Raw genomic sequence first — 144,179 nt, 5'->3', positions numbered from 1 at the left:
TACTTAAGTACCGAAAGGCGGTATCTGTACTTTCCTAGAGTAGAATTTTTTTCTTCGACATCCACTTTTACGTCACTAAATTTTTTCGATGATTTCAATACTTCTACTCCGATATTTTTTTTTTGTGTTGCAAAGTTACTCATTACAATTATAAAAATTACCACTGCCAGAACAGTAGATGGCAGGTTTCATGAAGCTCAAAACATGTGTATTATCAGCGCATACGAAAATAAATGCTACTGTATGTATAAATAAAAGCTGCATTTGAAATAATAAAAAACAATATGATGTTCAAACTTTTGACTTCTTTCTTTAATAACTACATAACACAGTACTTGTACTTTTACTTTCAGTACTTGAGTAGCAATTTTTTTTTCAAAACTACTGGTACTTTTACTTTCAGTACTTGAGTAGCAAATTTTTTAAAAAAACTATTTGCAATACTTAAGTACAAAAAATGTTGAATACTTTAGTACTTCTACTCAAGTCACTTTTTGATCGGGCACTTCCACTTCTACTCAAGTCACTTTTTGATCGAATACGTGTACTTTTACTCAAGTATGGGTTTCGAGTACTTTATACAACTCTGTTCGCAGGAACACAAGATCTCCATCTTGTACCCTTGCAGAACAGCGATCTGCCTTGTTTACATAGACAGACCACTGTTCTGCCTCTCCCGGGGATGATTGCGGGTGGCCGATGTCCGCCAGACCCGCCGATTGACATCCCCGCTAGCCAATCACGGCACGATTGTGCCATCTAGTGGCTATTAAACGCAACGACGTACAGGTACATCGTTTCGCACAATAGAGCCGCAGTAAATACACAGGGGGCCATTCAGCAAGTGGCGATGCATACTAGTACATTATGCCTTTACCTTCAGGGTGTAAAAATAAAAATGTCCAGTGGTTCACAAGCGCTTTAAGCTTTTTTGTCTAGGGAAGTTCCAGATTGGAAAGTAATACAGATAACAAGATCGTATATTATTTTATTTCTCTTACCCAACGTTACTCGATTATATACATATTAGGCTCAGTATCATTCAAGATCATGAAAGCTAATGTAAATCAGAGATGAAAGGATACCGTTTCGTAAGGGAGATCACAAGTTAGGGAGTATTGCAAAACAGTGAATCATTAATGTAAAAGCGTGGAAAACATCAATGATTCAATTATGAGGAAATAGGGAGACATAACATCTATGAAGAAGAAAATGCTGTTTATATTTTACATAGCAAGCGATTTCTCCATTTCAAATAATTTTAGAGAATGTTCTGCTCCTTCATGCAGTCCAGGGTACAGTTCAGATGTTACCTTTATACTCCCAATGTTAACTACACACGCATATTAGTCAAACAATGTACACATGTGCCAAATCTCCAGGCCGTAGGGCAGTTTCTGAATCAGTTGCCTAGAGCAGTGTTTCTCAACATTTTTCTGTCAAGGCACCCTTTAAAATATGTACAATCTCAAGGCACTAAACTAAGTTTTACATCCAAACACATGGGCCAAGTAGCATCCAAACACATGGGCCAAGCAGCATCCAAACACATGGGGCAAGCAGCATCCAAACACATGGGCCAAGCAGCATCCAAACACATGGGGAAAGCAGCATCCAAACACATGGGCAAAGCAGCATCCAAACACAGCATTAAAACACATGGGCCAAGCAGCATCCAAACACATGGGCCAAGCAGCATCCAAACACATGGGCCAAGCAGCATCCAAACACATGGGCCAAGCAGCATCCAAACACATGGGCCAAGCAGCATCCAAACACATGGGGCAAGCAGCATCCAAACACATGGGCCAAGCAGCATCCAAACACATGGGCAAAGCAGCATCCAAACACATGGGCAAAGCAGCATCCAAACACAGCATTAAAACACATGGGCCAAGCAGCATCCAAACACATGGGCCAAGCAGCATCCAAACACATGGGCCACCCAACATTAGAGGTGATTTATTCCTCCATCTTTGCACAATGATACTGACTAGCATTCTAGCAATTTTCTATTCCCTCAGTTTCTCGCTCTCTCTTTGCTATCGTGACCCCAGAGAGGGGTGGGGGGCTGTGTCGGTGTCCAACATCCTCGTTATCAACCAATGACATCATTGGTTGTTAGGATGGCAGTGGCTTGCCCGCACAATGCCCATGGATTTAATGCTGCACAATAAAAACCTGTGGCTTTGTGTAACAAAAAGGCAGGCTTGTTGCACTCGTTGGCTTGTTGACAATTTTTGGGAAATTTGTGTAAATTTTTAGGCATTTTGCCAAGGCTCCCCTGAAGAATCCAGGAGGCACCTTGGTTAACCACTTCTGGACCAGAAGGTTTTACCCCTTAATGACCAGGCCCTTTTTTTGCAATACGCAACTGCGTTAATTTAACTGACAATTGTGCGGGCATGCGATGCTGTACCCAAATAAAATTGATGCCCTTCTTTTCCCACAAATAAAGCTTTATTTTGGTGGTATTTGATCACCTCTGCGATTTTTCAATTCTGAAAAAAAAAAAAAACTATATTTTTTTCTTTCTGCTATAAAACATTTTCAATAAAAAAAAAAAAATAAAAATCTAATTTTTTCATCATTTTAGGCCAATATGTATTCTGCTACATATTTTTGGTAAAAAAAATCCCAATAAGTGTATATTGATTGGTTTGCGCAAAAGTTATCGCGTCTACAAACAAAGGGAAAGATTTATGCAATTTTTATTTTTTTAACTGGTAATGGCGGCGATCAGCGATGTTTAGCGTCAATGCAACATTGCAGCGGACAGATCGGACACCTAACTGACATTTTTGACACTTTTGGGGTGGACCAGTGACATTACTACAGTAATCAGTGCTAGAAATATGCACTGTTACTGTTCTAATGACACTGGCAGAGAAGGGGTTAACACCAGGGGCAATCAAATGGTTAAATGTGTCCCTAGGGGGTGCTTTCTAACTGTGTGGGGGAAGGGCTTGCTAAATGAACACAGGGACCTGTGTTCTTAAATAAGAGGAACACAGGATCCCTTTGTTCATAACTGACAGAACAGCAGTCTGTCGTGCTTGCAATTGCAGACCGCCATTCTGTTTCTACTGGGTGCGATCATCGTGGCTGCTGGACCCACTTATTGGCTCCCCCTGCACGCGCCCCCACTAGCAGTCCCGAGAAACGAAGTACAGGTACATCGTTTCGTGGGACAGAGCCAACCTTCCGCAGTATAAGTACGGCAGCTGGTCGGCAAAAGGGTAAATAAGACTGGCCTAGAGCTTCAACAGCTGGATAGGACATTGGGATGAGAAACTGTAGTCTTAATTTCAGGGGTCGGACTATATTATACAAGATCATGTATAAAAATGCACATTCAGCTCACAATGCTTTAAAAAATGTGTATTGGAATTTTTTTTGTTGAATCATACTTACCTAGGTGGATGTAGCATAGGTCCGATGCTGCATCTCTCCCCCGCTGGCTCTAACACTGAGATCCAAGTGATCAAACATCTTCCGGTCGCTTGGCTCTCAGAGCTCCCTGTCAGTCAACGTTCTCTGCTCTGTCCCTCCTCGCACACTGGAGCGCTGAGCTGTGCAGGGGACGGGAGCTGCCAGCTCAGGCCTCTCAGCGGCTCACTGAGAGGCTGAGCCGGGTGCCGGTCCAGGCATGTGGGTAGATATGGTCGCGATCCTTCCCAAGCCTGGACCGACTCTGTGTCTGCTGAAAATGGGTTACAGGAGTGCAGCACGATCTGCACTCCTGTGATCCACAGGAGAAGTACAGTCAGACAAGTGTTGGCTGTACTTCTCCTTTAACACAAATATAATTATCTTTATTTTAACCATGTGGCTGCAATTAGCAAATATTGTTGGACCTAAATAAAAATAACTGTCTTTTTTTTTTTTTAATTAGTATCCTCATAATGGTAGGTTATTTTATGTGAATTGAGCTCATCAAGTTAATTAACAAAGCTGACACACCAGGATGAGTGTAGTTATTTAAGAAAAAAAAAGTGACAGTTTTCAGCTGAGTTCATTGAGATTAAATATAAACAGTCACATGGCTAAATTAGGAATCCTTAGTCATATAATGATGTATTTCTTTTTGATGTGCATGGCTCCTTTGTACTGCAGTCCATTGCCTGTATAACCCCAATTCCAAAAAAGCTAGGATGCTGTGTAAAATCTGCATAAAGACAGACTGCAACGATGTGCAAATCTCCTAAACCCATGTTTTATTCTTAATAGAAAATAGAAAATAGAAAACATATCAAAATGTTTAAACTAAGAAAATGTACCATTTTAAGAAAGAAATAATGTAAGGCCCCTTTCACACGAACGACCCGATCAGATCCGCCTGTCAGTTTTTTAGGCAGACCTGATCGGATCCTCCATGCATCCCTATGGGGCAGCGGATGTCAGCAGTGACATGTCCGCTGACATCCGGCTGCCATCCACATCCGATCCTGTGAAATCTGGACGGATGGAAATCCTATTTTCCATCCATCCAGGGGATCGGATCGGATGGGATCGGATTAGAACAGGCGGTCCGTTCTCATCCGATTCCCCCATAGAGAGCAGTGGGGCTCTGACATCTCCCTCTCCGCACACAGTGCAGAGACGGAGCTGTCATCTGCCTGCTCGGCGGGGATCGGCGGATCAATCCCCGCTGAGCAGAGAATGGTCCGCACCGGACAGCGGACCGTGTGAAAGGAGCCTAATTTTGAAATTCCGAAAAGTGAAGCTAGATCAGAAGTGTACATTGATGTTTTTCTGGCCATTAATAGTAATACAGGTACCCTATGATATAGTATCTGCTATTAGGCTGGATGTTTTCTTATAGGAGTTAGTCCCCGTTCACACTGGGGCGACCTGTGAGGCGACCTGGTTGCCTCACAGGTCGCCGTAGGTCGCCTTCCATAGGGAAGCTGCGGACCCGTTCTAATAGGAGCGACACAAGTCGCTCCGACTTAGAAAAAGGGTCCGGAGCTTCTTTGGGGCGACCCGGAGCGACCGTCATAGACTTCAATGTTATGAAGTCCGTGCCGGCCGCTCCGAGGTCGCGGCGCGCTGCTCGCACCGCGACCTCGGAGGTCGCGGCAATGTGAACGGGGCCTGAATATTAGTGTGCAGGCTCACTTTAATAACAACATTAATTGATATCATTTTATTTAATTCCTTACTAGTGTTGAGCGAACACGGACTGTATTATTCGTGTTCGTACCGAATAATTGGATTTTTGTTACCCGAACACGAACACGGACACTTTACTGTATATTCGGGTAAAAATCCGTGTTCGGTCGTTTTATTTCCGGGTTTTGCATGCTTTGGCGCTCTTTTCATGGCGGGCTTTCAACAGCCAATCAACAATCGTTTAACTGGTGTGCCTTAAGCCATCCCAGCCATGCCTGCAAATGTCTCAGTAGCTGTGATTGGCCGTCTGAAGCATGTGACCAAGTCTTTATAAGTTCGAGGCAGCCGCAGCGGCGTCATTATGCTGCTTAGATCAGGGACAGAGCACACATCAACGTGCTGGCTGCTGATTAGGGAAAGATAGGCAGGAAAAAAACATTTGTGTCCGGATAGAATTGAGGGACAGGTCGGAGTGTTTAGGCAGGGCGAGTTGTAGGCATTTTAGGGATAGAGTCTGCTGAATTATAGGGTCAGTGTGTTCTACAAACTACAATCGATATTGCTGTGTGGGGTGGGGTCTGCACTTAGTTCTCCTGATCTACGATCTCTTCTCAATCCTGTTAGGGACAGAGTCTGCTGAATTTTAGGGAAAGTGTGTTCTACAAACTACAATCGATATTGCTGTGTGGTGTGGGATAGGAGATAGGCAGGTGTCAGTGATCCACATCCATTTTTCTGTGTGTGGGCTGCAGTGAACACAATCTTTTTGGGGTGCAGTGAACACAATCCTTTTGGAGTGCAGTGAACAAAATCTTTGTGGGGTGCAGTGAACAAAACCTTTGTGGGGGTACAGTGAACACAATCTTTGTGGGGTGCAGTGAAGACAATCCTTGTGGGGTGCAGTGAACAAAATCTTTGGGGGGTACAGTGAACACAATCTTTGTGGGGTGCAGAGAAGACAATTCTTGTGGGGTGCAGTGAACAAAATCTTTGGGGGGGTACAGTGAACACAATCTTTGTGGGGTGCAGTGAACAAAACCTTTGTGGGGTGCAGTGAACACAATCTTTGTGGGGTGCAGTGAAGACAATCCTTGTGGGGTGCAGTGAAGACAATCCTTGTGGGGTGCAGTGAACAAAATCTTTGGGGGGTACAGTGAACACAATCTTTGTGGGGTGCAGTGAACAAAACCTTTGTGGGGTACAGTGAACACAATCTTTGTGGGGTGCAGTGAACAAAACCTTTGTGGGGTACAGTGAACACAATCTTTGTGGGGTGCAGTGAAGACAATCCTTTTGGAGTGCAGTGAACACAATCTTTGTGGGGTACAGTGAACACAATCTTTGTGGGGTGCAGTGAACAAAACCTTTGTGGGGTACAGTGAACACAATCTTTGTGGGGTGCAGTGAACACAATCTTTGTGGGGTGCAGTGAACAAAACCTTTGTGGGGTGCAGTGAACACAACCTTTGTGGGGTACAGTGAACACAATCTTTGTGGGGTGCAGTGAACAAAACCTTTGTGGGGTACAGTGAACACAATCTTTGTGGGGTACAGTGAACACAATCTTTGTGGGGTGCAGTGAACAAAACCTTTGTGGGGTACAGTGAACACAATCTTTGTGGGGTGCAGTGAACAAAACCTTTGTGGGGTACAGTGAACACAATCTTTGTGGGGTGCAGTGAAGACAATCCTTTTGGAGTGCAGTGAACAAAATCTTTGTGGGGTACAGTGAACACAATCTTTGTGGGGTGCAGTGAACAAAATCTTTTTGGGGTACAGTGAACACAATCTTTGTGGGGTGCAGTGAAGACAATCCTTGTGGGGTGCAGTGAAGACAATCCTTGTGGGGTGCAGTGAACAAAATCTTTGGGGGGTACAGTGAACACAATCTTTGTGGGGTGCAGTGAACAAAACCTTTGTGGGGTACAGTGAACACAATCTTTGTGGGGTGCAGTGAACAAAACCTTTGTGGGGTACAGTGAACACAATCTTTGTGGGGTGCAGTGAAGACAATCCTTTTGGAGTGCAGTGAACACAATCTTTGTGGGGTACAGTGAACACAATCTTTGTGGGGTGCAGTGAACAAAACCTTTGTGGGGTACAGTGAACACAATCTTTGTGGGGTGCAGTGAACACAATCTTTGTGGGGTGCAGTGAACAAAACCTTTGTGGGGTGCAGTGAACACAACCTTTGTGGGGTACAGTGAACACAATCTTTGTGGGGTGCAGTGAACAAAACCTTTGTGGGGTACAGTGAACACAATCTTTGTGGGGTGCAGTGAACACAATCTTTGTGGGGTGCAGTGAACAAAACCTTTGTGGGGTACAGTGAACACAATCTTTGTGGGGTGCAGTGAACAAAACCTTTGTGGGGTACAGTGAACACAATCTTTGTGGGGTGCAGTGAAGACAATCCTTTTGGAGTGCAGTGAACAAAATCTTTGTGGGGTACAGTGAACACAATCTTTGTGGGGTGCAGTGAACAAAATCTTTGTGGGGTACAGTGAACACAATCTTTGTGGGGTGCAGTGAAGACAATCCTTGTGGGGTGCAGTGAAGACAATCCTTGTGGGGTGCAGTGAACAAAATCTTTGGGGGGTACAGTGAACACAATCTTTGTGGGGTGCAGTGAACACAATCTTTGTGGGGTGCAGTGAACACAATCTTTGTGGGGTGCAGTGAAGACAATCCTTTTGGAGTGCAGTGAACACAATCTTTGTGGGGTGCAGTGAAGACAATCCTTGTGGGGTGCAGTGAACAAAATCTTTGGGGGGTACAGTGAACACAATCTTTGTGGGGTGCAGTGAACAAAACCTTTGTGGGGTACAGTGAACACAATCTTTGTGGGGTGCAGTGAAGACAATCCTTTTGGAGTGCAGTGAACACAATCTTTGTGGGGTGCAGTGAACACAACCTTTGTGGGGTACAGTGAACACAATCTTTGTGGGGTGCAGTGAACAAAACCTTTGTGGGGTACAGTGAACACAATCTTTGTGGGGTACAGTGAACACAATCTTTGTGGGGTGCAGTGAACAAAACCTTTGTGGGGTACAGTGAACACAATCTTTGTGGGGTGCAGTGAAGACAATCCTTTTGGAGTGCAGTGAACACAATCTTTGTGGGGTGCAGTGAAGACAATCCTTGTGGGGTGCAGTGAAGACAATCCTTGTGGGGTGCAGTGAACAAAATCTTTGGGGGGTACAGTGAACACAATCTTTGTGGGGTGCAGTGAACAAAACCTTTGTGGGGTACAGTGAACACAATCTTTGTGGGGTGCAGTGAAGACAATCCTTTTGGAGTGCAGTGAACACAATCTTTGTGGGGTACAGTGAACACAATCTTTGTGGGGTGCAGTGAACAAAACCTTTGTGGGGTGCAGTGAACAAAACCTTTGTGGGGTACAGTGAACACAATCTTTGTGGGGTGCAGTGAACACAATCTTTGTGGGGTGCAGTGAACACAACCTTTGTGGGGTACAGTGAACACAATCTTTGTGGGGTGCAGTGAACAAAACCTTTGTGGGGTACAGTGAACACAATCTTTGTGGGGTACAGTGAACACAATCTTTGTGGGGTGCAGTGAACAAAACCTTTGTGGGGTACAGTGAACACAATCTTTGTGGGGTGCAGTGAACAAAACCTTTGTGGGGTACAGTGAACACAATCTTTGTGGGGTGCAGAGAAGACAATCCTTTTGGGGTGCAGTGAACACAATCTTTGTGGGGTACAGTGAACACAATCTTTGTGGGGTGCAGTGAACACAATCTTTGTGGGGTGCAGTGAACAAAACCTTTGTGGGGTGCAGTGAACACAATCTTTGTGGGGTGCAGTGAAGACAATCCTTGTGGGGTGCAGTGAAGACAATCCTTGTGGGGTGCAGTGAAGACAAACAATCCTTGTGGGGTGCAGTGAACAAAATCTTTGGGGGGTACAGTGAACACAATCTTTGTGGGGTGCAGTGAACAAAACCTTTGTGGGGTACAGTGAACACAATCTTTGTGGGGTGCAGTGAACAAAACCTTTGTGGGGTACAGTGAACACAATCTTTGTGGGGTGCAGTGAAGACAATCCTTTTGGAGTGCAGTGAACACAATCTTTGTGGGGTACAGTGAACAAAACCTTTGTGGGGCACAGTGAACACAATCTTTGTGGGGTGCAGAGAAGACAATCCTTTTGGGGTGCAGTGAACACAATCTTTGTGGGGTACAGTGAACACAATCTTTGTGGGGTGCAGTGAACAAAACCTTTGTGGGGTACAGTGAACACAATCTTTGTGGGGTGCAGTGAACAAAACCTTTGTGGGGTACAGTGAACACAATCTTTGCGGGGTACAGTGAACACAATCTTTGTGGGGTACAGTGAACACAATCTCATACTTCTGAAGCTTTGAGGGTGCTGCCTGTTCTATACTCCTCCTCCTCCTCCTCCTCATCCATCCTTTTAGGTGTACAAACAATAGTAATTGGGGCCTAGTGTGCTTCTGTACGTGTGAAAAACATACACTTTTTTTTGATCATATTTCCTATTCCGCTATTCAATAAAAACCTTTGGGGCTCAATTAAATTGCGGAATAGTCTGTGTCGGTACGTGTGAGATCCACCTTTCCAAGTTTTTGGGGTTCATCTCATACTTCTGAAGCTTTGAGGGTGCTGCCTGTTCTATACTCCTCCTCCTCCTCATCCATCCTTTTAGGTGTACAAACAATAGTAATTGGGGCCTAGTGTGCTTCTGTACGTGTGAAAAACATACACTTTTTTTTGATCATATTTCCTATTCCGCTATTCAATAAAAACCTTTGGGGCTCAATTAAATTGCGGAATAGTCTGTGTCGGTACGTGTGAGATCCACCTTTCCAAGTTTTTGGGGTTCATCTCATACTTCTGAAGCTTTGAGGGTGCTGCCTGTTCCATACTCCTCTTCCTCATCCTCCCTTTAGGGTAGGAAAAAATTTAATTGGGCCTAGTCTGTACGTGTGAGATACACAGTTTTTTATCCTATTCCGCTATTCAATACACACCCTTTTGGTGTAAAAAACATTAAATTGCGGCATAGTTTGCATATTTGACTGTGAGATACACCCGAGCGATACTGTTGTTCTTTTGTTCCGCTATTCAATAAAGACCTTTCTAGGGCAAGATCTTAAATTTCAGAAATATGAGGAGAGCGTCAAATAGGGGCCGTGGCCTGGGTCGTGGTGGTGCTGCTGCTAGAGCTCCTGTTGCAAGGAGAGGACGTGGTCGATCTGTGCCAGCTACACGCACAAGTGAAACACCTTCCTCAAGTGTGAGTAGGCGACAGAACCTGCATCAGTATTTGGTAGGGCATCATACGCCTCTAGAAGTGATGAGGCCAGAACACAGAGAGGCGATAGTAGATTGGTTTGCTGCTGACAGTGCCTCCAGTTCCTTCACATTGTCTCCCACCCAGTCTACTGCAGAAAGGTCAGAGTTGGCACCTGCAGCCAATGTCCAACCGTCTTTCACCTCACCCCCTTGCAAATCAGGCAAGCAGTCTGAGCCCCAAGCCATAGAGCAGTCTCTTATTCTTTTTGAGGACTCTGTCAGCAGGGTTTCCCAGGGCCATCCACCTAGCCCTGCCCCAGAAGTGGAAGAGATTGAGTGCAGCGATGCCCAACCACTTATTTCTCAAGATGAGTACATGGAAGGACCATCACAGCACGTCTCCGATGATGACGAAACGCAGGTGCCAACTGCTGCGGCGTTCAGCATTGTGGAGACCGACAGGGAGGGCAGGGGTGAAGACTGGGTGGAAGATGATGTGGAGGACGATGAGGTCCTCGACCCCACATGGAATGAAGGTCATGCAGGTGACCTGAGTAGTTTGGAGGAAGAGGCGGTGGTCGCACAGAGCCACCAGCACAGCAGAAGAGGGAGCAGGGTGCAGAAGCGGAGCGGCCGTGCCCTAGACACTACGCCTGCTACTGCCCAACGCAGCAAGGGAACGAGCGCACCAAAGTCAGCTCAAAAGAGTTCTCTAGCGTGGAAGTTCTTTAGAAAATGTGCTGATGACAGGACACGAGTGGTTTGCACCCTGTGCAATCAGAGCCTGAAGCGAGGCATAAACCTTCTCAACCTGAGCACAACCTGCATGATCAGGCATCTAAGTGCAAAGCACGAGCTGCAGTGGAGTACACACCTTCAAAACCAAGAAACGTCTCTGGCTCATCCTGCTTCCTCTTCTGCTGCAGTCTCGGCCGCTCCAGCCACCTCTGTAGTCATACCGGCACCTGCCACCCCGCAAACAGACGATCTGTCAGCAACACCACCACCTGGGTCACCAACAACCATCTCCACAATGTCCCGTGGAAGCGTTCAGCTTTCCATCTCCCAAACACTTGAGAGGAAGAGGAAGTACCCCCCTACCCACCCGCGATCCCTGGCCCTGAATGCCAGCATTTCACAATTATTGGCCTTTGAAATGCTGTCATTCCGTCTGGTGGAGACGCCCAGTTTTAAAAAGCTTATGTCGGTGGCTGTCCCACAGTACGTCGTGCCCAGCCGCCACTACTTTTCTAGGCAAGCCATCCCTTCCCTGCACAACCAAGTGGGGGAAAAAATCAGGTGTGCACTGCGCAACGCCATCTGTGCCAAGGTCCACCTAACTACCGATACGTGGACCAGTAAGCACGGTCAGGGGCGTTATATCTCCCTAACGGCACACTGGGTAAATGCAGTGGCGGATGGGCCTGAGGCGGATAGCAATTTGGCACATGTCCTTCCACCACCGAGGATTGCAGGGCGCTTCAGTTTGCCTCCTGTTCCTAACTCATCCTACTCTGCTACCTCATCCTCTACCGCCTCCTCATCCGGACAGCGTAATACCTTCACCACCAACTTCAGCACGGCCAGGGCTAAACGACAGCAGGCAGTTTTACAACTTGCCTGTTTGGGGGACAAACCACACACCGCGCAGGAGTTGTGGAGGAGCATGGAACAGCAGACAAATGAGTGGTTGCTGCCAGCGAGCCTCAAGCCCGGCCTGGTGGTGTGCGATAACGGGCGAAATCTCACAGCAGCTCTGGGCCTAGCCGGTTTGACGCACATCCCTTGCCTGGCGCATGTGCTGAATTTGGTGGTGCAGAGGTTCCTTAAAAACTACCCCGATATGTCAGAGCTGCTGCAGAAAGTGCGGGCCGTCTGTGCGCACTTTCGGCGTTCTCACCCTGCTGCTGCTCGCCTGGCAGGGCTGCAGCGTAACTTCGGCCTTCCCGCTCACCGCCTCATATGTGACGTGCCCACAAGGTGGAACTCCACCTTGCACATGCTGCAAAGACTGTGCGAGCAGCAGCAGGCCATAGTGGAGTTTCAGCTGCAGCACGCACGCGTGAGTCGCTCTGCGGAACAGCACCACTTCACCACCAATAACTGGGCCTCCATGCGAGACCTGTGTGCCTTGTTGCGCTGTTTTGAGTACTCCACCAACATGGCCAGTGGCAATGACGCCGTTCTCAGCTTAACTATCCCACTTCTATGCCTCCTTGAAAAAACAATTCGGGCGATGATGGAAGAGGATGTGGCACAGGATGAGGAGGAGGAGGATGAAGAGGTAACATTTCAAAGGCTTTCAGGGCAGTCATTCGCAAGGGGCTCCGAGGGTGGGTTCCTGCACACACAAACGCCAGGGACACAATTGTCCAGCAGGGGCACAGTTCTGGAGGATGAGGAGGAGGAGCTGGAGGAGGAGATGGAACCATGTTCACAGCAGGGTGGCACCCAGGCCAGCTCATGGCCATCACTGGTGCGTGGCTGGGGGGATACAGAGGACACGGACGATACACCTCCCACAGAGGACAGCCTTTCGTCGCCTCTGGGCAGCCTGGCACACATGAGCGATTACATGCTGCAGTGTCTCCACAACGACCGCCGAGTTGCCCACATTCTAACTTGTGCTGATTACTGGGTGGCCACGCTGCTGGATCCCCATTACAAGGACAACGTACCATCCTTAATTCACTCACTGGAGCGCGATCGCAAGATGCGCGAGTACAAGCGCACGCTGGTAGACGCGATGCTGCTGGCATTCCCATCTGACAGCGGGGCCACAGTGGAAGCACAAGGCAGAGGAGGAGGAGGAGGAGGTCGCCAACTCAACCAGGGCACCGCCAGCACCTCAGAAGGCAGGGTTAGCATGGCCGAAATGTGGAAAAGCTTTGTCAGCACGCCACAACAAACAGCAGCACCAGCAGCTCAGATGGAACGTCTTAGCAGGAGGCAGCATTTTACCAACATGGTGGAGCAGTATGTGTGCACACGCCTACATGTAGTGAATGAGGGGTCTGCCCCCTTCAACTTCTGGGTCTCCAAATTGGGCACATGGCCTGAGCTTGCCCTTTACGCCTTGGAGGTGCTGGCGTGCCCTGCAGCCAGTGTATTATCTGAACGGGTATTTAGCACGGCTGGGGGTGTTATAACAGACAAGCGCAGCCGCCTGTCCAGAGACAATGTGGACAAGCTCACGTTCATTAAAATTAACCAGGCATGGATCCCACGGGACTTTTCCGTACCTTGTGCAGAATAGCAATGGATACCGACCTTACCCAGCCATTGTTCTATTTTTGCTCTTTCTCACTCTTTTGGGGTGTACCCTCATTTAAAATTTGTGAAAAGAAGCAGTGTTGGCTACCTCGTCCTCCTCCTCAGGGCCAGATTAACGTAGGGGCTATTGGAGCTGCAGCTCCATGCAGGCCCCTACCTTTTATATAGGCCCCGGGTTGGCCATATTCACTGTGACCGCTCTTCTGTCACTTGTAAACACAGAAGTCTGGCTTCTATGCTCGCTTCCCCAGGCAGCACCCTCAGAACCTCCCCACACAGCGCGAAGGCCGGACAAGGAGGGACAGTTGCCGATGCATGGATGTGTTTATGGGCTTCAGAGACAGCATCCCATGTTGAATTAGGCATGCATGGCTGCACCCTTCCTCCTCTGGGTGCATGCCAAGGCACGGCCCTTAAGGCCCTTCAAAATCCTCAGCACCAAGACCATGATGCTCTTAATCCGGCCCTGGTCCTCCTCCACCGCCGCTTTCACCTACACCGCCCATAGGTGTGCGCAGCCTATTGCATTAGGGTGTGCACCCCAAAGTTGAAATACACATGCATGTGTTTGCCTACATGTACATGGCCCCGATACATTACTCTCCCTGCTGGCAAAGAGAAATAGAGCAGAGCAGGTGCGAGGGAGATCTTTCCCATCTCCTCACTGGCAAACAGAGCGATAATGCTATGTGCCCTAGGTGATTAGGGTGTGCCCAGGTACACCAGGCACACCCTGTGCGCACGCCTATGACACCGCCACATCCACCACCACCTCAACCTCCCTCCTACTCCATATGGGCCTCGTCCTTCAGAAATGAAGAACATTGTTTTATTTTTCTGTTTTTTTTTTTGTTGTTTTAAGTTATTTCCCTATCCACATTTGTTTGCAGAGCACTTGCCATGCTCTTAACTACGTTTTGCTGCCATTTGCAGCACTCTAGCCCTTTCCATTGGTGTTTTAGAGCCATTTTAGTGCCTTAAAGTTCGGGTCCCCATTGACTTCAATGGGGATCGGTGTCCGGGAAAAGTTCGGTAAAAGTCCGGGACACGGACCCGGACTTTTTTTTAAAGTTCGGCCGAACCCGTCGAACACGGACATCTAGGTGTCCGCTCAACCCTATTCCTTACCATAGGCCCGGGTTCACACTACTGCATTGCGGGAACCAGTGCGATTCTAGTGCAGGTTCTCGCATCCCATCTACCCCCACGGGCAGTTCACACTGCCCTGTGAATTCGGACAGGAATCGGATTGCATGGATGTGTACACCCAATGCGATCCGATTCCAGTGCAGGGGGAAAAACAATGTTCTTGCACCCTTTTCATGCAAATCCAATGCGAGTTCAGCCATACAAACTGTATGGCTGATTTTGCATTGCACAGACATTGCATGTGATCTGCACAGTAATGCGGAATCACAAGTGATGTCTGTGTTCGCAATAGTGTGAACCCAGGCTCAAATGCCAACTAATGTCATGTGTACTTGAAATAGATTTATTATCCTACTATGTACAGTATTAACTTCCTGATTAGCAGATTCCTGCTGCCTAGGGCTTTTTTCTGTGGTTTGCCTCATTATGTCTTCTCTCTGGCAGGAAGACAGATGTGATTACAATCTGTAACTCTATCCACATGTACGCCTTGAATTACTCAGACCTACTTTGCACACAGGTATAAATTATCTTCATGATTAATCTATTCAGGGCACTGTCATTTAGAGTCTTAAGAAATCACGATCTGGCATGATGCTACAAAATGGAATGATCTTCTGTCATTCACTGTAAAGAATATACTGTGATGCATAACTTATTAGGAATGCAAACTGCTGTTTAGGAAACAGGTATAAAAACAATTAATACGTCAAAGTTTCCTTGTTACATTCCCATCTATATCATGCAAATTGTTTACTAATTACTTATTAGCTATCACAAGGTATAGAGCAAAACAGAGGGTTATGCAGCCTCAGATTGATTTAATATCTGGCTTTAGATTGTATATAAAGTCAAAACTTTATATTTTAGTATTCAGAAGGGTTAGACCGCGGGTCTTCAAACTATGGCCGCTGCAGTTGTTCAGGAACTACAATTCCCATCATGCCTAGTCATGTCTGTGAATGTCGGAGTTTTACAATGCCTCATGGGATGTGTAGTTCCACAACAGCTGGAGGGCCATAGTTTGAGGATCCCTGGGTTAGACAGTCCTTGAAGTTGAGGTGTGCCCCTATATTGTACTGGTGACCATTGTCACTAAAACACAAAAACACACAATTTTAAGGTTGTCCCTAATCCTGGTACACACACAGGCCGAATGTCTGGCGGCATTGGCTGGTTCAATTGAAACCGGCCGACTTTCGACCAGTGTGTACTGCAGCTCCAACAGAAGCCAGCCATTTGGCCAGCTTCTACCAAAGGCGCATGATCGAAAAAGGTCTGTCGATCGTGTTCTGGAAGGTCGGGGCGTCCCCGAGTTAAAACACAACAGAACAGCAGGGGAGATTGCTGTACTAACATCAGATAGTTAGTACAGTGGCTCCGACCTGAGCTGTCATTTTTTTTTCATTCAGCCTGCTGGGTTGATCGAAACAAAAACTAGTCGTTTGTACTAGGCTTACGTTTTTTTTCCTTAAAAGGAAACTCCAGTCAAAAATTAAATTTTTCCTAATTAATAGTAACTTAAATATCTTTATCTTTGATACTCTTCATTTTTTGGCTAACTGCTTGTGTAGCTTAGAAAGTCTTATCTAAACTAGACAATCAGTTTCTTCCTGTTCTTTACCGACAATGCTATCTCCCTTTATCTGAATTTGCTAAGCTGTCTTTCACTTCCTGTAAAGGTTGTCGGTCTTTCTTAGACAGGCACCCCTAGACCTGCCAAGCCCCACCCCCATCCCTCCTATCCTTCACAGAACATGATCTCCTGTCTTCATAGTTAGTCAAGCAGCTTTTCCTGGGAGAGAGAGAGAGAGAGAGAGGGGGGGGTGGAACATGACCAGCGCATCATATGAAAGAAATAAGGTACACAGGAACACTTCTGAAAGTTTAGAAGGATACAGATCGATGTCTGTTGAGCAATAAATGTGAGTAATGAGTTTTAGGCTCAGTTTCCACTAGTGTGACTTATCATGCAACTTTGGACACATAAAGTCGCATGACAAGTCACAGCCCATTGATTTCAATGGTACCTATTCCCATCTATGCAACTTTGAAAATCAGCAACTTTGAAAAGGTGCCTGCACTACTTTAATGCGATCCAGAAAGTAAAGTTGGATCAAAGCTGCACTCAAAGTCGCCTCAAAGTCGCACTCTAGCCTAGTAGCTATGTTTCCACTAGTGCACTTTACTTTACACTCTCTGGATCAACAGTTGCATCAAAGTTGTGCAGGTACCTTTTCAAGGTCACTGATTTTCAAAGTCACATACATGGGAACGGGTGCCATTGATTAGTGACACTAGTGGAAACTTAGACTTAGTAAGGTTGATTGTACTATGTTCATTCTAGACTGTGAGCTGACACCCCAGTGCACTTCCAATTACACTGACAGTTCCCCCCGTGTCCAGCTCTCTTCTCCTATGGTAGTCTTCATTCAAAGCCCAGCACAGCTATACTGTATATGTGAACCTCCCCCTCACCCCCTGTGTCCTGTGTGGATGGCTCTTTTTTATTCCTTCATTTTTTAATGAATTAGGATGTACAATGCATCCTTACTGGTGAGAAAACACTGGATGGGAACCTATGATCAGCTCCTCCCATTCTGTATATGCCCACTGGCTACACAGGCACAGTGCCCCTCCCTGGAAGTGATGTCACTAGCTTTCAGGAGCCACACCCACTTGCTGCTCTTGGACTCAGCAGGAAGATGAATTGAAGCCATGTGACAGCACTGAAAACTGCAAAATAAAGGTAGAAAAACTGTGATTATTTTCATTTTGACATATAAGGCTGAACTCAGCTTACATTAATGATAGCAGGAGAGAATTTAAGGTAATAGGCTGTACTTCCTCTTTAAGCCCAGCAGGCTGAACGAAAAAAGAAAAAATGAGGAGCTTGCTATACTAACTACAGTGGGGAATCGAAAGTTTGGGCACCCCAGGTAAAAATTTGTATTAATGTGCATAAAGAAGCCAAGGAAATATGGAAAAATCTCCAAAAGGCATCAAATTACAGATTAGACATTCTTATAATATGTCAGCAAAAGTTCGATTTTATTTCCATCATTTACACTTTCAAAATAACAGAAAACAAAAAAATGGCGTCTGCAAAAGTTTGGGCACCCTGCAGAGTTAATATCTTGTACTGCCCCCTTTGGCAAGTATCACAGCTTGTAAACGCTTTTTGTAGCCAACCAAGAGTCTTTCAATTCTTGTTTGAGGTATATTTGCCCATTCTTCCTTACAAAAGTCTTCCAGTTCTTTGAGATTTCTGGGCTGTCTGTCACGCACTGCTCTTTCAAGGTCTATCCATAGATTTTCAATTATGTTGAGGTCAGGAGATTGTGAAGGCCATGGCAAAACCTTCAGTTTACGCCTCTTGATGTAATCCCCCGTGGGTTTCGAGGTGTGTTTAGGATCATTATCCATTTGTAGAAGCCATCCTCTCTTTAACTTCAGCTCTTTTACAGATGGCATCAAGTTACCATCCAAAATTTGTTGAAATTTTATTGAATCAATTTTTCCTTCTACTCGTAAGATGTTCCCTGTGTCACTGACTGCAATACAACCCCAAAGCATGATTGATCCACCCCCATGCTTAACAGTTGGACAGAGGTTCTTTTCATTCAATTCTGTGCCCCTTCTTCTCCAAATATTCTTCTCCAGGATATTGACATCTGAAAACGCTTTGCTATCTTCTTTTAGCCTTCTCCAGCTTCGTGAGCGTCAACTATTTTCAGTTTCAGTTTTCTAGACAACTGCTTAGAAGATCCCATGTTGCTGATTGTTGGGGCAAGGTCAGATGAGTCTGGGCATTTAAAACCTTTGAGATTGACATCACCTGGTCTTCCCAGACGATGATTGAGAACAATCCATGACACTGGCAGGTCTCAGCCTTGCAAAGGGGGCAGTGCATGCTATAAATTCTGCAGGGTGCCCAAACTTTTGCAGACACCATTTTTTTGTTTTCTGTAATTTTGAAAGTGTCAACGATGGAAATAAAATCTAATTTTTGTTGACATATTATAAGAATGTCTAATCTGTAATTTGATGCCTTTTGGAGATTTTTCCATCTTTCCTTGGCTTCTTTATGCACAGTAATACAAATTTTTACCTGGGGTGCCCAAACTTTCTATCCCCACTGTATATCAAGTGAAGTGACTGGCCTCAGGTGATACACAGTGATTAAACAAATTCTCCTACATAAGTTGTATCTGTTTATCCTCAGCTGTCTTTCTCCTACATCCATTAATAGTGCAGAATTTACACAGGATCTCTCAGCTCTGAAAAGCAGGGGGTGGAGAGCTAAAGTTACATCGGTGAGGAAATCTCTGAAAGCTGATTGGAGGGAATGGACACCCCCCCCCCCTTTTTCATACAGCACACAGGAACAGAGCTGAGGCTGTCAACCACAGACTGTGCCCTTCCCTGTCACCATATTTCTCTTGGTGTCAGAAAAACTCGTCAGAAGTGGCTATTGCTTATAGCAGAGGTATGAAGCAGCAGAGAGAAATGACACTTAGGACCTAATTCACTAAGAATAAGGAGAAGAAATAGTCATTCTACATTTAATTACTCCCAATTAAAACAACTGAGACCTCAACTAAGTGAACATGTGAACAGAAAAGTAGGAGTACAAATCAGCGATTATGCATTAGTGAATTCCAAATCGGCATAGTCATGGTTTCATAACTGCCAATCGCCAACGAGTTTATATGAAACTGCACTGCAGTATTTAGCTATGATCATGTGTGTACATGTATGCCAATAAATATGGGGTGTGCTCTACCTCGTGTGTGGCTATTTATTTATATTAGCATTATTGTGCATAGTTTGTTTTCTTCTTTTGCTAACAAATGCTGTTCTGAATGAATATTACAAAGTAGTGTCTGCTATTCCATGAGGTTACATGTATTTATCATTTACAGTTACACATCTGTTATTTTTTTTTCATGTTACATTTATTTTTTAGGAGTCTATAGAGTTCAAATTATCTATGTTCATTCTTTAATCATACTAAACTGTTATGCAAGTCTAACCGTACTTGGCACATTGGCTTAGTGGTCTGAACTCATGAGCATAAAGCTCTTAGGTCATTAGTAGGGTTGAGCGAACCCAAACTGTAAATTTTGGGTTCGTACCGGACTTTAGGGTTTTTTGTACCCGGACCCAAACCCGAACATCTTACTGTATGTTCGTTATCGAGTTTGGTGTTTGGCAATTTAATGGTGCGTTAAAAAAAGATGTGTAAAATCCACAATTTTATAGCCCTTGCTTGCTGCATCTGTACCCGTAGAATTCAAGCGTTATATACTGCTGTCATATTGTGTTATTAAAAAAACACCCTTTTTTGGGCAAAATGTCAAATAAGGGACGTGGCCCCGGTCATGGTGCTGCTGGTGGAGCTCCTGTTGCAAGGAGAGGACGCGGTCGATCTGTGCCAGCTACATGCACAAGTGAAACACCTTCCTCAGGTGCGAGTAGGTGACAGAACCTGCAGCAGTATTTGGTCGGGCCTAATGAGGCTCTACGAATGTTGAGGCCAGAACAAGTACAGGCAATAGTAGATTGGGTTGCTGACAGTATCTCCAGTGCCGTCACATTGTCTCCCACCCAGTCTCCTTCTGAAAGATCAGAGTTGGCACTTGCAGCCGATGTCCATCAGTCTTTCACCTCACCCCCTTACAAATCAGCCAAGCAGTCTGAGCCCCAAGGCATGCAGCAGTCTCTTCTGCTTTTTGATGACTCTGTTAGCATGGTTTTCCAGGGCCATCCACCTAGCTCTGCCCAAGAAGTGGAAGAGATTGAGTGCACCGATGCCGAACCACTTATGTTTGAAGATGAGTACATGGGAGGACCATTGCAGCACGTCTCGGATGATGATAAAACACAGGTGCCAATTGCTGCGGCTTTCGGAATTGTGCAGACCGACAAGGAGGGCAGGGGTGAAGACTGGGTGGAAGAGGATGTGGAGGACACTGAGGTCCTCGACCACACATGGATTCAACGTCATGCAGGTGACCTGTGTAGTTCGGAGGAGGAGGCGGTGGTCGCACAGAGCCACCAGCACAGCAGAAGAGGGAGCAGGGTGCAAAATTGGAGCGGTCGTCCCCTAGACAGTACACCTGCTACTGCCCAACGCAGCAAGGGACCAAGCACAAAAGCCAGCTCCAAGGAGTTGTCTAGCTTGGCAGTTCTTCAGACAATGTGCTGATGACAAGACATGAGTGGTTTGCACGCTGTGCAATCAGAGCCTGAAGCGAGGCATAAACGCTCTCAACCTGAGCACAACCTGCATGACCAGGCATCTAAGTGCAAAGCATGAGCTGCAGTGGAGTTGACACCTCAAAAACCAAGAAAGGTTTCTGGCTCCTCCTGCTTCCTTTTCTGCTGCAGTCTCGACCTCTTTGTCTACCTCTGTAGTGACAGTGGCACCTGCCACCCCGGAAACCAAGGGTTAGCCAGCAACACCACCACCTGGGTCACCAACCATCTCCACAGTGTTCCATGGAAGCATTCAGCTCTCTATCTCCCAAACACTGGAGCGGAAGAGGAAGTACACCCTTACCCACCAGCGATCCCTGGCCCTGAATGCCAGCATTTCAAAATTCCTGGCCTTTGAAATGCTGTCATTCTGTCTGGTGGAGACATAGAGATTTAAATGCCTTATGGCGGTGGCTGTCCCACAGTATGTCGTGCCCAACCACCGCTACTTTTCCAGGCGAGCCATCCCTTCCCTGCAAAACCAAGTGGGGGACAAAATCAGATGGGCACTGCGCAACGTCATTTGTGACAAGGTCCACCTAACTACGGATACGTGGACCAGTAAGCACGGTCAGGGACGTTATATATCTATAGCACACTGGGTAAATGCAGTGGCGGCTGGGCCTGAGGCGGATAGCAGTTTGGCGCATGTCCTTCCACCACTGAGGATTGCAGGGATCTTTAGTTTTCCTCCTGTTGCTAACTCCTCCTACTCCACTTCCTCATCCTCTATCGCCTCCTTATCCGGTCAGCGTAACACCTTCACCACCAACTTCAGCACAGCCAGGAGTAAACGACAGCAGGTTTTAAAACTTGCCTGTTTGGGGGAAAAACCGCACACCGCGCAGGAGTTGTGGAGGGGCATTGAACAACAGACCAATGAGTGGTGGGTGCCAGTAAGCCTCAAGCCCGGCCTGGTGGTGTGCGATAATGGGCGAAATCTCATAGCAGCTCTGGGCATAGCCGGTTTGACGCACATCGCTTGCCTGGCGCATGTGCTGAATTTGGTGGTGCAGAGGTTCCTTAAAAATTACCCGATATGTAAGAGCTGATGCAGAAAGTGTGGGCCGTCTGTGCTCACTTTCGGCGTTCTCACCCTGCTGCTGCTCGCCTGTCAGCGCGCAGCGTAACTTCGGCCTTCCCGCTCACCGCCTCATATGTGACATGCCCACAAGGTGGAACTCCACCTTGCACATGCTGAACAGACTGTGCAAGCAGCAGCAGGCGATAGTGGAGTCTCAGCTGCAGCACCCACGCGTGAGTCGCTCTGTGGAACAGCACCACTTCACCACCAATAACTGGGCCTCCATGCGAGACCTGTGTGCCTTGTTGCGCTGTTTCGAGTATGCCACCAACATGGCCAGTGCCGATGACGCTGTTCTCAGCGTTACTATCCCACTTCTATGCCTCCTTGAAATAACGATTCGGTCGATGATGGAAGAGGATGTGGCAGAGGAAGAGGAGAAGGAGGAAGAGGGATAATTTCCAAGGCTTTCAGGGCAGTCATTCACAAGTGGCTCAGAGGGTGGGTTCCTGCACCCACAAACGCCAGGTACACAATTGTCCAGCAAGGGCACAGTTCTGGAGGATGCCGAGGTGGAGGAGGAGGAACCATGTTCACAGCAGGGTGGCATCCAGACCAGCTCATGGCCATCACTGGTGCGTGGCCGGGGGGATACAGAGGACACAGATGATATACCACCCACAGAGGAGAGCTTTTCGTTGCCTCTGGGCAGCCTGGCACACATGAGCGATTACATGCTGCAGTGTCTCCGCAACGACCGCCGAGTTTCCCACATTATAACTTGTGCTGATTAGTGGGTGGCCACGCTGCTGGATCCCCGTTACAAGGAAAACGTACTGTCCTTAATTCCCTCATTGGAGCGTGATCGTAAGATGCGTGAGTACAAGCGCACGCTGGTAGACGCGCTGCTGGTGGCATTCCCACCTGACAGCGGGGGCACAGTGGAGGCACAAGGCGAAGGCAGAGGAGGAGGAAGAGGTAGCCAATGCAGCTGGGGCACCCCCAGCACCTCAGAAGGCAGGGTTAGCATGGCCGAAATGTGGAAAAGCTTTGTCAACACGCCGCAACAACCAGCACCACCAGCTGATATGGAACGTCTTAGCAGGAGGCAGCATTTCACCAACATGGTGGAGCAGTATGTGTGCACAAGCCTAGACGTACTGAATGACGGGTCTGCCCCCTTCAGCTTCTGGGTCTCCAAATTGGGCATATGGCCCGAGCTTGCCCTTTACGCCTTGGAGGTACTGGCCTGCCCTGCAGCCAGTGTACTATCTGAACGTGTATTTAGCACCACAGGGGGCGTTATCACAGACAAGCGCAGCCGCCTGTCCAGAGCCAATGTGGACAAGCTCACGTTCATTAAAATGAACCAGGCATGGATCCCACAGGACTTGTCCGTACCTTGTGCAGAATAGACATGTATACCGGCCTTACCCAGCCATTGTTGTATTTTTGATCTTTCTAACTCTTTTGGGGTGTACCCTAATTAAAAAAAAAAATTAAATTAAAAACAAAAACCAGTGTTGGCTACCTCGTCCTCCTCCACCGCCGCCGTTTCCACCTACACCACCACATCCACCGCCACCTCAACCTCCTACTCCATATGGACCTACATCAAGATTATTATTTTTTATTTTTATGTATTTTATGTTATTTTAAGTTATTTCCCTATCCACATTTGTTTGTAGAACACTTACCATGCTCTTAACAACATTTTGCTGCAATTTGCAGCCCTCTAGCCCTTTCCATGACTTTTAGTGCCATTTTAGTTCTCAAAAGTTCAGGTCCCGATTGACTTCAATGGGGTTCGGGTTCGAGGTCAAGTTCGGGTTAAGTTCGGGTGCCGAACTCGAACTTTTTTGCGAAGTTCGGCCGAACCTGTCGAACCCGAACATCTAGTTGTCCGCTCAACTCTAGTCCTTAGTTCAAATCCCAACCATGCTAGCAGCCTGCATGTTCACTAGTGGTTGATTATTTTATTTCCACAAAATAATATTTTTGCTAAATAACATACCATTGCATGAAATTGAGCATGCAAATTATGGAAACAACCATGCTGATGCGGCAGTGGCAATTAGGTGTTCGCCTATTTTCAACATTCTCTGCTGTTTAAAATTCAAGCAGCGGACACCATACTTGGGTTTTGAACCCAGGGTCTGAGTCTTTCTAGGTAGGAGTACTACCTACTAAGCCATTGAGATGAGCACAACTACCCTTATAATATACAGTAGTACCATGTTTAACAAATGAACATAGAACAAGAGAATCTATATTTCCCTAAAATACAAATGCAAGATAATTGCTAAATCCTCAAAAATAAGTAGATGTGACTTGTTTGCCTTGTTTTTCTGATATTTATATTATTATCATTGATGTAAGAGTTATATCTCTATTCTTTGTATGTCAAACTTTTTTTATGTCTAATTCCTATTTGATGAAAATGTTGAGTTCTATTTATATATGTTCATACTGTAATCATGGTAATTCTTTATATTCTAGATATAATTGTACTCAGCACAGTGGCTTAATCTTTAGCACTCTTAGCTAGCAGCACTTTGGTCATGAATTCAAATCTCACCCATGCTACCACATCCTTAGAAGTACATTGGCAAATGCATATGTGCTTTGGCGAAAGCATAAGGCCCCGTTCACACGGGGGCGATCCGACTTGGGGGGGGCGACCTCCGAGGTCGCGGTGCGAGCAGCGCGCCGCGACCTCAGAGCGGCCGGCACGGACTTCATAACATTGAAGTCTATGACGGTCCCGCCGAGTCACCCCAAAGAAGCTCCGGACCCTTTTTCTAAGTCGGAGAGACTTGTGTCGCTCCTATTAGAACGGGTCCGCAGCTTCCCTATGGAAGGCGACCTACGGCGACCTGTGAGGCGACCAGGTCGCCTCACAGGTCGCCTTAGTGTGAATGGGGACTCAGTGTCATCTGCAAGAGATAAATTGTATGACCCAGATGGCAAATATGCTTTCGCCTACACACATATCCATTCACCATTAAAACTTTAGGGAAATGATGGGTAGCATAGGTGGGATTTGCACCCATGACCTGACTGTTTTTAGATTAGAGCACCAACCACTAAGCCACTATGTTGATAAGATTTATACTAAGAATAAATAGTAGTACCATGATAAAAGCATAATCATGTATAACTAGATGTCAACATTAATTTCTAATAAAATTCTATTTAGACATTAACAATTATTTATCATATAATAGAGACCTAAGAGTCTGGCTTGGATTGGGGGGCCCCCACGCTGATTTTTTTCTCCGATCAAATCTCTGTTGTTACACCCACTTGTGGCAGGCAGCACAACTCCACTTCACAAAGCTACGTAGCGTTCCCTGGACACAATTAAGAGCTACCCCTAACTTTCTAAATGTTACTGAAATGGATTTGTATTTGCAAAGTTGTTGCAAAGAAAACAAGGATTAGAAGTAGTTAGCAACTAGTTCATTTTAGATGGTCACTCACTTTACAATCTCATTGTACAAGCTCTGTACAATCTCCTTTAGATTTAGCAAAACTATATAATGGGAGGACACACCAGCTATCCGATCACTCTGTATTCAATCAGGCAGGCCCTTGCACTACATAATTGATGGCAGATCTAAAGGAGATTGTACAATAAGATTGTATAGCGTATGCTGAGCTCTACAGAACCCAGGACAAGCTTCTCCTATTTTCAATACTACAGCTTTATCCATATAGGCGGTTATCTGATCCCTCATTTCCTGCACTCGCCAAATGAGCAGATCAATTCAAGATGAATTTAAGACAAAACAAAAATGTCTGTATTTAGTGGGACCAGTGATCACTGATTAATTGTATTAGAAAACCCTGCACCTCGCTGGGGGTGGTTGGGATCTGCTGGAAGGAGGGAACGCAGCCACAGGTGTGTGCTAATGAGGTCAGCTGATTAATTCCTTCCTATGGTGACCAAAAACTATACGAAAAATTGGCCGAAATTCGGTCATTTGGACAGTTTGTTCGTATTATGGCCAGTTAATGGGCACATCGGTAATCCGTTGTGACGTTTTTGAGCCAAAAAAAGGAAGGACAAGTTTGGAAATTTTCGGCCAAGTGAACGATAAATTGAAAGGTTTATGTGTTTCTTGTCCAAACTGTTTGCACTTGGTATATGTAAAAAAAAAGGAACAAAAAAGGGATTCATTTATGTCCATTGAACGATTTATCGGTCATTACAGGATGGCATGATCATCTGCTCTCACGGCCGAGTGTTCGTTTTTCAAAAATTAGTTTGAAAGTTATTTTGAGGGGACAGAAAATTTACACTGTTATACAAGCTGTACACCCTCTACTTTACATTGTAGCAAAGTGTCATTTCTTTAGTGTTGTCACATGAAAAGGTATAATAAAATATTTACAAAAATGGGAGGGGTGTACTCACTTTTGTGAGATACTGTAAATAGTACATAGTTTGCTAGCTCTCACAAATTCACACTTGTTAGGCATTCACACATTTCGGAATTCACTATAGCACGGGGCTAAAACGAAATAATGAGTGTAGGTTTGTGACTAGTTTTCTAGTCTGGGCATGCTCAGTTATGTCAGTACAGAGTTCTAAAAACAAGGTGAATTTATCTCTTCTCAGACTTTCAAGCATATTTCTGCTTTCACTTCAAAATTTCAAGAAATTTTAAAGCAGATCATCTCCAAACAATATACCACGTTTAGGAACCATTTAATCTCTAAGATTAAGCTCTAAACATTATTTCCATGTGCAATTCACATGCTTTTACTACGACTATTGATTTAGACAGTCCCTGATTTATGTTAGTGAATGTTAGTGAATTTGATTTTGTGAGTAAATATTCACTGCGTGCTATAGTGAATACCGTTTCTGACTAGTTTTAGTCATTTTCTATGGATTTTAGTCGCTTGTGACTGTTCACCCATTTGCCGACTAGGTGATATAGTGAATTAGGCCCTATGTGCTCTGGACTGAGACAAGCATACATTATAGAAGGATATGCTTTATTCATATTTATTGTCTGAGGTTTACAACCACTTTAAGAGAACAGCATGTTAAGAGATAAAACAAGTACACCAATTAAAAGGGTGGATGGAAGCTTGTACATCACAGTAATGAATATACAGTTATGTTGGTGGCTGTTATAGAAATGGGAGAAGAGAAACACGAATTAAGAAGAAGAAAGAAAAAAAAGGGGTGGGGAGGAGTGGAAGGAGGGATAGGGATGTAGGGGAGACTTAAAATCCTGCTTATTTGCATCCCACCCTCTTTATCATGCCCAGGGAGTGATGTCCACAATGTACAGTATATTGCACATGAGAGAGGTAACATCAGCAAAAAGACATTAGGAAGGGCTCATAGGAGATCCTATTGGTTTACACACAGCTGCTGGTAGGCAGTGGTGGTTTGGAAATGGAGCCAGCATAACCATGGCTTTGTGAATTTTGTGATTTTGTCATGAGATATGACAATCAGCTTTTGCATCTTCACTATTTTTGTCAAGTCTAGCAATCCATTCCAAAATGGTTGGGTCTTGTTTTGAGCATCAATGCAAAGGGATGCATAGTCTAGTTGCATTAACCATGTGCATCGCTGAAGACTTGAAGTAGGATTTCTGGGGTAAGGGTGTATGGTGCAATAGGCACTGGGCTGGGGTATAATCTCTAGAGTGAAGGTAAAGACCTTGAAGATGAGTGGGTGAATTTCGGTCCAAAAGGGTTGGAGCCTCTGACAGGCCCAGAGGTCCCCTTTTAGGAAAAGTTCAATCACCTAGATAGCTGCAGCATTGATCTGAGCTGCAGCTGTCCCCTGCCAACTCTACACCGAGAACTGATCGATTAAAGACCGCTAATTGCTCAGTTCTCAGGTCCGCTCTGAGCACAGAATAGTGACTGTCAGTCCTACTCTGCCCTCTAGTGCGTTACTGACCGTATCATCAGGTGAAAAAAAGCCCAAACTACTTCTAATGATCGGTAAGCGGCAATATATTACATTTTTTGTTTTTGGGTTTAGCTAAACTTTGTCATAGAGCTACAAACCTCAGTTGTCATTTAAGGTTTAATATGAGGGGAAACTGGGTTTTTAACTACATTAGGCATACAAACTTAACCACTTGACCTCCAGAAGATTTACCCCTCTTCCTGAACAGGCCATTTTTTTTGCGATACAGCACTGCGTTACTTTAACTGATAATCGCACAGACATGCAACGCTGAACCCAAATAAAATTTATGTCCTTTTTTTCCCACAAACAGTGCTAGGAGGATAGGAGGATATCGCTAGGTTGCCAGACCCATTAAAGCACCCGCTCTATACCCCTGTGTGGGGTGGGTGTCTCTGGTAAGTGTGCAATTTTACCAAAGGAATCCCAGCACCTTACCACCCACCACGGGGTCACCTTTCACCTGAGTGTTGGTTTTTCCGAGTGTTGTCACCTTTATTGTTTTTGAAGTCACCGTATATGACATAGACTTTTTTACTGGATCTCTCCTTACTGGACTTTGCAAGCTGTATTTTTATAAAACTTTTTTCTATTTGGCTCTGTTGGCACTTTTTATAAACTCCCCATATCAACACGTGGTATGGGTGGAACAGTTCACATCATATAGCACCATATTTTTTTAGCACATTAATATTGCATGTTAAATATTATCAATATTAGCTATTATTTATTGTTTATATATTTATTACACCAGTCACTTTCCAATTTTCTTGAGGGCACCTTTATATCTTGCACTTGCACCCAATTGATGTTTTATGGAATATATTACTGTATGAGTATACACATTGTTTTTAGCATAAGGCACTTTAATTCACAGTTTATTATATCTTTATTATATCTAAATTTATATAGGCAGCGCCATCACCCCTATTTCTCTTTTATAAACAGTGCTTTCTATTGGTGCTATTTATTCACCTCTACATTTTTTTTTATTTTTTGCGCTATAAACAAAATATATATATTTTTTACCTTCTGCTATAAAACATATCCAGTAAAAAAAAAATCTAGTTTTATCATCAGTTTAGGCCAGTATGTATTCTGCTACATATTTTTGGTAAAATAAATTCCATTCGGCATATATTAATTGGTTTGTACAAAAGTTATAGAGTCTACAAACTATGGGATATATTTATAAAATTTGTATTTATTTATATTTTTTACTAGTAATGATGATGATCAATGACTTATAGCGGGACTGTGATATTGCGGAGAACAAATCAGACACTAATGCCCCGTACACACGTGCAGATTATCTGAAGACTTTTGTCTTCAGATTTACCTTTTCTATGTAGTGCAAGGGCCTGCCGGATTGCATACAAATTGAAAGTGTTTAGGTTTGACCTCATATTATATGGTTTTGGTAAGTCTGCAGACAAAAGTCTTCAGATAATCTGCACGTGTGTACGGGGCATAACTGGTATTTTTTTGGGAACCAGTGACACTAATACAGTGATCGGTGCTAAAAATATGCACTGCCACTGTGTTAATGACACTGGCTGGGAAGGGGATAAAATCAGGAGCGATCAAAGGGTTAACTGTGTGCCTAGCCAGTGTTTTTGTACAGTGTGGGAGTTGCTTTTACTAGGGGAAGACATGGATTCTTGTCCCTGCTTTGCAGAAACACATGATCTATGCCTTCCAAACTGACAGAACAGCAATCTGCCTTATTTACAAATGCCACTTTTCCACTGCAAGTACCGGCTCGGCTCTACTCGGCCCTGCTTGGCCCGGTTTGCTTTTCCACTGCTGGTACCGCATGGTACGGTGTTGGAACGGTTCGGTACGGTACGGTGTGGTTTGCTTTTCCACTAAAGTAGTACTAAAGTTAAGTGGGTGGGATAACAACGGGGTGGGATTCTCTGACCAATCAGTGGCTAGTAGTGACTGCATGCAAAGGATTGTGGGATATGGTACCGGGTATGGTACCTGTTGGAACCACAATCGAGTAGGCACTGTTTTTGAGAGCCATACCGTTCGGTTCCATGCAGTGGAAAAGCGCCGCCGTACCGTACCGAACCGTTCCTACACTATACCATGCGGTACCAGCAGTGGAAAAGCACAAAAGCGAGCCGAACCATTCAGTTCCATGCAGTGGAAAAGCGCCAATAGGCAGACTGACGTTCTGCCTCTGTACCGAATGATTAGCGGGTGCTGGCGGACATCCAGTCCCACAGATCAGCCCCCGCTGTGTATAATCACAGCAGGAGTGGGCCACTGGCGGCGCGTGTGCACGCCCCCTTACCTGGATGTGTCGGATCACGTACTAGCTACATGATCTGGCGCACCGGTGCCACCTTTCCGCCGTATATGTATGTTAAACGGTCAGCAAGTAGTTAATTCTAGTCTATAGCTGGCCATACACTAGCAGTTTTTTTAAATGATTGTACAAATATTCATACAAATATTCTCAGTGCATTTGATGATGTGACAAATGTCATTCAAATGTATATAAAAATGTTTGTTTTTACCATTTGATTTTGGAATGAATGGACTTTACAAACAGAAATCACATTCACTGTTAGAGATTTGTTTGAGAAAAATCTTCTCTTCTGAGCCCTCAAATTTCCTTGTCTAACAATTAGAAAGATGAACAATGGAAAAGTTTGACATCCTACTAGTGTATAGCCAGCTTAGGACAGACAGACAAATGCTTTTTACTGCACAGAGAGGGATCTATGACCAGCGACAATCCCGAGATGTGCATTCGGCCCCACAATACTTCACAGTTTAGTTTTCTAAACCACTTGACCACCGGAAGGTTTTATCCCCTTCAGACCATTTTGTGCTATTCAGCACTGTGCTACAATAAATTTATTTTGCTACATTTTTTTAGTGAAAAACAAAAACCCAATAAGTGTAAATGAATTGGTTTGTGTGCAAAGTTATAATGTCTACAAGCTAGGGTATATACAGAGGAATGTATACAGCTATAGATGCTATAATGGTAAGCTATACTAGTAATGGTGTGGATCAGCAACTTATAGTGAGACTGTGATAGGTTGGTGGGCAATCTGGCACTAACAGACGCTGGCTGGAAGGGTCACTAACTAAGTAACACTGTGCTAGCAACGCTAATACAGTGATAATACTGTACACTCTATTAAAGACACCGGCTGGGAAGGGATTAACATCAAGGGGTTAACTGTGTGCCTAACAAGTATATGTGCTGCTTTTTCTTACTGATCTGGCAGTTTTTTTCCCCTGCTTTTCAGGGAAAAGAAAAAGCCAGATCGCTGTACATAGAGTTCTGTGTGTTTGTAAAGGGGCGGGGGGGGGGGGGGCACAGTGGAGGGTGTTTTTCACTTTAGGAAAGGGGGCTGGTAAACACATGTTTACCCCCCCCCCCCCCCCCGCTCTCCATCCTGACAGTCATAATCTCCCAGGCAGCAGCTGCAACCCATGGGAGGAGGTGGAGGGAGGGAGAGCTGGTCAGCAGCGGGTCAGCAGCGCTGCATGGACATGGACAGGGTGCCGGAGAATGGTGAGTATTTTTTTTTTACTATTTTGGGCCAGTTTTCCTTTGTTAAAAAAAAAAAAACCAGTAGGTATCAATTTCCATTTACCACCAAATGAAAGCCTAATTTGTAATGAAAAAAAAAAAAAAGAAGGAATAATCCACCTGGATGCACAAAGTAGTTGTGATCATATGTACAGTTTTACTAACAAATGTCAAAGTTGCAAAATTGTGCTTAGGCAAGATCTGTTTTACCCTTAGGCTAGAAGGGGTTAATCACTTCCCACTAGAAAAACAACACTTTCATGGGCATTTATCAAACATTCTTGAAGCTTTTTCAATGCTTCATAAACACAACAAAAACACGTCATAAACACATAAATGCTACAGGCCTGTTAATGAGTAGTGCTTCATTCTTCACAATCAACACACGTGTGAACGTGCCCTAACTGCTACATCTGCAGGATGTTTTGTTAACAAACAACTGGCAGGATCATGAGGTGAAAATAAAGGGAAAGAAGACCTAAAAAAGAAAATAAATTCAGCCACCACTTCCAAGTATTGCTAAGCTGCAATATAATAAATGTTTGCTTTTGGGCCTAATACTGTTTCAGCAGCCTCCCTAAGGCTGGGTACTCTGACTGAACTGTACCTGATGTGGATTGGATGCGCATGACAAGAGAGTGTGACTGGCTCTCAATGGAGCTGGTTCACACACCTCTGGGTAGGGCGCACCTCCGGGGTGGTGGGAAAGGGTCCTGTGCGTCTCTGGCTCCTAATCAGGTGCAAATTCAGGCAGAAATTCAAACCTGATTTGCACCTGAAACTGTGAACAGGGATGCACCGGACCCCCTGCTGTAAGTTGCGGCTGCATCAGTGTGAACCTAGCTTATGGCTCAGTTCACACTGCTGTGACTTTGGATTCGACTTGTGAGACCCCAAGTCACATGACATGTGAAATCCCATGTTAGTTGATGGTAGCTGTCTTAAAGAGAAGTACAGCCAAAGCTTGTTTGTACTTCTCCTGTGGATCACAGGAGTGCAGCTTGTTCTGCACTCCTGTGACCCGTTTTCAGCAGACAGCGGGCTGAATGCCGTCGGCTGATGCCACTGAGGTGGTCCAGGCTGGGGCAAGATTGCGACAATAAAATCAGGATCCGCCCACAACCCTGGATCGGCACCTGGCTCCACCTCTCAGAGAGCCGCTGACACCCTGAGCCAGCTGCTCCCGCCCCCTCCACAGCCCAGCGTTCCCGTAAGCAGGGGGGGGGGGGCAGAGCAGAGAGCAGTAACTAACAGTCACTAGTTCTCTGCTGAGAACCAAGTGATTAGCGGCTTTTGATCCCTCAGTTCTCAGTGTTGGGCTGCAGGACCCCTGACCCTCTGTCTGGACAGCGTTGATTGGCCCTCTGCTGATCACATGCACCCTCCCAAGAAAATAACAAAAACCATGTTGTTTAGTGGTGGTTAACCACTTCCCCTTAGGTGGATTTATATGACGTCCTTGGCTTTGGGGGGGGGGGGGGGGGGCAGCTGCAGGCATCATTCAGATATCATTTTTTTCAGCCAGCAATTCCCTTCATCATAAGAACAATCATAGCGGCTGTTCAGCCACTTGATCGTTCTTACAGGCTGATGTCTCCTCCCGCTGCCTACGGCCCGTGCATTCGGCGAGCCGGAGAAGGAATCGGCCGCCGGTGGAAGTGTCACCATAGAGACTGCGAGGACCAGATGGTCCCCAGCAGTCTCTTTGACACTTGGAGGCCCGGGCGCGTTGTAATGACGTCACACCTGGCCTGGTGGTTTTCAATACAGCACTGATCTCGAGTTTTTTTTTTAATTTCAGGCTTTCTAGCCTGTAGGAGAGATCTGAGGTCTTATTGACCCCAGATCTCCCTATAAAGAGGACCGGACATTCACTATTCTTATTACAAAGGATGTTTGCATTCCTTGTAAAAGGAATAAAAGTGATGAAAAAAAAAAATTCAAGGAAAAGTGTAAAAATAAAATAAACAATAAAAAAAAAATGTAAAGTGCCCCCGTCCCCGCACACGGAAGCGAACGCATGTGTTCGTTGAGGCCGCATATGTAAATGACGCTCAATCCACACATGTGAGGTATCGCTGTGAACGTTAAAGCAAGAGCAACAATTCTCACCCAGGACCTCCACTGTAACTCTAAACTGGTGACCTGTAAAAAATTTTAAAGCGCCACCTGTAGAGATTATTAAGTACAGAAGTTTGCCGTCATTGCATGAGTGTGCGTAATTTCAAAGCGTGACATGTAAGGTATCTATTTACCCGGCGTAACATCATCTTTCACAATATACAAAAAAAGTGGGCAAACTTTAGTGTTTTCTATTTTTTTAATTCATAATTTTTTTTTTTTTTTTTAAATATATAAAACATAAAAAGTTGCAATGACTGCCAATTTATTCCCTAGGGTCCCGGCTAAAAAAAATATATATAATGTTTGGGGCTTCTGAGTAATTTTCTAGCAAAAAAATGATGATTTTTACATGTAAGGGCTCTTTCACACGGGAGATTCGATCAGATCCGCCTGTCCGTTTTTTAGGCGGATCTGATCGGATCCACCATGCAGCTCTATGGGGCAGCGGATGTCAGCGGAGACACCTTCGCTGACACCCGCTGCCATCCGTATCCAATCCTGTCTGTGAAATCTGGACGGATGGAAACCCTATTTTTCCATCCGTTCAGGGATCGGATCGGATGACAGCGGACAGGCGGTCCGCTCTCATCCGAACCCCCATAGAGAGCAGCGGGGGCTGTGACACCTCCCTCTCCGCACTGCAAGCGGAGACGGAGCTGTCATCCGCCGGCTCAGCGGGGATCGGCGGATCGATCCCCGCTGAGCAGCACCGCTCTGCCTACGGAGGCGGACCGTGTGAAAGAGCCCTACGAGCGGAGTGCCAGAAATCGCGCGGTATGGAAGTGGTTAAGGACGTGAGCGGCTGCCTGCACAACAATGCCAATTTTTGAATGGTAATAAATACACCAGCTACTGCCAAGCGTTAAATTACCGTGATCACTACTAAAATCCCACATGACTTAAGGCCCGTACACACGTACCGATCGTCGGCATACAAACGTCGGTGGACGAAGGATCTGCCGATTGTACGCGTGTTAGTATGGTGCCTCCGACAGATGTCTGCGCACAATCCGCGGACAAAAGTCTTTCGTGCAAACATGAAAATATTTGTATGCCGACACCAGAACGGACGATTGTTCGCCTGTCAGTACACAATTCGGCCGACAGACCGCAGATTTGCAAGACTGGGCATGCTCAGAAAATAGAAAACACAGGGAAAGTTAACCATTACATGACATCACTTCTGCAGTCGGCGGACAAAATTCTTGTGCTGTCCTTGTGCTGTCTTTGCACTTTTCAGCAGACACCGACATCCCGGGGAGAAAAGAGGAACATTTGTAAGCCGACCATCGGTACGTGTGTACGGGGCTTTAGTAAAATAACTCATGCAGTATTTCAGTAGCATTTTTTAGTGAATGCCAAAAAACTTAACTTACCACATACTCGGATGGGATAAGACACCACTTTGTGAATGGAGCCCATTGACCCTCTGTCGGGACAGTGCTGATTGGCCCAGTGCCGATCACTTGCACCCTCCCAAGAAAAAATGGTTTTGACTTACCGCAAAATCCATTTCTCTGATGTTCACTGACGGACACAGCTCCTGATTCTTCTTAAAGCGGAGTTCCACCCAAAAGTGGAACTTCCGCTTTAAATAGTCCTAACCCCCTGACATGCCACATTTGGCATGTCATTTTTGGGGGGGGGGGGTACCCAGTTTTGACATGTACCCGCTCCCACTTCCGCTCGGAGCACCGCGGCGCCCTGAGCAGAAGTTCTCCTCTCTCCCTGCAATCTTCTGGGACATGTCAGAGGTCCCAGAAGATTGCCGGCCAATCACGACGCATAGCGCAACTCACGCATGCGCAGTGCGTACCCGGCTGTGAAGCCGCAAACTGTCACAGCCGGGTGCCCACATCAGTGATGCCGGTGCCGCAGAGCAGAGAGGGAGAAGACGGCGCATCGCTGGACCGTGGGACAGGTGAGTGTGCGGTTAGGCTGGAACTCCGCTTTAACCATTAGGTTCTTCTGCCAATGGTTATACATATCAGGAGCTGTGTCCTTTAATGAACGAAAGAGAAAACTGGATTTTTGACTTACTGTAAAATCCATTTCTCTGATGTTTATTGATGGACACAGCTCCTGATCTTCATAACCATTGGCAGTATAACCCAATGGTTAAGAAGAATCAGGAGCTGTGTCCGTTAGTGTACAAAAGAGAAAAAACCTTCCTCTAGCAGTACACACCAAAATTAGCATGTGCATGGTGCCCCAAGGTTCTGTACTATCAGATACATGGGGGACTGTGGAAGAAGGGAAGGATCAGAGAAGACAGTATCAAACAGTCTTTTTATACAATACAAAAAATTAACCCCTTAGGTTCCACAGTAAGTATAACAAGAATGCTTTACTGCATATACAGACTGATTTTACTGTTGTGGGTTCAGTCACACTTCAAAGAGAAAGTAAATGCACGTAAAAGAAATGAGAAAAAAAAACCTGTAAAGACAAAGGCATAATGAGCTAGTATGCATCACATACTAGCTCATTATGAAATACCTAAAAACGAAGCCCCCGAAGTGTCGCCCGCTCAGCAACAGGGCAGCCGACATGTCCGGCCGCCCTGCTTCCTTGTTAGTGTCCTCTGGCCATTTGATTGGCCGGAGGAGCGATTACATCACTCCCGCACATGTGCGCAGGAGCTGCCGTTCACGGCATAGGGGTATGAAGGAACGGCACGGGTGGCCGTTCCTTCAGAGCGCATGCGCCGATGACGTCATCAGCTGCATGCATTGTAAATATCTCCTAAACAGTGCATGTTTAGGAGATATTGATAGCACCTATAGGTAAGCCTTAATATAAGCTTACCTACAGGTAAATGTAAAAAAATTGGGTTTACAACCTCTTTAATGTCCAGTGCAGAATGTAACCTCACTGACACGGAAGTCTACGTCTCCTTCTGTACTCCTCATTATAAATAACTCAGTGTGAAAAGCTGACTCGTACAGTCACCACAGTACTTCCCACGTCCGCCTCACACCGGCCCATCCACGTAATACTCCTATGTAAACACTGCGCATGCGTAAGTGTCCCTGCGGTCCCTGGTCCTCGGTGGACACATGCGCAGTGATGACCGGAGCCCCATTAGATGCTGGTCACATTTCCCAGTTACCATAGAGGAGGAGCGCTGTGCAGAGCGGCTCGGTGAGTCACAGGCATTGCTTTAATAGAGAAGAGCGGAAAGAGATGGGTCAGATCTAAGGAGAGCTGCAGGAGGCTTCGTCTGTGGAGAGGGGAGCTGGGCTCTGGAGAGGAGACATCACACGTCATATCCCGGGATCCCCAATCAGCCAGGTACACCCTCCTCACCTGTGTGTGTGTATGTGTGTCCCCTCATAGCCTGTCCTAGGAAGGAAGGAATGAATGAATGAATGGTGGCACTCCAGCAGCCATTGTGTGTCTCCAAACATGCTGCTACTAGCAGACCACAACTATGTGTAACAATGACACCCCATAGTATCTATCCCTGTCATTTCTCACACCCACATACTGTTTCTATGTACTTGTTCTTTTATATAGTTTTATTTGTATTTTTTTGTACTTTATCAAATAATATTTTTCTGCCTCTCTCTGCCAGGGAGATTTCTACCCCTTTCCGCACTAGTTCGCCAATGTAGTCAGGTGGGATGATATATATATACATACATACATACATACATACATACATACATTTTTTCGTATTTGCATGCGCAGCTTGTAGTACAGGAGCAAAATTGTGTTTTTTTTTTTTTTTTTTTTACTTTTTTTGGCCCCATAGACTTTAAAGTAGAAGCGCCGCCTAAAAATCGCACATAAATATGCTTCTGTCTATGGGGGCCAAAAAATGTGCATTCTGCTCCACAGAAGCTTCACCCAACAAGCAACACAATACTCAGGTGTGAAGGGGCCTGTTGAGAATAATGGCGGTCGTCATTTTGAGCGCTGATGTGCGTTGGGAATTGCAGGACAAAACGCTCAAGTGTGGATGGAGGCGCACTTCCTGTAAAGAAGTCAGGAGATGAGGAGATCTCTTTAAAGCAGGCATGTCCAACCTGCGGCCCAGAACCACAGGCAATGCGGCCCACTGCCCCTTTCTTGCTGGGGAGGAAGGAAGTCAAGTCGGGGGCACAGCCACAGAGGTTTCCAACTAACTGTAGGCAGAGGCTGCCTTGAAGGGGATCATCCCCTAGTTGTGTTGAATTAGTGCTGGGGGGGGGGGCACGGCAGCGTGGGAAGAACGCAGCAGTGTTTTATTACTTATATACCTTAACTATAGTATATATTTTATATGTGGCCCGAGAAAATTTCTCTACACTCAGTGTGGCCCAGAGAAGCCAAAAGGTTGGACACCCATGCTTTAAAGGAATCCCCATCGTAGTGTTGTCACCGGAACCTTCAGAGGATGTTTCCTCAACTCTTGCTCTGGTGACAACTAAACATTTTTGGGTTTCCACATCAATTTTGGACTCGGTGGTCTCCAGGACATCTTCCTCATGGAAACATAGAGCAAAAAAAACTTTTTTTCTCTATTCAACCCGAAATTAAAAAAGAGAGTTTGCCGTTACTGTACATACACTTTAAGGGACATTGGTGTGTGTAGAGTTGTTTTTTTTTTTTTTTGTCTTGCGCCACTGTGTGTTTTCTCCATGCTCTGACCTGAATGTTGACTTCAGAGTAGATAGGGTTAATGGCCATTGACCAAGACTTGTTTAGTACGTTTTGCCAACACAAAAAGGCGCATGTTGTGTGTGTTTTGATGTGTGAGTCCCCGTTCACACTAAGGCGAACTGTGAGGTGACCTGGTCGCCTCACAGGTCGTCGTAGGTCGCCTTCCCATAGGGAAGCTGCGGACCCATTCTAATAGGAGCGACACAAGTCGCTCCGACTTAGAAAAAGGGTCCGGAGCTTCTTTGGGGCAACCAGGAGGCGACCGCCATAGACTTCAATGTTATGAAGTCCGTGGCGGCCGCTCTGAGGTCACGGCGCACTGCTCGCATCGCGACCTCCGAGGTCGCGGTGCGAAGTAGCGTCGCCCCTATGTGAACGGGGCCTTACTATTGACTTCTATGGGCTTCTCAATGCAGAATAAAATGTACATTTTTTTTTTTTTTTTAAGGTGCTAGCATTTACTAAAAATTGCTACTAAAATCCTGAATGAGTTAATTTTATGAAGTAATGTGGAATTTTAGTAGTGAACACGTGGTAATGTAACGCCTGGTGGTAGCCCGGGTATTTATTGAAGGGGTAGTAAAACCAAATGTTTTTTATCTGAATGTATTAAGATAAAAAAAAAAAAACCTATGTGCAGCAGCTCCACTCAGGCCCCCCTAATGCTTTTCTGAGCCCCCTCTCGATCCAGCGATGTCCATGACTGTCTCAGCCATTCAGGAACTCCTGTCCTCATTGGCTCCTGTTGCTGTCAATCAAAGTCAGTTAGCCAATGAGGAGAGAGAGGGGGCGAATCGCAGCTCGGTGTCTGAATGGAAACACGGAGCTGCGACTTGGCTCAGGTGCCCCTAGAGCAAGCTGTTTGCTGTGGGGGCACCCAAAGGGAGGGAGGGACCCGAGAAGAGGAGGATCTGGGATGCTCTGTGCAAAACCAACTGCACAGAAGAGGTAAGTATAGCATGTTTGTTGTTTTTTTAAAAAAAAAAAAACAAAAACAAAAAAAAAAACTCGTTATTGTTAACTCGTTTATTGGTTGTTAAGGATTCTTTGTGAATTGACTTTCACTAATGTTTTACCCTTGTGACAGAAATAGGCAGTGACAGGTACTCTATGGAAGGATCTGGAATCTGTAAGATCCCAAACCCCTCCTCTACACTTAAAGCGGAGTTCCACCCAAAATTGGAACTTCCGCTTTAGGGAGTCCTGACCCCCCGACATGCCACATTTGGCATGTCATTTTTTTGGGGGGGGGGAGCGGGTACCTAGTTTTGACAGGTACCCGCTCCCACTTCCGCTCGGAGCGCCGCGGCGCCCTGAACGGAAGTTCTCCTCTCCCCCTCCCTGCAATCTTCTGGGACACGTCAGAGGTCCCAGAAGATTGCCAGCCAATCAAGACGCGCAGCGCGACTCGCGCATGCGCAGTGGGTACCCGGCTGTGAAGCCGCAAACTGTCACAGCCTGGTGCCCACAGCAGTGATGCCGGCGCCGAGGGAGAGGATCGAGGCTTCGGGCGGCCGCATCGCTGGACCGTTGGACAGGTGAGTGAATGGCTGGAACTCAGTGTTTTGATTGCTTTTTAAGCGAAGAATGGCTGTATTGAATACTGTCATTTTTTTAAAAATCTGGTACCTTTAAGGCTCCAGTAACCGGAAGCGATGTCATGATATCGCTCCTGGGTAACTACATCGGAGACCCGATAAAAGCCCTACAGTATTTTGGCTTTGTTTGGGTCTTCAGTCAGCTGGCGTATGTTGCCTACCGCTGCTTGTAATAACAGCCAAGCACCGGTTGTTATTACAAGAAAGCTGACTGTCCGCTCTACAAAACCGGTACCGGTATGATGTCTGTAGCTGCAGGCATCACTCCGGTACAACCACTTGAAGCAGTATCAGCCATATTGGCAAGTTTGTGGCTGATATCGATAGATTCGATACTTCAAAAAAAGTGAATATCGGCCCCCACCGATAATCGGTTGATTCCCTAATATGCAGTAAAGCATGTTTGTTATACTCCCTGTGGAACCTAAGGGGTTAATCCTCCTCGTGTAAAAAGGCTGTTTGATCCGGTCTTCTCTAAACCTCCCTTTCTTCCTCTGTCCCCAAGCCGTCTGCTGATAGTACAGAGCCTTTGGAGTCCCTATGCACATGCTCAATTTGAAGAGTATTTGTTAAATAATTTTTTTATTTTTATTTTTTTCTTGGGAGAATGCATGTGATCAGCACAGGGCCCATCAGCACTGTCCAGACAGAGGGTCAGTGTTCCTGTAGCCTCATAGGACAGTCAGAGGAGAATGAAAACTCCTCCTACAAGCTTTAACCAGACACTGAAGTCACAAGACTGCTATATACTGCTGATTAGAAAAGGTATTTAGCATTTTTTTACTAAAATAAATGCATTTCTGTGTACTGTGGTAGGCTAGATATAGTGAATGCAGGGTCCTGGGTTTAGTAACACTTTAAAACATGACCATGTAAATGGGCTTTTAGCAAATTCTTACCTTCAGTTAAAGCAGTAGTAAAGTCCATAAATTTTGGTCCCCAGTCAGTTTGTCATAATGTGCTAGGATGCATCACATACTAGCACATTATGACAGACTTACCTTAAACCAACCCCTCCAGCCGCACGCTGTCACCACGGTCGGCGCCTCCGTCTTTATCCAGTCTTTTGGGTTAGCACTCCTGGCCAAGCCATGATGACATCACTCCTACGCATGTGCACAGGAGTCACGGTTGCGGCACATTACTCTCAATGGACCGCATACTCCACTGCGCCATCCATGCAGTGTGCATGCGCTAATGACGTCACCGGCTGCTACAAATGTGAAAATTCACTGTACCTACAGGGAAGTCTTATTCTAGCCTTACTTAACACTCATGATCTAGTCATACATGGAAGACACCCCCAGCACAATTCATAAAGCGTAATTATGACATTCTTTATTAGAATTCTAATGTGCCTATACACAACATATGATGTGGTCTTTTGTTCAGATGTGTACACTGGACTCCGAGCTGCTTTTCTATCCTATATAAGTCAGTGCAAATGCTGCATATTGTTGCCACTATATAAATACCTAAACAATAACGCAATCTAATGGTGTAGAATTTATAAATGCAGGTCCTCTAAAGTGAAAAACTCCTTCCAAAGTTTCATGCACATGATCCCAGAGGGCCATAAACTTTAAATATCAGCAGTATTTCTGTGTCTGGGAGTCAATGACAGAGTGTAGATGTATTCTGGTAAACGCAGATCTGAGCGTATACATATGTATCGTTATAGATGTGCATTCCAGACAAAGACATCATACCTGTATGCATGTACTGTATATGCTTGGATCTGCATTTACCAGAATACAGCTGCATTCTGTCATTGAATTGTACAAGTGGCTGTACTTAAAGGGGTTTTAATGTTTCAGATTAATTTTTTTTTTTTTTAAATAACAAGCCTAATATACTTACCTGCTCTGTGCAAGCGTTTTGCACAGAGCAGCCCCGAACCTCCTCTTCTGGGGTGCCCGTCGGCGCTCCTGGCTTCTCCCCTCCATTGGAGGCCCCCACGGAGTGCCGCTTTCCATGGGAGCACCCATGTTGGAGTCCCGCTGCTGCGTCCATTGACAGACAGCGGGACTCGGTCCGGCCCCCGGCTCCCGTGTCACTGGATTTGATTGACAGCAGCAGAAGCCAATGGCTCCTGCTGCTATCAATCTATTCAATAAAGGAAACAGACAGTGGCTGGGCTTGTGCACATCGCTGGAACAGATGGGCTCCGGTAAGAAAAAAGGGGGGGGGGGCTCTGGGGGCAGCTGCAATAAAGGTTTTTCATATGCATTTAGGTGAAAAACCTTGAGACTTTACTTTACAATCCCTTTAACACTTGTGAGCCCTAGGCACAGAAACTTGGCCGATTATTTGAAGTGTATGTCCCTATGTGCCCCCATGTGCAGGAGTCCTAAATGCTGCAGAGTTCTGGGAAGCTTTCTGTGCGTTGGAGATCACTTCTTGTTTTGGATGTTTTTCTTAGCAGATTGGCTTCAAATAAAAGTGTCTCATTTCCTCCGTGTCCAAGTGGCGGATAAGTGATAGCTCTGAGCATATGGTGTTCAGTATGTGTTAGAAGTGCTGACTTCCTTCAGTCGTTTTTTCCCTAGATCAGCATTCTCCCAACCTGTCCTCATTGACTAACAGGGCATCCACGCACTTTGTGGGTGAAATGATTAACATAGATCATTTTAAACTGCTGATGAAAAAAACTTTGAAAACCTAAGGTTAACGTATATCTGAAAACCAAACTTTTATTTTAAAATTTTGGTTAGTGAGGTCTAGGATTAGAACATTTGTTAGGTTCTCATAGCTGTTTGTGTCCCCGGTGAACAGGACTGTAACTGAGGGAAAAAAATGATTTTTTTACAGTTGTCACTATTACAGGATAGTTCAGATGATAGCTATTTAAAGAAGAATTCAAAGTATGGATAGTTTATACTAAGTCACATTCCGGCAGTTTTGCATGCCTGGGAGATACAGATGCAGTGTCTGCACTGTTACTTGTAGCCTGTCAAAGTCTATTATGGGCTGAAATATTTGACGCACGGAGCTAAACGTCCAGTGCGCTGAGGCCTAAAACTGTTAAAAAAAACCTGCAGGCAAATGTTTGATGGCTTAGGCTAAATTCCTGCTTATTTTTGTGCGGAGAAACAGTGTGTTAGGATTAGATGAGTTGATTTGGATGACATCATTTTATATTTTTTAGATTTCACAAAGCTGTCCAATAGTGACCTTTAAGGGCATGTACAGTATAGTAAGTTTTTCATACTATGTTTATTTACACATGATGGCAAGAGCGCCAAATGAACTTCGTGTGCAGCCCCCACCCAAATACTTACTGGAAAACCGAAGGTGAGCCGCAGCGCAAACCTCAATTGAAGCATAAGTCATTTATTAAAAACAATAATAAAACACTTACATCTTGGTAAGCAGATTGCTGTGTCAAGTAAGAGAGCTGTGGCCGGCAGGACTGATTGTCATGCACTGTGGGTAGGTCTCCTTGTACAGACCCGAGTACTTTGCTTTTATCCTTCCCTAACAATTTCATGTGCCTAAACCATTGAGCACAGAGAAATTTTTTTTTTCAAATACTTACCAGAGCCTGATCTCAATTTAGCACTGTGCCTGAAAGGAGGAGCACTGCTCTCCCTCTCTCTCCCCTCAGGCACTGCAGCAGGAGCCATTGGTCACTGCTCCTGGAAGTCAAAGCCAGTGAGCAGAGGGGGGGTCAGGGACCAGCCACATTGCAGGTGCCTATGGACACATAGAGCTGGCTCAGGAGTGAGCCTGCACGTCTACCACGATAATAAGATTTTGCTGTGGGGGCAGACACTGAAGAAGAGGAGCAGAGAGCATTGCCGGTGGACCCTAGAAGAAGAGGATCGGGGCTGCTCTGTGCAATACCATTACACAAAGCAGGTAAGTATAATGTTTAGTATTTAAAAAAAAAAAAACAACCTTTTATAATCACCTTAACCTCTTGGCGCAAATATGCGGCCTCTCGGCGGGTGGGTCTTGGTGCCAAGGGGTCGCATATTTTTGTGCATTTCTTCAAATAGAGCTGTGCCTATAGCGCTCCGGTGGCTAACAGAAAGCTACTGATCGCTGCTTGCAATCAGGAGCTTTCCGATCATGTGACCGTCATGACTCAAATCACGACGGTCATATCACCATAAGCCCCGCCTCCCAGCATTATAAACCCTTTAAGGGGTTAAAGTGATTGTATGTAAAGTCTGTTTTTTTTTTTTCCTATTAAAATAACAAACGTGTCATACGTACCTGCCCTGTGCAGTGCTTTTGCACAGAGCAGCCCAGATCCTCCTCTTCTCAGGTCCCTGGCTGGAACTCCTGACCCCTCCCTCCTGATGAGTGCTCCCAGAGCAAGCAGCTTGCAATGGGGCACCCGGGCCGAGCTGCAGTTTTGTGTATCCATTCAGACATGGAGCTGCTGTTTGGCCCCGCCCCCTCTGATTTGCCAACTGAGTTTGATTGACAGCAGCGGGTGCCAGTGGTGCCGCTGCTGTGTCTTAGCCAGTCAGGAGAGAGAGAGAGTCCCAGGCGGCTCAGGTACTCCTGGATAGAGAGGGGGCACGGATAAGTATTAGGGGGGCTGAGGGAAGCTGCTGCACACAGGTTTTTTTTTTTTTTTTAATCTTAATGTATAGAATGTATAAAAAAATCTTCGGACTTTACAACTGCTTTAAGGAGCTGCAGTAACTGGCTGACTTCTTTACGATCTCTTCTGACAAATATAATGATTTGTTAGTTCCTCTTTTTAAGAAAACAAAACTCTCAAAAAATGAAGTGAAATTATACATGATTTGCAGATTTCCTCAATTAAGCTAAACAATGCCAAAAATTGCATGGAATTAAAGTACTTCCGCAGTATTTTTCCATTCCTCCTGGGAAATGCTTGCTATAGCAGTTATTTTCTTCTGAAAATGCTACTTATATGGCTTTCATACTAATTTAGTGTTGTCTGTACATTAGGACAGGGATCGACAACAGGCGCCAGGTCACATTGGTGACTAGAATTAGTGGCCTGGCGCCTGAGCTACACTGCGGCAGGTGTCCTCTCCCCATGCCAGACGTCTCAAGTCTCCCGCATGCGGGCTGCCGCTCCCTGACACCCACAATTGCCGTGCTATATCCCGACTCCAGGCTGTCAAAATGGAGCTGATGCTTTCTGTATAGTTCCGGCTCTGTCCTGTCACAGGCAGCGTGATGTCAAATGCACTCCACCTGTTAGAGGAGAGATACAGGAAGCATCGGCTCTGCTCTCTACTGCAGCCGCATGCTTCCTCCAACGCCGCTCCTCACACTCTGTTGATGTCTTTCAGAGGAGCCAGCAGTAAGTCACGTGCTAGGGGTGCAACTAGCCCCCAGTACATAATTTAAAATATCCCAGCATGTACAGTGTTTCTGACTCCTATCACCATGACCACCTCAAATCGCTGAAGTGGCCATGATGGTTAGAGTGTTCCTTTTAATATCTCTCTGAAGAAGTAAACCTAAAATACTGATTGCATTTCATTTGATCATCCACCAGTTGTGTTAAATTGGGGGGGGGGGGGGGGCGCACCACCTCCCTGAAATGAGTTTGCCACCTGCCTGAAATACATTTTTGCGGGTTGGAATGTCTGCCATGCGGAGCCCCCGCCCTCGGGAGTGTGGACTAAGATGCTGCGCCGACCGGTAATTGAGGCCATGGCTTTGCTACCTGGTGGACGGAGGCGCTTACAATGCCGAACTGGCGCCCTCTTGTGGCTGCCGGGATGCAACCAGTAGTCACTGGCGGCGCTGAGGGTTTCTCCTGCCTGCTTTCACTGCCCGCCCATCTCTTTCGAAAGAGAAGTGGTTGAAGGTGTTGGAGGCTAGATCTGGCGCCCTGTCCTTACCGGTGAGTGAAAAGGGAGTGTGGGGCAGCTGGTTGGGACGGCCTCAGTTTCATCTGCAACCTCACAAAGATAGAAACAGTTTTTTCATTCTCTCCCTGTCATGCCATACAGCCAAAGGCCCCTTTCACACAGGCCTTTCACGTCCGGCGGATTGAATCAGATGGCATCGAATGCAAATGGGACAGGCAGTCCATTTCTATTTGATTGCCCCATAGAGAAGAGCGGGACTGTGTTAGTGTTCGATCTGCGGAGCGGACAGGACCTGTCATGGTACTCACACCCAGGTTTTATTTTTTTTTGTTCAGCTCCACAGGCTGAATGAAAAAAACATGAGAGGTCACTGTACTAAGTGACCCCCAGTTCCCACCAGAACACGCTAAACCCTATTCCTTTCTTCTCAGCCATTGGTTGGCAACGCCGATCAGATGTTGGTTTTCCAGAATGTCCATTTGACGAAAGGCCAGTTCCTGTCAGATGTACAGCTGTACACATTGTCCAAATGTCGATCTAATATTCGGACCGTGTATGCCCAGTTTAATTCTTCAGCTAGTGGGCTAACTTAGGGAGCTGTCGGGAATTCCATTGCAGCACTAGTCTACTGTAGTTATACTGGAAGTCCATTGTTGACTGTAGGTTGTATAGTAGAAGTGTAGGTCAGCTCCTTCTTCTGTTGACAGAAGACATATGGAGAATTGATTCTTGTTTCACTTTTAAATTGTCCATAAGCTCTTCTAACATTTGCTGGGTCTCTCATTGCATTGTAGCCTTTAGTGAAGCAGAGTACATTTTTCAGAGCAGAAGAATTTTTATCTGCTAACTACAATTCAGTTTTCTGCAGCCCTTTCTCAAAAATTTGTGGAGGGAGGAAATGATTCCAGTGGTAACACACCACATCCGTGATCATATAAGTGTTCTAATAGTGCAGCTTTGCCTTGTAGGGACCATTTCATTTTTTTTATTTTGGTTTCATTACTTGTATTTTCTCCCTGTCATGCTAAAATTTAGGCTGTAGGGCTGTCCAGGTGTATTGTGAATGGACTCTAGTTAAGACGCTCAGAGTGCTTCTATACTTAAAAGAAAAACCATTTCAGAATAATGGGAAATACAACCTAGACATGGTGTCAATCATCTCTGAGCTCAGGCAGGAGATAGGACAGCCTCTGTGGGAGTTTTACACAATCAGTGCTGATGGGGGAGTGCTTTCCGCAGTGCTGTTGTGTTCTGCCAACAGGGTGCAGTGAGCCTTCCCGGCAAGCATAACACGATGCCGCCAGCAGTAATCGCATATTAAAAATCTGACCAGGCTGGTTGTACCCAAGTCGATGGATGGATGGATGGATGGATTGATTTGAGTAGGGTACAGTCAGCTTGCCCATATATGGATCCAAATTTGGCCAAACTCTGCTGAATTTTTGACCCATGTAATGCCGGCTTTTAAGGCCAACTCTAGGCAACTTGTTTTCTTTTCATGCGTTATGCTTTACATGCGTTTTTGAAGCATGTTCTTCACAAATTTTCAAACATGTTTTTTATTAGTGGGTTTAGTATATGGGTGTCCAACCTTTTGGCCTCTCTGGGCCACATTGAGTGTAGAGAAATTTTCTCGGGCCGCATATAAAATATAGACTATAGTTAAGGCATGTAATAAAATGCCGCTGCACCCCCCGCACTAATTTAACACAACTAGAGGATGATCAAATTAAATGGAATCAGTATACAGAGGTTTACTTCTTCTGAGAGACAATAAAGGAACACTCTAACCACCATGACCACTTCAGTGATTTGAAGTGGTCATGGTGGTATGAGTCGGAAACACTGCACATGCTCGCCTCCCCCTCCCCCTCAGCCTCTGCCTACTGTTAGTTGGAAGCTGCTGTGGTCGTGCCCCCGACCTGACTTCCTTCCTCCCTAGCAAAAAAAGATTGTCAGGGGGCAGTGGGCCGCATTGCCTGCGGTTCTGAGCCGCTGGTTGGACATGCCTGGTTTAGTACTAAAAAGTCAGGATGCACTTGACCGAAACAAGATTTTATATATATATATATATATATATATATATATATATATATATATATATATATATATATATATATATAATCTCTATATATATCTCTCTCTATCACACAGTAAAACCTTGGATTGCGAGCATAATTAGTTCCAGAAACATGCTGGTAATCCAAAGCACTCTTATATCAAAGCGAATTTCCCCATAAGAAATAATGGAAACTCAGATGATTCATTCAATAACCATTTTTATTCATAAATCCTTCAGTTTATAGTTCATTTAAAAAGAAAATAGCAATGTGATAGGTTGTGTAACCATAAAATGTCCATCCACAAATGGCTCCTCAACAAGGGGATTAGAAGCAAGATCCAGCAGGAGCTACAGTGTATAAAAGAGAATAGAGGAGCCTCTAAGTAGCAATATGGTTACATTTAATGAAGGTTCATCATTTAGCAACTCACATGGTTTATGATTAAAAGAGGAACATGCATGTATGTATGCCGGCATCCGGGGTAAAGCTGTCCACGTAGACCGTCCTCCGCACCACCGGCTCTCACCGCCATCAATCTGCAGTCGTGACCGGGAAGAATACCCTGCAGTAGTGCAGGATGGAATGGATGACGTTAATGGTGGTGTGGAGGATGGTCCTATGTGGACAGCTTCACCCCGGATGCTTGCATACTTAGATGTGCCTGTTTTATTCATCCACCATGTTAGTTTCTAAATGTTGAACCTTCATTAAATGTAACCATATTGCTACACTTAGAGGAACCTCTCTTCTCTTTTATACTCTGTTGTGACGTGAGGCTACTTGTATATCAAGACATTGCTTGTTTATCAAATCAAAATCGCTTGTTTATCAAATCAAAATCTATAAAGAAAATGTGCTTGTCTTGCAAAACGCTCTCAAACCAAGTTACTCTCAATCCAAGGTTTTACTATATATGTGTATGTGTATATGTGTATATGTGTATATGTGTGTGTGTGTGTATGTGTGTATATGTATATGTATGTATGTATGTATATATAGCGTTTTGCAAGACAAGCACATTTTCTTTATAAATTTTGAGATTATATATATATATATTCAACTTTTTTTTTTTCTTTTAATGCAAATTTTATTTTCACCACCATTTTGAAGCAGTGTTAAAAATCCTGTTTGCTGCATTTTTGGTGCATATTTTGCTGACCACACCAAAAATGCACCTCCGCATTGATATGTATTGAAAAGGCAGCAAGGACGTATCAAAAATGCACCTGTGTTGTGTTTGTGATGCATTTTTTTTTTTTATATTCACAGCTCCTATGAAAAACACACTATAAGCAAGGTAAAATCGCTAAACCGTTTTTGACAACCATAATTGGCACTTTTTTTTTTTTTTATATATATATATATATTTCCGCACAACACCGAAAACTCAATTTTCGGTGCATCGCTATTTTTCATGCATTTTCATGCGTTTTTCTTGTAGGAAAAGGAGACTGGTTGTCAAACACAAAAACCCACCAGTAACCATGCATTTTTTATGTGCTCCCACTGATGTCGGTGTGGTCAGAATCGCACCTTCCTGCTTGAAATAAAGTGCCTGCAGAAAATTGTAGAGATATGAACAGGACCTATAGGAAACCGTGTTCAATCAATTGTTGACCATATTCCTGAACGTCAGCAAATGCACTAAAAACTGCATGGTGTGAACCAAGCCGAATGGTCCCCTAGCAGCTGGTGAAGAAAAAACAGCTTTGCCATCAATTTGTAGTCAAATGCAGTTTTTTTACATTATTATTATTATTATTATTATTATTAATATTCTTATTCAGGATCTATATAGGGTCAAACACTTTACAATGTGAGGGCAAACAGTACAGTCCCAATAAAATTCAATATAGGAGGAATTAGAGGGCCCTTCTCGTTGGAGCTTACAATCTTAAGACATGCAGACATGCTCAGAACTTTCCTTCAGTGTAGTTTAGTTTCTGTACCGGCATTTACTATGCCATTGCAGGAATTGTGTCCATTTAGCTTACGTCATACCTTGTGATGTGGGGGGATTGTATGATGATCCTTATTGGATGTTCTTTTTCCGGATTCTTCGTTTTTAATCACAGCCCAGTCGCACCACTCTGTATCCACTGGAAGTTTATGATTTATTGTAAACCTTGGGAAGCGATCAAATGATAGCATGTACCCAGGGTGAACCTATTTTACTGTGCAGTTATCAGACTGATAAAGGGTCCCTCATATAGGTCGATCTGACATTGCTCTGACAGTCAGTAGTTGTGTACCCACATAAATACTAACTTTTATCTGATAGATTAGATTATCGTCCTCCAAAAAAAAAAAAAAAGATAGCACCTCCACCTCTGCCCAGATAGTAATAGCATTACTCTAGCAATTAATAGGACAGGATGCAAGGTCTTAACTGCATTATTGCCATGTATGAGATCACATGCTGAGAATAGGAACAGTATCATGATAAAACAGAACACTCACATTTTTCGCTTGTCATTCTACATCAGTGTTCTGTACCTATGAACTCCATCCATTGGCCACATGAAGCTCCACAGCTTGTATATTGCTTTCATTATATTGTCAAATGGATTACATATATGTAACTGCTTTTCCTGTTGGTTTTTTATTGTAGAGTCTATTGAGCAATATGAACAGGTTGTGGGAATGGGGATTTTTTTTTTTTCTTTAAATGCACCTGTGAATTTTCCCCCAAACTTCAAAGGTTAAATGCTTGCTTGTAACTGAAGTTATGAGGGTATGCTTTCCCACCCAGAAGTTTGGGGAAGGGTCTGGCTAGAACCACACAAAAAAGTGTTTCTGAGCTGTGTAAAAATCTATAACAGCCGTTCTCAACTAGCGTTCCTCCATAGGTTGCTAGGGGTTCCTTGAGCTGTAGGTCTCATCTGATGGTGCTTGTACTGTATGTTTCTATGGCCAATGCCACTTAGCAGAGCCAGTGGAATTACACCAATGACTTTTTTTTTAGCTGTCTGGAAGGGTGGCATCTTTACCACAACTGTAAATGGGGCCTTCTTCCCACTGACCGCCCATGTAGGGGGGCCTTCTTCCCACTGACCACGCCAAATGTAGGGGGGCCTTCTTCCCACTGACCACGCCAAATGTAGGGGGGCCTTCCTCCCACTGACCACCCAAATGTAGGGGGGCCTTCCTCCCACTGACCACTCCAATGTAGGGGGGGGGGGCCTTCTTCCCACTGACCACTCCAATGTAGGGGGGGGGGCCTTCTTCCCACTGACCACCAACCACCAATGTAGGGGGCATTCTTTCCACTGATAAATTTATTTTGAGCAGGCGTTCCCTGAAATTGCAAAATTATTGAAAGGGTTGTTTTGGGTAAAAAGTTTGAGAGAGAGCTGAACTATACCGATTTGTTTGGTATAAAAGTTGAGGTATTAGCTAAAGAGGTTCTTCTCCCTGAAATTAAAAAATAAATAAATCCATTTAAAGTCAGCAGCTACAAATAACGTAGCTGCTGACTTTTAATAATTGGACACTTACCTGTTTAGGGGTCCAACACTGTCCTCACCCGTGCTGGCTATTCAGGTCTAGGTGCTGGCATGTCTACTTTGGGAAGATGGCTATGACAGCTTGCAGCTTCATAGCCGGCTTCCCACTGTGCATGCGCGAGCCGTGCTGTGCACAATGGAAAGTATAGTCCTGCAGCTTTCTGTGACTTGTGACGTGAAGGCTAAAGGGGTACCTGACTTCTGCTCAGATTGACCCGGAAGTGGGAGCAGGTACCTGTCAAAACCCTGCAGAGGAGCGCTGTCACACTTTAACAATTGCACGGTCATGCAACACTGTACCCATATGAAGGTTTTTTTTTTTTTTTTTCTTTTAGTGGTATTTTATCACCTGTTTTTTATTTTTTGCTAAACAAATAAAGACCGAAAATTTTGTGGAAAAAAAAAAAATGAAACATTTTTTATAGTTGTACAATTTTGCAAACCGGTAATTTTTCTCCCTAATGTGTCTTGATTAGATGGCACTGGGCACTGATTGGTGGCACTGTTGGGACTGCACTGATAATCAGGAAACTGCTAATAAGTGCTCTGATTATCAGTGCACACATGTACCTAACACAAACCCAGCATCAGCTCTCTTCTCTCCTCATGCTGTCTGCATAAGGAGAGAAAAGCCGATAACCGGCTTAAGTTTACATCCTGTGATCAGCTGTCACTGGCTGATAGCTGATCACATGGTAAAGGGGCGCTGTGATTGACCCTTTATCCCTATCTGTGATCGGATGAGTCAGAAGAGGGGCAGCACGATCAAGGGAGGACGTCCATATACACCGTCTTTCAGCTATAGCGTGGGCGGCAAGTGGTTAAGTGTGTTTCCACTTTTGCCGTACTCCACTATATGTTTATGTGTTCCCATTCCCACAGCATATGTCTTACTTAAAGAGGAACTGCAGTCTGCTCACATAATTTGTAATAAAAACATCTTTGCCATTCTGAAGCTTCTCTCCAACAACTTTGCATGTTATTTTATATATACTGTGATTCTGTACTTGCCAAATATGCTACAGAAATTTCCCTCCACTAAGTCTGGCTGAAGCCATTTTAACTGTGGGCATCTGAAGCTGCTGCCTGTTCACTTCCTGGATTCACACACAGAGCCACACAGACGCATACACACATACAGTATATAAAGACACACACACATATATATTATATACGTATATACAGACAGACACACTCACACCACTGCTTGCCTGCACATTTCTCCTCTTTTAATGAATACTCATGGATCTCTGCAGTCTCCTGTTTTCTCCGCCCTCAGCCAGCCCCCTTCAGCTCTGCAGCTCTTTGGCTCTCCTATGACTCATCCCTCCTCCCTTGCTGGCAAACTCTGACTAGAGTAAGAGAGAGAGCTGTGTATCATGTCATTAGCCTAGGGCAGTGATGGCGAACCTCGGCACCCCAGATGTTTTGGAACTACATTTCCCATGATGCTCAACTTCACTGCAGAGTGCATGAGCATCATGGGAAATGTAGTTCCAAAACATCTGGGGTGCCGAGGTTCGCCATCACTGGCCTAGGGCTAATGACCAGACAAGAAAGAGGAAGTGGGCTGTATAAGGTATTTACTGACAGAAAAAAAAATGTTTTACTATCCAAAGGTAAAACCACAAAGGCAGAGGATTTAATAGATGGAAAGATTAAAAAATGACTGAAGGTCCAAATTAAAATGTTTATCGGGAGAAAGCCTCATGGCTGACTGCAAGGATTAATGAACAGTGGAGTTTATTTACTAAAGCTGGAGAGTGCAAAATCAGGCTCACTTCTGCATAGAAATCAATCAGCTTTTAACCTCAACTTTTTAAATTCAGCTTTGGCAATAAAACCTGGAAGCTGATTGGTTTCTATGCAGAGTGAGCCTAATTTTGCGCACTCCAGCTTTAGAGAATAAACCCCAGTGTCGGGGTAAATCTGTCCTTAGAACAGGTTGAATCTCCTCTCATTAACATACAATGACTTTACAAGCTAACACTTTGTTAGTACAGACTGCTCAGTTTACAACTGATAATGAAGGTCTGTCAGCACAGTACAGACAGGATTTATTATGGCAGACACCGCTGCTCAGCCCCTTTATAAATGAGAATTAGTAGGATTTTACTGTGCGGAGTTTCCAGAAAGGGCATCTAAAAAGGTCAGCTGCAATTTTTTAAATGTTTGTTTTTTTAAGTTCTAAGGTAATGGGGACATGTAACAAATAGAAAGTAGTTATCCCTATTTTGGCTGCAAAAGTGGAAATGCACTTTGACAGATCTGCTGATCTTTGCTTGCTAAAGGTTTACAGGGCAGTATTGCTCTTTGCACCATGGTTGAATATCATTCCTTCTGGCTATTTTTTTCTTAAGCTCCCTGTTGGATGCAGTCCAGTCATTTTGTGTTAACCTGAGTATTGCATGTTCTACGTGTGGAAAGATCTTTCTGCTTCTAATACAAGGTGTAAAATCCTTGCTGTGGCTGTGTTCCAACCTGCAGATGTTTGTTTGCAGATCTTTAACGCTGGCCAGGAGGCGGCTGCCAGTAAGCTAGGAATAACACATCCTGTATTGAACACATGACCGAACAAGCTTTCACCTTTCCGTCTAGCCGGGCTTCTAAGTGCGCTGACGAGTATTTTAAATGACATTTCTTGATGTTTTCTAACATGAATATGTACTTTTTAGCTATCATGTGAAAGCCTGTGTTCTTCATATAATTTGGCATTGTTTTTAATGTGATTATTTTTTTTTCACATATTTTTCTAGACCATGTCTGAGGACGATTGTCGCGTTTTACGGAGTCGTCGTTTTGTCTCCAAACCTCCGGAGAAGGAGAAAGAGGAAGTTATAAGAAGAACAGAAGCAGACAGACCGTTCAGGAATATGACTAACGGTAGGGATCAGATTGTTTATCGCTCTAAAAACGATTACTATAAAATGGCTATTTTCTAGTTCCCCCTACCTTTTAAGACTGGTGAACGTAAGTTAATACCACATGATGATGACTTGATATAGGCCAGTAGTGAGGAGTGGAGAATGTTGTCGAATGGATATCACTATTTGCTGGTGGAGTATATAAGACTTAGTTTGTCTACATATCGTAGGGCTTTACCATGCCAAAGTCTTCCACACCAATATCTGATGTTAATAGAGAACAGATGTATATCGCTGTATCTCATATGCTTACCTTGCAATGTGTTTACACGAAAAGTTGCGGTTGGAAGTCTTTCTGTACCTGGCATTATATATGCGCTTTTGAGTGTTTTGTAACTTTTAAAAAAAACATTAACTTTTCAATAAAAACTATTTGGGAAGAAATGAAAAACGGTAGGAGATGGTTGTGGTAGAAAGGATTGATGTCTGCATGTGTTCATATGGTTAAGCCAGTGTATGTAAACTTGTCAATGAACTGATTTGCTCTACTTTAGACTGAAAATACATTGAGTAGTTGTACCATTATAACCACACACAGCAACATGACCACCCACCTAATATTGAGTAGCTCCCCCTTTTTGCCACCAAAGCCGCACTGAACTGTCAAGATATGAGCTTCACTAGACCTCTGAAAGTATGCTGTTGTATCTGGCGCCAAGCTGTGATCAGCCGATCACTGCTTGCCTTCTTCCAATACTACATCCTGGTGCCATCTCTTCCCCGGGTAATGGATGCACACACAGCTGACTATCCACATGATGATAAAGAAAACATTTATCAGACCAGGCCACCTTCTTCCATTGTTCTGATGCACGTGTGCCCAATGTAGGCGCTTTTGGCTGTGGACACGGGTCGGCGTTGGCACCCTGACCGTTCTGTGGCTATGCTGTCTCATACACAACAAACTGGGATGTACTGTGTGTTCTGGCATCTTTCTATCTGAACCAGCAGATTGAGCTCCAGTAGCCCTTTTATTGGATTGACTACATGTACCAGCCTTCACTCCCCAATTGCATCAGTGTTCCTTGGCTGCTAATGACCCTGTCGCTGAGTTAATGTTTTTCCTCCCTTGGACCACTGCAGATCGGGAACACCCTGCAAGAGCTGCAGTTTGGGGTTGCTCTGACCTAGTCATCTAGCCATTACAATTGGCCCTTGTGAAAATCGCTCAAATCCTTTTCTGTCTTCAACACAATAACTTTAGGGACAACATGTTTACTTGCTGCCTAATGTAGCCCACCCACTTTCAGGTGCCGTTGTAACAAAATAATCAATGTTATTCACTTTACCTGTCAGTGGTCATAATGTAATGGCTTATTGGTGTATACTGTTAAAAATGTTTTGTTAACTCTAAAAAAAACTTGATGATCCTGACATAAATCTTGTGAACTAATAACTTGCTGAACATGCTGCCTCTGACTTTTATCAGTAAGCATTTTCCCAGTCCTCTATGGAAACTACATAAAACCTCTCCACTGTGCAAAGAAGAAGAAAGATGAAAGAGTTCTGTAGTGCACACATCTCCTGTCCTAGATACAGTACAATGAATTAGGATTGTCAATTTACGACAGGGAGTATGTTACTGGCAGGATCAATAACATTTAGTGAAAATAAAGGATATGCCTGGAAAAAGGAAAACTATTGCAGCCACCACAGCTCTAGACTGGCATGCTACAATATAATGCATTTTTTTTTCTTGGGTTTTAGTCGGCTTTAAGGACTGGTACATGACAAAATAACCATTGAAATCCAGTTTAGACAAATGCATTTGCATTGTTTGTATTGCCCAAGCTGTTTAGATCACTGGGAGTAACATTATAAATTAAACCTTTTACGAGGAATACATGAGATGTTCTGAAAAATACTACACTGCTCTCAAAAAAATTAAAGGAACACATTGAAAACGCATCAGATTCCAATAGGGGAAAAATCTCCTTTACTGATATGGACTGGGTAATGTGTTAGGAATGAAAGGATGCCACATTGTTTGATGGAAAAGAAAATTCTCCACCTACAGAGGGCTGAATTCAAAGACACCCTGAAAATCAAAGTGAAAAAATGATGCAGCAGGCTAGTCCATTTTGCTGAAATTTTATTGCAGCAACCCAAAATGGTACTCAGTAGTTTGTATGGCCCCCATTTGCTTGTATGCATGCCTGACAATGTCGGGCCATGCTCCTAATAAGAGGACGGATGGTGTCCTGGGGGACGGATGGTGTCCTGGGGTATTTCCTCCCAGATCTGGATCAGAGCATCACTGAGCTCCTGAACAGACTGCGGTGCAACCTGGTAGCTTCCAATGGACCGAAACATAATATCCCAGTGGTGTTCTGTTGGATTTAGGTCAGACGAGCGTGGGGGGGGGGGGGCCATGCAATGGTATCTATTCTTTCATCCTCCAGGAACTGGCTGCATACTCTCGCCAAATGATGCCGGGCATTGTCATACACCAGGGGGAACCCAGGACCCACTGCAGCAGTGTAGGGTCTGACAATGGGTCCAAGGATTTAATTCTGATACCTAATGGCAGTCAGGGTGCCATTGTCTAGCATGTAGAGGTCTGTGCATCCCTCCATGGAAAGGTCTCCCCAGACCATCACTGACCCACCACCAAACCAGTCATACTGAACGATGTTACAGATGGTTTAAGATTTTCCATGGCTTCTCAAGACCCTTTCACGTCTGTCACATGTGCTCAGGGTGAACCCGCTCTCATCTGTGAAAAGCACAGGGTGAAAGTGGTGGACCTGACAATTCTGGTGTTCAATGGCAAATGCCAGTCGAGCTACATTGTGCCTGGCAGTGAGCACTGGGCCCACTAGAGAACGTGGGGCCCTTGGGCCACCCTCATGAAGTCTGTTTCTGATTGTTTGACCGGAGACATTCGTGTCCGAATACAATGGGATAGCGGGGGACGTCGTTTGTGTAGGTAAATTGTGTGTGTACCAAACTAAATTCTCCTTGGCATCCACTTATCAAGCTAGCTTTTCACTAATCTGCAGCGCAATTTTTACAACAGGCATTTACAAATCTTACAGCAGAGCTAAGGCTGGGAGTGGGCAAAGCACTGCAAAAAGCTGTTTGGTTGTATAGCAGGGCTCATTTAGTGATGAGTGGCATGTGGATAGGAAGAGAGAGCAAATCAACAGATTAGCTCAATGGCGTGCTGCAGCTTCTTTCACTGCCCACTGTGTTTAACTTTTCACCACAAAAAAAAAAAAAACAATAAACTAACCTTCTCTGTGCCACCAGTTGCGCCTAGGCAAAGGTGATGTTGGCATCCTTTGGGTGATATCCCAGGAAATGCTGGGTACTGTGGCATCATCCTTGCAAGAATTGGGGGTACTCAGCATTCCCGGGATGTTGCCTGCAGGATGCTGACGGCACTCCATGCTGCACAGAAGATGGAGGAGGGGTAATTATTTTAAGTTCCAACCCCAAGCACACCCCCCCCCCCCCCATGTGTTTTTTTTTTTTTTCTGGGAGTGGTTTAAGATGGGGGAGGAGCTCATACTAGTTAAGCTTACCTTGCATAAAGTGCAAAGTCTATTTTTAACTGCAGTAGCAAAAAAATAGGTCTCCTGCCCTGTCAGACAAGGATGTCCTATGTGGCAGAGCTGTGGTTATCTCAGGACTGGATAGGCAGACATACAAACAGCCAACATATAATATGTTGTTTGTTTATTTAACTGATTGCTACGAGATCCTTGAAGAAACTCTGTTCTGGTATGAAGGGGGATCAATTACTGCAGGTATATGAAGGGCAGGAACACAGGCACCTGCACCATATTGCAGCAGCCACCAAAACTGTCTTTAGTGACAACATCTTGGGCCTTTTTGACAGCAAAGCTTCTGCACTTCCCATAAGCAAAAAAAAAATTCCCACTCCTTTTCTACCTCCTGCACATCTCTATTGAGCAGTGTGACTGTTGATCTTGGTTCCCTTTCACATGGCTGTTTTTAAGCGGATCTGTCTGTCAGTTGTTCAGGCAGATCTGAACAGAAGCTCAAGTTTAGATGGGCAGACAGATGTAAACATATTTGTGTCCTTTTCCATCCGCTTATGTGTGCCCATAGTTCCAGGCAAGAGCATTTCATAATCTCATCTAAGCTTTCAGCTACTTTACATTGAAGTGTTTACCTTTCTGAATTCCATTCAGTGTTTTGGATTGCTGAAAATAATTCCAAAATGCTCCGGCTGTTTTGAAACCCTTGAAATTTGTGCAAGGTACTTTCAGTGGGCCAAATGTACATTTCAGACATTTTAATAAGGCCTCATGAACACTTGAGCTCAAAAACAGGCATTTACCATGTGTTTTTGTTTTTTTGTTTCCTGCCTTTTAAATGCCTCTCTATGTTAATCTGTGTCTAAGCACACAAATATGTTTACAGGAGTTTAGAGCCAGAAAAAACACCATCACTTGTGTGTTCAAGAGAAGAGTGTTTTGGCTAAAGAAAATGGCAAAACGTGTGCAAACATGTCCAAATGCGCTTAAAAGGATAAGTTTAGCATCAAGAACATGTTCCACCTGTTATTAGGGTGGAACATGTGACATGTCGTTCGCCCGCTCCCCCCCCCCAGTGATCCGAGTCCTCTGTGGGACAACCGTACAGGCGGAGGTTCCCCGTACACGCTGTCACTTTTTGAAAAGAGCCCATGCTGGGCTACGCTCACACGGCCACTTCATTCATTCACAAAGTTCTGTAAATGAATGAACTTTAAGTACTGATATCCTTTCCAGCTTGTAGTTCTCAATGAACTACCACAGCGCTGTTGAGCACTGTGGTAGTTCATTGATTCCTCTTGTCAGCGTGAAACTGCCTGCCCGTACGATAAATGAATCCGAATCTAGGAGCCAGTTTTTTTTTTTTTTTAAAACAAGTTGCTTGTTGGGCATTAACCCCCCCACCAAGCCAAGTTTTAGCTTTTAAAACTGTCACACTTTGAGTTTATTTATTTATTTATTTATTTTTTTGCTAAACAAATACAAATTTTGAGGGGGGGGAAACTTTTTCCTAATTTTTGGTATACAATTTTGCGAATAAGTACTTTTTTTCTTCACTGATGTGTGATGATGAGGCTGCGCTGATGGTCACTGATGGCGCTGAGGAAAACTCATGGTCATGGCGCTGAGAAAAAGCAATGCCGATAACCGACACTTGTTTACCATGTGATCAGCTGTGTCCAATCATATGTAAAGGGCCACTGTGGTTGGCCCTTTACCTCAATCTGTGATCAGCTGTGTCCAAAGGTCACAGCAATCACAGAGCGTGCCCGATGCGCTCCCTGGGGGCACATAGGGGACGGGATTCAGGAAGGACGTCTAAAGACACCCTCCCAGAACTGGACGACTGCACTGTAGCTGTCTTTCGGCTATAGCGTGGTTGGTAATTGTGAGGTGGATGCGGACGGCTGACAAAAGCCTAGATGCCGGGATACAGTGGGTACGGAAAGTATTCAGACCCCCTTAAATTTTTCACTCTTTGTTATATTGCAGCCATTTGCTAAAATCATTTAGGTTCATTCTTCTTCCTCATGAATGTACACATAGCACCCCATACTGACAGAAAAACACAGAATTGTTGACATTGTTGCAGATTTATTAAAAAAGAAAAACTGAAATATCACATGGTACTAAGTATTCAGACCGTTTGCTGTGACACTCGTATATTTAACTCAGGTGCTTTCCATTTCTTCTGATCATCCTTGAGATGGTTCTACACCTTCATTTGAGTCCAGCTGTGTTTGATTATACTGATTGGACTTGATTAGGAAAGCCATACACCTGTCTATGTAAGACCTTCCAGATCACAATGCATGTCAGAGCAAATGAGAATCATGAGGTCAAAGGAACTGCCTGAAGAGCTCAAGAGACAGAATTGTGGCAAGGCACAGATCTGGCCAAGGTTACAAAAAGATTTCTGCTGCACTTAAGGTTCCTAAGAGCACAGTGGCCTCCCTAATCCTCAAATGGAAGACGTTTGAGACGACCAGAACCCTTCCTAGAGCTGGCCGTCTGGCCAAACTGAGCTATCGGGGGAGAAGAGCCTTGGTGAGAGAGGTAAAGAAGAACCCAAAGATCACTGTGGCTGAGCTCCAGAGGTGCAGTCAGGAGATGGGAGAAAGTTGTAGAAAGTCAACCATCACTGCAGCCCTCCACCAGTTGGGGCTTTATGTCAGTGGCCCGACGGAAGCCTCTCCTCAGTGTAAGACACATGAAAGCCCGCATGGAGTTTGCTAAAAAAACACCTGAAGGACTCCAAGATGGTGAGAAATAAGATTCTCTGGTCTAATGAGACCAAAATAGAACTTTTTGGCCTTAATTCTAAGCGGTATGTGTGGAGAATTCCAGGCACTGCTCATCACCTGTCCAATACAGTCCCAACAGTGAAGCATGGCGATGGCAGCATCATGCTGTGGGGGTGTTTTTCAGCTGCAGGGACAGGATGACTGGTTGCAATCGAGGGAAAGACGAATGCGGCCAAGTACATGGATATCCTGGACAAAAACCTTCTCCAGAGTGCTCTGGACCTCAGACTGGGCCGAAGGTTTACCTTCCAACAAGACAATGACCCTAAGCACACAGCTAAAATAACGGAGTGGCTTCACAACAACTCCGTGACTGTTCTTGAATGGCCCAGCCAGAGCCCTGACTTAAACCCAATTGAGCATCTCTGGAGAGACTTAAAAATGGCTGTCCACCAACGTTTACCATCCAACCTGACAGAACTGGAGAGGATCTGCAAGGAGGAATGGCAGAGGATCCCCAAATCCAGGTGTGAATTGTTGCATCTTTCCCAAAAAGACTCCTGGCTGTATTAGATCAAAAGGGGGCTTCTACTAAATACTGAGCAAAGGGTCTGAATACTTAGGACCATGTGATATTTCAGTTTTTCTTTTTTAATAAATCTGCAACAATGTCAACAATTCTGTGTTTTTCTGTCAGTATGGGGTGCTATGTGTACATTCATGAGGAAGAAGAATGAACCTAAATGATTTTAGCAAATGGCTGCAATATAACAAAGAGTGAAAAATTTAAGGGGGTCTGAATACTTTCCGTACCCACTGTACGTGGGTTTTTTTTTTTTTTCCCAAGTGGCCAGATTTAATGAATATTCTGGCCAATAAAATATATACACCCCCCCCCATCACTTAACTCACCTAAACGCTTTTGCAAAAATGCAGCTTAGGCTTGTTTTTGAAGCTGATTTTCTCCTGCTAGGAGAAAAGTATTTACAAGAAGCCCCAGTGTGCATGAGGCCTACGGATGAGCTGTCTCGTGATTGTGACTCCAAAACTTCCTGTGACCTTACACTGTGTACATCCTGGCAGTTTTCCTTGTGTTTCATCATGATGACCTCACTGTGACTAACAGTTAAAAACTGAACTCCAATAAACCCAGCAAGTGTAACAAGGATAAAGGTTTTTAGAGGGAGGGGGAAAAAGTCACATTACAGACATTGTTACTAGTTTATTTACCTTTTTTCCTTTTTTGGAAGCTATTTTTAAAATTTTCATTACAAATGAAAGTGGCTCACCTTATCGCTTACTTTGTCAGCTGCGTTTCTTCTTCTTAAAGTACAACTAAGAGCAAAGTTGTTTTTTTTTTTTTTTTTTTGAAAGAGTGCACAGGGATTAGAACACCTGTCAGGTTTTATGCTGTCTGTGCCCCCATTAAGGAGATTCACCCTCTCTGTTTGTCCTAATTACCATTATTATTGAAAGTAAAAGAAAATCCCAAATTTTGGGTTGTCCCCAGTAAAGTAATGTAGGGGAAATCTTTCAATTAGACACTAGATCTGGTGACCTGGGGGTCCACTAGGAATTCCCTTAATTTGTAGGGATTTCCTCTTTCTTCCTGTTTGGCTATGGGGCAGGAAGCGAAAGTAAATTTCCACAATGGGACACAGATGGCGAAAAAAAAAAATGTAACAGGTGCTATAACCCTCTCTTGCTCTAATCAAAATGAAAAAAAAGTTTTGCCTATAGTTCTACTTTAATGAGCCAGTCCAAAGATTCCTGTTCTTGGGTGGCTCAGTTGTTTTGGATTGTGCCTATGGAGCCACCCTTTCCTGTGTGCTCCTGGGAGAGACTCTAAGCCAATGTTAAGGACACTACCTGAGCCTACATTCACAGACAATCAGAGAGAACTGGATGGAATGTGCATGTGTGGTGGCACTTGGAATTATGGAACATTTTGGGGACTTTCTGTGTAGTTGTGCATGCTCTTCCACCCTCCCCTCTGGATGGCCTGGCTGTTAACAGCGCCCCCTTAATCGGTCCAGGTCCCCTCGGTCTGCACAGTCGCGGCCCGGCGCCCAAAAATTTAGGCCGCGACTTGCGGCCTACTAGGACATGCGGCTGAGCCGGGCCCCTCCTTCTGGTGGGGCGGCGCTGCGGGGATGGTATGGGTCACCAGCATAGGTTATTGGTGCCCATCCCTGAGGACGTTGTGGGGTCCTAGGGCAGATTGTGTTTGCGGGACTACCCACATCAGAGAGGCACTGATCTGGGTCTGTCGCCGCGTACGTGCCCGCCCTGTGCTGTTGATAGCCATGTTCCCTGACCTGTCTGCTAGGGAGGATGATTCCTCCAGAGCTGTAGTTACGCTGGTTGACGCACTGGTTGCATCTGTGTGGGTGACTTTGCAGATTAAGGGTGCAACTGAAGCGGCTGCATAGGTGGCTGTCCCTCCTTTTTTGGAACTCCCTAGCCGTCTCGCATGGCAAACGTGTTTCCTTATCCCTCCTTTTTTTTGACAGATTTGTCTATATTGCAAGGGAGCGTCCAAAATGCCCTCTTGAGGTTCCTACATGCCTTGTTGTGAGGTAGCCCTTTGCGGAGTCGCTACTCCAGAAGTGGACTGTTCCGCCATTGGTGAACCCCAGGTTGAACAGGCAGAAACGATTCCGGTAGAGGAATCACTGGCCTTTAAGGATCCGGCTGACAGGAAGGGGGTGTCTGTCGCCGCATGAGGTTTTATTTTGCTGGCTCTGTGTTTAAGCCAGTCCTGGCCATTGCCCTAGTGTCACAAACACTGAGTGGACTACACTTTTGCGCTGTGGCCTAACAGGTGAGCAGGCTCCCCCTGCCTTTCTGCAGCCCAGTTGGTCTCCCCTGATTCTAAGCTGTTTCGGCAGTGGGCTTAGGCGTGTATTGTGGCTTAAGTGTTGGTCTGCGGACCAGACCTCTAAAGAAACTGACTTCCTTACCCCTTCGAGGCAATCACCTGTTTGGGACTACCCTGAATGATCTCATTAGGAGTCTCACAGGGGGGAAGAGTATCTTTCTTCCACAGTCTGGGTAGGAAAGAGCATCTCGTCAGACGTAGCTGGTATTTCTCGGCCCACGAGCAGTTTTTAAGTCCTCCTCCTCGGGAGGTTCCAAGCGGCCCTGGTCTAACTGGCCAAGTGCAGGATTTTTTCTGGGCTTGGCATGGTGGGGCATTTTTCGCAGGTTTTCAGGCCAGTGGACCTCCTTGGTAAATAATCCAATGGGTCCATGAAGGGATACTGTCCAATTACAAGTGTCAGTTTTTCTTGCCCTCCGGAAATGTTCTCCTTTCCAATTTTGTGTTCCGGACAATTTGCAAGCTCTTTTTAAGGGCAGTGCATGAATGGTTCAGGGTTTTTTATTTCAAGCCTGTTCCTGGTCTCAAAGATGGAGGGCTAGGTTCGTCCAATTCGGGCTCTAATCTGCTTGTGCAGGTACCGAAGTTCGAAATGGGAGTCCATTCGTACAGTGGTGGCATGCCTTCATCAGGGACTTCTGCCTCTGTCAGCATCCAGGATGCTTCCCTGCACATTCCCGTGTGTCCCAACTCTAGCGTGGTGTTACCCTTGTGTCGTACCTCTGCTCCTCAGGTCTTCAGAAAGTGTTGGCCCCGGTTCTGGCATTTCTACGTCAGCGGGAGTTTGCGGTAATGGGCTCCCTAGATTACCTCAATCTCAAGAAGTTGCATACTGTGACTCATCTACTGCTGTCCAGCAGGTTGTCCTCCCTCCAGACTCGCATGCGGGTGCTGGGCCTGATGGTATCTACCTTCAAGGTGGTTTAGTTTGCACAATTCCATATGTGGTCCCTTCCTAGGGAGTTCTTGGTAAAATAGGACGAGTGTCTGCGGTCCTTGGATATTTGTATTCGGCTGCAACGGGCAACCAGGAGATTCCCCTTACGCTGTCCCAGAAGGTGGCCTTTTTTGGTGGCTATCACCTTTTGCTCACAGGGTTTCTGATTTGGCGGCGTTATTTTGTTGCATACCTTAGTTGGTGGTCCACAAAGATAAGGTGGTTCTTGCACCTGTCCGTCGTTCGCTCTTAAAGTAGTCTGATTTCCATTTGAATGAAGACATTGTGTTGCCTTCCCTGTGTGCCAAGCCCTAACATCCTAGGGAAATTGCGTTGCATTCCCTGGATGTGGTTCAGGCGATACGGGTGTACCTGGCAGCTCCGGAGTCTTTTCGGAAGTCAAACCCCCTATTTGTGTTCACGGATGGGCCAAGAACAGGTCTGTTCGCTTCTTCTGTGACCATTTCAAGATGGATCAGACAGTGACTCAGGCCTATTCGGTCAAGGGTCAGGTTCCTCCGTTCCCTGTAACAACGCACTTTACTCGGGCGCTTGGCACTTCCTGGGTTTTTCGTCATCAGGCGTCAGTGACGCAGGTTTGCAAGGTGGGGACTTGGTTGTCGGTGCACACTTTTACAAAGTTCTAAAAAGTGGATGTGTTGGCATCTGCGGATACTTCCTTTGGCCGCAAGGTTTTCAGGCTGCTGTTTAGATGGTCTGTTCCCTCCTTGGGGGAGTAACATTCAAGTGGATTCCAGTTTTTTGATGTGGCCTGTCACCTGAGCTCCTGTTACCTGGTTGGCTAATGTTTAAGCCTTGGGAATTATTTGCTGTTCCCACCCTTCGTGTTTGACACTGCTCTTGGAAGTCCCAATGGTCAGGAATCCTGAGGAGCTGTATCTGTCAATGAACGAAAGTGAAAATGGGATTTTTTTTTTTTTTTTCTTTTAAATAAAAAAAAAAAAAAAAAAGTATTTATTGAGAGAGCGCACAGAAAATACATGTTACTGTAGGCACAACCATGGTAATAGTGCAATATACATAAGAAAAAAGAGAAATTGTTACAAAGCACAGTGCAGGAATAAGAGTACTGCAACAGACCAGGGTCCACCACAAACAGCAGGGCTTCACCGAACCAGTCAAAGAAAATGGGATTTTTTTTACTTACCGTAAAATCCATTTCTCTGATGTTCATTGACGGACACAGCACCCACCCCTCTATGGAGTTGTAATACTTCTGACACTGCTTGAAACAAAACTGAGTACCTATAGCAGAGAAGGGGAGTATACCTCCTGGGACTACACATAGGCGTAGTCAAGTTCTTGAGTCCTGAGGAGCTGTGTCCATCAATGAACATCAGAGAAATTGATTTTACGGGAAGTCAAAAATCTAATTTTAAGTTTTTGGTTTTAACATGAAAAAATGTGGAAAATTTCAAGGGGTGTGAATACTTTTTCAAGGCACTGTATGAGTCTGTGACTGGTTTTGAATCTACTGTATACCTGAGTTGTGCTATATTTTTAAAGAAAATGTGTATTTTTATTTGGTGCTGCAGTGACAGGACAGATGATGCTTACCCATATCTTGCAAGTAGGACTTGTCACCAGTATACCATGTTTTTGAGCCACCATCTCAAATATCACAGGGTTCACTTTATTGGCTAAGGTTGTCAAATATCAGTTGTGCCACCTGGCAGGGGAACCTGGTTTACAAATTTTGGCTGTACAGAATTCGTCAAGTAAAAGAGTTCCCATATTGGATGTATGCCATGTATTTCGACAATAGTTTTTATCTGTTAGTCTGGAGTTCAGCTTTTAAAGTTTAACTAAATCAAAACCTTTTTTTTTTTTTTTTTTTTTTTTTTTTTTTTCTATTTTGGATAGAGTAAGGGAGGGTTATAACCCCCTAACAGGTTTTTCCCATAAGGGATATTTCTCTTTATTCACTACAAAATCTCAAAGTATTTAAAAAGATTATATATACTTTATTGAAGTGTACTGACAATATACAAAGCACAAAATGTAAAAATATGCGCTATGCTTCAATACCAATTCAAGACAACGTTGTCTTACACATATCTTGGCACCAGTCAAAATGCTGTAAAGCATGCCAATCTTACTCCTTACCGCCATGCATACTAAACAGATAGGGAGGTGTAAGCAAGAGCTGCATGGCATCCAGGGCCGGTGCTACCACTAGGCTAACTAGGCAGACGCTTAGGGCGCACTGCCGCCTAGGGCACAGCCATGGCCGTGATTCACAGACAACTCTGATATGCTGGTTAAAATCTGTGCTTCACTCTGTGCTTTCCCAATCCCAGTCACACAGTCTTCTCACCTTAATGTTAGCCCCTGTGTCACCAGATGGGCTATCACAGCATAAGACTCTCTCTCTTACAAAGGGATCCCCAAGGGAATATCCGTGGATCTAAATATGAAAGTTAGACCTCTTCACATATCCAGATCATACTTCCGCTCAGTAGGGACAATCCATGCATCCATAAAAGATAGACGGTCCAGACATAGTGCTTAAACTGTTAAACACTTTATTGCTCCATAAAATATAATGTATAAAATTACCTTAATAGGCACTGTAACACAGTGCACAATGGACAGCGGTACATAGATCAGCAACTGGCCGCGATGGCTGGCGGGCGACGTCACCGACCCCTCCCCCTTTTGTACGCGTTGCATCCCTATGGGCGGGACTTCCTCAGCGAATGCACAGATCTGAACCTATGTGCATGGTCACCGTATCTTCACTTTGGGACTTTATCTTCTGTTTTCTATTTATTTATATTATGTTTATTTTGTTAGCCCTGCACTAATTCTGTTTTTATATTCTTTATGTGGGATTTGGTTTATTGGCCCTCAATGTTCAGCAGCTTTCTTGTTTTTAGTCAGGTGCGCTGACTTCATTCATTTCATGCTGGTTAAAATGTATATGGTTGTGGCTTCTGGGTGAATAAAAACAGTCAGAGATCCCTCCCTCCTACTTCCTCTACCTCCAGGAAGTCAGGTGCTGCCTGCCTGTTAGCTGATTGGTCAGTGCTGAGTGGGAGGGGGTGACAACCTTAGGAATGTCAGCCCACCTTGAGCAGATCAGTTGCAGGAACACAGAGAGGTAGAGGAGGGTACAGCTTTGGGGCGGGGGGGGGGGGTTAAGTAGCTGGTCTCGCCTAGGGCTCAAAATAGTCTACCACTGGCCCTGATGACATCAGACGCCCATGACAGGCCACGACAAAGCATTTTACCACATTCAGCTTTCTCAGGATGTCTATCAGCCGTACTATCATCCTGGAATGTCTCTTGGAGTGGGCGTCCATGACAGATGGGTTTTCGTTGCCTAATTTGTTAGATTTTCTATATTGCAGAATGGGCTATTGCATAGGCATGTTATATTATTAGAGTGTTGGTGTGCATGGTGTCAATTCCCTGTGTAATACAACATTGTCTTTTTTTTTTTTTTTTAAATTTGGTGAAGAGTAGCGCATATTCCTAAAAAAATAACCTTTTTGATTTGTATGTTAGTACACTTAAAGCGAGTTCCACCCTGGTTATACTTTTTTTTAATAAAAATACCCCCGGGACAGTCAGGGCTAGTACATTCCACAATGGCTAGCCTCTGATCTGTCCCGGGTTGCACTTACCTTTTAGGAGAAATACTTACCTTGAAAAAGTACTGTCCAGCACTGCCATCTCAGGTGTGGGCAGCTTGAAGCCAGCGCGATCCTCTTCTGCGTACTGTTCCGTCTTCTTCGGTCCCACGATGCACTGCACTGGCCCCGACGTCACTTCCGGTGCGCGCGCGTCATCCCTCCACAGCTTCTGGGCATGCCCAGAAGCTGTTTAGAAGGGAATGACGCGCGCGCACCGGAACTGACGTCGGGGCCGGTGCAGGCGCATTGATTCCTGGGAGCGATGACATTCAGCTCCCAGGAATCATTGCAAAAGCCAGGAAGTGACGAATCGCCGTGGCCGCCGAGGGGAGGAAGAAGGAAGTAAAGTGAGTATATTTTCTCTACAAGGTAAGTAAAAAAAAAAAAAAAATTGCGATTATCCATTTGTTTTTCAGGTGACCCGGAGCGAGAAGATGGAGGTAAGTATAAATTTAGGGTGGAACTCCACTTTAAAGTATATATAATCTTTTTAAATACTTTTGATATTTTGTAGCGTATAATCTGTGTTAATGCCTCGGAAGCTTTTTTTTTTTTTTTTTGTTTTCTAGAGCAACATATTATTATTATTTTTTTATGTTGGCCATATTTGTATGTAGGTTCTTTTTGCTAGAACAGCCACACTATTGCTTACCAGTGAGCTGTAGTCCGATATGGGGTAAAGGTGCCCTGAATTGTTGTAGCCCTAATTTTAAATAAAGTGATTGTAAAAAAAAAAAGTTATTTATTATTTTTATAGCAAAAAAAAAAAAACACATGTCCTACTTTCTTGCTCTGTTAAGTGGTTTTGCACAGAGCAGTCCATATCCTCCTCTTCTCGGGTCCCTCTTCAGTGCCCCTGGCCCCTCCCTCCTGCTGAGTGCCCCCACAGCAAGCAGCTTGCTATGGGAGCACCCGAGCCGAGCCGCAGCTCTGTGTATACATTCAGACAGAGTCTGGGTTTGGCCCCCGTCCCCTCTCTCCTCATTGTCTAACTGACTTTGACAGCAGTGGGAGCCAGTAGTGCCCCTGCTGTGTCTCAGCCAATAAGAAGGGAGAGTCCCAGATGGCGGAGGCACTCGTAGACATTGCTGGATGGAGATTGGCTCGGGTAAGTATTAGGGGGGCTGCTGCACACAAGGCTTTTTATTTTAATCATTAAGGTAAAAAAAGACCTTCTGCCTTACAACCACTTTTTGTTTGTTTGATATTTCCCTTCATTTCCTTTCCCATGGCCAAAACAGAAGATAAGAGGAAATCCTTCCAAAGTGAGGGAAACCCAGGGTGTCACCAGAACTAGTGTCCCCATTGAAAGATTTTCCCTCTATTACTTTTTCTGATGTCAACCCAAAATGTGGGATTTTATTCTACTTTTCACTTTTGAGAACCGCAAACAGGACAAATAGAGTGAATCTCCCTAACAGTGGGCACGGATGGCAATAAAAACCTGACGGGATGTTCTAATCCATCTCTACTTTATCCAAACTTAAAAAAAAAAAAAAAAAAGGTTTTTATACTATTAGTTACACTTTTTAAATGCATTTATTATAGTATATCAAGCATATGGAGAACAAAGGATTTAACGTGTGCCAAGCAGGACACCTTTGGGACCCTCGTGTACAAATCCTGTTCTTCATCCGAATCAAGTCACTAATGTAATACAGATCAGAACTATGAAAGCAATCCTATGATTGGCTGGTTTTAAATTCAGCTAACCTTCCTTTACAGTGGGTTGCAGTGTATGCGAGAGCTGACTGCTGTGTAAAGTTCTCTCTAAGCTGTTCTCAACAGAGGGATTAATGTAATTCCTATGACACTGTAGGATTTCTGGACTCCCATCCACAACAAGATTATGTGGCCTACCCTTTTGTCTGTTGATGTAAGACCTTACAATTCTTCAAGACGTTCTAATAAATGGACCCCTATTTTGGTCTATCTCAGAGCAGCAAAGCATTACAGCATGTGTCACACTCCAGTAATCTGAGTACATACTCTTTGGTTGCTCACACAGCACAATAGCCACATGACACAAAGGAAAGAACTGAGAGTCCTAGAGTTTTGTCTCTTCTCTGGGTGAATGGTCAGACTTATTAATTACAATGAACTCCTGAACAAAGTCTTAATACTTTGGTCACAGTTGTCAGATTGTCGGTATATGCTTCCTGCTTGGAATTGTAATTTACACTTTGACTAGTGACCGTACAATAAGGTTTATTTATCAGGATGACTTTTTTATTTTTTTCTATAGAAGATAATGCAATTTAGACTCTCTTTGGGCTAATAGGAACAGTGTTTTCTCCTGACTTTTTTTTGTTTTGTGGTCTGGTTATTCTAATCGTCACTATGAAATACCTAAGGAAAGTATTGCTTTTTTCTTGAATTGCCAATAAAAATCTCCCATCTATAACTTTCCTGCAACCTAAAGTGGACCCATCAGTAACTTTACAAGTCTATGGATGAATTCTCAACAGGCCACAGTATACAGTCAATGGTGTAAGGCCTCATGCACACTGCAGCTGATAAACTCACATTTTTGTGAGTTTGGGCATTTTTTTAACAGTCCTTTAAACTCCCCTCTGTTGTCCTATGTGTCCATGCACACATGGACATTTTTTAGCAGAGGAGTTTATGGGGTGTTGTCTTAATGCCCTAAAGTCGTGTTCAAGAGACGTTCTTTTCACCACAAAAACCGCTAACGCTGAAAAATGCGCATAAACGTACTTTTTATCAGCGCTCAGCATTTTTTTTTCATTGCAGAGTTGAATGTAAGCTGGTTTCCTGCAAGCAATCGGACGTCCTGTGTGCATGGAGCCTAATTAGGGATCTTCAAACTACGGCCCTCCAGTTGTTCAGGAACTATAATTTCCATCATGCCTAGTCATGTCTGCAAATGTCAGAGTTTTACAATGCCTCATGGGATGTGTAGTTCTGCAACAGCTGGAGGGTCGTAGTTTGAGGATCCCTGCCTAATTGTTCAAAATGGTATATCATTAGGTGCTAGTCATTAAGGTCATGCTTACACTAGGTACGGTTGCTTTGTACGGTGCCGGAGTATGGTTGCCACCACCTAACTCTCTTCTAGTCTGCTTTCACATTGTGCCAGGCCCCATCATGCTTATGTCATCACGTGCCAGCCAGACTACGGTGATCCCTGCTTCCATGCTTCGAGTACTAACCGTGCCCGAGCACGGAACGCTCATGAATCATTGAGCAATCACACATATACAAACCCAACTGGAGACCAACTCAACAGGTGTGATTCAGCGATTCGTTGCTTTAACTGACAATTGCGCGTTCGTGCAACGCCGTACCCAATTGCAATTGATGTCCTTTTTTTCCCACAAATAGAGCTTTCTTTTGGTGGTATTTGATCACCTCTGCATTTTTTTTTTTTGGTTTTTGCACCATAAGCAAAAAAGAGCGTCAATTTTGAAAAAACACCAATATTTTCTACTTTCTGCTATAAAACATTCCAAATTAAAAAAAATCTTTTTTTTTTTTTTATCAGTTTAGCCCAATTTTGTATTCTGCTACATATTTTTGGTTAAAAAAAAAAAATCCTAAAAAGCGTAATAACCCTGGATGTGCTTACTAACTGTAAGTTTAGCTAAGTCACACGCTCTTTCCCTGCCTCTCTGACAGGGGAGCCGTCTTGCATATATACCAGACGGTTCTATCAGTTTTCCCGAACATTGCGGGAGGCCCCCGGCGATCGAGCCTGCTCCTCCCGCGGTTTGCCTCCCGCTGTGTCTAATCACAGTGGGAGCGCAAATCCGGCTAAAACCGCGTGCACATAATCGCATAGATCTACGTGATTTTGCGCAGCCGAGCCGCCCTGCCACAGTAAATCTGATTCTGATTGGGGCGGTCGGCAAGTGGAGACATACATACGCACTCGCACACATGCGCGTGCACACACACACAGTCTGTGTTTTCTTTTCCTTTTAATTATAGTGTTCATTGTCTTTTCTTTTGTAAAATCACTATGGGTTTTTTTTTTTTTTAATACGGCTAAGCAGTATTAAATTTAAAAACACGTGTATTCTATTGTCTATATCTTACCAATTATTAGATGCAATTTTTATTTATTTTTCTTTTATTAGACCTTCTTTGTTTTATTTTCACCTGCTGATCCAGCCAGTAAGTCTGGTAATCAAAAGAACAAGCTCTCCTGCAGATTTATCAGTTACAGGGATGATACAAATCTTTTGTGTAAAACTTTTATCCTTCCCAAAAAACAGTTTGCTGGAGTTTGGCTTGAATTTGTTAGTGTATCTAAATCAGCTAGTACATCTAACACTCCCATCCAGACTGGCAATGCTGCTGTCCACAGGTGCTCCCCTGTGCGCCTTCATCCAGAGTGGAGGCACTTTAATATAGGGAATGTGTGACTGGGCAGTTCGCCAGGTGAAAACAGAGGGAAAACAAATGCAGCCACCACATCTAATGATTGGTAAGCTGCAAGCTGCAAAATATGGCATTTTTGGTTTGGAATTTATTAGTGCTTTAGTACTGGACCTAATACAGTTGAAAAAAATATTCATACCCCTTGAAATTTTCCACATTTTGTCACGTTACAACCAAAAAAGTAAACATATTGGCACATATTTGTGAAGTGTAAAGAAAATGATAAATGGTTTTCTTTTACAAATAAATATCTAAACCGTATGACGTGCATTTGTATTCAGCCCCCCTGAGTCGATACTTTGTAGAACCACCTTTTGCTGCAATTACAGCTGCAAGTCTTTTTGGGTATGTCTCTACCAGCTTTGCACTTCTAGAGTGAAATTTTCACCCATTCTTTTTTGAACAGCAGTTTTCAAGTCGTGCTACAGATTCTCACTTGGATTTAGGTCTGGACTTCTACTGGACCATTCTAACACATGAATATACTTTGATCTAAACCATTCCATTGTAGCTCTGGCTGTATGTTTAGGGTTGTCGTCCTGCTGGAAAGTGAACCACCGCCCCAGTCTCAAGTCTTTTGCAAACTCTAACAGGTTTTCTTCCAAGATTGCCCTGTATTTGGCTTGATCCATCTTCTTATCAACTCTGACCATCTTCCCTGTCCCTGCTGAAGAAAAGCATCCCCACAACATGATGTTGCTATCACCATGTTTCTCAGTGGGGATGGTGTGTTCAGTGTGCAGTGTTAGTTTTCCGCCACACATAGCATTTTGCTTTTAGGCCTAAAAGTTACATTTTGGTCTCATTTGACCTTCATCCACATGTTTGCTGTGTCACTAACATGGCTTCTCGCAAACTGCAAACATGCCTTCTTATGGCTTTCTTTCAACAATGGCTTTCTTCTTGCTGATATTCCATAAAGGCCAGATTTGTGGAGTGCACGACTAATAGTTGTCCTGTGGACAGATTCTCCCACCCGAGCTGTGGATCTCTGCAACTCCTCCAGAGTTACCATGGGCCTCTTGACTGCTTCTCTGATAAATGCTCTCCTTGTCCAGCTTGTCGGTTTAGGTGGATGGCCATGTCTTTGGAGGTTTAATGCCATACTCCTTTCCATTTTCGGTTAATGGATTGAACAGAGCCCAAGCTTTGAATAGCTCACGGAGCAATTTTTTTATAAACTAACCCTGCTTTCAACTTCACAACTTTATCCCTGACCTGTCTGTCATGTTCCTTGGCCTTCATGATGCTGTTTGTTCACCAAGGTTCTCTAACAAACCTGAGGGCTTCACAAAACTGCTATATTTATACTTAGATTAAAGCAGAGTTCCGGGCACAAAATTGACCTAATCGATTTTGTGCCCATCCGCTGGCTCTTCTTCACCTGAAAAGGAATTGGATAGTTAGGATTATTTATTTATTTTTTTTTATTCACCTTGTATTCGTAGAAAGAAATACTCATCTATTCTCCACTTCTTCCCTCTGTGGCCACGGCCCGCGCCGTCACTTCCGGTTTGCAATGATTCCTGGGAGCTGAACGTCGTCGCTCCCAGGAATCAATGCGACGGCACCGGCCCCGCTCGTCACTTCCGGTGCGACGCCGCACGCCCAGAAGCTGTGGAGGAATGCGGCGCCGCACCAGAAGTGACGAGAGGGGCCGGTGCAGGTGCATTCTGAGAGAAGAAGACCCGGAAGAGGACGCAGAAGAGGATCGCGCTGGCTTCAGCTGCCCACAACAGAGATGGCAACGCTGTAGAAGAAATTTTATAAGTGAGTATTTCTTCTTGCAGGTAAGTGTGAACTGGGACAGATCAGAGGCTAGCCATTGTGGAATGTACTAGCCCCGGGGGTATGTTTATTGAAAAAATGTTTTTGTGCCCGGAACTCCGCTTTAAATTACACACAATTATTTACTCTAGTTGCTAATTGGGTGATTACTGAAGGCAGTTGGTTCCACTAGATTTTAGTTAGGGGTACCAGAGTAAAGGGGTCTGAATACAAATGCATGCCACGCTTTCCAGATATTTGTAAAAAATTCTGAAAACCATTTATTATTTTCCTTCCACTTCACAATTATGTTCCACTTTGTGTTGGTCTATCACATAAAACCCCAATAAAATACATTCACGTTTTTGGTTGTAACGTGACAATGTCGAAAAATTTTTAAGGGGTATGAATACTTTTTCAAGGCACTGTATGTACATAGCTACCCCCCTTTTTCCTGTCTGAAACTTGCATGGCAGAACAACAGATTGATTACCTGTATAATCAATGTTCAGATTTACCTCAAGGACATATCCTCCTCCCAAGTTGTTGAACATGCAACTTGTGGCTTTCCCCAGTACACAGTCTGGTGCTGTCTGCTCCCATAGTAATGCTATGGGGGACAGACTTATGGGCTCAATCCTGAGTCAGGCTGTGTGCATCTGTAGATGCGCACAGCCTGGCTCGGCCCTGCCCCCTACTCCCTCCTCACATGATTTTGATTAATATGTTCCTACGCATAATGCTAGTGGCTCTGACATCTGTCCCTAACTGCATGTAACCCCACCTGGGAGTGTGGATATGTGAGCGGTGATGGCTCCTCACAGCCAGTCATTACTTTGTACAGGTTAAGTGGTCATTGATGTTCATACACCTGTCCTCCCAGCTGCAAGAATTTCCTGGTTCTTGTCACTGGAATCTGGTGCACACATAATCACCCGTATAATTACCCGTGTCACCCTACAGCTGGTTGAAAGTGGTTGACATTGGCTGAAAATTGCTGGTTGAGGCTGTCCCAGACCTGGGACTGCTTACTAAGAGACTAAGACAGGGCTGGACAAAACTCAGGTGCCAGGTCACAATGGGGACTGGAAATTGCGTCCTGGTGCCTGGGCTACATCTCAGCAGTGGTCTGGAATCTGGATTCCTCCCATGTGGCCTCCCACAGGTGCGAAGACTAAGGTCGGACTGGCTGATAATTGAGGATGCAGCTTTGCAGCCTGCTGGAGCCGGGATACATGCGCCTTTGTGCGAACCGGCACCCTCCTCTGGTGGACAATGCTGTAATGAGCGCGGCTTGCTCTAACTGCCCGCCCACCTCTGCCATCTTCCCAGTTTTGGCAGCTGGAGTTGAGGTTGCGGGCTTGATCGGTGGCCTTTTCCTTAAGACTGCTGAGTGCACAGGTAGTGCTGCCCATCGGTGCTTATCAGCGCAGTCCCATCAGTGCCACCTCATCAGCGCCCATCAATACAGCCTCCGTGTCTTATCAGTTCCGTCTCATCCTTGCCCATTCCTGCCTCATCAGTGCCCATCAGTGTCTCCTATCAGTGCTCATCGGTGCCACCTCATCAGCGCCCATCAGTACAGCCTCAGTGGCCATCAGTGCTGCCTCATCCATGCCCATCAGTGCCGCCTATCAGTACCACCTCACCAATGCCCATCAGTGCTGCCTCATCAATGCCCATCAGTGCCGATTCGTGCAGCCTCATCAGTGCACATCAGTGAAGGAGAAAAATTTACTTATTTGCAAAATCTTATTTGCAAACAAATTTTTCAATTTTCTGTCTATTTTCGCGTGGCACCAGGTGTGAGCAATTCTTATTGCCCGACGTCCCGGACATGCAGATCTGGACGCTGGGCAGTTTATTTAAAAAAAACTGGCTCCTAATGTTTGTAGCTGGCTCCTAGATTCTAAGAAAATTTGTCAAGCCCTGAACTGAAGAAAAACTACCACAAGAGGACACAGTTTTAAATTAGAGGGGCAAAGGTTTAAAAGTAATATGAGGAAGTATTACTTTACTGAGAGAGTAGTGGATGCATGGAATAACCTTCCTGCAGAAGTGGTAGCTGCAAATACAGTGAAGGAGTTTAAGCATGCATGGGATAGGCATAAGGTTATCCTTCATATAAGATAGGGCCAGGGACTATTCATAGGATTCGGATATATTGGGCAGACTAGATGGGCCAAATGGTTCTTATCTGCCGACACATTCTATGTTTCTATGTAACTAAGGTAGCTGAATTTTCACTGCACTTTCTCACACACTCCTCTGCTAGTTACACATCAGCAGGAATGAAAGCTAAATGCCCTTATTTTTATAGACCGTAGTATGAATCATTTTGATTGTGTGCCTACAAGTGTAGTCTGTAATCTGGAGTTCAATAGTAACACATTTAGGTGTGTAAGACCTCAGCATGAAAAGAGGGTTATAAGAGTTCACAAACCTGTAAAGAAAGGGCTTGAAAAGCCCAGGAGGTGTTTGTCACCAGTAATTGCAATATTCCAGTATACTGTTGTGCTTTTTGTACTAATGGTCTCCATTAATAATCCTGGAAGTATTTTCAGATAGCAGAGTGCAACCAAGGTCTCAGTGCAGCTTGTCATCTCTCCTCTCCTTGAACATTACAAGGGTCTGAATAAGGCCTCATGCACACTGGACGTTTTTACAGCTGCTGTTTTTGGCGTCAGATGTTTTCTTCTGCAGCCAATAAACTCCCCAGCATGTTATCCTATGTGTACATGCACACACAGGCTATCAGCAGTTTTTGGTAGGGTTGTTTTTTCAAGCTGGAAACCCCCCCCCCCCCCCCCCCCCCAGAACTAGTGGGTTTTGAGATGAATTTTTCAGCTGTAAAAAACACTCTAACTCTGATAAAAGCTGAAAAACACCAAAAAATTAGGCTATTTTTTGAGCCATATGCTTTTGTGGGAGTAAAATTTTGCTAAAAAAAAAAAAAAAACGCTGAAATAACTCATTCTACAGCTTTCTACTGACCTTTTGATGTGTTCATGAGGCCTGAAGGCCAGAGACCCCATATATGTGTAAAATATGTGGGATGGAGTTAAAAACCTACTTAAGACTTAAGTGAACATGTATGTCTTGCCTCCCTCTTATTGGGTCATGCAAAAAGGGTACAATGGCTATGGCCACAGTCTCTGCTGAGTCTGTTAACACTTCAGTATTTTTCAAAGCATCATGTTCTCTTAAAGTGAAGTCCAGTCAAATCCTAACTATACTTTAAACCAACTTCCACCCCCATTCTAAGCCTATTCTATCTACCCAGCAGAGGACAGATGTCTGTACTTGCTTATGCTGAGGGTGCTCCAGTCCGGTCACATGATCTACACTATACCTAGCGCTGGGAGCCGAAGAGGGACATCAGACAATGGACGCCCCATAGTATGTCTATAGGTGACCTCAGCGCCCAGGCTCTGCAGGCATTGTCAATATCCTCTCCTCTTCACTAAAGCTGGCCGCTGGAGAGCTCATGTGACCGGATTAGAGCGCCCTAAGCATAGGTAAATATAGACATTCATCTACAGAGTAGTAAGAATAGGCTTAAAATGGGGATGAGGGCAGGTTTAAGCCCCCTGAAGACGTTGTAGTGACGAAACGCGTCGGGAGGAGCTTGCCAAGCATCACACGTCACACCCGGAAGTTGAAGGTCGCCCATCTTTTTGGTTAGACTCAAGGAGCATTGTCCTGGATACACTTGTGTCATATATGCCTTGCTTTATCTACACATGGTGAGTGCAAGTATTTATGTGTCAATAAAGGCTTTTATTAACCGCTTGCCGACTGCGCACAGTATATTTACTGCGGCAGTCAGCCCCGGCCAGGCAGAGTGACGTAGGTCTACGTCGCTAGCCTGTCACCAGGTTTTGAGCCAATAGCTGACGAGCACGCGCCCGCTGAGGCGCGCGCCTGCCTCGGCTCGTTCAGGGAGGAGTACGGGCGTGTGACCAGCGGACCCGATGTCCGCAGGTCACACTACGATCGTCGGTAGAGTGGGAGAAAGGCGGGCGGCTTATGTAAACAAGCCGCCTGTCATTCTCCCCTGTGTAAAAATGGAGATCAGACGGTTCTACTATGTAGAACCGTTGATCTCTGTTTTTACAATAGGAGACCTGTCCCACTACAGTTAGAAACACGCCCCTAGGACACACTTAACCCCTCCCTCTCCAATACAGTTAACCCCTTCCCTGCCAGTGTCATTTTTACAGTAACAGTGCATATGTATAGCACCGATTACTGCAGTAATGTCACTGGTAACCCCAAAAGTGTCAAAAATGTCAGTCAAGGGTCCGATCTGTCCGCCGCAATGTCGCAGTACCGCAAAAAAATCGCAGATCGCCGCCATTACTCGTTAAAAAAAAAAAACACCAAAAATGACAATCTTTCCCTTTTGTTAGTAAACGCGATAACTTTTGCACAAACCAATCAAAATACGCTTTTTGGGGTTTTTTTTTTTTTTTTTTTTTTTACCAAATTTGGTTTTTACATTTTTTTTTGGGGGGGAATTTCATATAAAAAAATGTGAAAAATATTGTTGTTTTTGCAAAATTTACGCTTTTTTTTTTGTTTATAGCGCATGATCAAAAAATCGCACAGGTGATTAAATACCACCAAAAGGAAGCTCTGTTTGTGGGAAAAAAGGACGTGAAATTAGTTTAGGTACAGCTTCGCACGACCGCGCAATTGTCCGTTAAAGTCACGCAGTAAAAAATCGCAAAAACCCCCTGGTCAGGAAGGGGGTAAAATCTTCCGGGGCTTAAGTGGTTAACAGTACTGCACTATGGGCCTTCTCCTCCTATCATTTTTCCCCTGTATGAGGCTGTCCTAAATTGGAGCATCAGTAGGAGGATCAGGTCCGGTGTATATGCTGTAGGAGGAGTTTTTCATGCACAAACGGAGGTCTACAACTATCTGGCTCCTGTGAATGGGGTTTAGCGGTCCCATATCTACTTACAGCTATTTACATCTTTACCATTGGTAAGAGTCTGTGTGTGTGGTGGCTGGTTTTGTTCACTGTCCTGCTGTGATAAGCACTTGGGTGAAGATTCCACAGTCACTATTTGTAGTGCAACCACCGATTTTTCTATTTTTTATTTGACGGACTTGTGGCCTTGTTTGATGCACTTTTTATTCTTACCTCATTTTAATTTAAAATAGCATTAGCAGTTGTTTACTAGCGCTCCTTTTATGTGCTATATTTTTTCAACCTTCCAAAGTTTGAGGTAGCTGCTGGTACCCTGTAGGGGGCACAGGTAATTTTTCTTTGTTTTAAGTATACATTAGTTGGGTTTTGACTGGACCTCTACTTAAGCCACTCCAGCTCTGGAAGATTTTTCCCCTTTTCATTAACAGGCCATGTTTTGCTGTTCAGCACTGTGCTAGTTTAACTGGCAATTGCACATGCAACGCTGTACCAAAAAAAAAAAATTTATATTTTTTCCCACCCAAAGTTTTTTTTTTTTTTTTTTTTTTTTTTTTCTTTTTTTTTTTTTTTTTTTGGTGGCATTTGATCACCACTGGATTTTTATTTTTTACAATAATAAACGAAAAAAAAAAAAATTGAGGCAAAAAAATATTTTTGACTTTCTGCAATAAAACCTATCCAATAAAAAATAAATCGAATTTCTTCATACATTTTGGCCAAGATGTACTCTGCTACATGTTTATCTGCTACATGTTTAAAAATAAAATCCCAGTAAGTGAAATTCAGCTAGGAGAAGGAGTGACATCACAGACACAAACTTGCTTTTTACAGCTAAATAAGGTAAGATGCAGATAAAATGACAAGTGGGGTTGTGATTCATTTACATGCACAAGGTGTCTGTTTTGGGGAGGAAAATCTGGAGTTCTGCTTTTAAACTGGCCTCAATGCACATTTTACACTTGGAATGTCAGTGTTCAGTGCACAGTGACCTGACTTGTGATTTATTACTGACAGGTTTTTTGGACTTGGAACATGTCATCAACAGAAAAATGGATCTAAAGAGGAAGGCAGAGGTAAACCTCCTATTCTACCTGCTGAACCTAAACTTCAGAAACTAAAGCATCAGCTACTGCACTGCTTGGCTGCATTTATTGTATTATTGTACATTGGTGAGAAAGTACACCTGAAACAGACTGCTGGTACATACTAAAATTTGGGAATGCACTGAACCTCACTGAAACAGCACTGTGGTGCCAACAACACCCTTCACCCTGTTTCAAGGAAAGCAAAAGAAAATCTGTAGGAAAAGAAAATGACTGCATTTGCAAGTTCAGAAATAATAGTTACATAGTTAGTCGAGTTGAAAAAAAGACACAAGCCCATCTAGCACTACCAATAAAAAACAAAAAAGCAAGCACAACCATACAATCACATATACACAATCTTTCCGTATTTTGGAGACTAAATCTCTTTTCCTCTAGACGCAAAGAGTGCCCCCTTGTCCTCTGTGATGACCTTAAATAAACCTAGATTTTAAAGGGTAGGGCCACCCTTTAGGGGTTCAGTTCTGTGTGGGACATAGCGGGCTGAGTTTTGCCTTTGACTTCCTAAAAAACCTCCTATAGTCCTAACCGCAACATCCCTATACAATAACACCCAACTGTTCCTGAGAATTGTGGGTGTTTTTGCCCACTGCTTTTGTTGCATTCCTAATATATGATCCAGCAAGGATAGTGGAGAATAGCTCCAAATGGCATCAACACATGTGCAGATCCAGGAACTCATAATAGAGGTCTCAACAGAGTTTTCGATAAATACAAAAAAAAAAACATTTTGACTTTCCAGGATCTAATTAAAAGTTTAAAGAGGAAGTAAACCCTCCTCAGGAAGTTGTACCTATAGGTAAGCCTATGATAAGGCTTACCTATAGGTACTGTAAATATCTCCTAAACTTACACCGTTTAGGAGATATTTACCTTTAATGCAGCCAGTGACGTCACTGGCGCATGCGCTCTGAAGGAACGGCTGACCGTGCCGTTCCTTCAGAGCCCCGTGCCGTGACCGCCGGCTCCCGTGCGCGTGCGCGGGAGTGACGTCACCGCGGCTCCGGCCAATCAGATGACCGGATGCCGCGATCCCGGAAGACGGGCGACATGTCATGTCGCCCGTCATACAGGTAAGAGAGCGGCACGGCGGGGGCTCGTTCTAAGGTAAGTATTTCATAATGAGCTAGTATGCGAAGCATACTAGCTCATTATGTCTTTCTCTTGCAGGTTGTAAAAAAAAAAAAAATTTTTTTAAATGAGTTTACAACCTCTTTAATCTCAATTTTAGGTTCACTGAGCTTTTTATTTTGCTTTTATATTCTCTATACATGAGAGAAAAATAAATGTCTTTACATTGATACATTTAAAGTGTTTCCTTTTGCCCTCTAGCTTTTAAAGAGTGAGTTAATGCAGGAAGTGGACATTCACTTCAATGAATTTGTAAACAATTTGATTGAAGAGTCCACAGCTCTAGAATCCTCCACTGGAGCCACCAACTTCTACCCTGGAAATGGAGAAAAAGATGGCAACAAAGTAAGGTAATAATAAAGAATACACTTTTGGCTTGGATTTTATCCCTTTACTCACTTTAATGGAATTTTGTATTTATCTTCCTGTTAACAGCCAAATCATTTTTCTCTTTTGTTCATTGACGGACGCAGGTCTTCATCTTCTTGACTACGTGGGTTATGGTGCCCCCTAAAGGAGTAGGACACTAGGCAGAAAAGAACTTGACTATGCCTATGGGGCAGTCCCAGGGGGTATACCCCCACTCTCTGGTATAGGCAATCAGTTTTTTCTGGATAGTCAGGAGAAGGGACCTAGTTCCTTGCTGGGATCTCTGGTCCTGGCAATTTTTTCTTTCTTTTTAAATTACATTTTTTCTTTCCTGTTTTGTTCCTGTGAGAATCTACAATCAACTGGGGACACACTGGATAATGTAGATCCAGAGGGTCCCACCAGTCTGGCCAGCGAGCGCACGCAGACCTCAGCTCCATGCTAGGTTGGCCGCAACATAGACCCACTGGACGGGGGCTGGCCTATGAGTTAAATGTCTTGCAAGGGCACATACGACCTGGCTTCAGCCTGAGTTGCAGCGTTCCTCCTGGCTGAAAGCACCCACATTTCCGATGGAGTGGTGGTCCGTCCGGAATGAAGCCCACCCAGTTCCTGGTATAGTAAGCAGCTGTCCCCCCCCCCCCTCTACCCCTGGAGGGTTTTGGGGTGGACGTGTGCCCCTCCCTGGAATGGTTGGACCCCCCCAGGTTCCCCTCCTTCTCAGTGGTCCTCTGGGGCCTTATTACCCCCCCCCCCCCTCCATGTGGTAGACATACCTTTTTCAGTTAGTCTGGGATGTCAAGCTGTCGATGGGGGCAGGGGGGGGAGCGCGCCACCGGCGACCGGACAATCAATATATGGGAGGGGGTGTTGGGATCCCCCCGGGAGCTGCGTGGGGGCGCCATTTTTTGTAGCCTTTTGTGCTACAGATTAGCGGCCATGTTTGTGTAGCCTCAGGGGCCATTTTCTTGTGGTTTCCCATTGAAAATAGTGACGGCCATGTTTTTGAAGCCAGATGGGCGGTGATTCAGTGGTGGGAGCCCTTCCTCAGCCCCTAGTGCGGACTCCACGACCTTTCCTATCCTGATCACTGCATAACGTGCAGTTAGCTTGGTGCTGTGAGTGCCTGATCGGTGATGGCGGACTTTTTTTTTTTTTTTTATGTGTGGGTTCCCCTCTCCACTAATGAAGTCCCTGGAGCACATCTCCCCACCTGATCCCCTCTCAGAGGCTGTCGAACCCTCCTGGTCCCAACAACTGACTGCACTGACGGCGGTCCGGGAGTCCTTGGTGTCCAAGGCGGATTTGGTCCTGGGAAAATGGGCTAGCAAAAAGCGTCCCCCCGCCTACATCTGCTTCCTCTGTCTCATCAGATCCTGACTCTGATTCGGCCGCTGCGGATGCGAGTTACCCTTGGGGGTCTGCGTCCACGCACCCTAGGTGCTCAAATTGTGAGGATGATTCCTCTGCTCCTCTAGCCGTGCATGAAAAGGCGCTAGTGGATGCGCTGATTGTGTCAGTGCGGGAAACCTTAAAGATGGAGGATGCGACTAACACGTAGGCACAGGTCCCCTTTGGCACCCACAGGTCCTCCAAGGCGGCGAAGGTGTTCCCCTTTCCCGCTTTCTTTGATAGTATTGTTATATTGTTACAAAACAGTGGAATTGCCCAAAACGTACTTTTGCAATGCCGTACCCTTATGAGGATTCCCTCCTTAAAAAATGGATGGTATCTCCTGTAGTTGAATAAAGCAACCATAATTCCGGTTGGAGAGTCTCCGGTCTCCGGTCTTTACAGACCCGGCTGATAGGAAGTCTGAGGCCTTGACCCGCCATATGTTCACTGTGGCTGGTTAGGCACTGATGCTTGTTTTTACTATTGCCCTGGTGTAGCAAGTTATGACCGAGTGGGCAAAACTTCTACGCCAGGACCTGGAGGGGGAACAGCTCCCCTCTGCCTTTTGTGGAGCTGCCGGATCAGTTGGTCCAAGGGCTACAGTTTGTCGTGATGCCTCTTTGGATGCAGCTCCCTTGATATCTAGACTGTTCATTTCAGCAGTGGTCCTGCAGCGTATTATCTGGCTGAAATGCTTGTCTGTGGACCAGACTTCTAAGAAGACCTTATCCGATCTTCCATTTGTGGGGGATCGCCTGTTTGGAGCTTCCTTGGATGGTCTCCTCAAAGGCCACACAGGAGGGAAGAGTACTCTTCTTCCACAGGCTTCCAAGGGTAAGGAACTCCGTTGCAGATGGGGGCTTTTCTTTTCGGCCCATTCCTGGCCTTTTCGTCCCTCGGGGTCTCGAGACAAGGGATTTAAGCCCTTCAGGGTCTCCACCGATGGTTCTAAGAGGACCGGGTCTGGCAAGCCACGAGCTGGCTCTGCCAGACCTGCGGAAAAGGCTTCCTCTGCATTAAGGGGAACCCTTACCCATGTCTGGGGTGGGGGTGACATCTTCGCTGGTTCCAGGATCTGTGGACCTCCCTGATATAGAACAAGTGGGTCCACAAAGTCATTTGGTCCGGCTACAAGATCGAGTTTCCCGGAAAGATTCTTCCCTTCCAATCTGCGCTTGTCCCCAGATCGCTTTGGAGGTCTCCTTGGGTCAGTGCAAGACTTGTTACCTCAAGGGGTGATTGTTTTCCGGTTCCGACATCGGAAAGTTTTCAAGGTTTTTACAGTTCCCAGGAAGGAAGGCAAGGTACATTCAATTCTGGACCTTAAGCTGCTTTGTGCAGGTACAGAAGTTTGGAATGGAGTCCATTCGCACTGTAGTGGCGTCCCTACACCAGGGGGATTTTATCGCTTCTATCAACATCAAGGACACCTACCTTCACATCCCAATATGTGCCGGTCACCAGAGCTTCCTCCGCTTTGCCGTGGGTGAGAAGCATTATCTGTTTAAAGCGTTACCCTTTGGTCTCGCCTCAGCTTCTCGGTCTTCTCAAATTTTGGCCCCGGTGCGAGCATTGTTGCGTCAGCAGGGGATCGTGGTACTGGGGTACCTGGACGATCATCTTCTGCGAGCGGAGTCTCCGACTGCTCTGGTGGACAACCTGGAGATTACTTTGTGAACTCTAAAGGAGTTTGGTTGGATTCTGAACCTTCAGAAGTCTGCTCTGGTTCCATCCACAAAACTGGACTATCTGGGTCTGACTCTGGACTCAACCTCAGCCAGGGTGTTTCTTCCCCTGATAAAACTCAAAAAACTGCATGAGGCGATTCAGCTTCTGCTGTCCAGCATACGGTCATCTCTTCGGACTTGCGTGCGGAAGCTGGGCCTGATGGTGTCTGCCTTCAAGGTGGCTCCCTTTGCAGAGTTCCACACGAGACCTCTGCAAAAAGATCTTGGTGAAATTATAATAATAAAAAAAACAATAATCCTCAATCTCTAGACAATCTGATTCTGTTGAGCCGGAGTACGAGAGGGTCCTTGATTTGGTGGTTTCGTTCTCCGGCACTTCGTCAGGGAAAATGATTTCTTCCCCTGTACTAGACGATTGTCCCCAAGGATGCCAGCCTGTCTGGCTGGGGTGGTGTCCTCGGCACATATTGTGCTCGGGGGGGTCTGGATTCAGGAAGAGTCCAGGCTACCGTTCAATGTGTTGGAACTCCGATCGATCAGACTTTGTCTGGATCATTGGACGATTCGTCTTCAGGGGTTTCTGGTACAAATTCCATCAGACAATGCCGTGGCTTATGTCATTCACCAAGGGGGCACAAGAAGTGTTGGCCTTTTTGGTGGCTATTACTTCTGCGTGCAGGGTGTTGGAGTTGGAGCTGGCGGCGCTTTCCTGTTGTTCACCTTACCTGGTGGTTCACAGGGATAAGGTGGTTCTTCGTCCACGTCCGTCGTTCGTTCCAGAGGTCGTTCCTGATTTCCATTTTAATGAAGATATTGTGTTGACTTCCCTCTGTCCCAGGCCTAAACATTCTAAGCAAATTGCCTGGCATTCCCTGGATGTGGTTTGGGCAATCCGGGTGTACCTGGCAGCTACGGAGTCTTTTAGGAAGTCCGATTCACTATTCTCACAGATGAACCTCGCAAAGGGTTGGTTGGTTATGCTGCGACCATTTCCAGATGGATCAGACGGACAGTGATTCAGGCTTATTTAATTAAGGGTTAGGTTCCTCCTTTCTCTGTTAAGGCGCACTCTACTTGGGTGCTTAGTACATCCTGGGCCTTCTGTCATCAGGCGTCAGTGATGCAGGTTTGCAAGGCGGCCACCTGGTCGTCTGTGCACACATTCACAAAGTTTTAGAAGGTGGATGTGTTGGCATCTGCGTTTGCTTCTTTTGGCTGCAAGGTTTTGCAGGCTGCTGTTTAGAGGACCTGGTCCTTTTTGAAGGTGTGTGTTTTTTTTTTTTTTTTTGTTTTTTTTTTTTTTTTGTTTTTTTATTTGAGCTCCAGTTTTTATGGTTAAAGTGGAGTTCCACCCATTTTTAATAAATTGGATTACATAGATGTATGTAATCCCCTTTTTAAAACTACTTTTACCAATGGAAAGATATTTTTTTTTTTATGCTAGTAAATACCTTATTTTCTGCTTTATTTATCTTCTCACTTCTGGGTCCGGTCGGCGATTACGTCATTCAGCGATTCGCAGTGTGTGCTGGGATGTATTTCAGGGCATGAAATCTCGCAGTATTACACAGGAGATGAGCTGTACTGCGTGCTCTGCCCCGCCTCCTCTCAGTGAGCTGTATGTATTGTATTGAGGCCGTGCTCCGCTCCGCCTCCGCCCCGCCTCCTCTCAGTGAGTAGAGCCTATTTTATGTTAAAATTTGCAGGAAAAAGGTCATGTAAAAATCATTGTAGGAATACCATTGTTTGTTTTATTTCTTCAAGTATGCTTGCCATTATAAAAGATATGCCAAGGAAAAGACACAAGAGTGCATTTGTTTGCTTTCCTTTTTCTATTTTGTATAGAGATTATGTCCACATTTGGGAGTATTGGCAATGAGCCTTTCCTATATGCGCTCCACAACTGTAACAATGTCGATATACCCAAGGGGCGAAAGATTGCTCTCTATGTTGATTCCTGAGTTAGCAACTCCCCTTTCATAATGACTTGTACAGCCAACTCCTACTGTGAACATATAAGAGCTGAACCGCATTGTAGATACAGGAATCTGACCTTGGCTAGTTGATATTTTATTGATTTAAATATTGTTGCATTTCCTGTAAGGGTAGTAAAAATGTAAATTGAATTCCTTCATTCATAAAGTGAGTACTTGCCTACTGATATGCAGTCCTTTGTAATCATAATGAACCTTTTTGTACCTAACATGTCTCCTAAAGGCTTGTTTACACCACATGAGGTGAAACTGCGTTGGGCAGCTATTACAGCGCAGCCCATCGCATACACTACAAAATGCCTTGTCTCATACGTGCCACTGAGTTGCAGTTGTGTATGGGCATGGTGTGCTGACAAGTTCTGCATGCAGTACAGTTTAATCAGACCAGCGCAGTGTGAGGCAACCCACAGCCTTGCTCTGCACAGCCGGCATTTGAACCTTGAGATGTCTGTGTGACATCTCAAAGTAAAGTTTGTTTAAAAACAAAAATTCAATAGGAAATGGTGCAATTTGCTGAGCACAACGCATCATCCCTGCGCTGATCCTTGACCCACCGCACTGCCCACCAGCCGCTGCATTGCAATTTAGCAGCTGGTTTAAACCAGCCCTGAGCTTGTATTACTTTTGTGTAGCATTGTTGCTGTGCATAGAACTATAATAACACAAAGTATTATTTTTCTTTAGGGCAGTGGTCAGGCCCCCACCTGAGCATGGGAAGCTGTTTATGTCAAGACGTTCTCTACTAGAGTAAGTGATAACCTTCCTATAGAAATTAGATCGGATTACATAATTTTTGTTGCAGTTTTGTGCTCAAAAACATTGTAAATCACTGTTTTATATGCTTGCCTAATCATTAAATCTATGTAAGAAAAAAACAAAAATAACACACATACGTTTATATTATACAATTAAATTTGGTGGTTTAATCATTTACACTTGACCATTGTGTTTTTCTGTAGTGAGCTCTTTGAAGTCAATCATTTTCGGACTATCTATCACATGTTCATTGCCCTCCTCATCCTCTTCATCCTCAGCACACTGGTAGTGGATGGAATTGACAAGGGCAGGTGAGTGTCCTATTAAAGAATATGTTTTATTAGAAAGCTGTATAATTCTGGATTTGCCCTTTTTGTCAACATAGTTATCCATTATTTATAACTCGCCACCATATTATTATCTCTTAAATTGTAAGCTCTAACGAGCAGGGCCCTCTGATTTCTACTGTGTTAAAATGTATTGTATTTGTACGGTCTACCCTCAAGTTGTAAAGCGCTGTATAAACTGTCGGCGCTATACAAGTCCTATATTATAATAATAATATTACATAACAGTGTACATTGAATAGTGTAAGAATACAAGTTACAGTCTCCAGAAAAAAAGAGTAATGAGACCCGGTGAAGGAGAAGAGGGCCCTACTTGTATGGTGGAGAAATGGGGGCACAATAAGTAAAGAAGTGCCCCCTCCTCCTCCCAATCTTTTGGAGACTTGTGGGTTTTTTTTATTTTTTAATTGAGACAGCAGGGGTGCTGCTAACCTCCAGCATTAAATATTTGTTTAGCTTGCAGCACCAACTTATTTTTATTTTGTTGTACTTGATTTTCCATAACAAGAATTTTATGCAGACAAAAATGTCCATGTAAATTTACGTTGATGTCAGGGAGTTTCTCTGTAATGTCGTAACCATTGAGTGATAATGCGCAGTTATCTGTATTAGTCAGATATTGCCTAACAAAATACTTTTTTTCTATTAGCGATCACAAATTTCCCTGGCTAAGCTTGATTTCACATTTACTGTGCTCTGGCCCTGGCCAAGTGTCCTTCAAGCAGTCGGTGAAACTGCAAGCCTTTTCCATTAATAGTACGAAAGACCTTGATTGTGTCATTTTTCATTCTGTCAAAAATAGGCTTTCATAATATATCTGTTATGGAAATTTTGTAGATGGGTAACCCTTTACTCCTATTGATCAGTGGTTCCAAATGATAACTACTGCAATGGGGAACAGGCACTAACGATACTCAGTATCTTTCCAGATAACGGTTTTGTACACATGCTTACTTGGGTATCACATTAATATTACAATTGTACTTTTATGGTAACAAGGGGTTTAACATAAGTAGGGTAATTTCTTAAGACGAAAGAATGCAAAACGGTAATCAAAACATTATTGGTGCTGTGTGTGCGGGGGAGTGTGGGGTGCAATACATAAGCAGAGCATACAAAATAGAATAGAGTTATATACAGAATGTACAATTTCTTTTACAATATCCTATACAAACTTTGTACTTTTAAAATGGTAAATAGAATATGTACAGTGCCTTGAAAAAGAATTCATACCCCTTTAAATGTTCCACATTTTGACCTGTTACAACCAAAAAGGTAATGTATTTTATGTAATAAAACACAAAGTGGAACATAATTGTGAAGTGGAAGGAAAATGATAAATGGTTTTCAGAATTTTTTACAAATATCTGGAAAGCGTGGCATACATTTGTATTTAGTCCTTTTAATCTGATACCCTTAACTAAAATCTAGCGGAACCAATTGCCTTCAGAAGTCACCTAACTAGTAAATAAGAGCCCACCTGTGTGTAATTTAATCTCAGTTAAAATATAGCTGTTCTGTGAAGCCCTCAGAGCAGAGGCATAACTAGTAACTAGCATCTTTAGGGCCCCCGGTACAAGAAACCAAAGAAGGCCCCCTTGACCCCCACCCATCGGTCCCGGGGCCCTTCCCTTCATGCCGGGGCACTTCCCACTGATCCAGGGGCCCTTTTATTACTATTCCTCTGCTGGACTCTTTCACATGTTCTGCAGTGGGCCCCCTTCCTGCCATCTTGAACCCCCCCCCCCCCATGGTGGTGGAAAGCAAGAGATATGTCACCAGCACACCAGGCAATTCCATATGAGTCCATTGTAGTGGCTTGACTACCAGGGTTGCAAAGGTTGCACTTGTGACCAGGACCTGGTGTGCCACCACTTTGGAGGTTCCCAATTTCCTCTTGCTGTCCCACCCCTGCTATTGACAGGGTCCGTCCGGCATCTCTGTCTTCATGGCAGCGCATTAGGATCTCGTGCTGGTTACATTATGGGGCTGATGGAAAATATGTGCGGGAGGGCTGGTACTACTGGTTGTTAACAGCTGAGCTCTTCGCCAGTTGCCTAGCAGCGATGACACTACATAGCCTTCTCTGTTGACTTGTGGATTGGGATGCGATCTGGGCGATGTTCCCGATTTGGATCAAATATGTGGACATAAACACAGTATTTTAATTGGATCAAAAGTACAATCACATATATATCAGCCATATGCTCAGCAACCATGTGGGCTCCATGTCTCCATGAGACATCAGATCGGCGTTGTCAACAGCAGGGGCAGGACAGCAAGGGGAGGCTGGAAATCCCCCTGGTGGCGGAACGCTAGGTCCCGGACGCAAGTGCAACCCCGGTAGTTCCGTCACTGTCTCTGCGGGAGGATTCCCCCATCCACCTTGAATCTGTAGATGGGGGAATTGGATATTTTTTTTTTCGTCAACACAATAGTTGAGGCCTGGTTCACACTGATGCGGTGAGGCAACTGCAGCAATTCCTGTCCGGTTCCAGAATCACAGGCAGTTCACGCTGCGCTCAGGAAAACAACTGCTGGTGTCAATATTAATGATTAAAGTAAAGGATACCCCAAATTGGTTTGCAGAACACAGTGCGAATCCCATGGGTCTGAACACCCTTGCGAACCGATTCCATTGCAGACAGAAAAAGGATACTATACTTTTTTGGAGCAGATCCAATGTGAATTGAGCCATACATAATGTATCTGGTGCGATTTCTGTACAAATGACATGCAAAGCAGTAGACCACCCCACAGTACACAGAACCCAGCCTGAATGAAAAAATAAATAAATGTATGGGCTGCACACCTGTGCTAACTGGAAGTGAAGTTTGTGAAGTTCTTGGAAGAACGGGGTGGGGAAGGGGGGGCAAGAGGGGGAGATAGGGACAGTCCAGGAGTCGCAGTATACTGCACAGCTCAGTGTTCACTCACCAGATGGCTAAAGTTATCTCAGGCTAAGACAGCAGCATCATTTATATTTCCCACCCACACATCTCCTGACAGATACAGCTGCATAGGATAGGAGAGTGGGCATTCATACAGACACAGGAGGAACAGAGGCAGGAGGAGGAGCAGCTTGTATTCCCCTCTCCCGTCTGTGTGCTCGCTGGGCTATACGAATGTCATATAGGCACTCGGTTTAGCTGCAGCCACCAGTCCTCGTATCTACAGACTGATTCTCCTGTCCGAATCAAGCTGTTTTTTTTTTTTTTTTATACTGGACGGGGCCCCCCGCACAGTGGCGGAACACCAGGGCCCAGACGCAAGTGCAACTTCTGCAACCCTTGTAGTTCCGCCACTGCCTCAGGGGTTTGTTAGAGAACCTCAGTAAACAAATAGTATTATGAAGGCCAAGGAACACACCAGACAGGTCAGAGATAAAGTTGTGGAGACATTTAAAGCAGGGTTAGGTTTTAAAAAATGTCCCAAGCTTTGAACATCTCATGGAGCACTGTTCAATCCATCGTCTGAAATTGGAAAGAGTATAGCACAACTGCAAACCTACCAAGACGTGGCCGTCCACCTAAGCTGACAGGCCAGGCAATGAGAGCATTATTCAGAGAAGCAGCCAAGAGGCCCATGGTATCTCTGGAGGAGCTGCAGAGATCCACAGCTTCAGTAGGAGAATCTGTCCACAGGACAACTATTAGTCGTGTAAGCCACAAATCTGCCCTTTATGGAAGAGTGGAAAGAAGAAAGCAACTGTTGAAAGAAAGCCATAAGAAATCCTGTTTCCAGTTTGCTAGAAGCCATATGGGGGACACAGCAAACATGTGGAAGAAGGTGCTCTGGTCAGATGAGGCCAAAATTGAACTTTTTGGCCTAAAAGCAAAACACTATGTGTGGCGGAAAACTCACACTGCACATCATGCTGAACACACCGTCCCCACCGTGCAACATGGTGGTGGCAGCATCATGTTGTGGGGATGCTTTTCAGCAGAGACAGGGAAACTGGTCAGAGTTGATGGAAAGATGGATGGAGCCAAATACAGGGCAGTCTTAGACGACCTGTTAGAGTCTGCAAAAGACTTGAGACTGGAGCGGAGGTTCACCATCCAGCAGGACAAGGTCCCTAAACATATTGCCAGAGCTACAATGGAATGGTTTTGATCAAAGTGTAGTCATGTGTTAGAAAGGCCCAGTAACAATCCAGTCCTAAATCCAATTGAGAATCTGTGGCGAGACTTGAAAATTGCTGTTCACAGATGCTTTCCATCCAATCTGACAGAGCTTGAGCTATTTTGCAAAGAATAGACAAAAAATTAATTCTTTAGATGTGCAAAGCTGGTAGACATACCCAAAAAGACTTGCAGCTGTAATTGTAGTGAAAGGTGGTTGTACAAAGTATTGATTCGGGGGGCTGAATACAAAAGCACACTACAGTTTTCAGATTATTTGTAAAAAAAAAAAAATTGAAAACCATTTATTTTCCTTCCACTTCACAATTATGTGCCACTTTGTGTTGGTCTATTACATAAAATCCAGATAAAATACATTTCCGGTATTGGTTGTAACATGACAAAATGTGGAAAATTTAAAGGGCTATGAATACTTTCTCTTTCGTTCATCGTTGGACACAGTTCTCCATAAATTTTAACTAGTGGGTTATATTGCCTACCTTCAGGAGTAGGATTAGGCAGAACATTAAACACCTGGCTACGCCCCATGGGCCGTCTTCAGCTTGTATATAACCCCCTCTCTGCTCTAGGTAATCAGTTTTAATCTGTCTAGTCAGGAGTAAAGACCTAGGCTCCCGGCTGGGATCTCTGGTCCTAGCAATTTTCTCCTTCCTTACATCTTTTTTTGTTTTTTCTCTTGGGAGATCTACAATCAACTGGCGGGTTGGGTGACGTCCTGGATAATCTAGATCCAGTGTGTCCCCCCCAGCCCACCCAGCAAGCAAGTGCAGACTGTAGTTACGCACTAGGTCGACCGCGACATAGCCTCACAGACAGAGGCTGGCCTGCGAGTTAAACGCCTCGCAGGGTCGCATACGACCGGGCTTGGGTATGAGCCGCAGAGATCCCTTGGTCGACAGCTCCCCTACTTCGGTAGCGTGGAGTTCTGTCTGGAGCGTTACCCGCATGGAAGGGTAAGTACATTCCCCCTCTCCCATTTTTGGTGGTTTTCTTTGGGGTAGATGCGGTTAACCTCCAGGGACGGTCGAACCTCCCATCCTTAAATCCCTCACTGAGCTGGGCTTCTCCCACTCCCATTCCTCCCTGTCTGGATCTAGAGTCTGGTGGGGGTCCCAGGGCAGAGAATGCAGCAGAGACCCCTGGGGTCTCCCGCCGCTGTCCCCACTCTGTAAGGATTCTGGGATAGTAGGTGTCCTGCCCTGGTATTCTGGAGGGGTCCCCGTGTAGGAGACTCCTAGGTGCATGCACTGCTGTTTGCAGTGTGGGTATAGTCCAAATACCGGTGCAGAGTGCAAATGCGGAGTCTCCCCTAAACGTGTGTCTTACCTTCAGGGGGGGTCCCCTTGCAGAGAGTGCAGGAAATATCCTGGCAGCAGGCTTCAGTGTTTGTAGCTGATGGTGGCCATTTTCTCTTAGTCTGGCTGGTCTCCAGTTGGCGGCCATTTTTGTGTAGCCGGATGATGTCAAAGGGGCCCATTTTCCCTTAGTCTGGGAGATGCTGAAGACAAATGCCAAAGCTCCTCCTCTTCCTCCTCAGTTTCCTCTTCCTGTGCCGGGACATATGCACAGGGATAGCGTCCATGATGATGCGCCTCCGGTCGGTAGGGTGAGCCTGTTATCTCTCTGCTGATAGGTACCCTGAGCCTTGAGGGGATCCTTTAGTGGTGCCAAAAGATTGTTTTTGTACGGCAAGGTCTTCCTTTCCTTATGGAGCCACAAGGTCACATCTCCCCCACTGACCCCCCTCATGGAGGTGGCAGGTTCCTCTGAACCCCAGCTTCCTGTGGTTGCACTAATGGCGGTCCTTCAGTCCTTAATGTCCCGGGTGTAAATGGCGTGTGGGCAAAGGTGTCTTCTGCCTTCCCTGCTCAGTCTGTCTCATCTGAGCCTGATGCCCCCTTGGACGCGGCCCGTCCAGGGGGACTTAACATCACACCCCCTAATCCATCCGATAGTGAGAATGATTCCTCCATGGTTGCAGCAGCTAATGAAAAACCGCTGGTAGATGCACTTATCACCGCAGTGCATGAGACTTTAAAGCTAGAAAATGCGGCTGATGTAGCCATGGACGTGGCTGTGTCGTTTGGTACGCACAAGTCGCATCGTACTCCAAAGATATTTCCTTATGTGCCTTATTTTGACAGGTTTTCCTGTAAGGAACGGAACAACCAAAATTACCCTTTGTAGTCCCTAAATGTTTTTCCGCAATCCTTGAGGCAATCTCGCGTCCCACAGTGTTACTCCAAATCGTGTAATATGTACAGGACGTTTATTAAAAGAAACATCCTAACAACTCACATGTCTATGGCTGAATACCGGCATGTAAACAATCAAAATGGCCACGGCGTGTGCGTGCTTGCGTGGATGTCGCCGTGGCCATTTTGATTGTTTACATGCCGGTATTCAGCCATTGACATGTGAGTTGTTATGCTGTTGTTTCTTTTAATAAACGTCCTGTACATATTACACTTTTTGGAGTCCTCTCTCCTTCTTTTTGCTTGAGAGATTTTCTTGAGATCTGCCTGACCATTCGGGGGTTCTCCTTGGCGAGGGATCATTCTCATTTGCCCTGGATAACACTGTGGAACGTGAGATTGCCTAACAAGGATTGCGGATGATGGTTATGTATTAACATACACAGGCTCATCTGACCACTCATTCATTTGGGGGTCCACATCTTCCGGTAAGAGTACACCCATGTATAGCACAGCGGTGAAACTAGGTCTCATCCTTGGCAGCTGGGATCTCTTCTTTTTTTCAGTTTACCAGCTGTTTACCAAGGGACTGGTTACTATCACCTTTATTGGTTTATCATTCCTTTTTAACCTCGGATGGACTGTCTCCATTTTTATGGCTCTCATGGATGTTTAATTGCTAATGTCTTATTTGTTTTTCACCCATTAAGTCATACAGTGGGTACGGAAAGTATTCAGACCCCCTTAAATTTTTCACTCTTTGTTATATTGCAGCCATTTGCTAAAATCATTTAAGTTCATTCTTCTTCCTCATGAATGTACACATAGCACCGCATACTGACAGAAAAACACAGAATTGTTGACATTGTTGCAGATTTATTAAAAAAGAAAAACTGAAATATCACATGGTCCTAAGTATTCAGACCCTTTGCTGTGACACTCATATATTTAACTCAGGTGCTTTCCATTTCTTCTGATCATCCTTGAGATGGTTCTACACCTTCATTTGAGTCCAGCTGTGTTTGATTATACTGATTGGACTTGATTAGGAAAGCCACACACCTGTCTATATAAGACCTTCCAGATCACAATGCATGTCAGAGCAAATGAGAATCATGAGGTCAAAGGAACTGCCTGAAGAGCTCAGAGACAAAATTGTGGCAAGGCACAGATCTGGCCAAGGTTACAAAAAGATTTCTGCTGCACTTAAGGTTCCTAAGAGCACAGTTGCCTCCATAATCCTCAAATGGAAGACGTTTGGGACGACCAGAACCCTTCCTAGAGCTGGCCGTCCGGCCAAACTGAGCTATCGGGGGAGAAGAGCCTTGGTGAGAGAGGTAAAGAAGAACCCAAAGATCACTGTGGCTGAGCTCCAGAGATGCAGTCAGGAGATGGGAGAAAGTTGTAGAAAGTCAACCATCACTGCAGCTCTCCACCAGTCGGGGCTTTATGGCAGAGTGGCCCGACGGAAGCCTCTCCTCAGTGTAAGACACATGAAAGCCCGCATGGAGTTTGCTAAAAAAAACACCTGAAGGACTCCAAGATGGTGAGAAATAAGATTCTCTGGTGTGATGAGACCAAAATAGAACTTTTTGGCCTTAATTCTAAGCGGTATGTGTGGAGAAAACCAGGCACTGCTCATCACCTGTCCAATACAGTCCCAACAGTGAAGCATGGTGGTGGCAGCGTCATGCTGTGGGGGTGTTTTTCAGCTGCAAGGACAGGACGACTGGTTGCAATTGAGGGAAAGATGAATGCGGCCAAGTACAAGGATATCCTGGACAAAAACCTTCTCCAGAGTGCTCTGGACCTCAGACTGGGCCGAAGGTTTACCTTCCAAAAAGACAATGACCCTAAGCACACAGCTAAAATAACGAAGGAGTGGCTTCACAACAACTCCATGACTGATCTTGAATGGCCCAGCCAGAGCCCTGACTTAAACCCAATTGAGCATCTCTGGGGAGACCTAAAAATGGCTGTCCACCAACGTTTACCATCCAACCTGACAGAACTGGAGAGGATCTGCAAGGAGGAATGGCAGAGGATCCCCAAATCCAGGTGTGAAAGACTTGTTGCATCTTTCCCAAAAAGACTCCTGGCTGTATTAGATCAAAAGGGGGCTTCTACTAAATACTGAGCAAAGGGTCTGAATACTTAGGACCATGTGATATTTCAGTTTTTCTTTTTTAATAAATCTGCAACAATGTCAACAATTCTGTGTTTTTCTGTCAGTATGGGGTGCTATGTGTACATTCATGAGGAAGAAGAATGAACTTAAATGATTTTAGCAAATGGCTGCAATATAACAAAGAGTGAAAAATTTAAGGGGGGTCTGAATACTTTCCGTACCCACTGTATGTTTCCTCTAGATTTGTAGGCTACTGCTTTCTTCTAGATTTGTTCACTGTTTGGCGCTGCACCTTATATATCCATGCGTTTTTAGTGATTTATCATGTCATTTGTGCTGGCAGCCTTTTGTTTATTTAGCCAAGGTTAACCATTTTTTTGGCTATTCAATTATTAGTTTATGTGACCATAGCACGGCTTTTTTACCCTTCTCTTTGCTATTGAAAGCCAGGCACTGAAGGAAAGAAAGCCGGTCTGGATCAGCGATTCCCTACTATGGTGAAGGCGAGGAAGTAGTCTTCCAGCAAGATATACCATCTTACATGGAAAGCGTAAATTTCTTGGTGTCGATTGGCGCTCATTCTCTATTCCTTTTCTGTAGCTCGGATCCTAACCTTTCCTCAACAGGGCGTTGATCAGAAGTTGGCCTTGAGTACCATCAAGGGGCAGGTGTCTGCCCTGGCAGTCTTCTTTCAGCGACCCCTAGCCACACACTGTTTAGTTTGTATCTTCATTCAGGGGTTTCGACATGTGGCTCCACCTGTACGGTCTCTTTTGCCACCATGGGATTTTAAATTTAGTGCTTTCGGTTCTCCAGAAACCTCCATTTGAGAATATTCGGAAGATTCCCTTGTCATCTTCTGGGATAAAGTAGACATTATTGGTGGCGATTTACTTTGGCCCACAGAGTATCCGAATCGGCAGCATTATCCTGTTGCAGTCCCTATTTAGTGGTTCATAGGGATAAAGTGGTTCTTCGTCCCTGTCCATCATTCCTGCCCAAAGTTTGTCTCTGACTTCCAATGAGGACATTGTGTTGCCTATCTTGTGTCCAAAGCCGGCTCATCCCAAGGAATTTGCTTTGCATACCTTGGATGTGGTTTATGCGATTCAGGTGTATCTGGCAGCTACTGAGGAGACTTTTCGGAGGGCAGACTCACTTTTTGTGGTTACGGACAGACCAGGAAAAGGGCTGGCCGCTTCTTCGGCTACCATCTACAGATGGATCAGACAAACGGCGACTTAGGCCTATTCCATTAAAGGTCAGGTTCCACCTTTCCCTGTCATGGCACATTCTACAGGGGCAGCGAGTGCTTCTTGGGCCTTCCATCATTAGACTTCAATATCGCAAGTTTGCAAGGCGACCACTTGGGTCGTCCTTGCATACCTTCACAAAATTCTAGAAGGTAGATACTTTGGCATCTGTGGATGCTTCTTTTGCCCCCAAAGTTTTGCAGGCTGCTGTTAAGAGGGTCTGTTCTCTCTTGAGGGGTGTTTATTGTTTTAAACCTTTTTACTTTTCAGACAGGGCTCCTGTGACCTGGTTAAGGCTACTTTGTCCTGGTTAAGGGCTCTTATGTTTAGCCTTGGGTTATTTTTCCCACCCCTCAGTTATGATTTATGGAGCGATGTGTCTGTCGATGAACGAAAGAGAAAACAGGATTTTTGTACTTACCATAAAATCCATTTTGAGGTTGACGGTCACAGCACCCATCCCTCTATGGAGTTCTGATACTTCTAATATTGCTTGCTACTAAACTGATTACCTAGAGCAGAGAGGGGGGGTTATATACCAGCTGAGGATGGCCCATGGGCGTAGCCAGGTGTTTTTGTTCTGCCTAGTCCTACTCCTGGAGGAGGCAATATAACCCACTAGTTATGATTTATGGAAGTCGAACACAAAAATAACATTTAGGCTCCATGTACACGGGACGTTGTTAAAAGTCCCTTTGAATGCTGGAATTTTTAGGACGTTTGAAACGTCCGTTCAGTCGCGTTTGTACCCGCGTTTAGCGGGCGTTTAGGGGCGTTTGCGTTTAGAACCGTTCCTAGAGGTCAAAAAAATGATTCCCCTTTAAAATGGAAAAACGCGAACGCTAAACGCGGGTCATCGCGTTCGGACGCGTTTGTGCGTTTGAAACGCCGGGAAACACACGTTCAAACGCAAATAATTGCGTTCTAAAAAAAGTCCCTGAACGCAACTGCCTGCAAATGACTGTAAACGACCTGGTGTACATGGACAGATAAGATAAAATGTAGATGGGTTCAGGGGCTTCTGAAAAAAACGCCCAACTGCTCCTAAACGGCCATTTCCAGCGTCCCGTGTATATGGAGCCTTAGTGCAATTTTATATTTTAGTACAGTTGTATAATCCTTTGCAAAATAAATGTATTTTCCATAAAACTAGCATAGGCTTATCTTGAACTCTGCCTCCTTTCACCTCCTGCACGGCAGCAATAGCACTGGATGAGGGATGGGCAGCATTAAGGGCAAGCAGTAGGCAGAGTTGATGACTTCTGTTTCTAAAGGATTTTCTTCATAATAAACATGTCAGTCATATGTGCTCTGCCTCAGCGTCCAGTGCAAATGTAGAGAGCTGCTGCTGTTGGGCACTGAGCTGGAATAAGATCAGGCTCCGGCAAGTATAAATGGGGGGGCTGCTGCACACAGGTTTTTTACTTTAACCGGTTGCCGACCGCCGCACGACTATATACTGCGGCGGTCAGCCCCGGCCAGGCAGAGTGACGTATGGATACGTCACTCGCCTGTCACTGACTTACGAGCCTATTGCGGGCGGGCGCGCGCCCACCGCGGCTCGTTCAGACAAGTCAGTGCGTGTGTCCGGCAGACTCGATGTCCGCCGGTCACACTACGATCGCTCCTGTGAAGGGAGAAAGGCGGAGCGGCTTATGTAAACAAGCCGCCCGTCATTCTCCCTGGTGTAAAAATGAAGATCTGACGGTTCTACTATGTAGAACCGTTTATCTTTGCTTTTACACCAATAGCCATGTCCCTGCACAGTTAGAAACACGCCCCTAGGACACACTTAACCCCTCCCTGTCCAATAAAGTTAACCCCTTCCCTGCCAGTGTCATTTTTGCAGTAACAGTGCATATATATAGCACTGATTACTGCAGTAATGTCACTGGTACCCCCAAAAGTGTCAAAAATGTCAGTCAAGGGTCCGATCTGTCCGCCGCAATGTCACAGTACCGCAAAAAAAATCGCAGATCGCCGCCATTACTCGTTAAAAAAAAAAAAACACCAAAAATGACAATCTTTCCCTTTGTTAGTAAACGCGATAACTTTTGTGCAAACCAATCAAAATACGCTTTTTGCGATTTTTTTTTTTTTTTTTTTTTTTTTTTTTTTTACCAAACATATGTAGCGTAAAACAATTTGGCCGAAAATGTTAAAAAATTTTGATTTTTACATTTTTTGGGGGGAATTTCATATAAAAAAATGTGAAAAATATTGTTATTTTTGCAAAAATTACGCTCTTTTTTTGTTTATAGCGCATGATCAAAAAATCGCACAGGTGATCAAATACCACCCAAAAAAAAGCTCTGTTTGTGGGAAAAAAAGGACGTGAAATTCGTTTAGGCACAGCGTTGCACGACCGCGCAATTGTCCGTCAAAGTCACGCAGTAAAAAATCGCAAAAAACCCCCTGGTCTTTTAGCAGCCAAATCCTCCGGGGCTTAAGTGGTTAAAGTTGTTCTAAAATTAGAAGGTTTGCACCTTAATGCATTCTCTACAATAGGGTAAAAACCCTCTGTGTGCTGACCAAACCCCCCTTTATACTTACCTGAGCCAGGCCTCGATCCAGCGATGTGCCCGAGAGCAGTGACTCTTGCCCCTCTTATCAGCGTTAGGGTCACAATAGCAGAGTGATGGAGAAAAACTGAGGGAGAAGAGTAACATTTGAATACTAGTCAGTACCAGTTTGCAAAAGTGTGTTTGATTTGGAAGAATAAATCACCTCTAACGTTGGGTGTCCTACATGGACTTGTGGATGTTGCTGAGTCATGTAGAACTCTTGGAATAGCTTTTACATTTTAGAATGGGGTGCCTTGAGACTGTCCATAATTTTTAAAGGGTGCCTTGATTGAAACAAGGTTGAGAAACACTGCTTTATAACCACTTTAACACCTGTTAGAAAGCGTTTAGAAAAGCTAGGTGAAGCGGTTTGCGGAATCAGTTTATAATCCTTTTTTTTTCCCCCTTCTGCCTTTGTCTTTTAGACTTGTCCTGGAGTTTGATCTCTTGGAATACGCCTTTGGAAAATTCCCAATTGTTTTCTCTACATGGTTATGCATGTTCTTGAGCACATTGATCATTCCATATGTACTTTTGTCGATGTGGGCCCAGGGATACAAGACCTCTTCTCATCGCAAACTCCGCACTTTGTTTTATGCATCCTTATATATGACATTCCAGATGGGTCTTGGATTCTGTCCAGCATACATAGTTCTGCAGCACAACTTACCCCCAGCATCCCGGTTCGTTGTCATTTTGGAACAGGTAATTTTGTTTACTACAACTTAATGGGGGAGATTTACTAAAACTGGTTCATACAGCTGTGCATAGTAACCAATCCTCTTCTAGGTTTATTTGTCCAAGCTTAATTGAACAAGGTGATTGGTTATCGCCAAATTCTGTGTGCACCAGTTTTAGTAAGTCTCCCCCGAAGTGTTGCTCATTTGATTCTTAGGTTTTGCACCCTGATTTTCTTTTTTAGATTTCCTTTTTCTTCTGTTCGTGCTCTCCTCCTACTTGTGTAGAAAAGTTTTTTTTTTCGGCCAATAAATCTACATCCTACATCATGTGAAACAATCAAATGTTTATTTTATTATATACTATATTATGTACCTATCCTGTTTAAAACTGTGATTGTAAACAAAAGTTTAGCATAATGCTTAATAAAGAAGCCATTCTTGAAATGAACATATCATTTGTGGCTGAATATACCCCCAAACATGTTTGTTAAAGCAAGCTTATGCTTTTGCTGATAAAAAAAAAAAAAAAAAAAATCTCTTTAAAGTGGTTGTAAAGGCTAAAGGTTTTTACATTAATGCATTCTCTGCATCATTGTAAAAAAACCTTTTAGGTGCAGCTTTATGCCCCCAGCCCCCCTAAATACTTATTTGAGCCTGATTTTAGCCCAGCACCATATCTGAGAGCTGCAGCGCTGCTCTCTCGCTCTCTCCCTCCTCACTGGAGCCATTGGCTTCTGCTTCTGTCAATCAATTCCAGTGATGGAGCAGGGGGCGGGGCCCTGCCGCACTGTGTGTGTGTCACATTGCGGCTCAGAAGCGAGCCTGCACGATTACCCCCACCCCCCAGCAAGTGGCTAACTGGGAGGGGTACTCAAAGGCAGAAGGAGCCAGGAGTACCGGTGCAGGACCCCAGAAGAGGATTAACATGGCTGCTCTTTGAAAAACGATTGCACAGAGCAGGTAAGAATAACCTGTTATACCAGGAGCCCAGAAATTACCTGGTATGTGGCAGCATTGGTGTTTGCGGATTTGCCCTGGGGTTGCCACATGGGGTTAGGTTGAGAATCCTTCACTATTCCCAACTAGAGTGACTTGCAACCTACCCGAGTCTTTTTTCCTCACTCTCAGTGGGTAAATGGAGAGGCAGTAGAGCATGTTGTAAACATCTAAGAATTTTTAAATGTGTACTTCAGACTACATTTTCATGTCCCGTTTTGAGAGTAAAAGGGGGCTGGAACTGCTGACCTCTTCCTAAGAATGCTAGTTGTCTACCTGTCATGCAGCTAGCTGCTGAGTTTTTAATACTGACTCATAGTAAATAGCAGCCATTAAAGTAAGAGGCCTGATCTTCATACTTGTTTCAGGCAATTGACTTGAAACTTATTGAAACGAGAGCATGATCATGACAGCTGGAACAATAAAAAATTTCAGAAAGTGTTTAATAGCTGCCAACATTTTTTATTTTTTTTCCTCATGACACGTTTTAAAGATCTAATACTTGAAAAGAATTGTTAGAAAGTTAATTTACTTCTAATGTCTTCTCAGATTCGGCTGATAATGAAATCGCACTCATTCATCAGAGAAAATATCCCTCGGATCTTCTCTTTCGCCAAGGAGAAGACATGTGAGTAACATCCAGTGTCTACAGTTAGACCTTCTTATCCTGCTTTTCTTATAGCTTGGTAAAAAAAGATAAACCTGGATCATCTAGGGTCTAAAGTTAGAGACCTTCTTAGCCTGCTTTTCTTACAGCTTGAGAAAAAAAAGGATAAACCTGGAGAAAACCGTTGTTGGAGAATTAAAACAAACATTTTAAAGAAATAAAGAAAAGGAACAAAATATTAGAGATCACACAATGTGACAAATCAGGATTTATCTTTTGCTCTCTGGGCAATTAAATAACTAATCATATTAGTTACTTTTTATTGTAGATGCTTCCTATCCTCATTTCAAAGTTTAATGAGTAAAGTCAGAGATAAAATTGTTTAATTTGCAAATATTTTTAGACAAAACCAGATAGTAAACATTGACATTTTTATTTTAAATATTACTTTATAATTGTACTAATTTCCAAACCTGGTAGCAATTTTTTAGTCTCATAAGCATTGCCCTTGGATGAATTAATGCAACTTTTTCTTGTAATACCCTGTTCTTGGACTTTGGTATCTTTCACCAGAGGATGCAACAGACAGGGCTTGAGGGCTACCAGGAAGTGTTGGTATGCCTATTACAGAGAGAAATTGTGAATGGGTTAAGCTTGGCCATACACTATACAATCTGAATGTATATTGCCAAAAGCTGCAATAGGAGGATACAATCCATACAACAGTCCATTCAATTTCTGTCAAAGGCAGCTCCTTGCATTACATAGTTGATGGTAGAGGAGGTTGTACAATCAAATTAAAAAATGTTTGGTCACCCCTAAGGTTACAGGGAGAGATAGTGGTGGAAACTGTGTTATGCCCCGTACACACGTACCGATGGTCGGCTTACAAATGTTCCTCTTTTCTCCCCGGGATGTCGGTGTCTGCTGAAAAGTGCAAAGACAGCACAAGGACAGCACAAGAATTTTGTCCGCCGACTGCAGAAGTGATGTCATGTAATGGTTAACTTTCCCTGTGTTTTCTATTTTCTGAGCATGCCCAGTCTTGCAAATCTGCGGTCTGTCGGCCGAATTGTGTACTGACAGGCGAACAATCGTCCGTTCTGGTGTCGGCATACAAATATTTTCATGTTTGCACGAAAGACTTTTGTCCGCGGATTGTGCGCAGACATCTGTCGGAGGCACCATACTAACACGCGTACAATCGGCAGATCCTTCGTCCACCGACGTTTGTATGCCGACGATCGGTACGTGTGTACGGGCCTTTAGGGATACAGGGAGAGTTGGTTTAAAGGTTAGTTTTACATGGAAAAATTGTGTTTTAGGGTTCCACAAGGGGTTAGTGCGAGGGGGCCTTGGGGTCGCCGGGAAGGGATGGTATGATTAAGGCCCTAGGTTAACAGATAGTGGGATGGTTGGGGTTACAGGGAGGGTTAGTGAAATGGTGAGGATTAGTGGGAAATTGCAGGTTATAAATAGGGGGGTTTGTTTGCAAGGAAGAATAGTGGAGGGGTTACTGTTATAAAATTGCACTACATGCCATAATCTGCGCACTAAAATGTCAGGTATTATCATATTTAGCCTTTAGTGTCATTGCATTTGACATGCCTGTGTTATATGCTTTGTATGAAGAACCGCTCTTCTCCTCTTGTTGACCAGTATAGGAGCTGTGTCAATATTTTTTTTGTCTCCTTCCAATTTAGCTGTTGCTCCAGTCCCACAAGTTACACAATACCTGTATTTCCTGTTTGCTCCAACTCTGATCTACAGAGACAGCTATCCAAGGTAAATTTCCCAACTTTGTTCTGTTTAGCTGCACTCTGTGACCTTTGTCTAAAAGTAGCAACGGTGACCCTTATGTGATAACCTTTTGCCTACAAACAACAAAGCATTTTGTATTGAGATGTGCACTGTCTGTGGTTGTAGTTTTTTCAGTTACATAATTTTTTATACTATGTAGTAAATATATAGCATTGTTCCTATACATTTATTGAGCTTGATTTTTGCTTCTTACCTTTCAGGAATCCATCCATAAGGTGGGGCTATGTTGCAACCAAATTTCTTCAGGTAAATGGCTCTTTCTATAATATGCAACCTTGTGTGGTGCTACTACCCCGTCAGTCTATAATCCTATGTATACACAATATCTGTGCCTGACCACAGCCGCAACAACTGCCTAACAATCCTTCATAAAACAGGCTGGCAGCCTAGTATGTCAAATATAAAAAGGTCTTCTTTTTTTTTCAATCCATAAACCAGGGGAACAATGCTGGGCTACTATATAATATGACAGCTTAAATGCCCAACGAAAACCAAATAAAGGTATAAGCTATCCCAAGCGCTTCAAATGAGGACCACTCACCAATAGGATTAAATATAGAGTTGGATTTAAATTGTTTTATTAGTGATCATTGATTTTAGTTTCCAACTCTATATTATATTATTTTTTACTTGAACTTTTTTGTTATTTGATCTTTCATCTTTGGATGATGTGCGTTGGGAGGACCGTGATCCCCCAAAGTGTCCGCACACACAAATGTCCCTAGGCTTGTGACTCATGCTGTCTAGCGTTGGTTATGGGCTTAGGGTTATTTTAAATATTTTAATGATTTTACTTATTTATATATTTAGTTTTGCCTATTAGTTTCCAATAGATTCGTGTTCTTTTTTCTGGTGTGACATGTTTTTGTTCATTATTATGTTATTTTTGGTATATGGATTAAACTTCCATACAAATTTTCCTTACATTGTTACACTTCCATTGGTAGATGGCGCTGTTGTGCATAGTGTACTGAGTACACATAAATAACTTCTTGGTCTTCCTGGTGGGTGGAGCCCATACATCCGGCCGGGACTCGATGTTATTATTCTTCCGGGTCATGGAGACCTTACATCTGGCCGGGAATCCGTGCTATTATTGTTCCGGGTCATATGTTAATTAAGGAGGAAGTTTTAGCTGATTGGGCGTAAAGCTGAATCACTATGATTGGTCAGAACACGATCGTCACTACCAATGGAAAGTGATGTAATTTACAGCGTTTTAAGTATGTATATACACTAGCGATTTTGTATGGATACTATCGGTCTATTGGTGGTTGAGTGGTTGGTGTCTTTTTGCTTTCAGCATAAGGGTGCAATTAACTTCCTGTGTGCTATACTTCCGGGTCGTAGGACGGCCCATTGTAGTGAATAGTGGCGAGATGGAGGGTTACTGTGCTGTCTTAGCCTGCTATTGGCCAGTATTCTACAGGCATCCACCAATAACCGATGGTGTGAACCTCGGCACCACCCTACTTCCGGGTTATAGGGTAATGTACCATAGAGATTAGTGAATTGAGAGGAAGTGATCCTGTAAATCTAGTCTGTGATTGGTCGACACACCTGAGCAACCACCAATGGCCGATGATGTCAACCCTGGCCCCGCCCTGTGGGTTGATGGGCATGGGTATTTAAGGTTACCGCCAAGCCGCCGTGGTTACGCTCCCGGGGAAGAAGTGGAAATCACGAAACGCGTCGGGGCGTGACCAGGCGGTGTAACCAGGCTGTGTAAGAGGAGTTCGGATTACCCAGAAGGCGCGGCGTCCACGGCGTGGAGCCTGGACATCATCTCCCGAAGGGCATCCCTCCCCTATTCGTGACTGTTTTTTTGCGTTTGATGACATACAAGACATGTGAGTGTGTTACCTTATGTTTTATTTTTATTTAATAAAACCCTTTTAAACGGTATCACGCTATTGGGATTATGTTCTCTCCTCCCCATATGCTGCTGAGCTTTTTTTGACTGCGCTGGTGCGATTCCTGTTGTGGATACTCTGGACCAGTGACCATCATTATAAGCCTGAATGCTCAAACACGAAAGTGGGTTGGGCTACAGCATCTGGTGAGTGGGCAATTCTCCTCCCCCCTTGGAGCACGGTGGTGGTGGTGATCCTTTTGAGAAACACGTCTTTGTACATTATCATCCCAGGAGATAGAGTGAAGGATTATGGACTGTTTGAGTCATTTCTGAACTTTTTCCTGCTGCCTATGTGACATCTATTGCATTTCGGACTTTTGTGCAGTGGGCACAGTATTTTTTTGGCACTTGCTTCTTGACAAGTTTGCGCTACTATATATATATATATATAGGCATATTGCTGAGTATCTATCTATTATATATCTTTCTCCAAATGCTGGGCTACTACATGTCTACATTTTTGTATTGTTCATCTGCTTTATGGATTGAAATAAAGAAGACCTTTTATATTTGATATACCATGCTGCTGACCTTTTTATTTTTTATTTATTTATTTTTTTTATGGCCCCTTTCTGTATTCAAGCAGAACTGAACTATAACTGAACTATAAAAAATAGCTTCCCGTTAAATGGTAGAAGTAATAAATTGATTTGTGGGTTCACAATTTTCTTTGGCTGGGAAAGCTGCACAACATTGTGTGAATCGCCTATAGGAGCCCTTTCACACGGAGGAGCTTTTCAAGCACTTTCGGCGCTAAAAAAAAAAAAAAAGCGAATTAAAAGCTCACAAAAACCTATTCCCTATTAAAATCAATGGGGCAGTGCGCTGGTGGGGCAGTGAAAAAAAAAATCCTATCTTTTGGAGCGCTAAAAAAAGCGTCTCAAAAAAAAAAGTGTCTCAAAAATGCCCCTCTCTATTGAAATGAATAGGAAGCACCTGAAAAACTCCACAAAAACACCACAAAAGCGCTCAGCGTTTTATGGCAGTTTCCAAGTGCCTCAGTGTGAAAGGGCTCTTACTTGTTTGTAACCTGTACTGAGCGTACATTTTTTTCTCTGCTTCAGTAGTAGGGCTGCAACTAACTAATTTTTTCATAATCGATTAGTTGGCTGATTTTATTGTTTTTCGATTAATCGGATAATAACTTTTAAAAAAAAAAAGTGTGGTGTATAATTTAGTTAATATGGAAAGTTTAAAAAAAAAGAACAATTTATTCTTAAATATCTATATACAGTGGTAAATATAAATAACCAACTATATGGTTAGGGAGCAAAATCTCTAATCCAGTCTGACAATAACACAGAAGAGATATACTGTATATACTATTAGAGGTTAAATCTGGTAAATATCATCAGACTTTAATTTAAAGAAAAAAAAAAAATGTTCTGCCGATTTTCAGTCAGTACTTTAATATATTGTGTATGACAGACTCCCTTGTCATAGGGAGTCGTACCTGCACCTGCTGTCACTTATGCTGGCCATACAAAAACAATGTCTTTCAAAAAGCTTTCCTTTTTTAAGATTGTTTGTTCGATTTTCTAATCATTAGTGGGGTCAAATCGATGGGTTTGACCACAACGACGGGAAACTTCAAAGGAGCAGAATAGAAAACTTCTTGGTCAAAGGAATTTTCAGAAAGTGTATGTGCTTTTCAGTCAGAAATTACATTCCATTTTAAAACTGAATGTTAAAAGCAAGTGAAATTTTTAAAACGACATTCTTTCATTTGGCAAATGTACAAAAAATTTTTGTATGAATATTCTCGTGCGAAAATCGATAAATGTATGGCCAGCATAAGGCCCCTTTCACACAGGCGGACCGTTCAGATCAGCCTGTCCGTTTTTTTGGCGGATCTGAACGGTCCCCCCATGCATTCCTATGGGGCATCGGATGTCAGCGGAGACATGTCCGCTGACATCCGATCCGATCCGTCAAATCTGGACGGATGGAAACCCTATTTTCCATCTGTCCAGCGGATCGGATAGCATCGGATGAGAACGGACCGACGGTCGGTTCCCATCCGATTTTCCCCCATAGAGATGCATGGGGAACTGACAGCTGTGTCTCCACACACAGCACGGAGACGCAGCTGTCCTCCTGCTGCTCAGCGGGGGATCGGCGGCTCAATCCCCCGTGAGAAAAACGGACTCCGTCCAGCGGACGGAGTGTGTGAAAGGAGCCTTAGGCTCAGTTCACCCCTGTGCAGTTTGCTTTTGATCTGTTTTTTTTTGTAGTGCTTTTTGTGGTGCATTTTGTGCTCGTGATTTTGCTGCGATTTGCATTTTGTATAATTTATGCATTTTTTTTTTTTTTTGGCCAATTTTTTATTGGGCAAATTAAAAAATGCAAAATAACAACAAGCAGCTTTTATTCTCCTCTTCTGAGGTCCCCCACCGACGCTTCTGGCTCCTCCAGCCTTTAGATCGCCCCAATAGCAAGCGTCAAAGTACCCTATAGCAAGGTAAAAAAACTTCTGCCTTTAGGACCGATCACTTCCTGCCCCTGACTACATGTCCCATGATGCTTTGTGCCTCACACATCACAAGTTCTCAGGGATGTACTGACATGTATGGATGGCATACTGAGCTGTATGTGTGCTGCACTGTGTCTTTTGACATGTATTGACGGTGTACTGAGCTGTATGTGTGCTTCACTGTATTTCCAAATATGTAAATAAATAATGCATTCTGTATGCAGGCCAACGAATCGATTGTGAAAATAGTTGACAACTATTTTCATAATAGATTAGCTGTTGATTAATCAGTTAGTTGTTTTGGCCCTATTCAATAGTATGCTGGAATGGGGTCTTGATGCCAGGGGGATGTGGGCAGTCACTCCCATCGACATCAGGAATTCCCAAGATAAAACAAAGCAGTCATTAGCTATTCCAGCACTGGCACCATGATCATTAATGGGAATTCACTAACATGCAGGTAGTGGATAGGTGCTATTCTAGGAAGAGGACACTGCAGTACCAACTTTTTTTTTTTAATCAGGATGAGGATTTCTTTAAAGGATAACTTTAGGGGCAACTGCAAGTTTTTGTATTATTAAAACATTTTTTTAGATCAAGCTTTGCAGTAGACCATTTACTGAGCGACTGGTTTCAAATCTCATCTCTTTCTTTGCCCTCTGTGTACCAACATGGAAAGGCATCCCCCAACCCCCAGCTTTCATGTGTCTCAAAGGTATTTTTTCTGAGCCAGCTGATGGTTAAATTGGGTAATTGCTAGTATATTAGGGTAGGATTTCCATATTGGCTAGAAATTCCATTTTTATAATGAGAATAATTTTGTGATTTCTTTAGTTATACTATAGGGCTTTGATCCAAGTTGTTCTCTGTGTTTATTAAACTTGAATCTGGGTATGAAATTCCACAATTAATGTAAAATATCCACTGTTGTTCTTTCAGCAAACCTATTAAGGTAATAGGCATTCTTGATGTAGCTTTATTGTTTTTTCTTGTTTAAGATGGTTAATTAGAAAAAATGTGTTAACCCAGGCAATTCAACTAGGCATATGGTTCGTAAGCAGAGGTTACCTTTTCTTCAGTGAAAACCGCTGTGAAAAATATTCGGACGGAAAAAGTTTTATATTCAGATCATGGCATCCTCCTTGGTCTCTCTATTTAAAATTACAGATTACCTCATTGGCATGTATCCGTAGAGTAGTGGAAGATCTTCCCATTTGGGACACAGACAGCAATAAGAATCAGACTTGACATTTTAACCCTACCTAGCTCTATTCAAAACTTTGAAATGGAACTCCAGCCATTTTTTTTTCTTTTTTTTTTTTACATACATATACAACATGATTTGGCATGATGTGGAATATACATACATGCCCTCTTAACATTAATAGGGCTCTTAGTTTTACAATGCTATGTTGCAATGCTATGTTGCCTTATATTGCTACCTTTTTTATTGTAGAATATGTATGATTTTTGGGTACTACTGAATATTTACAGCTAGCTGGAAATACGTAGGCAATTGATGTATTTTTTTTTTTTCTTTTTGTAAATGCGCTCCGGGCCTGAATATCACATGGTATCCTAGTTAAAATTGTTTTGTCATTAGCATATTTTCCTTTATTCTTTTGTTTAGGTGCTTGGCTGCCTCTTTTATGCTTACTACGTCTTTGTCCGACTCTGCATTCCACTTTTCCACAACATGAGCCAGGAGCCTTTTAGCCTAAAGGTTCTTGTCCTCTGTATTTTCAACTCTATCCTGCCAGGTATGTTTCAGCCACCTATCATTTTTGCAGTTAATTGTATTGTTTGCCTATTTTGCTTATTTTATTTGTGCCGATTTTAAATAAAGCAAGTAACCATATGTGAATTTCAGTTACCCATAGCAACCAGTTTTCCTGTCTCTCTCCTCAGTAAACTGCCATAAGTTACAAAACTGTGCACATTGTCATTGCTTTCTGCTATACTGTGCTAATTCAAGCATGTCCACATTAAAAAAAAATATAAAACATTTTCAACTTACCAGTGCTTGGATGTATTGGCTGCAATAGTTTTCTTTCAGGCTTTTTTTTCCTCTTTAGAGCAGTGCTATCCTCCTAGGCCAAGGACTAAAGAACATTCCCCACTCTCATTTCCGTTAGATTGGGAAGGTGTCCTGTAGTTCAAAGAAGATGAACTGGAAAAGATGACCATTTTGTTTGAGATTTAGGCACCTTGCACACGATACTCCTGTTAGAGCATCTACGTTTTCTGGCGTAATTGTAATGCGCGCAATTGCGCATAAATTTATTCTAGTGTTCTGGATATTGACATTTTAGGGTCATTTGCGCACATTCACGCGTATTTGTGCGTTTTTGCGCACATCAGGCGTAAATTACTGACCAAAAATGCAGATTTTTCTATTTTGTTCTACTGAAGAATAAGCGGCGCTCAATTACGCGGCTGTGTGCATAGGCACATAAGAATGAATGGGCTCTATTTTAGCACCGAAAAAAAAAATGCTGTACTGAGCATTTTTAAGCTGCAGTGTGCAAGAGGCCTTAAGTTCAGTGCAGCATTAGCAGAAATTAAGATTTGTAACCAGATAAATTGAACATTTTCTGCAAATGCAAATAAAATTTGTAGACTGACAAAAGAAACAAATGCAGCCATCACACCTAAGGACTAGAAAGCTGCAATTTGCTACTTTTTGTTGTTGTGTTTAAATATACTCTAAAAGACAACAACCTACTATAGCAACTATAGCAAAATACGGCAAAGTAAGTGCCCTTTCACATACGAGCGACACTACTTCGGGTGGCGACCTCTATGGCGGTCGCCTCCTGGTCGCCCCAAAGAAGCTCCGGACCCTTTTTCTAAGTCGGAGCGACTTGTGTCGCTCCTATTAGACCAGGTCGCCTCACAGGTCGCCTCAGTGTGAACCGGGACTGATTGTTGTAAGCACCCCTGGTATTGTCATAATTGTGTCCTTAGTTGAAATAATGGGTTGTGGAAAAATAGAATTTATATACTGTATACTATGATTATAAATATTAACCATATAGAGTTTTCAAAATACAATATTTCTGGTAGTAGTGGTTACATTTCAGCAGTGTATATGTGTGTTACTGATTCTTTGTTTGCCCCCTTTGTTTTTAGGTGTGCTGATTCTTTTCCTGGCCTTCTTCGCTTTCCTGCATTGTTGGCTCAACGCTTTTGCTGAGATGCTTCGCTTTGCTGACCGGATGTTCTACAAGGTACAGACTCTCTACCTCACCTACAGGAAAATAAGGGACAACCATCCCACACTTTGACCTATTTATAAATTCACGGGACAGTCCTCTGACAATGCATGGTCCTAGATGATGCAGATACTGATGACATCCCATGATGGCCTTCACTCAGTGTCTTTCCTCAGCTTTTTGGGTTGAGTGTCATTCAGCCTAGAAGAGTTAGGAAATTCTTTGGCAAAGAAGAGGTACTGTGGGGGATCGCTGTGGATGGATGAGTATTGCTGTATAGTATAGTGCTGCTCAAAGAAAAAAAAAATCAAGTAAAATAAGGATTAAAAATGGTTTTGGGACTTAGGTGGGCTTTATAAAGCACATAAATCCATTGGAGGTAAATATTGGCATAATGTAATAATGTCCCAGTTATGTTTCTAAGGAAGTTATTTTTTTTATCTTCTCTAAGGAACACAACTAAGGATTCCACCAATGTAGTTTATATAGTTTAATGTCAGAATAAGGGCAGGGTAGGTGGATTTTAGTTAGCAATTTAGTTCCATGACCTTAGATTTAAGTTTTGTTATTGGAATTTATCGGCACGTCAGTTGGAAAAAAAAAAAGTACTTTTTTATTTCTACAGGGTTTAACGCTTTACTGCTGCGAACATGTAGGGGTTATGTTATATTTGAACAGAACTACCAGCTCAGTAACCCTTACATCATCTGCATTTTCACAGGCTGGAAATGTATGATTGCTTACAGCCATTTGGTACCCAGGACTGACAAACTGCTGATCATGTATAGCCAGCTGTGGTAGCTATGTTTTGCATCCCGGCAAGGACACTGGCTCCGTTTCCTCTTGCTGGTCTCATCGCTTTTTTTTTTTTTTCCTGGGTGGACAGCAGGGATACTGTACCGTTTTTTAGAGCCGGCGGTCAGCTTTCTAGTCATAACAACATAACTTGTAAGCAACAAGTGTCAGAAATAGGCTTAGTCCTTAAAGCGTAATGCCACCCAAAAGAGGAAGTTCCGCTTTAGGGACTCGTACCCCCCCCCCCCGCTCCTCTTGAACAATTGCCACTTTTGAGGAGCGGGAGGGTGGAGCAGGTACCGATTTTGACAGGTACCTGCTCCAACTTCTGCGATCGGCAACAGGAGTCCTCCTCTCCCCCCTGAAGTCTTCTGGGACACAGTCAGGTCCCAGAAAACTGCATCCACCATTCAGGATGCACACCGCGACTCGTGCATGCGCAGTGTGCACCTGGTGGCGAAGCTGCAAGCTGCCACGCGCCGCGGAGTGAGGGCGGAGGATGAAGATGGCTAGGGTAAGCTCACCGCTGGACCGTGGGACAGGTGAGTGACTTTTATTTTTTCTGATAGGTGCCCAGGAGCTCCTCTTTAAGTGGTTAAGTATGCTGTGTGACTGGGAACAAACACAAAGTGGGGTTTTCCCAAGTTTGACCACAAAAGGGGTAATACACTTCAGTTTACAAATATTTATTGACTTTACTACAGTTTGATCCTTTAGATTTAGTAAGACTTTTGGAGGTTGTGTTTTATTTGTATGCGCTAATAAGAGTTCTTTTACTCTTAACTAACTTTTGACATTTCACTTTTAAAAAGGTCTAGCCATCTGCGTGGAAAAATTGATTGGCCTGGCAGCAAAAGGTTACTCTTATAACAATATGTTTGTAAATATCTCCTTTTCTGCATTAGGACTGGTGGAATTCAACCTCGTTTGCCAATTACTACCGAACCTGGAACGTGGTTGTCCATGACTGGCTATACTATTATGCCTATCGGGACTTTCTCTGGGTAAGATGTTCACGTGCTTGGTAACTCTGATTGCATGTTTTAGGATTCATGTGTGTCAACCACTTTAGCTCCAGTGACATTCTGGTCTGATTGGTTATAGCAGAAAGGTGCCTGCAGCTGCAGGCATAATTTTTTAGAACCGATGCTCAGCTTTCTTGTAAAGGCAATCCTAGCATCTAATTAGACACTGGATTGCTGTTCCAAGCAGTGGGCAGGGACATCCCCCCCCCTCCCCCCACCTTTCGCAACCGCAGCTTTCTCAGGCGCTCTAATCCCACCGAGAGGCCTGAGCGTCTGCAGGCTGGCCTTAGAGGTAGTAAGAGACCGAAACGGGTCGGATTGCCTCTATGGTATAGGAAACTGCCGGTTTCTCTGGATGTAAACCACACCATTTTTAAATAGATCTTGGTGTGATCAACTGCTTTTAAGGGCAGAGAAGACATATGGGGATTAATAGACCTCGTATCTCACCATAAAGGGAAACTGTCACTGTTTATATTTCCTGTGATAACAATAAAAATGATCTATATATATATATATATATATATATATATATATATATATATATATATATATATATATATATATATATATATATATATATATATATATATATATATATATATATATATATATATATATATATATATATATAGAAATTTAAGTGACCGTGTAAAAATACGGGGGTTCTTCTGTGTGTGTGTGTATTTGATTGATATAATCTCACCCACAATGTGCACAATTATTAGGCCAGTGGGTACTTACCTAATTCATCATTTTTATGCATATTGTCTAACTCCAAGCTGTATAAACTTGAATGCTTATTGAATTTAAGCATATTAGGTGGTGTATTTGTGTAATGAGGGAAGATGTGGCCTAAGGAGATCAACACCCTAGATTTAGTGATGGCGAGCCTTGGCACCCCAGATGCTTCAGAACTAGATTTCTCTTTCGTCCTCTGACAGTCGCCGCCCACTCACTCAGTCTTCACCAATGGGTATTGACCTCTTATCCATAGGAGCAAGCTAGGCATAAGACTTGTTAAAAACAAAGTGATTTACATAGACACACCTATGGGCCTGTCCCACTGGTCCAATACCCCCCTGCTATCAGCCATCCCAACTCAGTTTGTCTTTTGCCTAGTTAGCAGTAAGATAGGCTCTCCCTATGCTGGGGCTACAGTCTCAGCCTTCTTCTATTTCTTATGATTTTATTTCTGCAAATGCGTTTTTTTCTTGGCATTACTAGCTGTTTATTTATCAGCGTTTAGTTAGTCACTTCTTCAAGATGATGACGGCGTCGCACTGGTCGTCCTGGTATCCCAGGACAGAGGGCCTTATGGAATCCCTGCCCACCATCGAGCGTTTAACAGGCTATACGTACGCCCTGGCCTCGCAAACGACCCATCCCTGTCCTCAGGGATGAAAGCCCGCGAGGTGGCCACCTCGCCTGGACGTCTCTCCCACGGTTTCCGTGCGTTGCTAGCGTCCTGAGTTTTTGGCTGACGGCACCCCCGCCATCTGGGGTGGGAGGTTTCCCGTCGATGTGAGGCACCCTCGCCATCGGGTACGGTAAGTACATTCTGTGTGGGGCCTCTGTCTGGGGCTGGCAGTCCTGTGTGTCTGTGGTATCCCCTAATGTCTGTGCGTTTTTGGGGCTCCCTTTCTCTCGGTCCCTGCGGGGACTTTAACTCAGCTAGCTCGCTATGTGGGTTGTGGGGTTCCCTAGTTTGCTATGTGGGTTGTGGGGGTCCCTCTCCTATGTGACACTTTATGGTGTGTGTGGAGGTGCAGACAAGTGCGGCGACCGCTGCGGGATTAAAAACCGCCGGCCCGCCATTTTAGGTGTGGGCAGCATGCTGGCTTCACTGTGGGTGCTTCTGCAGCGATGTATGTAGTGTATTTTGGCACCTTACGGCGCAATCTTGTGTGTGGCAATGTGTTCTCCTGAGCACATGTCGGTGGCCATTTTCCCGGAGCCTCCCATTGCTTTCTATGGGCAACCATGTTTCCTTAGTCTGAAGTCCTAGTTCAGCCTCCTGCGGTGACATCACTTCCTCTTTCTGTACAGAGGAAATCGGCAGGCGTGTGGTAACACTTGTGGGGTCTGTTTTTGCTGTTTTTTTTTGTGGGAATACCTCTGTTTATTCCTGTTTGGGGGTCTGCTTGCAGAATCCTTCATAGCGGTGTACTGCGGGGGATCGCGGTGCGCTTAAAGGGCCAGTACCTTGAAGGAAAAAAAAAAAGTTTATTATGGAGTCTCAGGACAGCAAATTTCCCCCAGCCTTGGTGGAGGATTCAGGTTCCTCTGACTCTTCTGCTCTGCCTGCTTTAAATGCCGCACTTGCGACTTTAGCGTCCAAAGTGGATCTTTTGATGACTGAACGGGATGCTAGAAAAAGGCCTAGGCTCTCTTTCTTCTGATTCTGAATCTGACATGGTTGCCGTAGATAGTGTGCCCCTTGAAGGGTCTCGCTCTTCTCAGTCTGAGGGGGAGACGGAGGATGCGGGGGTGGATGATTCCCCCCCCTGGGACGGCCGAGGACCGAGCAGCTATGGATGCGCTGATCATTGCCGTTAAGGAAACACTACATTTAGAGGATGAGCCCAATCCTCCGGGAAAACGGTCCTCTTTTGGTACCCACAGATCCCGTAAGGTGGCGCAGGTATTTCCTTGCCCCGCTGAGTTCCACGAAGCTGTGAATGAACAATGGCGCAACTTGAAGCACACTTTTGTGGTGCCAAAAAAGTTTCAACTCCTCTACCCCTTTGCCTCCTACGGATTTGCGCTGGTCTATGGCTCCCAAAGTGGATCATACTGTGACCAGATTGAACAGGGCCACTCTGGTACCCACCGAGGATTCTCCGGTGTTTAAAGATCCTACAGATAGGAGGCTGGAATCTCTTGCCCGACATTCCTACATGGTGGCGGGTTCCATGCTGAAACCTATTTTCGCCTCTGTCATGGTGGCTCAAGCCGTGGCGGATTGGACCAAGGTGCTCAGACGCACCCTCGTGGCTGATTCTGCCCCCCCTACTAGCTTGGGGATGGTGGACCAGATTTATCAAGGGGTCACGTATTTGTGCGATGCGGCCTTGAATGAGGCCCCATTAGCTGCTTGCTTATCTAGTGTCGCAGTACTTAATCGCCGCTTGATATTTTTAAAAAGCTGTAATGAGGGAGGATGTGGCCTAAGGAGATCAACACCCTAGATTTAGTGATGGCGAACCTTGGCACCCCAGATGCTTCAAAACTATATTTACCATGATGCTCAACTACACTGTAGAGTACATGAGCATCATGGGAAATGGCACCCCAGATGTTTTGAACTACAAGGTTCGCCATCACTGCCCTAGATCAAGGCCTGTATAATTTTTAGGCAGCTTATTTTCCTCAGGCAAAATGGGCCAAAAAAGAGATTTAACTGACTCTGAAAAGTCAAAACTTACAAAAATTCTTTCGGAGGGATGCAGCACTCCTGAAATCAAGATATTGGGACGTAATCGCAGAACCATCAAACGTTTTGTTTTAAATTGTCAACCGGGTCGCAATAAAACCTATTCAGTTCCCAGGAAGGAAGGAAGGAAAAGTGCGTCCAATCCTGGACCTCAAGGCGATTAAACTGCTTTGTGCGTGTGCAGAACTTCAAAATGGAGTCCATTCAAAGGTGGTGGCATCCCTGCGTGGGGGGTTTCCTTGCCTCGATCGACATCAAGAATGACTACCTTCACATTCCAGTATGTGACAGTCACCAGCGTTTTCTCTGCTTTGCTGTGGGAGAGGCACATTATCAGTTTGTGGCATTACATGTTGGTCTCGCCTCTGCTCCTTGGGTCTTCACAAAGTGTTAACCCCAGTGCTAGCATTGTTACGCCAATGGGGGATCACGGTATTGGGCTACTTGGACGATCTCCTTTTGGGAGCGGAGTCTCCTCCTGCTCTGGTGGAAAACCTGGAGATCACAATCCAAACTCTGCAGGAGTTTGGCTGGATTCTGGATTTTCAGAAGTCTGCTCTGGTCCATGAAGCTGGACTATCTGGGCCTGACTCTGGACTTGGCCTTAACCAGAGTGCTCCTGCCTTTAGACAAACTCCGGAAATTGCAGGCTGCAATTCGTCTCCTGCTGTCCAGCAGATTGTTATCCCTCCGGACTTGCATGTAGGTGCTGGGCCTGATGGTGTCTACTTTCAAGGTGGTTCCGTTTGCACAGTTCCATACAAGGTCCCTACAAAGGGAGATTCTGACCAAATGGGACAAGACTCTGCAGTCTCTGGACAATCCGACCCGGCTGAGTTGGGGAATGAAGGAGTCCCTGATATGGTGGGTTCGTTCTCCGACGCTTCGGCTAGGCAAATCCTTCCTCTCTTGTATTGGTCAGTGGTCACCACAGATGACAGCCTGTCCAGCTGAGGAGGCGTCCTCTGCATGCATTCTGCTCAGAGGATCTGGACGCTGGAAGAGTCCAGACCACCGATCGATGTCTTGGAACTCCGAGTGATCAGACTGTGTCTGGACCATTGAATGGATCATCTTCAGGGTTGTCCAGTGTGCATTCAATCAGATAATGCCACGGCTGTGCCTTTTGTCAATCACCAAGGGTGCACAAGAAGTGTCCTGGCGGCTCTGGAGGTAGCCAGCATTGTAAGGTAGGCAGGAATGGTTTGTTTCAGCCCTCTCCGCCGTACACATTTCCGGGGTGGAAAATTGGCAGGCGGATTGCCTTAGTCGGCTAGTGTTGGACCAAGGGGAGTGGTCCCTTCATCCGGAGGTGTTTCATCAACTGTGTCTCCGGTGGACCCCCCGAGTTGGATCTGTTGGTGTCATGGCTCAACAGAAAGGTGCAGAGGTTTTGGGGGTCAGCAAGGGATCCTCTGGCAGATACCACAGACGCGCTGATGGCCCCGTGGGGTCAGTATCGTCTGATTTACGCCTTCCCTCCTCTCAAGCTTCTGCCAAGACTTCTCTGGAGGATCGAGGCAGAAGGGATTCCGGTCATCTTAGTGGCTCCAGACTGGCTTCGCCGGGCTTGGTACGCCGATCTGGTGTGGCTGGTCACCGACGTTCCTTGGAAGCTTCCTCTCAGGGAGGATCTGCTGTCCCAAGGACCGATCTTCCATCCTGCTTTAGTCGCTGGCTTTGGGGGCTTGGCTGTTAAACGCTAGGTGCTGAAGGATAGGGGTTTATCAGTGTCAGTGATTGGGAGTCGTTGATTCCTACCCTGTTGAAAGCTAGGAAATCATTTTCTAGGAAGATCCACCATCATAAGTTGAAGTCATACATTGCATGGTGTGAGTCTGTTGGGATTCATCCTCCCTCCTTCTCGGTGGCTCGGATCTTGACCTTCCTTTAACGGGGGTTAAATAGAAATTGGCCTTGAGTACCATCAAGGGCCAGGTGTCGGCTTTGGCAATATTCTTCCAATGATCTTTTGGCCACACACTCCCTGTTGCGTACCTTTCTTTAGGGTGTCCGACATTTGGTTCCTCCAGTGCGGGCTCCGTTGCCTACTTGGGATCTCAATTTGGTGCTTTCAGTTCTCCTCCAGAAGCCTTCCTTTGAGAATCATCGGGAGATTCCCCTGCTTACGCTGTCCCAGAAGGTGGCCTTTTTGGTGTTTATCACCTCTGTGCGCACGGTGTCAGAACCGGTGGTGTTATCCTGTCGTTCACCTTACCTGGTGATTCACAGGGATAAGGTGGTTCTTCTACTCTGCCCATGGTTCCTTCCAAAGGTTGTCTCTGATTTTCAATTCAATGAAGGCATTGTGTTGCCTTCCTTGTGCCCCAGGCCTAAACATCTGAAGGAAATTGCCTTGCATGCCTTGGCTGTGGTCTGGGCAATTAGGATGTACCTGGCAGCTACGGAGTCTTTCAAGAAGTCAGACTCTCTATTTGTGCTCACGGATGGACCTTGTAAAGGGTTGCCCGCTTCCTCTGCGACCATTTCCAGATGGATCAGACAGATGGTGATTCAGGCCTATTCCATCAGGGGTCAAGTTCCTCCCTTGCCTGTCCAGGCGCACTCTACTAGGGCGCTTAGTGCCTCCCAGGCTTTCCATCATCAGGCGTCAGTGACGCAGGTTTGCAAGGCGGCCACCTGGTCGTCGATGCACACTTCGCAAAGTTCTATAAAGTGGATGTGTTGGCATCTGCGGATGCTTCTTTTGGCGGCAAAGTTTTGCAGGCTGCTGTTTAGAGGACATGATCCTCTTTGAAGGTGTATTGTTTTTTTTGGGTGGGCTCCAATTATTTTGGTTGAGCTTCCGTTGCCTGGTTTTCTTCTGTCTGTCTGTCTGTCTGTCTGTCTGTCTGTCTGTCTGTCTGTCTGTCTGTCTGTCTGTCGGGACGGATAGTGTGAAAGGGGCCTTACCGTAAAATCTATTCCTCTGTTCATTGATGGACACAGCACCCACCCCTCTGTAGAGTTGTAATTCTCCTGACACTGCTTGTAACACAACTGTGTTCCTATAGCAGAGAGAGGGAATATACCCCCTGGGACTGCCCATGAGCGCAGCCAGACTTCTTTTCTGCCTAGTGTCCTACTCCTGTAGAGGGCAGTATAACCTAATGGTTAAGAATATCCGGAGCTGTGTCCTTCAATGAACATCAGCGAAATGGATTTTACGGTTAGTCAAAAATCCAATTTTTTCCAATATAAAGATAATGTCTTCTACATATTAGAAAAAAAAAAAAAGGTTTTACAAACATTACACGTTTCAAGGCTACATGATGAAGAAACATTCCGTGTGCAGCACAAGTATTTGTATAAGCAAGCCACAACTCTATTACCAATGATGATTTTTTTTCAATGCAAAGTCTCCTTTTTTCTATTGTAGGATACAGGACAGTAGTAAGCCTGGGGACATGTGGGGTTATACTGCCATCTACAGAAGGCAGTATAACTTAAATGTTCAAAACTTACCGCAGTCTTGTGTGTCTCAGTGGGTATCAAGAAACAAATTTTATAGCAAGTCTAAAAATCTTTACTTTTTTTTTTTTACATTCATTACATTTTTTTACGTTCATTCTTTTTTTTTTTTTTTTTTTTTGTAACGGTTCAAAATGTAAGTATATATTACCAAAATAGTGTGCGTTTGACTTCAAAATTATTCAAAAAGTATAGCAAGTCTAATTGTATAAGAAATAGATTTTCATTTATCAGCCAAGCAGTTTGTTGAACTGTTTGCCATGTGTCTGCCATGCATTCAAATTGACCTGTATAAAGGGAAAAAAAAGTAAAATGCGTACTGGTTTATCACTAGAAGATTATCTAAAGCAAAACTGTTTTCTTTCGTTTTTGGAAAAAACAATGAGGATTAGAAACCAAGTCAGGATTTATTGCTGTTTGTATAGCTGCTGGGAAAATTTACCTTCGCAATTTGTTCAAGCGATCATTGTCACTGGGACAGAAGTGAGGAGAAATTCAAAATGTTAGTTGTCACCAGAACAGGAAATTCTTCCAATGGAGGACACCTGTCCAGCTGATCACTTTCTGAGCTTTGATTTCCCCTCACTTTGGAGAGATTTCATCTTATTGTGTCTCTAGAAAAGGAAGTGAAAGGAAATCTTCCCAATAGGATGCAGAAAGCCAAAAAAAAGAGATAGGTACAGTATTTTGAAACCTTCACTATTCTCAGAAATAAATAAAAAATTAGCTTTAGATGTACTTTAACTTATCTTAAAAGTCCATGCACATTAGCTTACACGTTTTCTAGCACTCTGTCCTCTGTTCTTTACCACCTATGGTATTCATGCTAATTTTCCTCTTTCTCTGCATTAGCATTAAAAGCATTGGTAAAGTAAAAATGTGGGTTGCCTGGCTGTGTGTAGCTGATCTTCCCTCTTCACAACTTTCAGAGTCACTGACACAGAACAAGTGTAATGGGCAAGATACTTCACTTGCTGCATGCTTTTTCAAATTCAGAGGCTTATTAAGTAGTGAAGCCACTGAGTGGAAAAAGCAGGCAACTAGCATCATCAAAGGAGTTCAGCAGTGCCATCCTGCATGTTTCTCTCAGGTTTCATTTAAAAGCTGGTTGGATATTCTTATTTTTTTGTGATAATTGGCAGGATCTATTTGTGAAGTGAACATGCAACTTGCATTGCAGAAGTCAAAGATTCCATTCTTCATACATTTTTCTAGGGTTTTATTTGCTTTCTTTTGAATTTCTTTTATTGAATTTACAGATAGAGGCTTAAATTTAAGGAATGTCATCCTTTTCAACATTGCTAACAGTATAATCGAATTACTGCTGTTTTTCTCTCTTTTACAATTCAAGTTCTTTGGCAGAAGATTCAAAGCTGCAGCCATGTTGTCGGTGTTTACTGTGTCCGCTGTGGTTCATGAATACGCACTGGGGATCTGCTTTGGATTTTTCTATCCTGTTCTTTTCATTTTGTTTATGGGCTTTGGCAGTAAGTATCACTTTGGTAAATATGTAAGACCTGTATGGGTATACCCTACTCTATAGAAGCCCCGGTTTTGATGTACTGCATTGATGATGGCTAAATAGTCAAACGGCTATATGCAGTTTGGAATAAATGGCTCTATAATATTAGGCTATTTTGGCTAAATAAAACGGTGGTTCTGGATCTGGCCAGAGGGGTGACCAGCAGTAATTTGCATGGGCCCCTACTATCCTGAAACAAGAAACATTTATCCTCTCGTGTTTGGGATATGTGCTGCAATGAGACATGTGAATACCTTATGTATTCAAGTGGTAATAAACCGCCACTAAAATAAAAATAAAGTCCAATATACTAGTATGCACCGCATATTAGCACATTAGCACAGACTTGCCTAAAAAGAGGACCCCCTCCTCTATCGCAGATTCCCGGCCGTGCCATCTTCACCATGCAAAGCTACACGTTGATCCCCGCTAAGCAGGTGGATGGGATGGCTGGTCCGTGTCTGCTCTGCATATGCAGAGCCCTCTCCTGTTGGCAGTCAGATGCAACAGAACAGATCCCCCATCCGTCTGTTTTTAGCTTATTGGATCAGATTGGATGTCGGCAGATAAAAACAGACATATGTCCGTTGACACCCGCCGCCCTATAGAGGAGACTGAAGTGTCCATTCGGGTCCGCCTGAAAAACTGTCCACCCACGTGAAAGGGCTCTTAATGGGCTATTATTAGCTACATGTTAAGTGATTTTCATGTACTAAACAGTCTATTCTTCAAAAGAGAATCTTTTATGGTATGTCCCCTTGACATGACAAGTATGAACAACACATTTTTCTAAAACTAATAAAACGTTGCTTGAACCAAGTGATTGCACAATGCAGGAAAAGAAAACTAAGTTAAAAAGAATTGTCCTACAAAATATCAGTCTGGTCAAATGTTCTGGACATTTTGGATGGGCAACTCCTATCCTCATATGGATTAGTGGTTCCAAATAATTAACTACTGCAGTAGGGAACAGACACAAAAAGATACACTCCGCATCTTTCCAAAATAACTGTTCTATTTTATTTCACGCAATTGAAGGCTTTTATACACATGATTACGCAGGTATCACGTTGATGTTTAGAAAGATTATCCGCACACCGGTAGTTGCTCTTGAAAAATCTTCATCTTTATTCAGGAACCACAGTACACAACTGCTGATAAGATCAGTTGATGCGTTTCAGCCTATAAGGCCTTAGTCATAACACATTAATATTACAATTGTACTTTTATGGTAATAAGAGGCGTAACATAGGCAGGCTAATTCTAATCAGGACTTGAAAGAATGCAAATGTAATGAAAACCTTAATAGTGCCGTGTGCACTATGAGTACAGTGTGCAATACATACAAAATAAAATACAAAAATATACAGGATGTACAAATTTCCTTTACATCAAAGAATGTTTCTTTATCTGATTCAAATTTTTTCACAGTTACTTCTGAGTTGCAGGATACATTATTGGTAAATCATGCTCTTTCTTTATTTTCAGTGATTTTTAACTTCATCCTTCATGACCGTCGGAAAGGTCCCATCTGGAATGTGATCATGTGGACATCTCTATTCCTGGGTCAGGGTGTTCTCCTATGTCTTTATTCCCAGGAGTGGTATGCCCAGAAACACTGCCCCATCAGCAATGTGAGTGTATACTAAAGTAGTTGTATTAGTCCATCCAATAAAAGCTTTTTGGCCCATAGTATTTTCCTAGTGGGTACCGTCATGCAGGTGTAGACAGGTATTTATCATAAAGCAGAGCAAAAGAAGACTATATTATGGAGAATCATATTGCCGTTAATGCCATCGATGCAATGTGAATAGCCTTTTCAGTAAGTGATGATGATTAATATTAGGGATGCACCGACATGAAAATTTTGGGCCAAAACAGAAACCGAAAATTCAGGATGCCCTTGGCGGAAAACCGAAAATGACTTTTTTCCCCCAAATAATTTTAAATTAGATCAGCAGTGATGAGTTGCCTGTCATTCATCTAACAGCTCCACATACATAGTGGGCAAGCTAGTTCAGATGACGGCATCCTGTGCAGCCTGCAGGAAAGGAATTGTGTATGGCTGGAGCAATGCTGCAAAAATGTTTGTTGTGCTGTGACAGTGGGACGCCGCCCCTACCAGAACACTCCAATCAGCGATCTCTGCCATTGGCTAAGAGAGCTGACTGGGAGTCAGTCGGCTGCTGGTTTTCCAGCATGCTCGTCTGACTTCTGTTGAATAGACCTATTAGATTCTGCATCCTAAAGGGATGTTCGGCCAAAAACAAACTTACTGCTCATGTGCCATGTGTTCCAACATGGCCGTAATGCATTGCAATTGGTTTACTAATGTGACAGAACACGTAGCAGCGACGGACATTTTCTTACACCCACGCAAGTCTTGAATTGTACATTTATTGTAACAGAAAATGCTGTGAATCGCATACTCCACACAGCGCTGTGTGGTACAAAAATTCCAAGAAGTAGATAGTAATAAAATGTGAACAGCAATATTCAAATAAAATATAACAGCATGATTCGCATACTAGACAATGCCCAAAAAAAATGTGCAAATAATGCAACAGATCAAGAATAAATTCTTAATAGATGTGCAAATATGACAAGTGCTGAAAAATGGGTATAATTTATGATACCCATTTTTCAGCACTTATTGTCAAATGTGCACATGTTATGGTTAGGAATGTATTCCTAAATCTGTTGCATTATTTGCACATTTTTTTGAGCATTGTGTAGTATGGGAATCATGCTGTTATGTTTCATTTGATTATTATCAACTTTTTGGGATTTGCATCACATACCGCTGCGTGGAGTATGCAATTCACGTCATTTTAGAAAGAGAGCGCTTTAACGGGAAATTGCATTGAAGAGTTAATGCTGGACCGAACCACATTGTGGGAGAGAGAGATTGCATTGCAGAGTTAATGCTGGACCGAAACACACTGTGGGGGAGGGGGGAGAGAGAGAGAGAGATTGATTGCATTGAAGAGTTATTGCTGGACCTAAGCACACTGTGGAGGCACAATTGCAAGCAATGACAGAGAGATCTCTCTCTAATGGCAAGCTGCACTAGGCTGTGACTATACATTTCCTCCTTTCTAACTACCGACTCTTTTGGAGGAGAAAAGGGGACAAGCTGTTTTTTACACAAGCAGATATCCACGTTACCTTCCTCCACAGCGAACAGCACATGAAGGGAGGAGGTGGGTGGACCGATTCAGCAATAGGGTCGGAGGAGGATCCCCTGTGCATCCTGGGTCCCTCTCTCCGAGACGTCACTGGTTGCTAGACGCCAATCGGCTGGCCGTCTAGCAACCCCTGTAAATCACAATGAAGCGCCGGCTTAAGTATTCTTCTGACTGTTAAAGCGATTGTAAAGGAAAAAAAAAAAAAAAAAATATATATATATATATATATATATATATATATATATATATATATATATATATATATATATATATATATATATATATATATATATATATATATATATATATATATATATATATATATATATAATCTTTTTAAATATCAAACCTTTCTATACTTCTCTGGTCCCCCCTAACAGTCCCAAACCTCCTCTTCTCCAATCCCATGCCAGGGCTCCTGGCTCCTCCTCTCTGTCCAGTGCCCCCATAGGAAGGCGCTTCCCATGAGGGCACTCCTGTGTGCTCGTTACCGAGCCCCCTCTTCTACGTCCATTGACACAGACAGCGGGTTGATTGACAGGAGAGGGAGCTATCAATCTGCCCCATGAGGAGAGCAAGAACCGCTGCTGTCGTGCCTGTCGCTGGATCGGGCTCCAGTAAGAATAAGAGGGGGCTGGGGGAATCCAGCAGCAGAGAATGCATTAAGGTAAAAAAACATTGAGGCTTTAGAACCACTTTAAGCAAATGTAGTTTGGAATTGATAGACTTGATATAATGAAAGTGCTACTGCACACTAGCCCTAAAAAAATAATTCTTTGTTTTCCAGCCTTCGCTTTTGGACTTCTTGAAACCACGGTCTTGGACCTGCCACGTTGATGAGTAAACTGGAGAAACTGCAAAAGCTACATTGTCAAAATCTCTGGCAAAAAAAATCGACTAACGTCCTCAATTTGTTACTGAATGTTTTTGTACCCGTTCTGGAAACAGTCTGTAGTCAGTGACTACAGCTTTTGTAAAGGATTCAACTTTCCTTTTTCATAACAAACCACCTCTACATATAGACAAAGTACCAGCATTGAGCATCATGTCTTGAATGATGCCATTCTTCTGATGTCTGTAACATCATACATTCCTTTAGTCTCAGATATACAGAATTCGGTTTACAGTGGAAATTACTGACATTCCTCCCGGAACATCCCATTCTTCTTCCTTTTGATCTAAGAAAGATGTGTTAATGGTTGTGCCCATCAAGCAGGACCTTGAAATCAACTGGCATAACTTTGCAGACTGATGTTCTGGTGCCTTTTGCACATTGTACTTTCACTGAATGTATTTCCCTTTTGAAACCAGCGTGGCATGAGTAGGCCAGCAAAGTGCCACATTTAGCAGATATAGCGACCTTTACCAATGCTGCATTACAGAGCAATAATGAGTTATGTAACATCATTACAATCATAACACTTATTACCAAAGAATTACCTTCTCTACCCTCGTTACCTTATTTTCTTTTCCAAATAACACTTTTTGGTTTCCCTTTTAATCACCAACCTAGAAATAACTATCACTGCTTTTTATATAGCCTATTTTCATTTTGCCTATCGCATGCTTCTAGGACCTTTTTATAAAGATTCACTTAAATTATTTTCTGGGCACAGGCTACTGTATATTTACAAAGTAGGACACTGTAGCTCATTTATTCTATCGAGGCAAATTCAGTAAATTGGGTTTGCACTTGGTTCTTTGCATCAGACATTATTTTGAAAGACATCTCTAGGATTCTTTTTAGATGCTCCCAATGTAATTTCTCAGCTAGTAGAAGTTGGCAAAGAAGCATGAAATTCTGAAGGGATTCTAAGGATGCCTTTTTTTCACTAAAATCACACAAATCACACTGCATTAGCTTATGCTCACACTTTCTGATACTTCACTGAAGCACACTCTTAGAAATTGTAATTTTAAGCTGCTGGAGTTGGATAGTTGTAAATCAACTACATAACTGCATACTGTATAACAAGGTAAAAACATTTCTTTATAAAGAATGTTTTCTTCAATGCTGATAGTGCCCTCAGCAGTACACAATACGTTCCTCTAGTGCAAAATAGTGTAGTTGAACTTTAGTCAGCCAATTAGTGTAAAAGGAACAGGATGTGGGTCCCACTAGTTTACAAGAGGCTCATTGAAGGATACTACAATATTACTACTAGAACAAAAGCAAGGCATTCACAGCAAAACATTTGTTAGCCTCTCTTCTCATTCTCCCAGTGTTTGATTTCATGATCACAATGTGAAATAGCACACCAGTCATGATCCTTATATGTAACTAATCATTCTGATTTCACTCCAAGGACAATATATTTATTTGTTCGTTGTGGATATTAGGGGACCTCTGTTCTATCAAAAGTGATACTATAATTTTACTGGTGTAATGATGGCTGTAAATGAGCTTGCATACTCAGTATTGCTAGGATGCAGCATGAGCTTCTTTACTGGATATAAACACAATGCAAATCCGTGAAAAAACGAGGGATAATTTTATCTTTTAATGATCGTATATTGTTTAATTTATTTTGGCCATGAAACATTGGCCTAATGATTGCACGCATTGAGAACCAAATGAAGGACTTGTGTATACTTATAACAAGAATCTGGGTGGTGATGGTTTGACTACAAGGTACTCTGACTAATGCAAGGGTATGGCTTTGATCACCATGTCTCTTCACAATTTAGACAGGCTAAGAAAAATCCTCAATATACTCTTACTGGATCATCCATAAAAATACTGCCTGTTACATAACAATGCCTACTACAATGCCATCTTCTGCCGTTCTACATTGTTTAGTCCTATAATAGGTCTTCAGTTGATAATGCAGTAGAGGCTTCACATTGGGTCTTGCTTATGTGTTGGATTACAGTGCGACCTCATGGGTTACATGTGCCTGGGTTGTATACATTTTACATAGGCTTCAGTGGTTCAATAGCCACAGAATTTGTTTCCACAGGGGGATTTAAAGGCTAACTGGCCCTAGTGAGTTGGCTTACTTGCTGGCTCCTGCTACCTGTTTAAGAAATTGGTTGCTTTTTTGTTTTTCTTTTGTCGGTTATCTATTGGGAAGCATTCCACTAATATGTTAGTCAGCTTCCCGAAAACTGCAAATCTGAAATACCAGTTGGTTGGAGTTGGCCTTTAAGAAAAAGTGGTGACAATTTGCCTGTGTGCCTTGCTTTTATACCGCCTATACCAATGGGCATTTTTTCTGCGTTGTGCTACATTTGTTCTTATTGCATTCTCTGGTAGTTGACAGTGTTAAGTAATATCTATTTTTTTATTTTTTTTTACTTAATGATTTGAAACAAAAAATAAAATTGACTGTGAAGCAAGGGAGGGGGTGTGTGCCAGAGCCAGGCTGTAATTGGGAGGGGGTGTGTGCCAGAGCCAGGCTGTGATTGGGAGGGGGTGTGTGCCAGAGCCAGGCTGTGATTGGGAGGGGGTGTGTGCCAGAGCCAGGCTGTGATTGGGAGGGGGTGTGTGCCAGAGCCAGGCTGTGATTGGGAGGGGGTGTGTGCCAGAGCCAGGCTGTGATTGGGAGGGGGTGTGTGCCAGAGCCAGGCTGTGATTGGGAGGGGGTGTGTGCCAGAGCCAGGCTGTGATTGGGAGAGGGTGTGTGCCAGAGCCAGGCTGTGATTGGGAGGGGGTGTGTGCCAGAGCCAGGCTGTGATTGGGAGGGGGTGTGTGCCAGAGCCAGGCTGTGATTGGGAGGGGGTGTGTGCCAGAGCCAGGCTGTGATTGGGAGGGGGTGTGTGCCAGAGCCAGGCTGTGATTGGGAGGGGGTGTGTGCCAGATGCAAGCTATGATTGGAAGGGTGTGTGTGTCAGAGGCAGGCTGTGATTGGGACGGGAGGGGGGTGTCGGAGGCAGGCTGTGATTGGGGGGGGGTTTGTGGCAGAGGCAGGCTGTGAATGGGAGGGGGTGTGTGCCAGAGCCAAGCTGGGATTGGGAGGGGGTGTGTGCCAGAGCCAGGCTGTGATTGGGAGGGGGTGTGTGCCAGAGCCAGGCTTTGATTGGGAGGGGGTGTGTGCCAGAGCCAGGCTTTGATTAGGAGGGGGTGTGTGCCAGAGCCAGGCTGTGATTGGGAGGGGGTGTGTGCCAGAGCCAGGCTGTTATTGGGAGGGAGTGTGTGCCAGAGCCAGGCTGTGATTGGGAGGGGGTGTGTGCCAGATGCAAGCTATGATTGGAAGGGTGTGTGTGTGTCAGAGGCAGGCTGTGATTGGGACGGGGGGTGTCAGAGGCAGGCTGTGATTGGGACGGGGGGTGTCAGAGGCAGGCTGTGATTGGCAGGTGTATGTGGCAGAGGCAGGATGGGATTGGGAGGGGGTGTGTGGCAGAGGCAGGCTGTGATTGGGAGGGGGTGTGTGGCAGAGGCAGGCTGTGGTTGGGGGGGGGGGGGTTGTGTGCCAGAGCCAGGCTGTGATTGGGAGGTGGTGTGGGCCAGAGCCAGGCTGTGATTGGGAGGGGGTGTGTGCCAGATGCCAGCTATGATTGGAAGGATGTGTGTGTCAGAGGCAGGCTGTGATTGGGGGGGGGGGGTGTCAGAGGCAGGCTGTGATTGGGAGGGGGGGTGTGTGGCAGAGGCAGGCTGGGATTGGGAGGGGTGTGTGGCAGAGGCAGGCTGTGATTGGGAGAGGGTTTGTGCCAGAGGCAGGCTGGGATTGGGAGGGGGTGTGTGCCAGAGGCAGGCTGGGATTAGGAGGGGGTGTGTGGCAGAGCCAGGCTGTGATTGGGAGGGGGTGTGTGCCAGAGCCAGGCTGTTATTGGGAGGGAGTGTGTGCCAGAGCCAGGCTGTGATTGGGAGGGGGTGTGTGCCAGATGCAAGCTATGATTGGAAGGGTGTGTGTGTCAGAGGCAGGCTGTGATTGGGACGGGGGGTGTCAGAGGCAGGCTGTGATTGGCAGGTGTATGTGGCAGAGGCAGGATGGGATTGGGAGGGGGTGTGTGGCAGAGGCAGGCTGTGATTGGGAGGGGGTGTGTGGCAGAGGCAGGCTGTGGTTGGGGGGGGGGGGGGGTTGTGTGCCAGAGCCAGGCTGTGATTGGGAGGTGGTGTGGGCCAGAGCCAGGCTGTGATTGGGAGGGGGTGTGTGCCAGATGCCAGCTATGATTGGAAGGATGTGTGTGTCAGAGGCAGGCTGTGATTGGGGGGGGGGGTGTCAGAGGCAGGCTGTGATTGGGAGGGGGGGTGTGTGGCAGAGGCAGGCTGGGATTGGGAGGGGTGTGTGGCAGAGGCAGGCTGTGATTGGGAGAGGGTTTGTGCCAGAGGCAGGCTGGGATTGGGAGGGGGTGTGTGCCAGAGGCAGGCTGGGATTAGGAGGGGGTGTGTGGCAGAGGCAAGCTGTGATTGGGAGGGGTTGTGTGGCAGAGGCAGGCTGGGTTTGGGAGGGGGTGTGTGGCAGAGGCAGGCTGGGTTTGGGAGGGGGTGTGTGGCAGAAGCAGGCTGGGTTTGGGAGGGGGTGTGTGGCAGAGTAAGGCTGGGATTGGGATGGGGTGTGTGCCAGAAGCAGGCTGTGATTGGGAGAGGGGTGTGTGCCAGAGGCAGGCTGTGTTTGGGAGGGGGTGTGTGCCAGAGGCAGGCTGTGTTTGGGAAGGTGGCTGAACAGACTTCCAAATTCAGGCATGCTGTGTCTATGCACAGTGTCTGTACCTCTGAATGGCTGGCCAATGGAATGCAAACTGACCATGCAAGCACAGATCAGCTTCTGTGCCTTTTGTGGTCAGTTTAGAACAACGAAGAATGTTGACTGCCAGGATCAACCAGGTACTTCAAATGAAAGAAGTACATGAAAATGGCTATGATTTATTAAATACACATATGTGAACACACACATGGAAACAAAAAAAAAATATTTAGGGTAATATACACTTTAATGTTTACTGCATTTTCAGTTGTTTGGTCACTTGAGTCTGGGAAATAATAGAAACCGTGTTTGCTTCTGAGCTGTGTTGCTTTAATGTTGCTAATGCAGTGCAAATGTGTGCTTAATGACAGGCTCAATAGGAGCAGGGCATGGAAGAGGCTGTATCTGTTATCTGATAGTAGAAAAACTCACAGTGCACACTCTACAACATTGCCCCTATGCTAGTAACATCATCTCCTGCCTATACTGACATGTTTCTATTGGATACTGCTTGAGAAAGTTGGCGGTATCCAATTAAGGCATGTTAAAATAGTCAGGCGGGGAATTCATCATTACAGGGGCTTTGCTGTAGAGTGTGCACTGTCATCAGAGTATTTTACAATCCTATACAGGCTGAGTGTCAGCAGCCGGGGCCCAAGTTGTTTTGTGCTCCCCTTCCTTGCCCTGCTCCTATTGAACCTGTCATTAGACACACACACACTTGCACTGCATTAGTGCACAGTTTAGATGCATTTGGCAATATTCAGTGAGATTCCTGTTTTATTGTTATATGTAATTTATTCCTTTTTTGTTTATTTTTGCACTAAGGGTTTGTGTGTGAGCGCTGCAGGGATTATAAAGTTTTAGGTTGTTAGATCAGATGCAAGGCAGCAAGAGCAGCGGTAACTGTCAGACAATTTTTAGAGTGACACAACTCCCACGTCAGTCTTCTGTTCTGATTTGAAGTTGCTTCATGCCTGTTCATGTCTATGTAATAAAACTGGCGCTTTATTCACTGAACAATGAGTGAAGTGAAGTTAAAACAAATGTATTGCATGTGCAAGGAAAGTACCTGTATGTACAAGCTGCCAAACCTTTCATAGCAACCATGGTCTTTTTTTACAGTGTTACTCGAGGGAGAGCTAGCAATGCTGTTCATAATTATATGCTAAAATGTTTGTGGAAGATCGATTTTCCTCCAGGAATAACTCTGTATCTTGTCTATAGTTCATTATTGTCAAGGCTGCTCAGATAAGATGGTGATTTGCCAGTTTAATTTATTAAATGTAATTCTTGTGTATGAAAATGAATGTCCTTTAAATTATAATGCACCATATCTCACTGTTCAGCCATTTAATGTGACTTTTGTTATATGTAATAAGGCTTTATCCTCCAGTCATCTTTTTTATTTCGAGTTTAATTCTAAACCATCTAAGATGACCTTTTTCAGCCAGGGTGGGTTCCATGGAATCCCGGGGTATCTCCAGAGGCTCCCTATGGGTTCCTTAAGCTGTGGCTGGTGCCTACATAGTTTCGGACCTGTGGAAGTCTGGCAACCATATATCTTCTTCTTTTTTTTTTTTTAAATTATTGGTTATACTGCTTACTCAGAATTAATATAGAGTTGGTAGGCCACTTATGAGTTATAAAATAGTTGCAGGTCCAGTGCCACTTGGCAGAGCCGGTAGCATGACACCAATGTTTTTCTAGCAGTCTGTAAAGCTGGCATTCTGACCACCAATGTAAGGAGGGCATTCTTCCTACTGACTCCCAATGAAAGCGAACATTCTTCCCACTGACCTCTAATAATGTAAGGGACTGAATTAATTTTAACAGGGGTTCTCGAAGACCTGGAAATTATTTTAGGGGTTCATCTGGGGTAAAAAAGTTGAGAAAGGCTGATCTAAGAGAATTATTAACCCTCATGCAGCATAAGCATAATGGGGACCAGTACTTTTCCACAGCTGTATGGAGGGCCAAGTCCATCTATTGCATATGAGAGGAATTCTGTCATGCAGATAGTCTTACCGGAATGCACAAGCTGCAACATTCCAGCGATGGGGGTGAGCACACACAAAATGTTTTCTGTCTCCAGTCCAGTGTGAGATCTACTGACCATCCTTGCCCTCTGATGAGTAGGTTAGCACAAGTTGATTTATTTCGGCTGTATTTTAACCAAGGTTGCTTACAGTAAAAGTGATCAAGCTGCTCCTTGGGCTCAGCTAAGCCTAGATGGGAATAATTTGTTGTGGCTTTTTTTCTGCTGATCCCCTTAAGATGTGAATTGAGATATTACTTTAGACCTCTTTTATATAAGTGCTGTACAACTTGCAGTGTCTAGTATTGAGGCCTGTCTGCCCTAGACAGTTACTGGTAATAATGTCTATGTCAAAGCACATGTGTATTTTCATATTGGTGGGCTGCCTCTGCTAGATTAGGTCTACTTATTGTCAGTTTATATTCCGTCCTCCCCATACCCAATTCCTTCGTCTCAGATTGTCTATGTAACGGTTCTATTTGTGAAAGATGCCATGATTACTAGCCATGTGCTTTCTTGCGCTTTATGCTTGTGCTTTATGATGAACATGACCATATTTATTGATGGGTGAGAATGATGTACAGTTAGAAAACTGAAAGCAAGTAGAACAGCAGCAGTCTATAGAATAAGAAGAGGCATACTTACCTCTCCCCTGGGCAGTGTTTAAAATCTTCAACTATTGCCCCTACTGTATGACACTATACAACACTTTTGGATGTGTCAGATGCCTGGTCCCATGTTGTGCTTTGCGGTTTTTCTTGCTGATCCCTGCATCACTACAAGTTGCGGTAGTGATAGGGGGGCAAACTGGAGAACCCACAGCGCACATTATGGGATGCGTTATCTGACATGCCTAGCACCCGCTGCTGTCTCTGACACTTTAAGTTGGTCGGATAGCGCATTCCCTAGTGTGCACTTGGTTCATCCTGCTGACTGTAGTAATTTAGGAGCTGCCAAGAGAACCCACAGTATGCAAGGGGAATCCTTCATCCATTACACCCAGAAGTGTCGTTTGGTAGTGGTGGCCAGAACTCTTCAACTGAGAAGATCTGATACACTGCCTGCTGGAAAGATAAAGTAGCATTTTCTCCTACTCTTCTACAGAGAGCTGCTATTCTAACTCATTTAAACTATTGTCCGATTTTCTTTGAAGAAGCTGTGAACCTTAACTAAATGACATGTAGTTTGCTAGAGTACTATGTCTCATAAACTATTGCCATTTTTTTTTTTTTTTTTTTTTTTTATAAAAATCTGTTTTAATATTTTATTTTATTTTTTTCATCCTTTTTTTGCATCTCAATGCTGCATAGGGGCTCTTTCAGGCATTTCCTCTCTACATGCTGTCACTCTAGGATTGGTTGCACATAATTGCCCTGCATTGGCTTCCTGATTGTAACAATGGCAGACCATGCCTGCACAATGTGTCTTCACAACCTCTTGTAGTCTCCAGCAGGGCGATAATGCAGCAACAAAATTGGGAGACACTTATTCTCTGATATTCTCTGATAACAGGAAGTGCCTGGACAAGGACCATCATGGCAGGATCACGAATAATTATTTTAATGAGTTGCACATTTTAAATTGACTGATAATTACATTTGAAATTGCATTAACATGTTAAAATGTATACGAGATTTTAGTTGTTTACATATACTTTAATCTTGGCATCCAATCACTTTTCATTAACTTGAGTAGTCCAAAAATGCAATATGATTTGTGTTCAGATGCCACTGGTTACTGTACATCGCTCTCTGCTTGCTAAAGGCCAGTGTCTGAAGTGTAAACTAGGATTTCCTGGCAAGCGAAAGTGCACTCTGACAGATGTATTTATACGTATACAAAGTTAATCAGATTCTGATTGCTGTAAGTCATTTATACAATCAATGCTAACCATGAATTTACTGTACAGTACACTGAATAGTGCAGAGTGCCCTCTGCTGGTCCGAGGCTGTAACTGATGAAAAATAAAGACGTTGCAAACTTATTATTTTTTTTTTTTCAAAGACTGATCGTTTTATGTACTGTGGAAAAAGGGACCTTTGCAAATAAATACTTGATTTATGTTTTCTAAAGTGTGTTTGATGGAATTGTGTTATAATTCCAATTCATAGCTGATGGATGCCCAGTGAATAATACACAGTAATGTGGTATGGTCAATTAATACCTATGGAGTATGCAAACAAATGTTATATAACAGTAGGAGAACAAGATGACCCAATACCTGTAACAAAATGGGAAGAAACGTTCCAAACTTTTATTGTATTATCAAAAATATTTGCCTAATGGGTATGGTAGTAAAGCATTGATTGGGTAGCATGGGGTAACAGTAGCAACATATTCAAAGTAATGTTGATGATACTAACCACATCATTCCAGCATAGGCAAGGAAGATAAGAGGGTATGGAGCAATATTGGAGGTATGACTTTGATAGGTGGGGAATCCAAAAGAGAAAAACTGAGTGGGTGGGGGCAGAGGAAGTAGCTTTCCATTTATCATATAAAGAGGAGAGATCCTGTTTAATCAGAAAACAGGAAGTGGGTAATTCAGGAATCCCAGATTTTTTTTTTTTTTTTTTTTTAAACTTGGGATTTTGTCTACCTGCAGATTACCCCACAGCGTGGATAGGGGAAAATGTGGAGACATGAGGTTGCAGGAATATTTTACATTGTCCTGCTTTTTTTAGGAAAGGTTTAGTAATGTGATTTAGAGATATGGTTTGGTTGAAACCAGAAAATACTGGCAATGTTAAAGTGATTTATAAACTTTTTTTTCTCTGCTGCCCATTGAGAGACGCAGGACTCATATCTTGATATCTGTAGGGTATTGCTGCCCCCTACAGGAGTAGGACACTAGGCAGAAAAAGAGTTCTGGCTACACCTATGGGCAGTCCCCGGGGTAATATCCTCTCTCTTCCAGCTATAGGATGTCAGTTTTTTTTTCTGCCTAGTCAGGAGTAAGGACCTAAGTTCCTTGCTGGGTTCTCTGGTCCTGGCAAGCTTTTTAGATTATTCCTTTTTTTAGCTAGCTTTTTTCTCCGTATTGTTCCTGTGAGATCTACAAGCAATTATGCCGGATCTGGGCGACGGGCTGGATGTTGAGATCCAGTGGTCACCCCAGCCGGTCTACGAGCGCATGCAGGCCCTAGCTCCGCGCTGGGTCTGCCGCGACATAGTCCCACTGGACGGGGACTGGCCCGCGAGTTAAACGTCATGCCAGGTTGCATACAACCGGTCTGCGGCCGAGTCGCAGCGTTCCTATTGCCCGACATCCCCCCCCCACACTACGGCGGCGAGGGGTTCTGTCAGGACTTGGCCCCTGCCTGTTCCGGTATGGTGAGTATATGTTCCCCCCCTTTTCCTCCCTGGGATGGTCAGCCCCCCGTTTCCGCGTTCCCCTCTGTTCCACTGTGCACCCCCACCTAATATGCCCCCGTTCCCCCCCTCCTGAGGGGTCTCTGTCGCTAGCCTCCATAGACATCAAAGATGCCTACCTTCACATTCCCATTTACGCAGGACACCAACGTTTTCTGCGCTTTGCAGTGGGAGAGGACCATTATCAGTTTGTGGCCTTACCCTTTGGTCTCGCCTCTGCTCCCCGGGTCTTCACACAGGTTTTGGTTCTGGCGCTGTTGCGGAAACAGGGAATATCGGTCGTGGACTACCTGGACGACCTCCTACTCCGTGCGGAGTCTCTGTAGGCTCTGATGGCCAATTTGGAGATCACCATGACCTCTCTGGAAAAGTTTGGGAGGCTTGTGAACCTGCAGAAGTCGTCCCTGTTCCCCTCCAGGAGACTGGACTATCTGGGCCTGACCTTGGATTCAGCTGTTGCTGTCCACCAAATGGTCGTCCCTTCGGACCTGCATGAGAGTTCTGGGACTGATGGTGTTGTCTTTCTAGGTGGTACTTTTTTCTCAATTTCATACGAGGACCCTCCAAAAGGAGATCCTTCTCAAATGGAACAGGAATCCCGATTCTCTGGACAATCACATCAGGCGGAGCAAGCGGACCAGGGAGTCCCTGGTATGGTGGCTTCGGTCTCTGATGCTCAGTCGAGGAAGATCCTTTCTTCCAATCTATTGGACGATTGTCACCACGGATGCCAGTCTATCCATGTGGGGAGGGGTTTTGGCAGGTCTTCTGCTCAGGGGATCTGGTCCCTGGAAGAATCCAGGTTGTCGATAAATGTATTGGAACTGAGAGCGATCAGGTTCACTGGACCGAGCATCTTCGGGGCTGTCCAGTGCAGATTCAGTTGGACAATGCCACGGCCCTGGCTTATGTCAATCACCAAGGGGGCACCAAGAGTGTCCTTGCGGCCTTGGAAGTGGCCGGCATCCTCCATTGGGTGGAACGCTTTGTTCCAGCTCTCTCCGCTGTTCACATTCCAGGCATGGAAAATTGGCAGGCGGATTTTCTCAGCCGACTGACCTTAGATCAAGGGGAATGGTCTCTCCATCCAGAGATGTTTCACCAGTTGTGCCTTCGTTGGGGCACCCCGGATGTGGATCTGTTGGTGTCCCGGATCAACGGGAAAGTGCAGAGATTTGTAGCCCGATCCCGAGATCCTCTGGCAGACGCCACATGCGCGCTGGTGGCCCCTTGGGGGTAGTATCAGCTGCTGTATGCCTTTCCTCCTCTCAAGTTGCTGTCGAGACTTCTTCGCAGGATAGTGGCGGAAGGTATTCCGGTCATTCTTGTGGCTCCGGACTGGCCTCGTCGCGCCTGGTACGCCGACTTGGTCAGGCTGGTCGCAGACGCTCCATGGAGGCTTCCTCTCAGGGAGGTTCTGCAGTCTCAGGGGCCGATCTTCTATCCTGCTTTACAGTCGCTGGTTTTGACGGCTTGGCTGTTGAGAGCCAGGTGCTGAAGGACAGGGGATTGTCTGCTTCAGTTATTCCTACTCTGCTTAAAGCGAGGAAAGCGACTTCTAGAAAGATCTAACATCGTACGTGGAAGTCTTATATTGCGTGGTGTGAGTCCCTTGGGGTTCCTCCACGTTCTTACTCGGTGGCTCGGGTCTTGGCCTTCCTTCAATGGGGGGTTGAGCAGAAGCTGGCTTTGAGTACTATCAAGGGTCAGGTCTCGGCCTTGGCGATTTTCTTCCAGAGGCCACTGACCACTCATTCCCTGGTGCGAAATTTCATCCAGTGGGTGTGGCACCTGGTTCCTCCGGTGCGCTCTCCCTTACCGCCCTGGGACCTTCATTTGGTGCTGTCTGTTCTCCAGAAACCTCCCTTTGAAAATATTAGGAAGATTCCCCTGCTTACCTTGTCCCAGAAGGTGGCCTTTTTGGTGGCTATTACTTCTGCGCGCAGGGTGTCGGAACTGGCTGCATTGTCCTGTCGTTCCCCCCTATCTGGTGATTCATAGAGATAAAGTGGTTCTTCGTCCGGATCCGTCCTTCCTAAGGTGGTCTCCGGTTTTCACTTAAATGAGGATATCGTGTTGCCTTCCCTGTGTCCTAAGCCAAGGAATTTGCACTGCACACCTCGGATGTGGTTGGCTGTGGTTCGGGCAATCAGGGTGTACCTGGCCACTACTGACTCTTTTTTCGTAAGTTCGCTCTTTGTGATCACGGGTGGCCCTATAAAAGGGTTGCCTGCTTCTGCTGTGACTATTTCCAGATTGATTAGGCAGAGGGGGTGCAAGCTTATTCGATTAAGCGTCAGGCTCCTCCTTTCCCTGTTAAGGCGCACTCTACTTGGGCACTTAGTGCTTCCTGAGCTTTCCGTCATCAGGCGTCTGTACTTCAGGTTTGCAAGGCGGCTACCTGGTCGTCTGTTCATACCTTTGCAAAGTTTTATAAGGTTGATGTGCTGACATCTGCAATTGCCTCTTTTGGCCGCAAGGTTTTGCAGGCTGCTGTTTGAGGGGACCCTTGGTCTGCCTCGGGGGTTCTGTTTTGGTTTTCAGGTGGGTCTCATCTTCTTGTTCCGATGAGTCCTATGCTTCCTGGTTGGCTATGTTTTTGGCCTTATGAAATATTTTCTTCTGCTATCCCACCCCTTAATTATGGCACTGCTTTGGGACGTCCCTATGGATATCAAGATATGAGTCCTGCGTCTGTCAATGAGCGACAGCGAAAACCTAGATTTCTCTGTCGCTCATTGACAGACGCAGTCCTCTTGATTAATATCAAATTGGGTTATACTGCCCTCTACAGGAGTAGGACACTAGGCAGAAGGAAAACGTTCTGGCCACACCTTAGGGGCAGTCCCAGAGGGTTTATCCTCTTTCTCTCTGCTACAGGATGTTAGTTTTTTTCTGTCTAGTCAGGAGTAAGGACCTAAGTTTCTTGCTGGGATCTTTGGTCCTGGCAAGATTTTTTTAGAAATTTTTTTTTTTTTTTTTTTAGGCAACTTTTTTCTCCAGTTGTTCCTGTGAGATCTTCAAGCAATTATGCTGGAGCTGGGCGACGGGCTGGATGTTGAGATCCAGTGGTCACCCCAGTCAGCCTACGAGCGCGTGCAGGCCCTAGCTCCTGGGGTCGGCCGTGACGTAGTCCCACTGGACGGGGACTGACCCTGCGAGTTAAACGTCTCGCCGGGACGCCGACGACCAGTTGGAAACTGAGTCGCGGCGTCCGTATTGGTCGACAGCCCCCCCCATCTCGGTGGAGAGGGGTTCTGTCAGGAGTTGGCGCCCGTCTGTTCCGGTATGGTGAGTAAAATGTTCCCCCTCTCCCCCTGACGGGTTTGTGGGTGTACGCGGGCCCCTCCCTGGGATGATCGGACCCTCATGATCCTGGGTCCCCCCTCTATCCTATAACAGATGTCACAGATCCCCCTCTTGAGGTTGATTTGGTGAATAAGAACCAGGAGGCTTGGTTTGGGAGCTGACTATCGGAAGTCACTGTATGAGTGGGCACTGTAAAGGGACCATGACTGAAGTCAGTGGCTGGCATTACTGTTAGGATGGCCATGTAAGAGGATGATATGATCCTACCTTATACATAAGGTTGCAATTGCCTGGACTATCGCCATCCGCCGCCACCATCCTCCCGCAGGCCGCCATCCTCCCGCAGGCCGCACAGGCCGATGCTTGCCTTCCGCAGGCCGCACGATGTAGCAGGCCGCCGCCATCTTTCCACAGGGGCCGCCATCCTCCCGCAGGTCGCACGGGGCCGCCATCTTGGCGTAGCCTCGTGTCTCAGGCATGGGGGCGGCCATTTTGGAGATGACCAGCTACCTCGAGGAGTAGCATGGGAGGCGCCGGAAGGCATGTAAAGAGGCGGAGCCGCCTCCTTTACCCGGGAAAACGATCCAAAAGACTTCCTGTCTGTAAGAGACAGCGCTGAGAGCAGGTTGGTAGAAGCTTCTGTGCATCAGGTGGTGAGCCTTTGGGGGTCTCTCTCTCTCTCTCTCTCTCTCTCTGTGGGGTCCAAAGCAGGTAACACTGTTGCGCTGGGGGATTACAAAAAAAAAAAAAATTTTTTTTTTTCTTTTTGCAATTATTTTTTGTTTGCTGGCAAGTGTCTGGGATTAATCATGGACCCTGCCACACATGTATCCCCACCTGATCCCCTCGAGGTGGCTGCAGGACCCTCCAGTGCCCCACTTATGATTGATGCATTATCAGCAGTTTTGGAGTCTTTGGTATCCCTGGTGGAGGTGGCCTGTCAGGGACGGGGGGCAAGAAAGCGACCCCCGCCTACCCCTATTTCATCTGACACTTCAGATACGGATTCTGAGCTTGTCACTACAGCTGCAGGTCCCTCTGCTGGGGCTGCTGTCTCGGGTACGGTCTCCTCAGACAGTGAGGAGGACGTTTCTGCCTCCGCCATAGCGCAAGAAGAAGCGTTGGTGGACGCACTAGTCATGTCTGTGCGGGAAACCTTAAGACTTGAGGTTACACCAGCAGAGGTAGCTGACACTGAAATTCCCTTTGGTACCAGCAAGCCTACCGAAATGGCGAAGGTTTTTCGGTTGCCCAAATGTTTTGGTAATCTAATTAAAGAAGAATGGGATTGTCCGAAACGAACCCCTGCTATTTCCAAACGCATTGCTAGGCGCTATCCGTTTGAGGAATCCCTCCTTAAAAATGGACGGTACCACCAGTGGTGGACTCACCGATTTCCAGACTAAATAAAGCCACTGTTATCCCGTTGGAGGACGCTCCGTCCTTTAGGGATCCGGTGGATCGAAAAGTGGAAGCGGAATCCCGCTCCATTTTTTCCCTGATAGGGTCAACATTTTGGCCAGTGGTGGCCATTGGTTTAGTTTCACAAACATTGACAGAATGGACCAAATTGTTACGCCGTGACATAAAGGGGAGAAGTATCCCCCCGGCAGTATCAGATTTGCTGGAGCAGATTATACAAGGGCTACAGTTCATCTGTGACGCCGCCCTGGACGCCACTCCCTTGCTAGGGCGTGCATCGGTTTCAGCAGTGGTCCTCAGACGCGTGTTGTGGTTAAAGTGCTGGTCGGCGGATCAAGGTTCCAAAAAAGCTTTGGCTAATCTCCCTTTTCAAGGGGATCGCCTGTTTGGGGCCACCTTGGATGAGATTATAAAGGATCTCACTGGGGGCAAGAGCACTTTTTTGCCACAGACTGCTAAGGGTAAAGGACCTCGTAACAGGCGAGGACCTTCCTTTTCCGCTCATAAAAAGTTTGTTCGTTCCGCTGGGGCGGGCGATAAGGGGAAGCCCTCCAAAGCCCCTTCAGGGGGTTTCAAAGGGCGCTGGTCTGGTAAACAAAAGTCCGGCTCAGCCAAACCTGAAGATAAGACCAATACAGCCTGAAGGTGCGCCCCCACCCATCTCTGGGGTGGGGGGACGTCTTCACCGGTTTCCGGATCCATGGCTTTCCAGAATCCCGGACAAAGGGGTTCGCGAGGTCATACGGTCGGGATACTAGATCGAGTTTCGATCACTTCTACCGGTGCGATTCTTCCCTTCCAACATTCGACTATCCCTGGATCGCTTAAAAGCTTTGCGGGGGGCAGTAATGGACTTGATGCAATAGGGAGCGGTAGTTCCCATTCCTTGAGCAGAACGTTTTCAGGGGTTCTATTCGAACCTATTCACAATACCCAGAAAGGAGGGCAAGGTGCGTTCAATTCTGGACTTAAGAGCACTCAATCATTTTGTCCGGGTACAAGAATTCAAGATGGAGTCCATCTGAACATATCTGGGCCTAACTTTGGAGACATCCTTGGCAAGGGTGTGTCTCCTTACGGAGAAGCTCCGGAAGATTCAGTGAACGATTCGGATGTTACTGTCCGTCAACTGGCCTTCCCTTTGGACTTGCATGAGGATCCTGGGACTGATGGTGGCCTTCTTAGAGGCAGTACCGTATGCCCAGTCTCATACCCGAATTCTCCAAAAGGAGATTCTTTTCAGATGGAATCGGAATCCCGATTCTCTGGACAATCTGATCCGGTTAAGCGAGCGGACCAGGGAGTCTCTGGTCTGGTGGCTTCGGTCTCCGATGCTCAGCCAGTGGAAGTCATTTCTTCCGATAGAATCCAGGTTACCGATAAATGTATTGGAACTGAGAGCTATCAGACTTTGTCTGATTTACTGGACCGAGCAGCTTCAGGGCAGCCCGGTTTGGATCCAGTCGGACAAGGCCACGGCCGTGGCTTATGTCAATCACCAAGGGGGCACCAAGAGTGCCCTGGCAGCCATAGAAGTGGCCAGCATTCTTCATTGGGCGGAACGGTTTGTTCCGGCTCTCTCCGCGGTATTCACTCCGGGGGTGGAAAATCGGCAGGCAGATTATCTCAGCCGTCAGATTCTGGATCAAGGGGTATGGCCTCTTCATCCAGAGGTATTTCACCAGCTGTGCCTTCATTGGGGCACCCCGGAGGTGGATCTGTTGGCAGCTCGGCTCAACAGGAAGGTGCGGAGGTTTGTAGCCCGCTCCCGAGATCCTCGAGCGGACGCAGCAGACGCGCTGGTCGCCCCGTGGGGACAGTATCCGCTACTGTATGTCTTCCCTCCTCTCAAGTTGCTGCCGAAACTTCTTCGCAGGATAGAGGTGGAGGGAATTCCAGTTATCCTGGTAGCTCCGGACTGGCCTTGTCGACCCGGGTACGCCGACTTGGTCAGGCTGGTCGCGGACGCTCCTTGGAGACTTCCTCTCAGGGAGGATCTGCGGTCTCAGGGACCGATCTTCCATCCTGCTTTACAATCGCTGGCTTTAACGGCCTGGCTATTGAGACTCAGGTGCTGAAGGACAAGGGATTGTCAACTTCAGTTATTCCTACTCTAATTAAAGCAAGGAAAGCGACTTCCAGAAAAACCTCATCGCACATGGAAGTCTTATATCGCGTGGTGTGAATCCCTTGGATTTCCTCCACGTGCCTATTCGGTGACCTGAATCTTGGCTTTTCTGCAACAGGGGGTTGAGCAGAAGCTGGCCTTGAGTACTATCAAGGGTCAGGTTTCAGCATTAGCAATCTTCTTTCAGAAGCCTTTGGCTACTCATTCCTTGGTGCGGAATTTCATCCAGGGGGTGCGGCACCTGGCTCCGCCAGTGCGCGCGCCTTTACCGCCCTGGGATCTTAATTTGGTGTTGTCGGTTCTTCAGAAACCTCCCTTTGAAAATATCAGGGAGATTCCCTTACTTACTTTATCCCAGAAGGTGGCCTTCTTGGTGGGCATCACTTCTGCACGCAGGGTGTCAGAACTGGCCGCATTATCTTGTCGTTCCCCATATTTGGTGGTTCATAGGAATAAGGTGGTTCTTCGTCCGAATCCATCCTTCCTTCCTAAAGTGGTTTCAGAGTTTCATCTGAACGAAGATATTGTGTTACCTTCCCTGTGTCCTAAGCCCAGTCATCCTCGGGAGTTTGCGTTACATTCCTTGGATGTGGTTCGGGCAATCAGGGTATACCTGAAAACTACGGACTCGTTTCGTAAAACGGATTCACTTTTTGTGATCACGGATGGCCCCAAAAAGGGGTTGCCTGCATCTGCCGCGACTATCTCCAAATGGATCAGACAGACGGTGGTACGGGCTTATTCTATTAAGGGTCAGGAGCCTCCGTTCCCTGTTAAGGCGCACTCCACTCGGGCGCTTAGTGCTTCCTGGGCCTTCCGCCATCAGGCGTCAGTGGTCCAGGTTTGCAAGGCGGCTACCTGGTCGTCGGTTCATACCTTTACAAAATTTTATAAAGTTGATGTGATGGCATCATCGGATGCCTCTTTTGGCCGCAAGGTTCTGCAGGCCGCGATTT

The 144,179-nt window shown here is 44.7% G+C and overlaps 1 protein-coding gene across 1 annotated transcript; it reads left to right on the top strand.

Annotated features, from left to right (window-relative positions):
- The first annotated feature begins 36,824 nt into the window (after positions 1 to 36,824).
- Positions 36,825 to 126,792, top strand: SOAT1 (sterol O-acyltransferase 1). The gene is made up of 16 exons (XM_082264887.1): positions 36,825 to 37,024; positions 54,111 to 54,237; positions 80,130 to 80,188; positions 81,551 to 81,699; positions 87,480 to 87,542; positions 87,755 to 87,862; positions 100,609 to 100,888; positions 102,409 to 102,487; positions 104,170 to 104,251; positions 104,488 to 104,533; positions 110,306 to 110,435; positions 111,808 to 111,905; positions 113,591 to 113,689; positions 121,969 to 122,104; positions 123,628 to 123,773; positions 126,115 to 126,792. Exons 2-16 carry the CDS (start codon positions 54,114 to 54,116, stop codon positions 126,169 to 126,171), a joined length of 1,656 nt encoding a protein of 551 aa, XP_082121013.1. The 5' UTR covers positions 36,825 to 37,024; positions 54,111 to 54,113; the 3' UTR covers positions 126,172 to 126,792.
- Positions 126,793 to 144,179: the final 17,387 nt, after the last annotated feature.

The sequence above is a fragment of the Pelophylax lessonae genome (assembly GCF_965119305.1).
Source record: "Pelophylax lessonae genome assembly, chromosome: 8".
Taxonomy (NCBI): domain Eukaryota; kingdom Metazoa; phylum Chordata; class Amphibia; order Anura; family Ranidae; genus Pelophylax; species Pelophylax lessonae.
This window is presented reverse-complemented; position numbering and strand designations above follow the sequence as displayed.

Coding starts and splice junctions, on each gene's coding strand:
- SOAT1 (XM_082264887.1), top strand. CDS start 54,114: ATGTCTGAGGACGATTGTCGCGTTTTACGGAGTCGTCGTTTTGTCTCC. Junction 110,436..111,807: donor TTTCAACTCTATCCTGCCAG/GTATGTTTCAGC, acceptor CTTTGTTTTTAG/GTGTGCTGATTCTTTTCCTG. Junction 122,105..123,627: donor TTTGTTTATGGGCTTTGGCA/GTAAGTATCACT, acceptor CTTTATTTTCAG/TGATTTTTAACTTCATCCTT.